Here is a 132089-nt window from a genome sequence, read left to right as displayed (position 1 = left end):
ATGGCCATTAACAATTCCATTACTGCTGATATATGCTGGGGTATTTTACTGTCTGGGAAAGCGAAGCACCCAGGGCACATCCACACAAATACAGAGTGTTCAAAGTTCATGCAGACAACACCAGAGATCAGAATTGAACCCAGATCACTGAACTGAGCCCAGCTCTGAGACTACAGCACTACTGTGTTGTCCCCTGCAGGTTGGACAGTGAAGTCATTTGCCTCAGAGATTAGCAATTCATTGCTGAGTGTTTAATCAGGAGGAGCAGGTTGAGCTGCAGTAGTCAATGAGGTAGTTTTAATCTTCTTTGCTTTTCCTTTCCCACGTGGAAACCATAGAAAGGATGCAGAGGAGAGTTACAAAGGTGTTACCTGGCTTATGAGAATAAGTTGAGTGAACTCGGCCTTTTCTCCTTGGAGCAACGGAGGATGAGAGGTGACCTGATAGAGGTGTACAGGATGATGAGAGGCATTGATCATGTGGATAGTCAGAGACCTTTTCCCAGGGCTGAAATGGCTAACAAAAGAGAACACAGTCTTAACGTGCTTGGAAGTAGGTACAGAGGAGATGTCAGGGGTAAGTTTTTTTTACGCAGAGAGTGATGAGTGCGTGGAATGGGCTACTGGCGACGGTGGTGGAGGCAGATACGATAGGGTCTTTTAAGAGACTCCGGGATAGATACATGGAGCTTAGAAAAATTGAGGGCTATGGGTAACCCTAGGTAATTTCTAAGGTAAGGACATGCTTAGCACAGCTTTGTGGGATGAAGGGCCTGTATTGTGCTGTAGGTTTTCTATGTTTCTTTGTGAGTTCAACAATCCTCTGGGGTTCAGAAGAATGTGGGGCCATTTCATTGAAACAGGAATTCTTATGGAGATTGACAGGGTGGATGCTGAATCACTATTTCCCTTGGCTGGAAACCTAGAGTTAGGAGTGAGGACAAGATCTTTGCTATTAGATTTGAGGCTTGTAGAAAATTCTTTCTCTACACGTGGAACTTAGGAATTCTCTACAATGCACTCTTCAAGTATATTCAAGACTAGATGTTAACACACTGAAGAAATCCAGGGATATGGAGATGGGCCAGGCCATGATGTGGATGTAGACTTTCAAGCCTGGTTTATTGAGTACTGAGGTAGGCTCTAGAGGAGTGGATAACCCCACTGCTCCTCCTCTTCAAAGTCATTGTTGGTCCGTACGTAAACTCTGCTCACTTGACTTAGTTCCATGTATGTTGAATATTCTTTGCTTATAAAAAAATAATTGAGGTCAGCCTTGAAAACCCCAATTTATAGAGTCATAGAAAAGTACAACACAGACTTTTGGCCTATCTAGTTTGTTGCAAAACGTTTAGTCTGCCTACTCCCATTGGGACCATAGCCTTTCATACCCCTACCATCCATGTTCCTATCCAAACTTCTCTTAAATGTTTAAATTGAGCTTGCATGCACCACTCGTACTCATTCCACACTCTCACAACCCTCTTGAGTGAAGAAGTTTCCCCCATGTTCCCCTTAAACTTTTCACCTTTCACCCTTAACCCCTGGCCTTGAGCTGTAGTCCAACCCAACTTAAGTGGTAAAAAACCTGCTTGCAGTTACCCTATCTATACCCCTCATAATTTTGTATACCTGATGCACCATCAATAACTCACACTGAGACGTAAGGCGAGATATCGGCTTTTATTGACTGGAAGAAGGAACCAGGAGTGAGTGTCCATCATACTATGACCTGGAGACTGAGGCCGAGCGTCAGGCCTCAGATCGCCTTTATACAGGGGCCTGTGGGAGGAGCCACAGGAGCAGTCAGCAGGGGGCGTGTCCAGACAGGCACATAGTTCACCAAAATACCTCTATCAAATCTCCCCTCAGTCTTCTACATTCCAAGGAATCCTAATCTATTCAATCTTTATAACTCAGGTCCTCTAGACTCAGCAACAGCTTTGTACGCTTTCTCTGTACGCTTTTCAATCTTATTTACATCTTTCCTGTAGGTATGTGATGTGGCTTGCTTTTCAGGACCAAATGGAATTCCTGTCATTTGCTGCACTTAATAGTGGAAACAATTAGCCAGATTTCACTTCTAATAAACCAGAACCCTAGTTCATGTCTCCTTATTCTTCATTTCCCAGACAAAGGAAGTGGACTCTCCCTAACAAATTCTATCAGCATTGAGAATAATTGAGAACTTCTCAATTATTTCACTTCTCAACACCCTGCATTCAAGGGATATAAGTCAGTTGAAACAACCTTTCTTCAAAACTTAACCCTCTAAATTATTCTGGTGTCTTGCATCATACCATCTCCAGAAATCCTTTATGAGGTGTTGTGCACAAAACAGAATATTGTTCTCCAGATGAGATCAGAATAAGTCTCCATTCAATGTCTGTTTGAACAGTAATTGGAACAAAAATATAGACAGTCATCTGTTTCCTTGTGCTGAAAAATACACTCACTCTTGTGTTGCATGAGTCAAGCTAAAGAGGTCAATACATGTCTTTGCCAGAAGAGGGTAGTCACTACTCAGGCTTTGCTAATGTGTAATGGAAACAAAAGACTGCAGATGCTTCATTCTGCAGGAAACAAAGCACTGGAGGAACTGAACAGGTCAGGCAGCACCTACGGAGGAAAATGGTGACTGTCCATTTCCCTCGACAGATGCTGCCTGAGCCTCTGAGTTCCTCCATCGCTTTTCAAGTGTGAATATTTGCGTGTGTGTGTGTCTGTTCTTGAGGTCCATATTGAGGTCACAATTGTGTGGTTGTTGACATGAGTGGCTGATACACACTGTTGTCCTGTACTGAGGGCCCCCTTCCCTTTTTGTTCTACTCAGTAAAACTCATTGATCCCGTTAGTAACAATTAACTGCAAATTCCCAAAATCAGCAGAAGCAGTATTTCAGATAATCGAAAGTGGAAAATTTTGTGGTTAAATCAGAAACTTTTGCTGACATTAAAATACTTCAATAATTGTGAAATTTGATTTGACATTATTTAAATTGTTTCAGTTTTAATAATATTGGAAGATTCATAAATCTGTCAACATGTTTTACTTTTTGAGAATAATAAAATGTTTCTTCTTTCCCAAATATGTGTTTTATTATTTTGCAGGAAGAAATCTCTTAGAGCATAAGAGATAAGAGAGCAAACTCATAACCCATTGAGTTTGCTCCACCATTTGATCATGACTGATTCATTTCCCTCTCACCCCATTCTCCTGTCTTCTCCCCATAACTTTTCACATCCTGACTAATCAAGAACTTATCAACCTATGACTTAAATAAACCCAAAGCCCTTGCCTGTACAATTGCCTCTGGCAACGAGTTCCACATATTCATCACCCTCACGCTATAGAAATTCATCTTCATCTCTGTTCTAAATGGATGTCCCTCTACTCTGAGGCTGTGCCTTCTGGTCCTACACGCCCCCACCATAAGAAACATCTCTCCACATTTCTTTTTAGGCCTTCCAACATCTGATAGGTTTCAGTGAGAACCCCCCTCAATTCCAGTGAGTAAGGGCCACGGCTATCAATTACAACTCATACGATAAGCCTTTCATTCCTGGAGTCATTCTTGTCAATCACACCTTAACTCTCACCAATGTCAGCATGTCCTTTCTTAAATAAGGGGGCTAAAACTGCTCATAATACTCAAAGTGAGGCCTCACCAATGCCTTATAAAGCCTCAGCATTACATCCTTGTTTTTATATTCCAGTTCTCTCGAACAGATGCTAACATTGCATTTGCCTTCCTCACAGCTGACTCAACCTACAAATTAAACTTTAAGGAATCCTGCATGAGGACTCCCTAGTCTCTTTGCACCTTGAAATTTTGAATTTCACCCCATTTGGAAAATAGTCTATGCTTTTCCTTCTACCAAAGTGCATGACCATACACTTCCCGACACTGTACTGCATCTGCCACTTCTTTGCCCATTCTCCTAATCCGTTAAAGTCCTTCTGCAACCTTGCTGCTTCCTCAACACTACCGGTCTGCCTTTGTATCGCCCGCAAGCTTGGCCACAAAGTCATCCAAAACACTTAACATACAACAGAAAAAGAAACCAACACTGACCCCTTAGAACACCACTAATCATCGGCCGCCAACCAGAACGGTCTCCCTTTATTCCCACTCTTTGCCTCCTGCCAATCAGCCAATGCTCTATCTCTGTTATTATCTTTCCTGCAAAACCATAGGCTCTTAAGCATGTTAGTCAACCTCATGTGGCACTTGGTCAAAGGCCTTCTGAAAATCCAAGTACACAAAATGTACCCATTCTCCTTTGTCTATCCTGTTTGTTATTTTTTCAAACAACTCCAACAGATTTGTCAGGCAAAATTTTCCCTTAAGGAAAGCATATTGATTGTGGCCTATTTTATTCTGTGCCTCCAAGTACCTTGAAGCCAGATATAACCATATATAACCATATAACAATCACAGCACGGAAACAGGCCATCTTGGCCCTCCTAGTCCGTGCTGAACCCTTAATCTCACCTAGTCCCACCTACCCGCACTCAGCCCATAACCCTCCACTCCTTTCCTGTCCATATACCTATCCAATTTTACCTTAAATGACACAACTGAACTGGCCTCTACTACTTCTACAGGAAGCTCATTCCACACAGCTATCACTCTTTGAGTAAAGAAATACCCCCTTGTGATTCCCTTAAACTTCTGCCCCCTAACTCTCAAATCATGTCCTCTAGTTTGAATCTCCCCTACTCTCAATGGAAACAGCCTGTTCACGTCAACTCTATCTATTCCTCTCAAAATTTTAAATACCTTGATCAAATCCCCCCTCAACCTTCTACGCTCCAATGAATAGAGACCTAACTTGTTCAACCTTTCTCTGTAACTTAATTGCTGAAACCCAGGTAACATCCTAGTAAATCGTCTCTGCACTCTCTCTAATTTATTGATATCTTTCCTATAATTCGGTGACCAGAACTGCACACAATATTCCAAATTTGGCCTTACCAATGCCTTGTACAACTTTAGCATTACATCCCAACTTCTGTACTCAATGCTTTGATTTATAAAGGCCAGCGTTCCAAAAGCCCTCTTCACCACCCTATCTACATGAGACTCCACTTTCAGGGAACTATGCACAATTATTCCTAGATCTCTCTGTTCCTCTGCATTCCTCAATGCCCTACCATTTACTCTGTATGTTCTATTTGGATTATTCCTGCCAAAATGTAGAACCTCACACTTCTCAGCATTAAACTCCATCTGCCAACGTTCAGCCCATTCTTCTAACCAGCATAAATCTCCCTGCAAGCTTTGAAAATCCACCTCATTATCCACAACACCTCCTACCTTAGTATCATCGGCATACTTACTAATCCAATTTACCACCCCATCATCCAGATCATTTATGTATATTACAAACAACATTGGGCCCAAAACAGATCCCTGAGGCACCCCGCTAGTCACTGGCCTCCATCCCGATAAACAATTATCCACCACTACTCTCTGGCATCTCCCATCTAGCCACTGTTGAATCCATTTTATTACTCCAGCATTAATACCTAACGACTGAACCTTCTTAACTAACCCTCCATATGGAACTTTGTCAAAGGCTTTGCTGAAGTCCATATAGACTACATCCACTGCCTTACCCTCATCAACATTCCTCGTAACTTCTTCAAAAAATTCAATAAGGTTTGTCAAACATGACCTTCCACGCACAAATCCATGCTGGCTACTTCTAATCAGATCCCGTCTATCCAGATAATTATAAATACTATCTCTAAGAATACTTTCCATTAATTTACCCACCACTGATGTCAAACTGACAGGTCTATAATTGCTAGGCTTCCTTCTAGAACCCTTTTTAAACAATGGAACCACATGAGCAATACGCCAATCCTCCGGCACAATCCCCGTTTCTAATGACATATTAAAGATCTCCGTCAGAGCTCCTGCTATTTCTACACAAACTTCCCTCAAGGTCCTGGGGAATATCCTGTCAGGACCCGGAGATTTATCCACTTTTAAATTTCTTAAAAGCACCAGTACCTCCACCTCTTTAATTGTCATAGGTTCCATAACTTCCTTACTTGTTTCCCACACCTTAGACAATTCAATATCCTTCTCCTTAGTGAATACCGAAGAGAAGAAATCATTCAAAATCTCTCCCATCTCCTTCGGTTCCACACATAGCTGACCACTCTGATTCTCTAAGGGGCCAATTTTATCCCTCACTATCCTCTTGCTTTTAATATAACTGTAGAAACCTTTCGGATTTACTTTCACCTTATTTGCCAAACCAACCTCGTATCTTCTTTTAGCTTTTCTAATCTCTTTCTTAAGATTCCTTTTACATTCTTTATATTCCTCGAGCAATTCCTTTACTCCATGCTGCCTATATCTATTGTAGACATCCCTCTTTTTCTGAACCAAATTTCTAATATCCCTTGAAAACCATGGTGCTCTCAAACCTTTAACCTTTCCTTTCACCCTAACAGGAACATAAAGATTCTGTACCCTCATAATTTCACCCTTAAATGACCTCCATTTCTCTATTACATCCTTCCCATAAAACAACTTGACCCAATCCACTCTCGCTAAATCCCTTCGCATCCCCTCAAAGTTAGCCTTTCTCCAATCAAAAATCTCAACTCTAGGTCCAGTCCTGTCCTTCTCCATAATTATATTGAAGCTAATGCTATTGTGATCACTGGACCCGAAGTGCTCCCCAACACATACATCTGTCAGCTGACCTATCGCATTCCCTAACAGGAGATCCAACACTGCCCCATCTCTAGTTGGTACTTCTATGTATTGTTGCAAAAAACTATCCTGCACACATTTCACAAACTCTAAACCATCCAGCCCTTTTACAGAATGAGCTTCCCAGTCTAGATCTCTAACAATTGGCTCCAACATCTTCCCAACTACTGAAGTCAGGCTATCTGGCCTATAATTTCCTTTCCTGAAGAGTGGAGTGACATTTCCAATTTCCAGTCTCTTCCAGAACCATGCCAGAATTTAGTAATTATTGAAAGATCAGCAGTAATGCTTCCACAATCTATTCAGCTACCTCCTTCAGAAGCCTGGGGTGTAGTGCATCTGGCCCAGGTGACTTATCTGCCTTCAAATCTTAATGTTTCCCAAGCACCTTCTTAGTTATAGAGAATACACTGATGTCTGCCCCGACACTCTTGAACTTCCGGCTTATTGCTAATGTCCTTCACAGTGATGATTGATCCACAGTTGCAGCATCCTGCCTTTAGAATAATTCTTTGCAATGTACTGTATCTATCCTGCACCTTCTGAATTGTTCCCAGAAACTCCAGCCATTGCTGTTTTGCTGTCATCTCTGCTAGTGTCCCCTTCCAATCAACTTTGGCTAGCTCTGCTTTCTTGCCTCTATAATTCCTTTTACTCCACTGGAATACCGAAACATCTGTCTTTAGCTTCTCCTTCTCAAATTATGATCACTGTCTCCTAAGGGTTCCTTTACTTTAACCTCCCTAATCAAATCTGGTTCATTACACAACCACACAGTGATGTATAGCTGATCCCCTAGCGGACTCAACCACAAGCTGCTGTAAAAAGCCATCTTGCAGGCATTCTACAAATTCTCTCTCTTGGGATCCAGCAAAAACATAATTTTCCCAATCTACTTGCATATTGAAATCCCTCATGTCTATTGTAACATTGTCCTGACATGCCTTTTCTATTTCCCATTGTAATTTGTAGCCCGCATCCTGGCTACTGTTCAGAGGCCTGTATATAACTTCCATCAGGGTGTCTTTACACTTGCAATTTCTTAACTCCACTTAAAGGATTCTACATCTTCTGATCCTATGTCATCTCTTTCTAAGAATTTGATTTTACTTTTTTTTACCAACAGGGTGTTTTTTACCAACACCTCCTCTATCCACCTGCCTGTCCTTTCAATCAAATGTGTATCTTTAGATGTTAAGCTCCTAACTATGATCTTTCAACTATGACTCAGTGATGCCCACATGTCATACCTGTCGATCACTTACTGCGTGAGAAAATCGTCTATCTTACTCCAGATACTGCGTGCATTCAAATATAACACCTCCAGTCCTGTATCTGTGGACCCTTTTTGATTTTGTCCCCTTTTACAATGCAGCTCATCCCACTGACTGCAACCTTGCCTAATCACCTGCCTGTCAGTCTCACTACACACTGTGCCTACTTGCAAACCAACAGCCCCATCTTTAGCCCTATCACTCCAGTTCCCTTCCTCCTGCCAAATTAGTTTAAACCCTCCCCAACAGCTCTAGTAAACCTGCCTGCTTGACTCATGTTTAGTGCAAAGAATACTCCGAATAGGCTAAATAATCTATTGTCCTTATGTATTATAGTGGTAGTTAGTGTTTGTGGTAGGAATGTTGGAGTGGTTACAGGGCGATATCAACTAGAGACACTGCCTTTAGATAACATTCATCCACGCAGAAGTGATTATTTCATTCAGCGTACTTGGCAAGGGCTTTTTTTTCCATCTGCAAAATAAAAATAACTTGTATCATTTATTGTCTGTTCTTCTGTTCATCCCATTACTTTTCAGAGAGATTACAGAAATGTTTTGAGCGGCTGATAATGGCACATATCAAAACTCCATTGCTGCCAAATTGGATGCTCACCAATAGAACTGCAGTACAGCAGATGCCATAGCACCTAGCATGTACCTAGGCCCTGACACACCTAGAAAACAAGGACACATATGTCAGAATGTAGTTTTCTGGATTTTGATTCAGCATTCAACATTGTCCCACAGGCCTTGGTGAGGAAACTCCTACTCTGTCTGGGTGTTGCACTTCCTGATGAACAGACCTCAGTTAGTCAGGATGCACAACTGTTCCTCCCACCCCATCGGCTTTGACACCAGTGCCCCCCCCCCCAGGGATATATGTGAGCCCATTACTGTGCGCTCTGCTCACACATGACTGCATGGCCAAACAGCCGAGAAATCACATGGTCCAGTTCGCCAATGACACGAAGGTGAGGCTCATCAACAACAATGAGAGGGCCTAGAGGGCCTGAAAGAGCTCCAGGCAAATAACATCTTCCTTAATGCATCAAAACAAAGGAGATGGTTGTTGACTTCAGAAGAAATCACACCCTTTACATTGGCAGTACAGCAGTGTAAACTGCAAGCAGTTTCAAACCCCTAGGACTATATATCATACACAACCTCTCATGGTTGCACAACACATCCATCACAGTCGAGAAAGCTCACCAATGCCCCTTCTTTCTGAGGAGACTGAAGAGAGCTGGACTTTGCACATGTTGTTCTACAGATGCACAGTAGAGAGAATCCTGACAGGTGGAAGTGGACTGGAAGTCCCTACAACAGGTAATCAAAACTGCCTAGCACATTGCCAGCACCATCCAATCCATCATCAAGGACTTGTAAAGAGAAAGGTGCTGGAAAAGGGCCAGTAACATCATGAAGGATACCTTGCATCCTACTTGTGGACCGTTTGCCCCACTCCCATCACGGAGGAGGCTAAATAACATCCACCAGATACATAAACAGTTACTTCCTCCAAGCAGTAAGACTGATCAATGCCTCTAACTCCACCATTACTTTATTATCAGTCACCTTGTGTACAGCCTAGCTTCACTCTATAGACATACAATCAATCTATGCATATAAGCTATCTTTTGTATTCATATTTATTGTGTTCTTTATCTTTAGTGTGTTTTTGTGTAGCATCAGATCTGGAGTGACAATCATTTTGTTCTCCTTCATACCTGTGTACAGGAAGTGACATTAAACAATCTTGAATCATGATTCTAGGAGTTTTGGAAAGGGTACAGAGGTGCTGCCTGTGTTATAGGGTATGAGCTACAAAGAGATGTTGGAGAAACTTGGTTTGTTGTCTCTGGAGGCTGAGGGGATTCCTGATAGAAGTTTATAAAATTATGAGAAACTTATGTAGAGTATAATCTGTTTCCCAGGGTAGAAATATAAATGTGCACTGAATGTGAGAGGGGCAAGTTCAAGGGAAATGTACAGGGTAGGTTTTTTTTAAACACAGAGAGTAGTAGGTGCTTGGGACAGGCTCCCAGGGATAGTGGAGCAAACAGCAACAATAGAAGCAAATAAGAGGATGTTGGATCCATATTCTCGTCGTTACGGTAAAGCTGAAACTTGGCTGAGAAGTCACAGGGACTTCTGAAACAATTGTCTGGCATTACTCAACACATCAAGAGCAGGAAATGGATGGAGAGAGAAATTATAGACTCTGACATCTGCCACAATGTAGACCAAGCCCTGGAACTTCAATTTCCATCACGTTACAGAGGTATTGCCAATGACAGTGAACTGCTTGTGAAGGAATGTAGTGGAACAAGGTCAGTAAGCATCTAAATTCTTTTGCAGTATTTTTAGGTGATCAGGTTTCGTCATCATTCCATCATTAGACAATTCAAAGCCCAAGTAATTGCAATGCTCACACAGATCTCTATTTACTCATTGTAACTCAGTACATCATCATTAAATCCCCACACCCTTCATTGCCTCAGGGAACCCATCTCTGAGTACTCACTTGCTCCGCATACTACAATACATATACTGATTGCATATCTCTGGACTGCTACCTCACAACTTCTTTCCTCCATCAGCAATCGTTGCCCGAACCCTGGGGTTCCTTCTCTAAATTATTCCCCAATGATTACTCCCCTTTTACTTGTCCTAAAGTTCTGATTACTGGCGCCACCCTCGGTCTCAAAAGCACCTGATAGTATTGTTACCTGGGGATTCTGATTGAATGCAGATTATTAACTTCTGACCACATTTTAATTGCAATTGAGAACTGGATGAACATTCGTCATCTTGCCTGTTTCCGCCGTGTTCTCAATTTCACATGATCTACAATACCTCTGAATTTTCCGGTAGAAAAGCCCGCCCTTGTGAGCATTTTCTAATTAAATCAATTGGACTTAAGCCACTTGTCCCTTATGTTCAACCCCTCCTCACACTTTGCATTTTTGCTCACTTAATGCCTGATCTAGTTTCAGTGGGACCCTGTGAGAAACTTTACATTATAATATCTAATGATTAGCTGTATTTGTCACATGAATATCAAAACATACAATGAATTGCGTCATGTGAGTAAAGGACCAACACGGTTCTGAATATGTGCTAGGGTGCAAGCGTCACCATGCTACCAGCACCAATATAGTATGAGCATAACCTAATAACCTTACTAATGTATATGTCTTTGGAATGTTGGAGGAAACCCATGTAGTCATGAAGAGAACATATAAACTCTGGCAGGGATTGAACCCCAGTTGCTGGCACTGTAAAGCACTGTGTTAGTTGATATGCTACTGCAGTGCCCTCCTGCAGTAGCTCTGTCCGGAGTTTCCTGTTATGTCTTATCTTTCCTCCATCTTGAGGCCTGAAATGTTGAAGGCTTCTCGTTGAATACTGCCGCGGAATCATTTACTTCCACTTGAGAGGGACCTTCCACAAATACCACACACTGAAGTTGCCTTTTTCCCTCAGTGCATCATTGGGACGGTCCTGGATTCTGTTCTCGTGCTAATGGAACAACATACTCTCACTAACTGAAGCAATATCTAGATGGATATGTTGACATATGTGTTATGTACCCCGTAACTGGGTGTCAGACCAGCAGAGAAAGAAGAATCCATTGGAGTCTGGTGGTACCAAAAACCAAAAATTTTTATTAGTAAACTACACAATACAGTATCAAAAATGCAAATATACATATAAAACAAGTTAGCAATAATAAAACTAAAAGTGTAGGGACAATAATAAGCAATAATAAACAAGCTCTATTGATGTCTAGGGGTAAATGAATTGTCAGAGAAAAGTATAAAGTTCAGTTCATACGTGCTGAGGTAGTTATGGTTGTTGTGTTGTAATCGTTGGAGAGAGAGAGAGAGAGAGAGAGTGAGCAAGATGTAACAGCTGCAGCAGGCAAACCTTCTATTGCTTTCTTTTTCCGTCATATCGTTGTGGTCATTCAGTTATGACCCATCTGTTCTTCAGCTAGACCGTTCTTCTGTGGTGGAATCATCACTCTGGCAGGAGTGGACACACACACAAGTCCCCACCCTCAAACTGTGAGCTTTATTGACCAATCTCCTGATGCGGTCTCCGAAACCCCACCTTTCTGTGGGTTCACAACACTCAGTTGGTGTCCACTGGTGTGTCTGAAGGGTGTCTCTCCAGACCTGTCTTTTATCCCTACTAACGCGGTCTCAGCTATCCATCAACACTGAATGACTGTGTCCATCAAATCAGGCCACTCCTGCTGTCTCCTGAGGAATGTTAACAAGCAAAGTAAAGTCCTTGTAGTGAAGGGTAAATAATCCAGCAAGAGTCAAAGTACAATAAATCAATGGTCTCTCTCTCCCTCTTATCTGCAGCAGATATTGGCGTCATCTCTCTCTCTCTCAGTAGCAGCATAGAAACAGCAATAGTTCATAGTTAGCGGGGGGGGGGGAATGATTAACTCTGCACCCCATTTCCATCAGGTCTGTCCATCACTCATAACACCCCCATCCTTCTGGGAATTTTCACCAGGGTGAAAATGAACTAATAAAGCACATTACAGAATTACAAAGTTTAACAAAATACAGTAGTGGTCTTAACTACAAGAATAATACAGATACACTTTCAAATTAACATCTGGATAAACAATCAGCAATTACATTATCACTCCCCTTTACATACTGTATTTTAATATTGAATTCCTGTAACAACAGACTCCAACTTAATAACCTACTATTTTTATTTTTCATGTTAGCCAAGAATACCAATGGGTTGTGTTCTTAGATTAGGTATATATTTCAAAGTGTGAACCAATACATGTGTGGTTATACTGCGGTACATTACAGAAGTTTGTGCAAATACTAACCTCTATGTTACTTTCAAACTTAACATTCAATCTTCCATGATGATTTTTTAAATTATTCACATGCTTTGTTAAAAAAACATCAAATTCCTGTAAAACCAGATCCTGTTATTCAAAGTGGCATTTGGTCAACCCTTGCCTCTCTTCCACTTAACTCTCACGTGGTTAGCCGGCTCACCAGCTTGGAATAGGCCTTCACAGACTCCTTTCACACGTGCTATCTTATCATCAATGTTTTCCAAACTAAGCCCATTTGCTGAACTTCCACACCGCTCATTCATTTTAAGCAAGTCATTAATTTCATCTTCAGGATGTTTAATTCTATTAGTTTCCAGTTTAACACCTGCAGGTGATCGATCCCTCTTGATCAAAACAACACTTCAAGTTCTGCCTCTCCAAATCACATCCTTGAACAACATCACCAAGTTGTTTATCCTTAAATTCCAAAACAAACTGTAATTGATTCGCAGGCACCTTGTTAACAAGCCATTGTTCCTTCAGCATGGTTACTACTTCTAAAACCAATCCAGACTTTAAATTTTTTTATTCAAAAGTCTAGTAACATTTTTCCCCTCAATATCTTTAATAATATCCATCTCACCAGCTTTCATCTCCTCATTAACTTTTAACACGTGACTGAGAATTCTCACTTTCTATCAGTGCCAAGGTTAACCCTTTCTCCACTGAACCAAGTCTATCTGACCCAAAAGAACTGCATTCCTTTTCAACTAAATCAGATACCTCAAACTTTTTCTAAGCTTCAACACTAGGTTCAGTATCCTGTGACTCCATATCCTTCACATCCTGAACACAAGCAAACGGGACATCTGCCTCTCCTAGGCTTTCAACACCAGTCCCCTTTTCAAATTCTAAGTTCCCCGATCCTCCCAGTTACTCTCTGGGCAACTCCCATCTGGAGTAATCTCAACCTTGTGGGTTAAAACAACCTTGTCTGCTAACCCAGCAGACCCCCTCAAGGTAGCGGCATCCTTTTCATTTAGGACTGCCCTTATATCATCGGGAACACACTTAAATTCCTCAACTGAAAACAGCTCTGTCAAACCAGACAGATCATCTGTGTCCAACCCTGGACCTTCTAACTGCCTTATCTGTTTTTCATCTTTAATCTGTGCCTCCATAACCTCCTTCCTCACTCCAAAATGTCCACTTAGGGGTATCTTATGGGTCAGGTTCAAAATTTCGTTCCTTGACAACACTAAATCTGCTTTGTCTCCCTTACTTTCCTTAGCTCCACTATCCTTTTTCTTCTCATCCGGTCACCCCTTTTTATACAAGGTCGGCAAAAATGTCTCCGCTAAATCAATACTGGACTCATTTAAACTGGTTCCTGTCTCAGCCGCCTTTCTAGACATGCTGCGAGTTATTGCACATGCGAGATAAATCTTGGAATCTATGGGCGGGTCTTCAGCACTTACAGGCTTACTTGTTAATTTCACTGCTGAATACACATCCCCAGTGTCCCTCCAGATCCGCACTGGAACTGGGAATTCTCCTTCCTTCACAGACACCATTCCTTCCAAGATAAACTTCTCATGCCCCTCTTGGGCTCTGCCTAACTTTGCCTTCCTCATCGATCTGTTGACCGGCTCAATGCAATCAGTCGGGACTGCTGTTTTCCCTTTTCCTGTCTTCTTCTTCGGAGCAAAACACTTAGATGTTGTGTGGCCATCTTTCCCACAATTATAACACGTAAAGTTAGGAACCTTCCTGCCAGCCTGATTTTCCTCCTCCTTACCTTTTCCACTAGCTGCCAGCTTATTCTCTGCCGTAGCCAGTGGGCTTTCTCTGCTGTCCCTACTGCCTCTTTGATAGCTCTTATTTGAGGAAAACTTTGTCTTGTGGGTTAAGGGATACTCGTCTGCTAACTTGGCAGTTGCAGACAGAGTCTCTGTCTCCTTCTTGTCCAAGTACGTCTTCATATCTTCAGGGATACAACCTTTGAACTGCTCCATCAGTATTAACTGTAACTGTTTATCATAATCTCCAACGGCCACTTTTGAGGTGCACCAATGCTCACAATATATTTGCATCTCACGGGCAAACTCAAAATACGTGTGGTTCCACGGCTTTCTCAAGTTCCGGAACTTTTGCCGGTTTGGCTCTGGCACCAACTTGTAACTCCTCAGTACAGCCCTTTTTACTTCCTCATAATCCTTAGACTCATCCACAGACAATGCCGAATACGCTTGTGAGCCTTCCCCCTAAGTACGCTCTGTAACAGAACAGCCCATTTCCCCTTAGGCCAGTTCTGGTTCACAGCCACTTTCTCAAAATGGAGGAAGTACTTACTGACATCCATCTCCTTGAATGGAGGTACCAACTTAATCTCCTGACCAATCTTGAACCCCTCATTTGGGTTTCTTCCCTGCGATGCCTTTAACCTCTCTATTTCCAGCACAAACTGCCTCTATTCCTGTATCTTCTCGGCTTCTAGCTCCTTTATCTGGAGCTCATGCTCCCTTTTCTCCTTCTCTGCAGCCAACATTAATCTTACTATCTGTAACTGAACCTCACCCGTGGCTGGTTTCCTCTCAGTGAACAGGTCCAATACATCCGACGTGAACACACCCACAGATACATAATACTCTATTACACTCTGTATTTCCAACTTTCTCATCATTGATTTCACCGCCGAGAGATTCAATCGTCTCGCAACGCTCACCAATTCCGCCTTCCTGGCATCCTCTAATGCCCCCAAAGTCGGGTCTTTTAAAAATTTGTCTATTTCCATCTCTGCTGGTTTCCCATCTAGTTATTCACACAACCAGATCAGATAAGGGACTTCTATCCCAATTCACTGGCCCCCCAATTTGGTAATCAAATCCTGGATGAGCCCCCAATTTGTTACGTACCCCATAACTGGGTGTCAGACCAGCAGAGAATGAAGAATCCATTGGAGTCTGGTGGTACCAAAAACCAAAAATTTTTATTAGTAAACTACACAATACAGTATCAAAAATGCAAATATACATATAAAACAAGTTAGCAATAATAAACTTAAAAGTGTAGGAACAATAATAAGCAATAATAAACAAGCTCTATCGATGTCTAGGGGTAAATGAATTGTCAGAGAAAAGTATAAAGTTCAGTTCATGCATGCTGAGGTAGTTGTGGTTGTTGTGTTGTAATCATTGGAGAGAGAGAGAGAGAGAGCGAGCGAGATGTAACAGCTGCAGCAGGCAAACCTTCTATTGCTTTCTTTTTCCGTCATATCATTGTGGTCATTCAGTTATGACCCATCTGTTCTTCAGCTAGACCGTTCTTCTATGGTGGAATCATCACTCTGGCAGGAGTGGACACACACACAAGTCCCCACCCTCACACTGTGAGCTTTATTGACCGATCTCCTGATGCGGTCTCCGAAACCCCACCTTTCTGTGGATTCACAACACTCGGTTGGTGTCCACTGGTGTGTCTGAAGGGTGTCTCTCCAGACCTGTCTTTTATCCCTACTAACGCGGTCTCAGCTTTCCTTCAACTCTGAATGACTGTGTCCATCAAATCAGGCCACTCCTGCTGTCTCCTGAGGAATGTTAACAAGCAAAGTAAAGTCCTTGTAGTGAAGGGTAAATAATCCAGGAAGTGTCAAGATACAATAAATCAATGGTCTCTCTCTCCCTCTTATTGGCAGCAGATTTTCTTGCCTGGGCGTCATCTCTCTCTCTCAGTAGCAGCATAGAAACAGCAATAGTTCATAGTTCTCGGGGTGGGGGGGGGGGGGGAAATGATTAACTCTGCACCCCATCTTCCAACAGGTCTGTCCATCACTCATAACAGTATATTTGCAATTTTAAGTTAGAGATCCACAGCAACGCAACAAAAATGGACATTTTTATTCCGTGGATTCTCTTAAAGCTTTCAGCCAATAAGTCAACAAGGTTGATGCTCACTTTAAGTCAATCTTCCTTTAAATTGTCTCCTTCAAAATGATCTGATCAAATGTCCTCTGGTGGGAGTTTAACAGAAGGAAGGACCTTCCAGCAATCGCAGCTCTTTGGGCTTTAATTTCTCGAAAGCATCAAATAGTCAAAACCAGACAGAGCAGGATTTTGTCTCACAAGGACGGGGTAGAGGTTGGTACTGTCGTGCACAGATGCATCTATCACAAGGAGGACACTTCAGCAATTATATCTATAAAACTCTGACTGTGTACAAGCATTAAATGCCCTTTGGGAATAGCCCTTACTGTGCCAATGTTATTCAAAGATGCCAAAGAATTTACAACACTTCCAATCTCAACCTATTATGACAAGAATTTGAATCAAATAGAAGAAAAACAACCGTTCGATTGAACTGTAAGTATGATTGGATAGTTGTAGGAAATAGAAGCTGGAGGGATCCAAGAAATGTACATAACCCACCATCCCGGCAAATTGCAAGTGCTGACAGCTGAGATTGCAATAGTTGAACTGTTAAATTAATCAGCTACAGATTGGTACCAATCTCAGTTGAATTTAGATCTTGGTTAGATTCTAGCTGGAATTGGTTAATTAGTGCAGATTCAAAACATGTGGGACTACAGACTTTGCAGTACCACAAAATACCAGACCAGACAGTATCAACCCATTTTTTTTTATCAGCACTAGATATAAACCTTGGAATTAACCACCTGATAGCAATTTGCAGTGTCCTCATTAGAAAGTCTGCATTGCTTTACAAAATTGGCTCACAATGGAAATCAATGGCTAATGAATGGTGTCTTTACATGCGAAATTGAACAAATATTAGTTTTTTAGCAAGAATTAAAAGACTGGCAGTGTGCCCTATGTAGGTTACAGACTGTTTACATTCATACATCGTCACAGCTTATGTAATTTATTATGTTTCTAAAGGCTGGGATTGAATATTACATTCCACTAATAGTTTCTGAGAAACGTGTTGGTGACAAAAATTGATGTCAGCTGATAAGAAAGCTTAAATTAAGCTGTCAGCTTTTCTCATGAGAAACACGTTGTAGTCTAATTAGAAGCAAAATAAACAACCTTTCTCCATTAGAAAGCTGGATGTCCCTGTGGCCACCTATTTTAATTCAGCTTCCCATTCTACTATGGCTTCCTTATCTGTCATGTTGAGACCACACTTAGGTTGGAGGAACAACACCTTATATATTCCATTTGGGTAGTCTCCAAGCTAATGGCATGAACATCAATTTCTCAAACTTCCAGTAATAACCCCCTCCCCTTCACCATTTCCCATCTCCTTTTTCCTCTCTCACCTTATCTCTTTGCCTGCCAATCGCCTCCCTCTGGTGCAACTCCCCCCTTTTCTTTCTTCTGTTGCCTTCTGTCCTATCAGACTCCCCTTTCTCTAGCCCTGTATCTCTTTCACCAATCAACTTCCAAGCTCTTTACTTCACCCCTTCCCCTTTAGGTTTCATCCATCACCCTCTCTCCCCTCCCCCCACCTTTCAAATCAACTCCTCAGCTTTTTTTCTTCATTCCTGCTGAAGGGTTTTGGCTTGAAACGTCAACAATACTCTTTTCCATAGATGCAGCCTGGCCTGCTGAGTTCTTCCAGCATTTTGCATGGATTCCCAGCATCTTCAGATTTTCTCTTGTTTGTGATTGAATATTTCTCCATTAACTATGTTTCTTCCTCAAAAAACTCCACTTCCATGGATTCAGTTCTGGTTGCCTCGTTATGGGAAGCTTTAGAGGAGAGTTACCTGGATTTGAGATCATGACATATGAAGATCGATTGAGCAAGCTAGGGGTTTTTTCTTTGGAGCAAAGAAGAATGAGTGATGGCTTAATAGAAGTGTACAAGATGACATGAGGCATAGATCGAGTGGATACCAGAGACTTTTTCCAGGACAGAGATGGCTAATACAAGGGTACATAATTTTAAGGTGATTGGAAAAAAAGTATAGGAAGGGATGTCAGAAGTAAGTTATTTACACAAAGGCAACACGAGTGAATCTGCAGATGCTGGAAATAAATAAAAACACAAAATGCTGGCAGAACTCAGCAGGCCAGACAGCATCTATGGGAGGAGGTAGTGACAACGTTTCGGGCCGAAACCCTTCATCAGGAGTGAAGTAACATGGGATGGTCAGGGGGGAATAAGAAGTGGGGGGAGGGATGAAGTAGAGAGCTGGGAAGTGATAGGCTGAAGGGAGATGGGCTAGGGGGAAGGTGGAGAATTATGGGAAATAAGAGAGAAAGAAAGGTAGGGCTGGGGGGGAGATTATAGTGAGGGGGGGAAAAAGAGAGAGAAAGAGAACCAGACTAAAATTATATATAGGGATGGGGTAAGGGGGGCAGGGGTATCAACGGAGGTCTGTGAGTTGAATGCTCATGCCGGCAGGTAGGAGGCTACCTAGGTGGGAGATAAGGTATTGCTCCATCAACCTGCGTGTGGCCTCATCTTGACGGTAGAGGAGTCCATGGACAGACATGTCAGAGTGGGAGTGGTCTGTGGAATTGAAGTGTGTGGCCACAGGGATTTACTCAAAGGGTGGTGGGTGAGTGGAACACCGAGGGGTGGTGGTAGAGGTAGGTACATTAACGACATTTAAGAAACTCTTCTATGGGTACATGGGTGATAGAAAAATTGAGGATTATGTCTTAGGAAAGGGTTAGATTGTACTTAGTTGTTTAGAAGGTCAGCACAACATCATGAGCTGAAGGAACCATACTGTAATATGTTCCTTTTCCATCTCTCTTGAAGGAGCTGACTTTCAGTGTGTAAAGTTTTGAAGTTACAAGTTCCTTTGTTGACCAGTGGGAATCTGAGTAGCACTATTCATTTACAGCTGAAACAATGTGTATGTTCTTTACTGGTAGCACAGCCAATTTTTGAGGGAAAAAAAACAACCTTTTGGAAAGATAAAGGATCAGCAATTTTAGACTGAAATGTGGAGAGACTTTTTCACTCAGGGAATTGGATTGTCAACTCTGGAGACTGTTGTGGCTCAGTCATTGACGACATTCAAAATGGAGAGTGAGAGATTTCTGGATGTTAGAAGATTCAAATGATATGCAGACAGGGCAGTTGCTGAGGTAGATGATCAGCATAAATTTGTTCTCCCATTCTTCCATGGCTCACTGTCTTCTCCTATCAGATTCCTTGTTCATCCTTTTACCTCTTCCACTTATCACCTCCCAACTTCTTACTTCATTCCCTTGACCCCACCCACCTACCTTTCCCCTCATTTGGTTTCACCTATCATCTAACAGCTTGTACTCCTTCCCTCCCTCCCACACCCTTTCTTATTCTGACCTCTTGTACTTCCTTTCCATTCCTGAGGAAGGGTCTTGTTCCAAGAGGCCCTCTGTTTATTCCTCTCAATTGATGCTGCCTGACCTGCTGAGTTCCTCCAACATTTTGTGTGTGTTACTCAAAATTTTCTTGGTGCTACTCCTGTTGACTCTTGCATTATTTCTTATGTTAGTTGCTGCATCTAGTTACTTATTGTTAGTAATGGATGGTTAAACAGATTGTTGGTTAAGCTCAGAGTAGACATTCATCCATAGTGTTATCCTAAGGTTTAATAGGTCTTACAGTTCTTTGATGCTCTATTTTTAGTCCTTTGTAAGCTCCCAAATTGATGAGTCAGAGGCAAACCTTACCCTGGGTAAATTAGCCTACACCTTGTCATGGAAACTTGGCTCCACTGCATATTTCCCAATTTCTTGTTTACTTTCTCAAACTTAGGCATTGTCTCAGTGGTTTCAAAGATCAGCATATATGACTATCTTTTATAGAGCATGCATGTGAGCTTTTTTATAGATAGTGCAAGGTGGAGACTGTCTGAAATGGAGAGTGTAAACATATTCTTCAATTATAGACATTGGAAATAATAATACATTACACAGCCTTGCAGACAGTGTAGATCCAAATGTAAATTCTTTTCATACTAATATCAATTTGTGTTGTAGGTAACATTCTATTACAGAAAGTATGATTGTCTCCACATACAGTGTATGTCACTATAAATCTATTACAGACATACATTAGAAATAATTCATGCTTTTGTTTTTATAATGAAATGAATTTCTTTAGCAATAAATAATATTTTATTTAATAAACAAATATAGCAGCATCCAGGCACTGGAGAAACTGTTGAGTGTCTCTACCCTCATTATATTATGTACATAACAGATAAATTAAATGAAAAATGCCAATGCTGGAAATAAAAGCTTAAGAAATACAGAATAATTTTGTTACATCTGTATAAATGAGTACATATTGAAGATTCCTTTCCTGTGTATACTTGTTCTGATAAAACTTTACAATCAATATTGTTTCTCTTTACAGATGGTGATGAAACTGTGCCCAATACCAGCTATTCACATTTTACTACATATTATCAATGGCATAACTCTTAAAAACCTTTAATAATCACCAACTAGGACAATACCAAGCACCACCTCAGATTCAAACAAGCTGGTTGATAGTTTAGAAGATCCAGTGTAAATTGTATTAAGTCAAGTATTTTATTTTCTATTGTTCTCTTTATTTGACAATGGATTTTTTTAGTCTTTTTAATCACTTCCGTAGCTCATGACTACAGAAAACACTGCAAAGCTGGTGTCTCCTTTAAGCCAAAATTTCTTATACATACAGTAAATGTTCAGCTTTTTTTAAAAAACAAAATTCCCCTTTTTATTTTAACAGTAACAGATAGTCCATGCACCCAGCTTCATTTTGTTTTATTTGATCAATAATCTCTGATAAGAAATTACATATTCCAAGGGACTAATTCCATGGTGTAAATAACCTCCTGAATAACTATCGGCTAATGCCCAGAAATTTGGTTTGGAAGTAAGCAAAAATTGACTTTAGCTGGAGTATAAATCAATTTCCAGGTGAAATTCTGATTGATGCACAATTGTTTTGGGCACTTCTGGTCGGGAATTAAGAGATGCTTGAAATATTCTGCTGAAAAGTAATTTATTCAAAACATCAGCCCTATTTCCCCCTACAGGTATGTTCATGACTATTTTCAACATTCAGCTTTTTAAATTTCATGTTACTAGCATTGGCGTTTATTTTGCTTTTCATTAATAACTGGTCAGTATCAATGTCTGTGTAGTCAAATTTTCTTTTGAGTCAAAAGTGCATTACAACTTCTGCACTCACCGTTTATAGCCCATCAACCCAATTTGACCTCCCACAACTGGAAAAAGACAACACACAAAAATTGCTGGAAGTACATGCAGATCAGGCAGCAATCATGTTGAATTTTTTCTTCTTCGGGATTAGAAAGGAAGGGGAAAGATGCCAGAATAAAAAAAAACTGTTCAGGGGGCAGGAAAGGAGGATAGCTGGAGGGTGATAGGTGAACCCATGTGTGTGTGAAAGGTAAAGGGCTGGAGAGGAAGGAATCTGATAGGGGGGGAGAGTGGACCATAGGAAGAAAGGAAGAAGAGGAAAGGTGATAGGCAGGTGAGAAGAGACAGGTCTCGATGGGTCTCACTAATGTAGAGAAGGCTGCATTGGAAGCACCAGACACAATAGACAGGTGAATAGACAAATTTGCAGGTGAAGTGTTGACTCACCTAGAAAGACTGTTTGGGGCCCTGAAAAGAGGTGAGGGAGGTAATGAATGGGCAGGTGTTGCACTTTAGACACTTGAAGGGTTAAATGCTGGGAGGGTGATTAGTGAGGAGGATGAATGGACATGGGAATCACAAAGAGAGTGATCCCTCTGGAAAGAGGAAAGTGGGGGGAGATAAAGATGTGTTTGGTGGTAGGATCCCTTTGGAAGTTGCAGAGAAGGATGTGCTGGATGCCGAGGTGGCATACAAGTACATGAGGAATTCCATCACTGTTGAGGCAGTGGGAAGACAGGGTGAGCGTGGATGTCGAGCAAATGAAGGAGATACAGGCGAAGGCGTAGGAAAGGAAACCCTGTTCTTTGAAGAAGGCCAGCTTCTCTGATGTCCTGGAAAGGAAAGCATCATTCTGGGAACAGGTGCAGCAGAGGCAAAAGAACTTAGTAAAAGGGAAAAGCATTTTTACAGAAGACAGAGGGGGAAGAAATATGGTCAAGATAGCCGTGGGAATTGGTAGGTTTATCAAAGCTGTCGACAGTTTGTCTCCAGAGATGGTGGTGGAGGGGAACTGGTTGGTTCTTTTATTGAGAGAGAAAATGAATGTCAGAAGACAACCATAGAAAATAATGAAGCACAACCTACCAAAACCATCACTGAGATAGAGATTAAATAGATTCCACTGTGATATTGTACACAGCATCTGCCAGCTTATTTTGCAATGCTCAAGATATTAACAAATCACTACTGTCTGCTCCATTGGTGATTACCTTAAGCGGCCCACCATAGTCCGCCGCAGTGCCTAACTCACAGATCACTCCACACAGTAGCAAGGGGCCACACACGGCACATCATTTCATCAGAGCAGATCCTTGCATGGGGGATGGAGTGTGTTGAGGATCACTGCAAGTCTCCTTCCCATGTCCTCCCTCACTTGCTTTAAAGCTGCTGTTGGGAGAGGGTTCCATAAAATCTGATGAGCCTCTCTAGAGATCACTACGGAAGTTTACAGATGTCCGTGACACTCGCATTGGGAAGTTTGCAGCTCAAGACTCCTTTCATCTTTGGAGGCAAGGTACAAAAGCACATTTCCAAAACTCTCTTCATACAATTTAACAAAGTATTAAGGATGGGAATTAAAGTGGCACCAACATTGCATGTAACAATGTTTTAACGCACCAAAAGTTGATGAAATCTAATACTTGGGTACAAATGTCTCAAGGGAAAACAGACATCTGAGGCAGTTTTCACCTCTTAAACAACGAAAGGAAGCCTTTTCCTTCCGGAATCTGACTCCTGGTCCTTCGGAGAAAGAAAGAATGATGTTTAGAATCAGAGCTCTCGCAGGGGTTTTCGGCAGAACCAGGCCAGGTTTGTTCAGCTTGCTGCTGGCTTCTCAGTTGTTGGTTTATTATAAACTGCATGTCATCCTGCAGAATAATAGCACAAATAACAATATTGTCAGTCCGGTGACCTGACCAAATATCCACGTGTCTATAAGGCTTTTGAATTCATCTGCCATTAATCCATTCAGCTATCTGTCCAACCATCAACTCACCAGCCACAGGATATTATGCTGAAATGGAAATAAATGACCCTTTAGTACTTTCTAAACTACTGGTGGGTAGAATATCTCTCATTCACACATATTAAAGCATGCGATTTAATTAATTCCCTGATGCTTGTGGGCCTTGCTACATTTAAAATTTGTTGTTGTGTGCCCCTACGAACAAACTGTAGTGCTGTAGTTATATTGTAGTTTCAGTCATCCAGGTTTGAACCTGATGTTCAGTGCTGTTTACATGGGTCTGTACTTTCTCTCTGTAACTCTGTGTTTCCTCTGAGTGTGCTGGATTCCTCACGTCTCGACAATGTGCTAGTTTTCAACTTAGCTGGTTACTTGTACAGATGGTTGGAAGAAGAACCGAGGGGGGCGGATGTTAATGAGAAAATAGGGGAGTGGAATGGACAGGAATACTCTGAGAGTTGGCTTAGACACACAGGCATGGCATCCTTCCATGTCATAGTGCAATATGAGAATTTACACTTTAGATGTGCAGAATCAGCTGAAATGCATTCAAGCATTCAGGACCATAAAAGATGCCATATACATAAATGTAACTGTGTTTTAGTCCAGTCCACTCCCTCAGATATCAGTCTATGTCTACACTCTCTATATATTAAACATTTGTCTACAACAGCATTCCACTCTGTCTATTTCGATCTAGATTTACCATTGCTGAATCTCCTTAGACCTGCTCACAATTACAGTCCAAGTGAAGTCCTTTTCTCCCATAAATAATGTACTGAAGTTAGCCTTTCCCTTGTAATCTTGGTTGATTTCCCCCATCAATAGCTTACATTCCCATTAGTGATCTTCCCGTTCTCAACTCCTAATTCATCATGGGCACATCAATACCTGCAGTCTATAGTGTCTACATGAGGAGCTGCATCAAGAAGGCAACATCTCCTCACTAACTTCTTAACTACATTCTACAGAGGCGTGGTTGAGAGTGTGCTGACCTTTTGCATCACAACCTGGTACTCCAGCTGCAGTGCTGCCGACAAAAAAGCCTTGCAGAGGGTGGTTAGGGGAGCAGAGGTGGTTATTGGGGTCTCCCTACGTTCTGTCCAAGACCTCTTTCAGAGTCGATGCCTCCAGAAGACACGGTACATCACTAAGGACCCCTCACACCCTCTCCATGAACTGTTTGTTCTTCTGCCATCAGGTAAACGTTACAGGAGCATCAAAACTAAAACCACAAGGCTACTAAACAGCTTCCTTCCACAGGCAGTCAGACTGCTAAATAGCTGCTCTACCCGACACTGCTTTGGACATTTTTAACTTGCACTGGACACTTATAACTTGTTTTTAACTGACATGTGGCTGCTGTGTTTTACTATTTATTGTTATGTTATTTAGTGTTGCATTTGTTATGTTATGATTACACTGCTTCTGGGAAACGCTGTCTCATTCTGCCCTGCAGAGCTGATGTACGGTTAGAATGACAATAAAGTTTTTGAATCTTGAATCTTTGAATCTATCACCAAAGACCCATACCATCCAGGCTATGCCATCTTTTCACAAAGGTACATAGGCCTAAGATCCTACACCATCAAGAATATCTACTTGTCTTCAACCTGTAATATCTACTTGTTCCTGAGCCAACCTGTACAACAGTAATCAACTCCTCAGTATAACAACACTGTGACCACTTAGAACTCTTTGCACTATAATGAAATCTGTTTCTATGTTCTAATTGTATACTTCTATTGGAAACCACAATTTTTAAGATAATACTTTTTATAAGATTCATACTTTTAAGAAAATTCACTGGCAACTAAAGTAAGTTTATCATCTTTCTCATTTTTCATTGGCTAATTATCAGCATATTGACCATGTGATGTAATTGGTTTAATTATGTAGCCTATTAATCAATTTATCTCTATCTATCTAAGGAATTTTCTTTATCTTGTGTTAGATTTTTCAGAAGAGCCATCTTTATTCCTTTGTCTTACACCCCTTAGCATTAACACCCTTTTAGCATCTTCTCTCAGCTCTTTGTTTAGTTTGCTTAGTATTTTATGTTTGTTTCAACTCTTAAAATAAACTGAAATTTTGGAATTAAGACTGCACGCCATTCTTGACTCCTGGAAGAATCTCAAGGATCAGAAATTAAACAGAGGTCCAACTATTTCTTGTAAATTTTTTTGTATAATTTATGTTTAGTTTGTTTTACTTGTGAACATTGTGCATCTGATGCGATGTGCCTGTGATGCTGTCGCAGGTCAGCTTTTCATTGCACCTGTGTGTACCTGTACTGTACAATATACTCATCTTCAAACTTCTTTCAATATACTCATGTACAATATACTCATCTTCAAACTTCTTTCTATAACTTAATGCAGTGAAAAGAAGTCTCATGAACATCTTAATCCAATTAAAGTAGCCTCACTTCGTTATCAAAAAAACATTTCAGAGCTTGTTTATACAAGTGACTCTCCACACGTTAGATATATTAGTGTGTTAATGCAGATGCACTGAATAAATGGACATGGAAATTATAAGGCACTGGAAGAAACAGCTCCCTTGGGCCAACAGAGTAAATTGAATTTTTTTTCTGTCAGACATCCAGTTTGTTCACTTCCCATAATATTTCTGATTTTTCATTAGTGCATTCCTTTTTATCCCCCCAAGAAATTTCCTTTTAAAATAATTTTCCCTTACTGTCCCTGATGTTGATGAGCAGATGGTCCAGTTGCTGCACAGATTGAAAGGGTGCTGAAGGAGGTGCCTGGCATGCTCGAGTCAAGACCCTGAGTCAGGAAGTAATGCTGTAGCTTTATATAAGGGTGCCTCTGGAGTATTGCATTCGATTCCAGTTGTTCCAATACAGGGAACACGTGGGGGCTTTGGACAGGGCACTTAAGAGTTTTGCCAGGATGCTGCCTGGTTTAGAGGGCATATGCGACAAAGAGTGAGTAGGCAAACTGGATTATTTTCTCTGGGGCAGCGGAGATCTGATAAAAGTTTATAAAATTATGCAGGCATAGAAACGGTAAACGGCAGTACCTTTTGCCTGTGGTCAAAATGTCTAACACTAGAGCGTGTACACTTACGGGGAGAGGGGATAAGTTCAAAGGAGATGTGAGGGGCAATCACACCTCCTGATAAAGGGTGCTGCTTGACCTGCCGAGTTCTAGCACTTTGTGCATGTTGTTGTGAGGGGAAAATGTATCTTTACACAGAGAGGGGTGGGTGAAGGGAATGCACTGCCAGGAATGGTGGTAGAGGCAAACATGATACTGTAGAGGCAATTAAGAGGCTCTTCGATAGGCACATGAATGTGCAGATAATGGGGCATAAATTCATTGGATAGGCAGAAGGGATTTGTTTAGGAGTTTAAATAGTTGATTAAGCATCTCTACCTTACTTAACTCAGCACACCAGCACCAAAGGGCCTATTCTTGTGCTTTACTGTTCTACGTTCCATTAGCTCTTTTGTCAATAGTTTGTGGTAGAAAACTACTTGTCTTAAACTAAGTTTTATAATTTTTACAATTAACTCTGAAGCGATACCTTCCTATTGCCTTATTAGTTAGTGAAAACATACATCACAATATTTCATGATTCTGAAGACTGTAATTACATAAGTCATCCTTTGCAATGGCTTTGAACATACCTGCCAAGCTTCTAACTCCTGTGACAGATTTACTTTCTGCTGAATAGTGTCCAGAAGCTGGGAGTTCAACAACTTCATGTCCCTTTGGCACTTGGCCAGCTCCACTTCCACAGCGTTCTTCCTGGAAAAAATAACCCATTGTTACTATACCTGAGGGGAATAGTTACAGAAGCATTTGCTGTTCATCCTAGTGTTCAGCTAAACAAACCATCCTTCCTTTAGCCTCACACAAAGGAGCTGGTGCCACATCCAATCCTATTGGTCATCTAAAGGGGGCAGGGAGGTAAATGACATGAAATTATAGACCAGTTAGCCTGACTTCCGTGGTTGGGTAAAGGCCAAAGTCCATTATTAAGCATGAATGTTCTGGCCTGTGGAGGTGCAGTTTGTTTCGTATGCATTCTATTTGTATGATCATCACTTCCGGTAAGTAAGCTGTGTTTTTATATCATTTCCTGTGTGGATTAATTTGGATTTTGGTTTGAAGCGCACAATGGAAAGATGTCCATCTCCATCCACTCTTTATTTGCCCTTGAAACAGCAATATCTGTGAATCTTAAGTTTTGTTAATACAGTGGTTTCCGGTCAATTGGGACAAATTAGGACCAGCACATTTTGACCCAATCAAGTAGTTGCCCCAATTACCCAAAGTTTCATGGAAATAGTTAAAAAGGAATAGAAAATACAAACTACAATTTAACTGAGTAACAGATGTGTATTTAAATGAAATACAGAATTAATCAGAATACTATCAAGACTACTACAGTGCTATAAAACTGTATTAGTTTCTAAATGTTATTGATGGAGGAATTCATTTAACATACACCGATGTGTTCTTATAATTGTCTATAAATTAACAAAATCAGTGCAGATAGTGGACTGCCTTCAAGCAGTGCTTTGGATGATTGCATCCTCCAAATCTTTTTTAAATTGTGGCTTTCAAGATGATTGTCAATACCTTCAAATTCCACATGGTCCCTAACTTTATGAAGTACTGAAATCCTTTCATTTTCACTTCCAGCTGTTTCGGGCATCTCCAAGTCTGAATGCTTGAAACTACAGTGACCAAAACAGTTCTGAATTGTCTTACTGTATATGGCTTGCCAAATATCAGTGACAAAAGTCACTGCTTTTTGAACACAAACACACAATGGTGCTATTTAGAAACAACTCAATCTAAGCATGTGTAGTGTCTAACAGCCACACAAAATGCATGTGACTGACTAGTTAGAAAATGTTCGGTGACAAACTCTGGTCTCAACTAAGTGATATACTATCCCAAATAAACTAAGGGAATCCCACCTATTGTCTTGATTTGTTTTTGTTCTTTAAGAGTTGTCCCAAATAGCCAATGATTAATTGATGTCTCAATTAACCCGAATCCACTGTATTGGTAAACATTCAGTATTTTGAAGGAGGTATTATATTTATTTATTTCTTGTTATTAAGATATTGTTATGCCATGGGTTTACTGATGTTTACACTGCGTGGTTATGTAGTGTTGCATGTGTGTAATATCTTGCTTAACACTGATTGCAAGAATAATCACTGTATTTATATATTCAGATGCATAACAATTCTGTATTGAATTTATTACATATGTTGCTTAACATTCTGCAGTTCCACAAGTCAGATCTTGTTAAAATCCCTGAAGGAAGCTTTTGTCTCGGCTGATTTTTGGGAAGGTGTTTAACTCCTGCAAAGCTTTTTATATATGCACTGCAAGGGCAGGAGAATAAGGTTTCAGTGTACTTGGATGTACTTGATAAAATAGGTCAAAGTCAGGATGGTTTCTTCAAGGGAAAATCTTGACTTACAAATCTATTAGAATTCTTTGAAGAAATAACAGGCAGTATAGATAAAAGAGAGATAAAGGATGTTGTTTCGCTGGAATTTCAGAAGGCCTTTGACAAGGTACCACGCATGAGGCTACTAAACAAGAGCCCATGATACTACAGGAAAGAAAATTGGTTGACTGGTAGGAGGCAAAGAGTGGGAATAAAGGGGGGCTTTTCTGGTCAGCTGCTGTTCTGCAGCGTTCTGTGCTGGGAACGCTTTTTTTCACGTTTTATGTCAATAATTTGGATGATGGAATTGATGGCTTTGTAGCCAAGTTAGCAGATGATACAAAGAAAGGTGGAGGTGAGAAAGCAGGGAGTCCACAGAAGGACTTAGACCGATTCAAAGCATGGACAAATAAGCGGCAGATGGAATACAGTGTAGGGAAGTCTAAGGTCATGCACTTAGTTAGAAGGAATAAAGGCATAGACTACCTTCAGAAATCAGCAAAGTCAGAAATCAGAACTGCAAAGGGGCTTCTGGGTCTTCATGCAGGATTCCCTAAAGGTTAATTTGTGGTTTGAGTTGATGGTAAGCAAAGGAAATTCAATGTCCACATTCATTTTGAGAGGACTAAAATATAAAAGTAAGGATGTAATGCTGAGTCTTAATAAAGCACTTGTCACTCTGCTCTTATTGCGAGAAGTTGTGGTCCCCTTGTATAAGGAAGGAAGTGCTGTCATTGGAGAGGGTACAGAGGAGGTTCACAATCTTGGGAACGAAAGGGTTAATGTATTAGTAGTAGTTGATGACTCTGAGCCCATACTCTCTGGAGTTTTGAAGAATGGAGAAGGGGTGGTGGTTGAATCTGATTGAAACCTATTGAATATTGAAAGGCCTCGATAGGGTGGACATGGAGAGCATGTTTCCTATAGCAGGTGAGTTTAGGACCAGATGAGACAGCCTCAGAATACAAGGATGTCCCTTTAGAACAGAAGAGAGGAGGAATTTCTTTAGTCAGAGGGTGGTGAATCTGTGGAATTCTTTGTCACAGACGGCTGTGGAGGCCAAGTCATTGAATATTGTGTATATTTAAAGTGGGAGTTGATAGAGTTTTGAATAGTAGTGACATCAAAGCTTATGGGGAGAAAGCAGGAGAATGGGATTAAGGATAATAAATCAGCCATGCTAGAATGGCAGAGTAGACTTGATGGGCCAAGTGGTCTAATTATGCTCCTATGTCTTAGGCCTTATGGTCTTAATTGGCAAAAAACTTAAAATCAGCACTGTGGCATATCTAAAGCAAAGTAACAGATATTCCCAAGGTTGACATTGTGTCAGCAGAATGCTGCAGCTCCAGCAACTAGGGTTTAATCCTATACTCCGGGGCTTTCTGAATGGAGTTCATCCATTCTCCCTGTGACTAAACAGGCTTTCCCCTGTTGCTCTAGTTTCTTCCCACATCTCAATATTAACATACAATGATAAATTGCCCCTAATGCCTGGGAAGGTGGGAGAATTTGGAGTGGCTGATGGGAATGTGAGGAGTATGAAAACATGGCTTAGTGTAAAAGAATGGTTGGTGGTCAATGCAAACTTGGTGACGAAGATCCTGTTTCCGTGGAAAAGCAAGCAATCCGCTGGAGGAACTTAGCAGGTTGAGGATCATCAGTGGGAGGACAGGAATTGCTGATGCTTTAAGCTGAAACCCTGCATCAGAATTTGGGTCCTGATGCAGGGTTTTGACGAAATGTCAACAGTTCCTTTCCTCACACAGCTGTGGCTCGATCCACTGAGTTCCTCAAGCAAATCTATTGCTCCAGATCCCAGCATCCACCATCTCATATCCCCAGGCTGTTCACTCAAGGTCTCACTCTATGGCTCTTATGGTTGTGTTGCAAAAACTGAGCCGAGGTTCTTCAACAGCCGCTAACTTCAGGTAAATTAAAGTTAGCACTTTAAAGTAATGATGTTGCTTAACTGGGAGCTGAGATGACTAGGTTTACATTTTGGTGAGGGGCAGATGGGAATGATTGATTTAGGATGGCAACAGCAGTTATAAATGTGCAGTGTGGATGGTGTGAGCTGAAGGGAGCCATGTTCACAGGTAACAAAATATGGATGAGAGTTTTGGCTGCAGGAACTGAGGTGGGGTGGAGTCCCGCAGCGTGAGGGGGATTGAATTCAATAGTCTTAATTATGAAAGATGTGTGGGATCAGATACCAGAAACTATAATGTGCATTTCTGCTGCATCAAGACATAGGAAGCATGTAACAACTAGAAGCAGATTAGAAAAGGTTAGTGAAACACGATATGCTCTGACACTCACTTTGCAATCGCGGTATCCCGTTCGCGAATGGCCTGCTGGAGAGGTTGATGATCTGACGAGTTCTCTAGGCTGCACCTCAGGCTGTCATTTTCCTTCCTGAGCTTCATCAGATCAGTGCTTTGCAATTGCACCTAAAAATCCAATCATACCATCATGCTATGTGAAAAAAATAACACGAACATTTCATGTGTCTAAAACTGCCGTACCCAATCCATTGAGAGCATTTCACTTGGACTGTGCTCTGTCCCAGAAACACCCTGCAACCCCAGTAAATGCTTTTGAACAGAAACTGAGACTTCAATAACTTTTTAAATGATCCTCTCTGGAGATTATTTCAGAAAAGGACCTTTTTTCATCATTCGAGATTGATTGGGTGTTCACTGCAAATGACGTTGCTCTCTGCCACTCAAACAGAGGTCTGCTCTGCTGGCAACTGAAAACACAAACCACACCCGGGCAGTTATAGGTTTTGCCACACCCGATAATAATCTCAAACATGCTATTGTTCTGTCTGTGAGTGAAACACTAAATCACAGGATCTCAAGATGATTACAGCAAGGAAGGAAATCGTTCAGCCTCTTGAGTCTGTACTGAGGCTGTCTAAGAACAAACCTGCCAGATCCACTCCACTGATGGCTCACCTTACCCCTGCAAATTATTTCCATCTCCAGCTCCCGTCTGAACTCTAAAATTGAACCTGCCTCCACCACGTCTGCAATAGTCTGCAGACTCTTAACCACACAGTGACAGAAAAATAAACATATCCTTGTGCCACTTTTGGCTCTTTCCACAATCATCTACATTTTCCATCCTCTAGTCTTTGATTCTTCCGGCAATGGGAACTGTTTCTCTTTGTCTAATCTGCTGATCTCAAACATGCCATTGTTCCATTAAAGGGTGAAACACCAAAGTCACAGGAATTCAGGGTGATAAGAGCATGGAAAGAAACCATTCATGGTTAACCTGCTCTTCCAAGGTAAACAACTCTATATTCTTCAATCTATTCTCATAACGAGCCCCGCATGGAATCATTTTGATAAAACTCTGCAAACCCGTCGCATCTCTCTTATAATATGTAAAAGACAAATGTGTTTTACAAAGACTCATCATGACTTCGTTGTTCTTTGCCCTTACTTATAAAGCCTACCTACTTAATTATCTTCTCACCTTAACCCGTTATGTTCCATGATTTATGGACACCTACCCACAGATCTCCTGGTATCTGTACTCCTTTTAGAGCTCATTCCCATTCTATTCCCATTTTTCATTGTTTTGATCACCCAGTAATGTTCAACAGAAACATTACGCAGATCATCATGACCTAGATAATCCCTCTAGGATTGCACTACCCAACTTCACCCTCCCTGATTTACATTTACATATAAATTCCAATGTCCTGTCAATCTGAACCGAGCACACAGATGTGCTCTGCGGGACTCTGGTTGGGTGGCCAGGGTCTGTGCTTTATAGCTCACAGCTTGGTGTGTTTGAGAAGCAAATCCTCCCTAGTAGTGTAGATTCTAACTTTCTGGCTAACTAGCATGTAAGAATAGAAACATTGGCTGATCCACTGCTCAGTACGAGAGGACATGGCTTTAAGGTAAGGGGAGGGAAGGTCAAGGGGGATATTAGAGGAAGGTTTTTACTCAGAGAGTGGTTGGTGCGTGGAATGCACTGCCTGATGAGTCAGTGGTGGAGGCAGATACACTAGTGAAGTTTAAGAGACTACCAGACAGGTATATGGAGGAATTTAAGGTTGGGGGTTATATGGGAAGCAGGGTTTGAGGGTCAGCACAACATTGTGGGCTGAAGGGCCTGTAATGTGCTGTACTATTCTAGGTTCTACATTTTATCTACCTTCTCCATTGCCCAAAAATGATCTCAATGTCCAAGCACCTTCATACAGCTGCTTCATGCATCCATCAGGCCATGTGGAAACTAGCCTGTGGACCACGTCATTTTCTGCACAGTATTACCTGTTTCTGAAGCTCCTCGATCATCTGCTGCTTTTCTTTGCTCAATGCTTTCTCCTGCTGGAATTGTTGCTGTTGCCATTTCAGCTTCTCCTCCAATCCTTTTGGATCATCTTCTAGGTGAACCTTGGGAAAATGTTAGAAAATGGTTAACCAATTCCCAGGAAGAGCACTTATCCAACAGCAGGCAGACAAATGTAGCATGGTAGTCATTGTACAAGTGCCATTAAAATTCCTTATGCATTTCATAGTGTGGGGTGGGGTTAGTGGGGAAAAGCTCCCACTATCTATTAAATGTCCCCAACATCATGCATCTCCAATTGCCTCTGACAACCAACTCCAGCTCCTGGCCTTCATGTGTGACTTGGAGAAGCAAAATTCTGATCTCAAACTCTGATGCCTTGCAGCTATACCCACTCCTGGGAAGGGCTTTGGGAGTAAACACAGAGAAAAATCCAGAGCTCGAATCCCTAAGGCAGTCCTTCATTGAACTCAATGCTAGCTGGCAACTCCTATGACACCATTGGTGCCGAACAGTATCGGCCCCTGCCGTTCCTTTGGATTCATCAGCTGCATGGAGAGGGGGAGCCTGCAGCAAGGGCAATGGCTTGCTCTCCATATTGTGCTGCCCTGGTTTACGTATTGAATATAGCCAGCTAGGGTGCAACATCCATAGTTGACCTCAACCAACAGAGGCCTATAAATGAGTCATGACATTAACTTTACTCAGCTGGGCTAGAGGAATTGAACTATGTAATCCAACAAGGTAATGTGCCTTTATAGCTGTTGTCTCATTGGTCAATGTTGTTGTTATGCAGTTGCTTCACCATGTCCTCTGTGGCTCCCAGCCCTGCATCACAAAGTCCTTATTGGCAGCAGGTTAACTTTAATGTTATTTTTATATCAAAGTGCTGCCAATGATCTGAACTCACACCTTTGGACCATTATTACAGGCCGGCGATAGGTGTGTTTGTACTCTGCATTTTTAAAACCTGCTGACTCAAATCCTTTGTTTTAGTTGTCCCAGTTAATTCACGACACCAAACAAAGCGGTCATTGAGGACTAGATAGAATAACATTCGCAACAGGTTTAGTTGATATCCTGGAAGAGCTTCTTGGGACAAGCTGAAGAGACTTGGGCTCTGTTAGTACTTCATTCAGAAACATATGCAATGTAACTGTGTTGGGGAGGGGGAAGGTTACACAGCGGCTCATCTGTGCAAACCTTATTGGGGCCTGCATTCATTCTGCTCAAATGTCAAGGAAAACAACAGTTTGCTCTTTATCACTGACAGGTATGAGCTGAAACCTCATTCTCTTTGTGGACAGAACTGGATTCATCAAATAGTCTAGAGGGACATGATTGGAGCTGTCACCATGAAATGGACCAGCTTACCCTGCAGAACAACTGTCAGACATGGGGAAAGGGACCTTTGGTGGGAAGTTCTCACTGCAGCCATCCAGTATCTGGCCATGCATGGAGATTAAGTGGAATTAAAGCTTTCACCTCTCAATAATATACTTCAAGACCCAATAACTGAAAAAAAAATAATGTAATGGAGAGATTTTTCTGAGTTTCATCTCCAAGTAAGATGACTGCTGAATTAGTGCTCTGGCTTATGAGTCTATCCCCACTGGGACACGGATTGGAATAGTTCAAATTCCTTTCCAGCTGACAAACAGAGAAGGTTTTAATTCTTTAGTCAGGTTGGATTCCCTGCACCTCACTCAATGTGACCCTTAACTACTGGTCAATTCCAGCTGCAGTGAAATCAACCGATTGATAGGTATAAAAATGTCCTTACCGGTACAGCTGAGCCATGCACCAGATTGTATACTAAGTCTTTCAGGTGCAAGAGGGCTGCCTGGAGACTGGGTGTCTGAGATCCAGTCAGACTATCAGAGCGGTCTGTGCCCATCAAGGTCAGTAACTCCTGATGCAGCTCCTCAATTTCAGTCTTTATCTGGATTGAGGCAAAGAAAAGCACAGCTGATTAAGAAAGTAACGAGTTCAGCAATTCCCTGCATATCAGCTCTCCTGCAAAGTTTAGGGCAGTATAATCTGTTAGCGTGTAAGTGTCCAGTGAGCATCCGTACCTGATCTTTCTCAGTCTCCCAGGCCTCAGACTCCAGGCTCTGCTCAATTTCCGAAAGCAGGGATGTATTACAGCTCGTGGATTCCTGCATTGTCTGCTGCTCGCTCAGCTCCTGCATTCGGCTCTTCAGCTGTCGGTTCAGTGCTTGCACCTCCTTGTAATCCTCCTGTGATATGGTTAGCTATCAATGGCAGGCAAAGAAAACATATCAGCAATATTCAGAGAGAGGTCATCTCCTCAGCAATGATTATTTACTATTGGTACAACCACACAAGTGGGACCACCTGGCCTACGATAACACTTTCTCCCCACAAACTTTTCTACGACAGTGTTCCCATCCAATCTCCTGCCAAAGCCACTGTGTATCACAGAGGCCCTCCTCTGAAAAGTGCCTGAATTCAGTGGCCAGTCCTGATGTTCAAAGCCAGCAAGGGTCAGCTATTCTGTCGCAGGCAACGTTACACGAGAGTCAAAACTTTCCTTTATCAATGCTCACATGCCAGCAGGATTTACTGAATCACTCTGGGAGTGCTGTTCTTCCTTTTAGTTCCTGAGAAGCTCAGAAAAACTGCAGTAAACACAAAGGAGTGGGAAATACTGTCGAATGTTTGAACCGGGGACTGAGTAGATACCGACTTGGAACTTGATTGGCCACAAATGTCTGATCATGGCATCTCCTAAAATTGAGATCCCTGGACATATTCTCAGAATCCCCAAAGGAAACAAAGCAATTCACTGACTGTTGCGGCACGAGATCTGCACTGAGGTAATTCAACCACGATGTTTGTCCCTGTTACATGTCTAGTCATTAACTAGAGCTTTATTCGGCTTGTTTTGATTGGGCTAATCAACACACACACAGTATTACTGGCTACCATAGAAGGAAAACTGAAGCCAGCGAGGATCACAAAGCTGAATAAATATGAACTGCGCAGCCACACAGCAGGTAACCATCCACATGCTGAGTACATAGCAGGTGAGAAGTCTCTTGTCCTCACATGTGGGTTATATATGTTCTTGCTCACAGAAGTACAATGAAGAGCTGCCTAGAAAGTGAATGAAGGCTCTCAGCATGGCAGCTATCCCAACCGTGGAAACTTCTGAAAGTCCCGTTTCCTCTCCAGAGAATCAGTTGGCTGACACTAATCAACAACACCAGTGTGAGTGTGTGTATGCATGTCTGCATGCGTTTGAACGTAGATGTGTGCATGCATAGTTATTTTATACCCATTGTGTATTTTTTTTCTGACAGCAGGGGAAAGGTCATTCAGCCCATCAAATCTATGCTGACCCTTGGAGCACTCCAGTCATTTACATCCCCTATTTACTTTCCTGTGATCTAGTTTCTCATCCACATCTATTGTCACCCCCTGATACTCGCAACAGCCACCTACACTGGGGGTTACCTATCAGCTGATCTACGAACCAGCAGATCTCTGGATGAGGGAGGAGAGAACTGTGTACTCACATGGAGAAGACTGAAGCTCTAAACAAGCAGCTAAGGTTGAATTGAAACACTAGAAAGTCTGCAGATGCTGGAAATCAAGCAGCACACACAAAATATTAAAGGAACTCAGCCGGCCAGGCAGCACCTATGCAAAGGAGTGAACGGTCAACATCAAACTGAGGCCCTTCATCAGGACCGGAAAAGATGCTGAGAAGTCGGAATAAAGGTAGGGGGAGGAGAGGAAGATGTGCAGGGTGGTAGTTGATAGGTGAAATCAGGAGGGGGGCATGGGGAAGGGGGTAAAGAGCTGGGAAGTTGATTGGTGAAAGAGATAAAGGGCTGGAGAAGGGGGAATCTGACAGAAAAGGATAGAAGACCATGGGAGAAAGGGAAGGGGGAGGAGCACCAGAAGGAGGTGATGGGCAGGTAAGGAAATAAGGCGAGAGAGGGAAATGGGAATGGGGAATGGTGAAGGAGAGTGGGGGGCAATTACTGGAAGTTCAACAAATCGATGTTCAAAATTGATCTCCGTCGCTGGAGCAGTGAAACAGCTGCATAACCTTCTGTGTGCTGTCTATGTCAATGTCGGCATGTTCAGATGCAAGTGTGGCCCTGTACAAGCTGTGGTTTTGCTTGCCTCTTCATGAGAGGTTGGTGCTTTCTATTGTAGGCAGAAGATTAGGTGTACAGTACAAATAGCTACAATGTACCTTAATTTGTTCACAAAAAAGCTATTACACTGTCAATACATCATGTAATTTCTTAAAATATATTCTAAATCTGTACTGTCTGTCCATTAATAGCAGTTTGGCATTTCAATTTTACAGAACAAAGCAAGAGTGATGGCACAGACGTTAAACGATGGAACAATCACCTAAACAGTCTTTCCAAGTGAAGCCGCACTTCACCAAAGCACTTACACTTCAGTGTTCTCTACTTTGGAAACAGCAAATATACTTTGCAAAATATGTGGGTTCTTACCTCAGGATTGACCTTGACCTCCCCCTGCCCCTTGCTCATGCTGGCCTGCCTGTCTGTGTACTTTTGCACTGTTATGAGTAGGCCCAACACACACTTGATGAATAGTATCTTCTGTTAGGGCACTTATTATCTCACAGACTCGAAACTGAACTCTAACTTTGGGTAAATTGCTCTTTGTCTCTGTTTCTATCCACTATGATTTTGGCACAGTCTTTCTTTCTTCATTGGGGCAGCCAACAGCAAAGCTGACCTAGAGCCTTGCTGTAGCAAAACATAACAGCCAAAAAAGCATAACCTGTAACTATGACACTCGCCCATCGGAGATCTACTGGATCTACCCACCTCTTCCCCACATTCTCTGCAAAAGAAAACTAAATGTTTTTTCCCCCTCTCAGTCCCAGTTCTGATGAACGGTTTCATACCTGATAGGTTAATTCTGTTTCTCTGCCTGTGACTTGCTAAGTATTCCCAAAATTTTGTTTATATTGCCAACGTCTGAAATTTCAGATTCTCATTTGTTATTTTCTCTGATCTAAGGAATGATTTTATGATTGTCTTATTGTTCTGTTCACTGCCTCCTGTTAAGCTTCAGTTTCGAGTCCGGCAGTCCATCCTACAGATCGTACCTGCGATGCCCACTCCTGGTTCTTCTGCTGCAGCTGTAAGCATTGTTCTTGTATTGAGTCGTGGCTGCTCTTCAGTGACAGGTTTTCCTTTTCCATTGCAACCATCCGCTGCTCCAGGTTATGTTTTTGTTCTGACAACAGGGTGATCTGTCAAGAAGCAATGAAAACCTTCATGATCACTCCATTAAAACCTTTGCAAGAATAGGTTTTAATTAATCCAGAGAAGGCCAACATCTTCATAGCAACATTGTAAATACACAGTATTTTTTAAATTTTATATGATCTGTATCATTAGGAAATGCTGGAGCACTTCTGAAAAGATGCCAGTAAAAATGCTGTCAAAGGAATTGTTAACTGCTGGATCAACATATTGAAAGTACTGGAGGAACTCAGCAGGTCAGGCAGCATCTATGGAGGAGAATAATCCATCACAGTTTCAGGCCAAGACCCTTCATCAGGACTGGAAAGGAAGGGTTAGAAACCAGAATAAGATGGTGGGGGTGGGGAAGGAGTACAAGATGGCAGGTAATGGGTGAGACCAGGCAAGGGGGAAGGTGGGTGGGGGAGGGGAAAACTACCATAAGGTGGAGAAATCAACTTACTACTTCTTCAGTTCCCCACTCTTACCTCTTCTCCTCACCTAGCTATCACCTCTCCCTGGTGTCCCTTCTCCTAACCCTTCACCAATGGTCCACTCTCCTCTCCTATCAGGTTCTTTCTTCTCCAGTCCTTTATCTTTTCCAAGTACGACCTCTGAGATTCTTACTTCATCCTCCCCCCCCCCCCCCCCACCCCACTTGACTTTCTAGCTTGTCTTCCTCCTTATTCTATCATCTTCCCACTTTCTTTCCTCTCCTGATGAGGGGACCTTGGCCCAAAATGTTGAATGTTTATTCATTTCCATAGATGCTATCTGACCTGCTGAGTACCCCCCAGCATTTTGGGTGTGATACTCCTGTGTTTATATTAACCGCTGGGACTGATCTGACCTTAGGTGGCTATCACTTGCTCATCTCCATGTTCATCCAAGACTCCTATGTTCCAAACAGATCACATACCACAGGCTACACATTGAGGGATCATTTTTCAGATAGGGCAGTCGGGACTTACAAGACAACCAGGCTCAGTCTCACACATCAGGTCCTTAAACAGTTTACATGTCATGGTCTATCAGACAATTTCAGAGGCTCACCAGATTAGCTGGCAGCAGGAGTAGGGTACCAGAGTGAAACCAGCTTACTGTAAAATACATCATAGGTTTTACTTCCCTTTTCTAACTCAGAGCATAATTGTAGCTCTTCTATTCAGTTAAGGGTATTTAAAATTACTGAAGAGTGGATAAAGCTGGATTCCTATTCAGTAGACGCACCGAACTCACAGGACTATTTCAAACTCTGTAATTAGTCAGATGTTCAAACTTTTAAAAAAAATATTGAGGTACAAGTGTTGCCAATAATCACCAGCTTTCTGTTTCTGCAAAAGCACACTTCAGCAGAAAACAGATTTCTCTGTGCCACGAAACATACAGGGGCCTTTAAAACATTGACAATCACAATTTGAATCACACTGTCACAATGTTTCTGAATAACTATTAGAAAATTGGTTCCTTAAACAACTCATAAATGATACAATTCAAAATTATTATTGTTTTCAAATTCCTTTGTGGGATACTTTGTAATCTGAGCTTGTCCTATACTGATCTGTGCAACTTCAGTTTTCCTCACCCTACCCTCAACCCCAGCATGTGTGCCTTACTAAAAAGTTTGGTTACCGTTACTGCCAAGCTTACATAATAAAGATCGTTTTTTTTTGGGGGGGGGAAGGGGTGAAGAACGAGAAGCGATAGCCTCTCTCTCCGTTTGTTGATGATACTGCCTTTGTGAGATGACACAGAGAGAAATCAGAAAGAGGCAAATACCTATTAATGTCTATTGGCCACATACAGCTGGTAAATGGTTAACAAAATAATCCCCAAATGTCTATTGTTCATTTCCAATCTCTAGTGTTATAGCTCCCATTAGTGTGCACAACTAATATGTCAAAAACACAGTGGCTCTCTTAATTAACTGACTGGCATACTTTTAGCTTCAAAATAAAATACAAAATACTGGAAATTGTTCCCTGTAAAAATGACCTCCATTTCTCTCCCATCCTGAACTGCTGAATATTTCTGAGATATTTCAGGTACCTGTATTGGTTTGTTATTGGAGATCAATACACTTCCTGTAGCAGGAAATAGCACCTGGGTGTACTTTTGCATTTGTATTATCGGTCAGATCTACTACAGGTCACCCTGCCCACCTGATCCAGACAGTTGAGACCCAGGTGAACATGGGAAAGTATTTGTTCCATCATCACACAAGCTCCAGCAAACATTCCTCTCCATCAGAGATGAGGGAAATATAAAGACCAGCCAGGTTGGTGATGGTAGTATTTCTGTTATCTATTCCTTGTCAGACCCAGCTCACTTCTTTCTGAATGTGTGCCTGTTTACCTTGGTTTGAAACTGTAATGGCGGATCAGTCTGGTACATCTCCTCCTCGAATGAGCAATTGGATAGGACAGTTTGTTGAAATTGAGTGATGATGGAACAAATTCGCTCCTGTATTCACTCAGTGCAGGCTTGTCTCTCTGTTGGTATTTGGTGCTTCAGCTACAGAGACCCAAACACTCAGCAGTGACCTCAGGCTTCTGACCATAGAAACATACATTCAGTGGCCCTTCATTAGGTACCGCCTGTGTCAAATAAAGTGGCCACTGAGTGTATGTTCATGGTCTTCTGCTGCCATAGCCCATCCACTTCATGGTTCAACATATTCTGCATTCAGAGACGCTCTTCTGCATACCACCATTGTAACATGTGGTTATTTGAATTACTGTCACCTTCCTGTCAGCTTGAACCAATCTGGCTATTTTCCTCTGACCGCTCTCATTAACAAAGCATTTTTGCCCACAGAACCAAACTGCCACTCACTGGATGTGTGTGTGCGCGTGTGTGTTTTGTCATGCTATTCTCTGTAAACTCTAGAGACTGCTGTGCATAAAAATTGCGGGAAATCAGCAATTTCTGAGATACTCAAAACTACCCCATCTGGCATCAACAACTACTCCACAATCAAAGTCACTTAGATCACTGTTGTTCCTCATTCTGATGTTTGATTTGAACAACAACTGAACCTCTTGACCATGTCTGCATGCTTTTATGCATTGAATTGGTGCCACATGATTGGCTGATTAGCTATTTGCATTAGAAAGGTGTACAGGTGTATCTAATAAAGTAGCTTCTAGTTTAAGTACATTGCCAGCTTTAAATATTATTGCCAATAACTTTTCTGATGAGATATTTGCTAAACTAAATCAATACTCAATAGAAATGCTCAGGTCTGATCTCTCAAGATGAGGCCTTGCATCTCCAGATCATTAAATCAACACATGGGTGGGACCAAAAAATGAGTCACAGGCTAGACAATCTACTGTCTTTTCTAAATCACGTCTCTGAAAACGCAGTCACATCATTTTGAGAGCCACCTCAATCCTCAGGCTCCATGTTTCAGCTCCACCCTGTGTACTCACCTCAGCCTGGAGACTCTGAGCCCTTGTCGCATTGTCATTCAACAGAAGTTTCTTTCCCATAAACATGCCTCGCAGTGCTTGGATCTCCTGGGCAAGGGTCTGCTCCACTTTGGTCGCCTGGTGAAAAGAGGTACTTTATTTACTGAGGAGCACACCATTCTCCAAAGGAACATGCACATGCAAAGCTACTATACCATGGTTTAAATAACACATGAATGGACATTTTAAAAACTGTAGATCTGGGAATCCAAAATAAAAGCAAAAAATGCTGTAAAAACTTCAAAAGGAAATTTTATTAACAAAGTACATATATGTCATCATATACAACACTGAGATTCATTTTCTTGTGGGCATACTCAACAAATCTATAGAATAGTAATTATAACAGGATTAATGAAAGACTGCCCAACTAGGGCTTTCATCCAGAGTACAGAAGACAACAAACTATGCAATTGCAAATATAAATAAATAGTAATAAATAATGAGAACATGAGATGAAGAGTCCTTGAAAGTGAGTTCATTGGTTATGGGAATGATGGGCAAGTGAAGTTGAGAGAAGCTATCCCTTTTAGTTTAGGAGCCTGATGGTTGAGGGGTAGTAACTATTCTTGAACCTGGTAGTGTGAGTCCTGAGGCTCTTGTACCTTTTACCTGATGGCAGCAATGAGAAGAGAGCATGACCTGGTGGTGGGGATCCCAGATGATGGAGCATGGGTCATGGGTCAAGGTCTATGAAGAGTGAAACAGTTAATGTTTCTGGTCAATGTCCCTTCATCAGAAGTGAGAAGAGGAGAAACGAAGTTAGAAGGCAGGGTAGGAATCGACAGGTCAAATGGAATATCTCTCATTGGATGACACCAGGGCTGCCATGGGGATGTTGTAAATGAGGTAATCTGATTGAAGGGTTAGTGGAGGCAGTTTGAGAGGGAGAATAGGGGATTTTGTTTGTAACAAGCTATCAAACAAGAATATGAATTCTAAAATATAAATGCTGTTTATCCATGGGCATTAGCTCCTAATGTATTCCCACAATGGAGTAAATTCTCTGTCCGTTATGTGTCAAGTCAAATTTTCCGCAGAAGCTTTAAATAAATTTTAAAATCTATTAAAGACGCTAGATTGTGCTGGATGCGGCCTGCAGCCCAGTGTTGCTGCCCTCTGTTCCCAGACAGCTGCTCAGAGCTGGTTGTTGAGGGCTGACCTTGTTGGCTATCTGTACCCTCTCATGGGGCATCATTGCTGAATGTCCACCGTGCTGTGGGTGGCTCACTACCTCTGCAATGCCTTTGACAGAGGCAAGATGGACTGATTTCTCATCTGTTAATAGGTCTTGAAAGTTTCTGTCCTTGTGCCATTTATTGGGTACGATACTTGAAGTTCCGGCTGGTGGCATAGTGGCATCAGCACTGGACTCCGGGGAGAGAGGTCCCAAATTCGAATCTGGTTGGGTTGAGTGTCGAGCTAGCAACTCGACCTCGTAAAAAAAAAACCTGGAGAGGGATGGGCTCCGCCAGGTTTCAGATGCCCAAGACATGCCGTACGATGAGCAATCACCAAAAACATTGGTGCAAAAAGCTTGTCGTGACAGCGGCCCGACGACTCCACCAGGAGTTAAGGGTGCACACACACACGCATGCACGCACGCACGCATGCACGCACACACACATACTTGAAGTAAATGATTGAAAAAGATTTTTAAAAATTTAACACTTTGTTAATCTGAGGCATAACACTTAGAAGTAAATAAAAAGATTACAGTGAAACAAAATAATTAGTAACCATACACCTCTCCTCCCCTTCTCCCCCCCCCCCCCCCACAATCCCAAACCCCCAGCTTCGCTTCATAATTCACAGGTCTAGAATCTCCACTGAGAATACGAGGTCATGTGGGTTGTGACCTGGTTTAAATTTGGACTGTTATACTGGAGAATCATATCAAGAGTGGCTTCTGCATCCATACACTAGAGCTGGTACGTGGTGGTACATTTGCTGCTTGTTAAGCCTGGGTCATTTCACTAGATGAAAGCCAGTGGCTCAGTTCCACAGTAAGATTCACCCTAGCAGATTAGAGATCAGATTTGCATTTTATAGCCAGTGTGCAAAGGAATTCCCTTATGTCGTAAAGCCACCTGTTCAGAAGTTGCTACAGCGCACAATGTTTGCATACAAAGTGATCAGTTGCCATGTGAATGCTTTTCTCAGTACATTCTGTGCTGATTCAATCACTCCCAATCCTATTTTCTGATGTTATCTCAGCATGTGACATTGACGCAAAAATACGGCCCAGCTTTATTCACCCTTTGGGCTATTACATCCGTTTGACAACTCACCACAGATATTGTTATCTCCTTATAAGTATTTTCAACAGTAAACAACAATAGCAAGTGTTACTAGCTTTCTATTAATTCAAAACATTGTGATCAGCAGGACAACACGTCCTTTATTTGCTAGAGTTGTGTTGGAGGTGCTCATGAAAAGCATTGTAAGTGATTCAGGAAGGAAGGAAGGACAAACCAGTGTGTTTTATAAATATGAACATTATCTACTGGAGAGCTGGAGAGGGAGTATTTAGGGCTGGAAATTTAAAGCCTGCTATTTCAATACAAAAATAGGAATAACGGGGTAGGCCAATTGTTTCTGCCTGCTCCTGTCCTACTGAACTTGTATCCTCACTTCTCAATTCCATTCTATGCCTCTTGGTTCAGTCCCTTCCCACCCACCTACATCCACTACACTTCTCATGCCCTCGATGTCCTCAGTAACCTTCAATTCCCTGGTCCTGACCGCCTCATCTTCACCATGGATGTTCAGTCCCTATACACTTCTACTCCCTATCGGGAAGGCCTCAAAGCTCTGCGTCTTACTTGACAGAAGAACCAACCGGTCTTCCTCCACCACCACCCTTTTCCATCTTGCAGAACTGAATCTCGCCATGGCCAGCCGTTCCTTCAGCTTCTCACTTTCTCCAAACTCAAGGGGTAGCCATGGGCACTAGCATGAGTCCCAGCTAGGTCTGCCTCTTTGTCAGCAATGTAGAATAGTCTATGTTCAAAGCCTTCCCCGGTCATACTCTCCAACTATTTCTCCGCTATATTAATGACTGCATTGGTGCTGTTTCATGCACCCATGCTGAGCTCATCAATTTTAATCAACTTTGCCTCTGACTTCCACTCTGCCCTTAAATTCACTAGGTCCATCTCTGACACCTCCCTCCCCTTTCTCATTCTCTCCGTCTAAATCTCTGGAGCCAAACTATCAACCGACATCTTTTATAAACCTACTGATTATCCCGACGATACCACTTCCCACCCTATCGCCAATAAAAATGTCATTCCCTGTTCTCAGTTTCTTTGCCTCTGCCAAATCTACTCACAGGACACAGCTGTCCTGACACACTCCTTCTTTAAAGGTGGAGTTCCCCTCTCTCCACCATTGATGCTGCCCTCACCTGCATCTCCTCCATTTCCCACACATCCATGCTCACCCCACCATAATAGCCCCTCTTGTCCTTACCCACTACCCCATCTGCCTCCGTAACCAGTGCATTATCCTCCACAACTTTCACCAGCTCCAAAGGGATCCTACCACTAAGCACAGCTTTACCACCCTTACTCCACAATTCCCTTGTTCCCTCGTCCCTCCCCACTAATCTCCCTCCCAGCACTTATCCCCACGAGGGGCCAAAGTGCTACGCCTGCCCATTCACCTCCTCACTCACCTCCATCCAGAGCCCCAAACAGTCCCTGCAGGTGAGGCGACCCTTCACACTTGCGATTCTACTGGGGTTGTCCATTGAGTCTGGATTCCTGATGCAGCCTCCTCTACATTGGTGATATCCACTGTAAACCGGGGGACTGCTTCACTGAGTACCTCTGCACCATCCATCACAAGCGGGGCTTCCTCGTAGCTAAACATTTTAATTCCCATTCCCATGCCGATGTGTCAGTCGGTGGCATCCTCTTGTGCCACCATGAGGGTGGAGGGGCAACCCCTTTTATTCCGTCTGGGTACCCTCTAAATGATGGCATGAATATCGATTTCACCTTCCGGTGAACAAATCCCCCTCCCCCCTTCCTCTATTCCCCACTCTGACCTTTCACTTTTCCCTCACTAGCATATTACTTCCTCCTGGGTCCCCTCCTCCTTCCATTTCTCCTATTGTCCACTCTTCTCCTATCAGATTCTTTGTTCTCCAGCCCTCGACCTTTCCCACCACCTGGATTCACCCATCACCTACCAGCGAGCCTCCTTCTCCTCCCCACCCCCCACCTTTTTACTCTGGCATTATCTCCTTTCCTTCTCAGTCCTGAAGGGCCTCTGTCCAAAACATCAACCGTTTACTCTTTTCCATCAACGCTGCATAACTTGCTCAGTTCCTCCAGTGTTTTGCTTTCTAGCACCTGCAAAGCTTCCTCATATTTAGGAATAACTTCAATTACATCTGAGCATTGAAAGACTGCCAGGACTTAACCCATGTCTGTACCATCCGGAACCCAAACGTTTCCAGAAGTCTCAGCACAGTCACAATAGCAACCCCAGCGTCTTGCCCAGTATCCCCACAGCATAAACACGACATGGAGTAAACCTGTATAATGTTCTTCACCTTCAGAAGCAGATTAAACAGTATAAATTTGTTTTCTTTCAAGGTTACAATGGAACGTCTTTTCACAACACCAGGAACGGATCATCCTGAACCGGTTCTTTTGCATTGTTTGTTCCTCAGGCAGATGACCTGAAAATGATATTCTCTGCTACCCTGTTGTGTAAGGTTCCCCTATCCCACGACTTTTCTGTCATAGGGGCAAAGCAGAGCACGTCTACAAATACAGCCTATATTCCCATGCAGCAAATCCAAGGCTTATGCCTCTACACTACAGCCCTAAGGTGTCTGCCCTGTGTTTTAATTGTGCTTTGACTCTACACCAGAAATCCACGTACCTCGGTGCCCATGCCACATATTTTTAGCTATATTTTCTTGTAGTGAACTTTTTGCCTCACACTTTTACTGTGAATTGAACGCTTTGTGATTACAGTGTCAACAAAACTATATAAGCAATAGGACCAGGAGTGGGCCATTTTGAAACTGCTCTGCCATTCATAGAGTCGCAGAGTTGTACAGCACAGAAAAAGGTCCTTCAGCCAACCAGCTCTAAGATAAAAACACAAAATGCTGGCAGAACTCAGCAGGCCAGACAGCATCTATGGGAGGAGGTAGTGACGATGTTTCAGGCTGAAACCCTTCATCAGGAGACTTCACCTCCCCTGATGAAGGGTTTTGGCTTAAAACGTCGTCACTACCTCCTCCCATAGATGCTGTCTGGCCTGCTGAGTTCTGCCAGCATTTTGTGTTTTTATTTATTTCCAGCATCTGCAGATTCACTCATGTCAGCTCTAAGATGACCTTTTTACTCATTTACACTAATCCCATTTGCTCACATTAGGCCTGATTCCTTCCATAACTGGCTAAATGTCTCTTAAATGTAGTGATTGTATCTGAATTCACAATCTCTTGTAGCAGCAAATTCCAGGTTACAACCACACTCTGAAAATTCTTTCTCCCAAAAACTCCTTAAAAAAATTCTTTCTTCACGCCTTAAACCTCTCTTTTTTAAAAAAAAATACCTCTATGATGGGAAAAAGATTCTGAAAATCTATCCTTAATAAACATGAGAAAATCTGGAAATCCAAGCAACACACTCAAGATGCTGGAGGATCTCAGCAGGTCAGGCAGCATCTATGGAAATGAATAAACAGTAAATGTTTTGGGCTGAGAACCTTCTTTAAGGACTCACAACATAATTTTATTTACCTCTGTCAGATCATACCACAGTTTCCTTTGTTCCTGAGAAAACAAATGCAGTCTTCCAGTCTCTCTCCATAACTAGAGTCCTCCAATCCAGGCAACATTTTGGAGAACCTCTGCACCCTCTCACATGCAACGACAGCCACTCATTAAGATCATGGTTGATCTTTTACCTCAGTGCCCTTTTTAAGCATTTTCCCTTATTTTTGATATTATCAATTTCTGTTCAGAATGCAATTGAGACTCCACATCCCTCTAGAGAAGAGAATTCTAAAGATTCACTACATCTGAGTGAATAAATCTTTCCTCATCTCAGTCCCAAATGGCCTAACTTTTATTCTGATATTCTGACCTCTGGTAAGCATCTTCCTTGCATCCAACTTGTAAGGTTTCAATAAGTTTCAATAGTACATTTAATGTCAGAGAAATGTTTACAACATACACCCTGGATTCTGTAAGTTTCAATGACATCGCTCCTTGTTCTGAATTTTACAAAGTGTCTGTTTAACGTCTCTTGTTGCAGCAAATCAATTCGGGAACATTCTCTGCATCCACTCTATGCGAGTGCATTCTTTCTAAGGTAAGGAGAACAAAACTATTCAAATTACTCCAGGTGTGATCTCACAAAAGAACCTTCATAATTATAGCAGGACATCTTTATTCCTGTCCGTAAATCCTCTTGCTATGAAAGCCAACAGAACATTTGCCTTCCTAATTATTGATTGCAGTTGTAGTTTCCCTTTCAGTGATGTGTACAAGTGCACCCAGGTCCCTTTGAACATCAGCACCACCTGATATCTCACCATATAAAAAAAATATTCAGCTTCTCTGTTTCGTTGCACAAAAGTAGAAATATGATATTTGGTTGCCGCACTCAAATCGTCGTAATGCACCTCGCTCCCCCCCACCCCAGGACACACCCTGCCATCCTGAGACAGAACTGGGTATTGGACAGGAATCTCAGTCCAGGTCAACATATCACCCTCAGCTCCACGTGCTCTAACTTTGTTGACCAATCTCATCTCCGTATTGATCGATTTTCCTTTTCTATCCTATAAGTCACATTCTCAAAGAACTCCAACAGATAAAGCTTGACTTCCCTTTCAGAACCATATATTGAGCTGCCCAACCTGATTACTCTTTCCAGGATAATCTGTTAATAAACCTTTTGTTATAGTATTTTCTCAACTATTTATGTTTATCTAACAGGTCGATGTTGCTTATTTTCCCTTTCCTTTCTTTCTTAAATACTGGGATCACATTCATTACCCTCCTGTCATAGGCCACACTGTAGCTAGATGTAATATCAGATTCAGTTTATTGTTATTTAGAAACCACAAATGTAATGCAGTTTTAAAAAATGAGACAGCGTTCCTCCAGAATGAAATCACAAAAACGCATGACAAAACAGACTACACCAGAAAATCCACATAACGTTTGGCAATCCCCAATCCAGAGTTCAGAGAGGCTGCTGCGTATTAATACGCGTTCCCTGGAAAGGAATCCCACCAAATACACAAGATCAAAAACTAAAGCTACAAGACCTGCACAAAACCACATAGTTACAACAGTGCAAACAATAGCATAATTGATAAAAACAAACCATGGACACAGTAAAAATAGTCCAAAGATGTTAAAAGACTATAAGTTCGAAAGAAAATATGTAATATGTAACATGTAATTGTGTCATGGTTCTACACAGACTAGTACCCCAACTACAAAAATATAAAATTGCTATTCTGTATCAGAGAAGCTGTTTTCTGTTGTCTAACCTGTGCGTTCTGCACAGGAGATAACAAGTACCCATTTCTTTTACACAAAACAATTCTGTTCTGTGTAACTCTATCCATTGAGACTGACAAAATCCTTTGACTTTAATAACTACTTTTGACACTCATTTGATGCAATGTTAGGGAGAGAACATTAATGCCGAATCCTTCAGGAATACACAGAGTTTATCCAAATGTGTCATATTGGCTCAGTTAGTAAAATTCTTAACCAAGTAAGATATCCCAGACTAGAATCCTGCCGTGTTGGATATGAAGTATTTTGCTCAATACTTTAAGGCAATATCACATCAATCTGGGTATGTGCCAAAATATTCCAGACCACTGAAGATACCCAAGTACTTGGAAGTTTCCAGACAATATTTGGGAAACATTGTCAATAATAAATTTGTATTTCTTATTCTGGGCCACTAATGGATGTACTTAACTCCCTAACAGAAACTGATAGTGGTAAATGATGTATACTTCGAAGTATTCCTTGCAAAATGTACTAAGACATACTATCAGTATGCCTTACTTCCAAAAGGGTTTTGTGTATGCAAAATGAAATTGGTAGATTTACTGAAATATGATTCAAACTCACTGAAGAAAAACACAAAGAAACTCAGTGAATGAAGAGAATTAGGTCTAGACTTTTATTAAATGTGATACTCAGGAAGCATCAACAGCACTGATGCCTGTCGACTGGACGAGACAGAATACCAATGCCTGATTCAACTATTTTTACCCGAAGCAATCATCTGTGAAAGCTTTGTAACCTCAGAGTTGATTCTCAGAAATACAAAGCACTGGGGAGCGGCTTGACGATGCTGCGTTTGTTCAGTCAATGTAATTAACAGAGCCTGGCACTGCTCTCGGTCTTGCTGTTACACTCTCCTCTATCACATGAGGCTCTGCAACATGAGAATGACTCACTCATGTACCCATTTCTGAGGTTAACATGTGAGAAGTGGAACACCAACACACATACGGAGGGACAGAGAGGTACACAAATATGTAACGGAAAATGGATCAGTCACAGAGAGACCCACTTTAGAGCTTCTGCAAGGTTTTCTCCAAAACAGGGTGAATAATTAACCACAAATAACATGCTCTTTCCTTTTTATAAGTGGAATTCAAGCTGTACTTCTCAGTCCGTCTGAAGTTAACTTGTTCCTCTCAATGCTTACACAAGGCTTCCCACCTCATTTCCATGTGTGGAAACTAGTAATCATAGCTCAGGAACAGTGGTTCTCGAGCTTTGTTATATCTTCTGTAGAACAATAGACAATAGACAGTAGGTGCGGGAGTAGGCCATTCGGCCCTTCTAGCCAGCACCACCATTCACTGTGATCATGGCTGATCATACACAATCAGTACCCTGTTCCTGCCCTCTCCCCATATCCCTTGACCCCGCTATCTATAAGAGCTCTAACTCTCTCTTGAATGCATCCAGAAACTTGGCCTCCACTGCCTTCTGGGGCAGAGCATTCCACATATCCACCACTCTCTGGGTGAAAAAGTTTTTCCGCATCTCTGTTCTAAATGGCCTTATTCTTAAACTGTGGCCTCTAGTTCTGGACTCACCCATCAGCGGGAACATGCTTCCTGCCTCCAGTGTGTCCAATCCCTTAATAATCTTACATGTTTCAATCAGATCCCCTCTCATCCTTCTAAATTCCAGTGTATACAAGCCCAGTCGCTCCAATCTTTCAACATATGACAGTCCCGCCATTCTGGGAATTAACCTTGTGAACCTATGCTGCACTCCCTCAATAGCAAGAAAGTCCTTCTTCAAATTTGGAGACCAAAACTGCACACAATAGTCCAGGTGGGGTCTCACCAGGGCCCTGTACAGTTGCAGAAGGACCTCTTTACTCCTATACTCATTTCCTCTTGTTATAAAAGCCAGCGTGCCATTAGATTTCTTCACTGCCTGCTGTACCCGAATGCTTGCTTTCATTGACTGATGTACAAGAACACCTAGATCTTGCTGTACTTCCCCTTTTCCTAACTTGATTCCATTTAGACAGTAATCTGCCTTCCAGTTCTTGCCACCAAAGTGAATAACCTCACATTTATCCACATTAAACTGCATCTGCCATACATTTGCCCACTCACCCAACCTGTCCAAGTCACCCTGCATTCTCATAACATCCTCCTGAAATTTCACATTGCCATCCAGCTTTGTGTCATCAGCAAATTTGCTAATGTTAAAGCAAGCACATCCATTGCTTAGAAAGGCTAGTTCTGTTATAGGAGTCAAACTGGAAACACTGGAGACTGTGGTAGAACAAAGGACCCTTCGGAAAATCCTGGCAATGCTGGACAATGTTTCTCACCCTCTGCATGCCATCTTGGCTGAACAGAGGAGCACTTTTAGTAACAGACTAAGACAACTACGTTGCTCCAAAGAGTGGTATAGGAGGTCATTCTTACCCTCGGCCATTAGGCTCTATAACCTATAGTCAGGGAAGTGATGACCCCCTCCTGTTAGACTGTTTGAGATAACTTATTTTTTATTCTTTCTTACTTCTCTGTATATATATTTGTATATCAGTGCACCTGTAATGCTACTGTGACACTGTAATTTCCTTTGGGATCAATAAAATATCTATCTAAAGTCAAAGGTCAAGATATACACAATAGAAAAAAGTAATTCTGGACAACCTTAACAATTGTGCTTTCCCTTTAAGAGAGTCCACCTCAGTTAACATCAAGTTAAGTACACATTGTGCAGTACTGGTATAACAGTAGAAAGTACTAAATAGAGCAAGGGAGCTTTAAGAAAAACACACAATGTGGTATGGCAATAAATCATCCTCTGTGTACAACACGTACAGCAGGTTACACAAAGCACAGGATACAATGTACAAAGAAAGGCATATGCTAGGATTAGTAAAGCAGGACACCATGCACTCAGTCTGAAGCTAAAAAGGAGTACTGGACATACTGGCATAGCCTAATACTTATCAGGCACATCATGTACTGGACACAGCACAGAAGGCATTACACCCACTGGTCCCAGTGAAGCACACACTTGGTAGAGGACATGTAAAACACGTACTGGGTACAGCAAATGCTTGCTACAACACAGCAAAGGGCAGTTTATCAAGGGAGTACACATGCAGTTTCTAAATATAGCAGTATCACTTGAGAACTAGATTGTACAGAGTGGAAATGCAGCCCAACTCAACACGACCCATCTGATACCAGAGTTAGACTAACCAATAGGAAGGAGCAAGCCCAAAGATCCCTGATTATATGCTTTCAGCTAATGCTGATTTCCATGGGTATTTAACTTTTATTTTTGATTATTCCATTATTAATTTTTGAATGTTTGTCAAAGTTAACCTGCATTATTTTTTTGGTCATACTAAAAATCCAAGAATTTCCCCAATTCCAGATTCTTAAACACAGTTTACCTGATGAGCAAATGATTGTAAAAGCCACTGATTTTTTTAAAGAAACTATACCATATTGAGTTTGACATTTCCTGGGGTCCCAGCTCCGCATGTTTAGTTTTGTTCAATTAAACCCATTTAAGTTTCAATGTGTTATAATAAAATCATGAGTACTAGTTTGACTTGGCACCAATAAAATGGCACGGACTATGGTCTCCTTGTGGTCCACCATCTGCTGTGCACAGGAAGTATACTCAGAGCAATAGTGCAAGAAATGAATAAGTTACCAGAGATCTGACATCATGTGAATGTTAAATTATTAAAAGGAATCAGAAGCTCTGTTGGTATAGAGTATTCAACTCCCATTAGAAAATACTTCCACAATTATGACACTACATGATGAGAGACTCTTGTTTAGATCTTCCTAGCCTACATCAAACTTTGTTCTAGTCAAATGCTTGAGTTCTTATGCTTTGATTCATTTAACTATTAGTGACTTTTGCTGTTGCCCTTGCTAGTTGTTCAAATTTTACCAAAAGCAGAATCAACCAGTGAAGGTTAAATTCAGTCAAAATTTTAAAAGTATTGGGACAAGCTAAAGGAAATACTTACATGATGAAAATGGTGGGGCCCTGGGATGTGTAGTAGAACAAAGAAGGCTGGGAAGACAGATAGATCATTTCTTCTAAGTGACAATATATGTAGATAGGGTCATAAAGAGAGCTTTCAGCATGTTGGCCTTTATAAGTCAAGTACAGAAGTTTTTTTTTAATTTGCTTATGACGTTAGTTAAGCCAAATTTGAAGTACTGTGTAGAGTTCTGGTCACCTAACTACAGGAAACATATCAATGAGCTTGAAAGAGTATGGAGAAAATTTACAAAGATGTGGCCAGGACTTGAAGACCTGAGTTATAGGGAAAGGTTAAATACGCAGGACTTTATTCACTGGAGCGCAGGAGAATGAGGGGAGATCTCTTAGCGGCACACAAAATTATGAGGGGTTTAGACTAGGCTGGGTGACACTAAAGATACAGGTCATAGGTTTAGGGTGAAAGATGAAATATCTACAGGGAATCTAAAGGGAAATATCTCTACTCAGAGATACAAGTGTGGAATGAGCTACCAGTGGAAGTGGTTAAATTGTAACACGTAAGAGAAGTTTGGATAAATAATTGTATTAGAGAAGTATGAAGGCCTATTGGCTGGATGCAGATAGATGGGACTAAGCAGCAGACCAGGTCAGCATGCACTAGATAGGCTGAAGGGCCTGGTTCTGTGCTCTAGCACTCTATGACTCCTTGGATATTTTACTTCAACATTTCTTTGGTGGTTCCCCTGGAGAAATGTTTAGTTTAAGTAAAATATTTCAGTGCGAAGCAGCTAATGGGAAAATGAAGCAGTCTGCTGCCATCGTGGTTTCACGAGGGGGTTTCTTGTCTCTTCAGCTCAGGAGACTTCCTGAACACATTAAAAAGCGAGCAATAACCCCACCTTGTCTATTTATAAATTGCACAGTAGAAAGAACAAGTCAGGTTGTTGCCTCCAGGAAGTTTACATTACAACAGTGGGTGGGGGAAGGCAACCTTTGCAGATTTATATAGTATGACGTTTGAAGAATTATCAAGACTAAAAAGGATTTGTGACGTTATCAAAGACCTTTCCTAGTTAACAATATGTTATAAAACCTACAAACAGTGATCTTTATATCTATAAAAGAAACGAGTGGAATCACAACAAATTGTCGTGAGAGACTAGTTGGCCAGTCAGAGCTGCCAGGATGATGTCAGCATGAAAGCAAAATTATTCACTTCAAAGTGTCCATTCCCTAATGGGAGTTAATGATTGAATCGCTACTGGAATGTACTTAATTAAAGCTCATTTTTTACGTTCCTGTTATTGCAGCATGCATGATTTCACCCATTTGAACTGTTAAGGACCAAGCTGAACATTAAAGAAACAGAAACTATGTACTCTTTTCTAAATGTGCAATCTACAAGTTAAGGCCTTTCACTTGTTAGTTAACCTCCTGTCTGCCCGCAGAATGTTCTGAAACCAATACAGAATAATTAAGCACAGTGTTTCTTCAAAACAAAACCACCACCTGGGGAGGCTAATTGGAAATGAATGATGATAAAGACAATGAAAAAGATTTTTTTTCCATCTTGCATATACAACATTCCGTACAAGTGGGAAGGGTTGAATTGAAGGGGTGTAGGCTGCTCTAATGGGCAACAGAAAATAAACAGCATCAGCCTAAAAGATGGCTGTTAATAAATATCCAACTGTGGCAATACACTGCAGTTGGATTAGCAGAAGGATCAGAGGACAGCAGGTGTTTACATAATCAGAAGGCAAAACACTGCAGATGCTGAAAATCTGAAATTAGAACCAGAAAATGCTGTTAATTCCTAACAGGGCAGATAGCATCTACAGAGAGAAACAAAGTTAATGTCTCAGGTAATAAATTTTCCACAGAACTATTGTCATTCCAGAAGTGTTGCTTGACTTGCCAAATACTTGCAGCATTTTATTAAGTCGTCATTAATGAAATACATATACCTTTGTGCATTGTGCTCTGTTAAAGAAAACATTTGTGACAAGAAGTGCACTCCAAGGAGCTGCTTTTAAAGAGAAAATTAAGAATGTAGAAATAGCACTGGAAACACCAATGTCCTCGAACAGAAGAGCCTACAAAAAGAAGTAGATACAGCCCAGTCCATCACAGGTAAAGCCCTCCGCATGGAGTGGGGTCACAGGAAAGCAGCATCCATTAAGGACCCCCTATCATCCAGGCCATGCTCTCTTCTTGCTGCTGCCATCAGGAAGAAAGTACAAGAGCCTTAGGACCCACACCACCAGGTTCAGGAACAGTTATTACCCTACAGTCAATGGGCTCTTGAACTAGAGGAGGTAACTTCACTCACCGTATCGCTGAACTGTTCACACAACCCATGGACTCACTTTCAAAGACTCTTTATCTCATGTTCTTGTATTTACTGTGAATACCCACAAGAAAATTAATCCCAGGGTTGTATATGGTGTCATATATGTACCTGGATAATAACTGAACTTTGGACATAATCGACAGAAGAAGGAAGTAAGTGATTGATCTTTTGATCCTACTGCACTGTTCAATAAAATCATGCCTGGCACTGTATTCCCTAGTCCCATTTCTACTGGATTGGCACATTGTTTGCTTCCTTTACAGCATCTACTGACCTCAGTCCTGAACATATTCAATGACTGACTGTCCTCCAGAGACAGATTATTCTGGAGATCTACAATCCTGAGCAAAGTCATCATCCTGAACAGACATTTCTGGTTCTAGACTCTCCTTTCAACACAGCATCTAGTATCCATCCTGTCAATTCCCATCAATAGAGGCTTATTTATTTACTTAGAAATACAGCATGGTAACAAGCCCTTCTGGTCATTGAGCCTGGATTGCACAATTAAACCCATTTGAGCAATTCACCTACCAATCCGTGCATCTTTGTGATACAGGAAAGAAAGGAAATCTGTGTGGATCTTGTGGAGAATGTACAAACTCCTTATAGATACTGGGGTTTAAAAGATGTGCTCCAGGATAACAGAGACCTGAGGATAGGATCTCTACTTCACCCACACTAAAAACCATAGTATTTGGTTTAACTCGGAACTGGGGAAGACTGGCAATGATCTAGCAAATTCCTTTTCATGAATTCAACCCTGTGGTTGATAGCATTAGGTTAGTCTATGCTGCAGAAGTTAATTAAGAGAAATGTGGTTAATTCATCCAGGCCTTACTTCTCTCAGTTGCTCCATGAGTTTCTGGTTTTGTTCACTTAGATCACATTCCATATCTACTTTGACCTTCTCCACCTCACGCAAGTATTGTTGCTGTTTCTGGAGCTCCAGCTGCAGCCTTTGTACATCTCCTTCCAGCTCTGCCACTCGAGCCTCCCACTCAATCTCCCTCATTTCATACTTCAGGCGTGAGGTATATTTCTCCTGTTCAAGCTCCTAAAGAAAAGGCAGTCAGAAGAGGTTCAGACAAGTTATATTACATCACTGTGAACACAGTTGGTGCCCATATCATATCTGACCGACTCCTGGAAAATACTTCCACTGGAAGAGGCCATGAGCAAATCATAACACCAATTATTGATTACAAAGTAATTATGACCAAGGTCTACAATTTAGCTCATTATATTCCATTCATTCAGGAAGGCTACATCATTCTCCCATATCAGCAAGGGTCATTCCTCCACTTCACTTTGATGTCCATTAGAGACCTTAAATACTCCTTCTGTGAAAAAACTCCTGTTATCATGCTTTAAGGTATAATTTGCAAATTTGACTCTTTGCCACACTCATTTTGATTCTGGATTTATGTTTTGCTTTGCCTTAAGTAGTTTTCAGTAAGTCCATCTCTGCCACATGAGACAAAACTTGGTTAAACAAGATAACTATGTTTTGTCTCATTTGCAGATCTTTACCATTAGGGATCAGAGTTGAGTCTCTGCTGCTCACGGCCTCCAGTGCCTGAACATCTAATTTACTTCATGATGAACCATAAACACAATTCTCAGCTCAACTTCCTTAAATTTAACTCACAATACAAATTTTTCATATGTGAAACTGCATTTAATGTTCCTTTACATTTGCTCAAGCAGAAAGATACTTTAGCTATGATTAGTGGAATTATACACCAAACTCCAGCTAAGAACTAATGAAACTTCTTTGGCGCTATTGTTTACATAATTCAAAATTTTCATAGATGCTTACATTCAATAAATACAACATTGTTTGCGTTGGTATTAATTCAATTTCTCTTCAGTTATTTGGAGTAAATGTGTGTTTAATGAGAGGGGAAAATCAGGAGCGTCAGTGAATTAAGTACTATGCTTGCACCATGCAAGCATGGTGTTACTTTCATGTTACTTAAACTAATCAGCTACTTTCTTAGCAGCTGTCTGCTTCGTGCTCTATCATTAGTCTCTAGTGGTTTTTGAAACAAGATGAAAAATAAAAGCAATCTAACATACAAAGATGTACAGTGCCTTGAAAAAATAAATGAGTATTACAACCAGTGATTTTCATCTAATTAACTGAATTTTTATTTGTGAATCACATGCTTCTTTTTTTTCCACAGCAGAGCCCAAAAAACAGCGAAACTTGTAAAACAGGAAAAACTAAAAATTCAAAAACTGAAACGTCAGCACTTCAAAAGTATTCATCCCCCTTTGCTCAATACTTAGTTGAACCACCTCTTGCAGCTACTACAGCCAGTTAGTAATTTTGGGTAAGTGCCTATTAGCTTTTCACAATGTGATGGAGTAAGATTTGCTCCTTCTCCTTGTAAAATTGCTCAAGCTATGCCAGGTTCGTTGAGGAGCAGTGGTGTACAGCAACCTTGAGGTCTTACCAGGGACGGCTGATCAGGTTTAGTTCAGGACCCTGAATGGGTCAATTGAGGACATCAATTTTCATTGATGGTTTGTCTGGTAGCTTTATTTGGGTTATTGTCATGCTGAACGATTAACTGCATCCCCTGTTTTCTGGCAGAGAATAGCAGGTTTTTATCTAGGATTTCTCTGTATTTAGCAGCATTCATCTTCCCATCAATCCTGACCAGATTTCCAGTTCCTGCTGCTGAAAAGCATCCCAGTAGCATGATGCTACCCCACCATAATTTACAGTAGGGATAGTGTTACCTGGCTGAAGAGCAATATTAAATTTACACCACATGTACAACTTAGTGTTGAGGCCAACTGTTCAACTTCAGTCTCATTCAATCATAAGGCCTTCTTCCACATCTTTAAAGCATCTTCTAAGTGACACTTTGCAATGTCTTCATGGGCAAGAATATGCTTTTTATTTAAACCAGTGGTTACAACTTGCCGCTCTTCCATAAATACACTTTCTGTGCAAGGCCTTAGAGGTTGTGGTGCCAAGTACTTCATCTTCAATTGCAGTCATTGACCTCTGCAGCTCACTTAGAGTGACTGTTGGCATTACAGTAGCCTCTCTTACAAGTGCCATTCTTTTCCAGTGATTAGGTTTAGAGGGGCAGCCTGACCAAAGCAGTGTGGCTGTGGTTTCATAATGTTTCCACCTTTTCATGATGAACTGCTCTGAGATCCAAGATATGTTCAGTGCCTTAGAGATGAACTTGTACACTTCCCCACATTTGTGCTTCTCTATTACCATTTCCCTGACATATATATATATATATTTGAAATCTATGTTAATATAATTGTGAAATAACCAATCATTAATTATATGCTAATGAATATAATCCATAAATTGTCTAAATAATAAACATACCACAACCTTTGAAACATTTTAGCGTTAACGTATTTACATTGTCAATGTTTTCAAGTTACAACACTGTTATAAGTTGTAACAATAAACACAGAATGGAAGTCAATAGCTCACTGCTAATAAACTTTTGGCCTGTTGAACTGCAACTCCATCTTTGCCTTTCAGTTATTTTGACTGCCTGGCATTGTTTACTTGTGGTGTGAGTTGTGCTTTGTATTTGTTTGATCTGTATATTGCAAAAAAAAAAAGGCATTTAAAGTTTCCTGCTTACAGCAATGGTTGGTCCATGCAACTGTAAAAAAAAATAGCGGGAACATTTCAAGAAATTCCTCTGATCTATTTGATAGTTTTATTCTTTAACATCTCAGACCTAGTACACATCTCTTCCACCACAATGTCTGAATAAAGAGATGTTTTCTGTTTCACATCAAGGATTTTCTTATATTCAAAAGATATTAAATTATTTCAAATAAAATTAAATGCTACTCATACACATTTCCTCTCTCAAATTCCTATACACAGAATATGTATATACTATATGTAAGGTATATACTTGCTCAATAGTTCATATTCCACTCAACTCTAACATCCAGCTTTTTCTTTTCTAACCTGATACATTTCCATATATTCTTGTCAACATCCTGCTCTTATTTCTTCCAAGTCCCAATACGCTTACTTACATGTCTTCATTCTTCCCTACAACTTGTGGCACAATTTTTTTTGGCTAGGAGGTCAAGGTCACATTGACCTTGCAATTCTTTCCTTTTATATTATAAGATTTCCAGCCAAGTTTTTTTTAAAATTTTAACTCATTTTCTAATTGGTTCTTTCCAAAGTTGGTAACTGTTTCATGGACTTCAGCATTTTGCTGGATTTTTCATTAAAAAAAGGGTTAAAAATAAACCCAATAAAGCACTGGTGTAAGTTTTATCAACACACCAACAGTTCAAAGGACAGGACTCTGTTTAATGAATTATTGTTTCAAACTTTAGTGGACATAGATCATAAATCTATTTAAATTGTGTCTGAAATGAAATTCCAAGAGAATAAATTGACTTACTATCTGTCCTTAAATTGGTAGCACTCCGGTCTTTGGCTCAGAAGGTTGTGGATTTATTTCACTCCAGAACCCTAGTGTAAAAACTCTAGATTAACCCATCAGATATAGCAATAAATGATGGTTTTTCCCAGATCTTAAACTACTTCCTTGCTCTTTGGGAAGTATTACTAAAAATAAAATCCAAGGCACTTCCATGAAGAATGGGGGATTTATTTTCCTGGTGCTCCAGCCAATACTTCACGTTTACAACAGATGACAATATGATGATCATGTTTCCATTTGTATGACCTTGCTGGGGACACACTGACTGCTTCCTAGTTACAACATCCGTTCCATGTGGAGTGTAAAATTTTCTTCTTTGTATGCAAGCCTTCCCCCCCCCCCATTAAACTAAAGACTCCATGAAATTAAAAGTTCATTTTCCTACTCCATGGGGTTAGATGACAGAACATTTTGCATTGTTTCTCCATTCATGCTACATAGATTAGACAGGTTGTCAGGAGCTGAATCAAATCCTCTCACTGTACAATAGTCACAAGCTGACATTCTCATTAGGAACTGTAGGAGAACCATAAGAGCATAAGGGGAGATTTGTACAAAATTATGAGGGGTACAGATAGGGTATATGCAAGCAGGCTTTTTCCCACTGAAGCTGGGTGAGAAAAGAACTAGAGGTCTTGGATTAAGGGTGAAAGGTGAAACGTTTAAGGGGACTTTCTTCACTTAGAGGGTGATGAGAGTGTGGAATGAGCTACCAGAAAAAGTGGTGGATGTGGGTTTGATTTGAACATTTAAGAGAAATTTGGATAGGTACATGGATGGGAGTGGTATGGGAAGCTGTGTTCCAGGACTAGTTCAATAGGACTAGGCAGAAAAACAGTTCAGCATGGACTAGATGGGCCAAAGGGCCCGTTTCAGTGCTGTCACATTCTATATTCTAACCACCAAATGGGCACCTATCCAGATCAAATTTGATTAACTCTTATCTGATCAGTCAAAGGTATGTGGACTCAGCATCTGCAACGAGTATTTAGTGGTTTAAGGAACACTCCATCATGGGGTCAACGTTACCCATTAGGTCTAATCATGCACCTTTAAAGTTACACCACCAATTCCTTTATCAATAAGTATATTCCATTGGTCCATGTCGCAACGAGTCCAAACAATGAACCTGTCCCAAGCCTCCTCCCGGGATCGGTCAATCAGCAAATCTCCGGGATGGAGTCGCTGAAGTATTAATCATCAAGGTTTGGAAGAGATTGAATCGCATAGGTTATGGTCATAAACACGAGAAAGTCTGCAGACGCTGGAAATCCAAAGTGACACACACAAAATGCTGGAGGAACTCAGTAAGTCAGGCAGCATCTGTGGAAATGAATAAACGGTCGACGCTTCGGGCCGAGACCCTTCCTCCGGACCTCCAGTTCTAGTCTCAATCAGATATGTGAGGCGTCTGTGGGTAACCTGACCGCAGGGTCGCTCTTGGGGATTGGCGGGACTAACGTGAGATATCACATAAACTCTGATGCGTGTTCGATACTAAAGACTAGCGATTTTTCAAAAAAAAAACCTTTTGAAGTTAGGCTCAATGATATCTAAAATAAGTTCACACGCAAACGCGTGGCCACTCACCTCTAGTTTCTGGCTGTATTCTTCCTCTAACCTGTCGTTTTCCCTCTTCAGATCCTGGAGTTCAGCGAGCAGAGTCTTTCCCAGCTCAGCAGCCACTTGAGCATCTTTCTCTCTCTCCCCGAGGAGGGAGAGCAGGTCGGCGGGGTCCACGAGATCGGAAACTTCCTTTACACGGTCGCGGGCAAATGGGAAGAGATCCTCCTCCAAAGGCGATTTCATCTCCAGAGCCCCCGAAAGCGGTCACGGGTTCCGAGTCCTGGAAAGTGGATCCAGCCAAATGTTAGTGTGAAGTTTGCAGTGAGACGGGAGCTGTTGGCCCGGTCTGTCCCAGTTCTGGGATGTGCTGGGCTTTGATTTTACTTTAATATACAGCTTAACGCCGATGGAAATGAGCGTCACTGGAGCAGCGTCCTTCCCCAGAGGAGACAGATGGTGGTATGAGAGAGGGAGGGGAAAGGAAAGATAAGATCAGGGCTGGAGATATATTCGATGTTCAGACTCCGCACCTTTCAATGGGAGTTCCGCGTTCCTCACTGAGAGGCTGATCGCTTCGGGACTCGGAAACACACAGAAGGCGCTCGGCACCTGCAAGGACGCACGGTTCCGATGAAACTGACGCCCAGAGAGCGTCCGAGATGAAGTGACGGAGTCCCAGAGCTGCGAATTAGTGGCACCCCGCCTTCAATTAGTCGTCAAATCTCCGCACAGCGTGAAAGCGACTGGGGCAGTTCAAAGCCCAAGCCTGTCTGGTCGCTCTGCCCGGTCCGAAATACTCTTGACCGAGTGTTAGATATTAATGTTAATTGCTTAGTTTGTCAACACTTTTGTTCTTTGGACATTGAACCAAGAATATAGGTTGTTGTTATTGTCTCTTGACATCTGTACACTTAAGTTTGTTGAAAGCTCTGCTACTCCCAACACATCCCAGAACAATATACAAACCCTATCCACGGTGCGACGCACAGAAAATGCTCGAGGAACTTAGCAAGTCGGGCAGCATCTATGGAAGAAAATAGACAGTCAACATTTCAGACCCACAGCCCTGAAGGTCCACTGTTTATTTCCCTTCATAGCTGCAGTCTGACTTGCTGAGTTCCTTTAACATTTTGCGGGTGTTGTCAAGATCTCTAGCATTTGCGGAATTCTGCAGCATTTCTTTGCCCCGCATGAGTTCTACATCTCCCTCATATTACAAACCAATTCCAACCATTGTCCTAGAGTCACACAGCACAGAAATAGGCCCTTCGGCCCAGCTACCCTAGCCCTTGTGTTGCCCAAGGAGCTAGTCCCATTGCCTGTGGTTGGTCCATAGCCCTCTAAGTCTCTCCTCTATACGCTTATCTAAATGGCTTTAAAATGCTGCCAGTGACACTGCATTAACCACTATTTCTGGTGGCTCATCACAAATGCATAACACTCTTGGCATGAAGTTGTCCCTGATATCCCTTGTAAAATCTCTTGCCTCTGATCTTAAACTTACGCCCTCTCATTTTTATACCACCCTCACTGTGAAAAAGACTATGTGCTTTTACTAATGATTTACCTATATACCCCTATCAGGTCATCCCTCAATCTCCTACATTCTAGGGAATAAAGTCCCAATCTTTGCAGCCTTTTCTCAATACTCAGGCCCCCAAGACCAGGAAAATTCCTGATAAATCTTTTCTACACTCTTTTTAGATTAATAACCAATGTCTTCTTGCTGCACCGTAACTTTCCAACTCCTAAACTGAATGCCCTGACTGATACAGGCTTGGTCGCCAAATGTCTTCTTTATCACTCTATCTAATTATGACACTGCATTCAGTGAACTATACGGCAGTACTCCCATATCTTACTGTTCTATTACCCACCTCAAGGCCCTGCCATTCACTGTACAGGTCCTATTCTAGTTTGATCTCCCAAAACGCAGTACCTCACAATTATTTGGATTGAAAACCATTTTTTCAATCCTTTGCCCACATACCTGCAACATAGTTCATAAGACATAGGAGCAGAATTAGGTTGTTCAGCCCATCGAGTCTGCTCCACCATTTGATCATAACTGATTTAATATCCCTCTCAACCATATTCTCCTGCCTTCTCTCCATAATCTTTGCTGTCCTTATTAATCAAGAACCAATCAAGTTCTGATTTATACGCAAAGACCTGGTCTTCACAGCTATGGCAATGTATTTCACAGATTCACCTCTCTCAGGCTAAATAACTTCCTCCTCAACTCTGTTCTAAATGGACATCCTTATATTCTGAGGCTGTGTCCTCTCGTCCTGGACACTCCCTCTATTGGAAACATCTTCCCCACATCCAGTCTAGGTCTTTCAATATTCCATTGGTTTCAATGAGATCATCCCTGCACCCCCACCCCCGCACAGTTTTTCTAAACTCCAATGAGTAGAGGCCCAGAGCCATCAAACTCTTCTCATATGTTAACCCCTCAATCCCCAGGATAATTCTTGTGAGCCTTCTCTGGACCATCATTAAAGCCAGCACATCCTTTCTTCGACAAGGGGCCTAAAACTGCTCACAATATTCCAACTGCAGTCTGACCAGTTTCTTATATAGCTGCAGCATCACATCCTTACTTTTATATTCTACAGTCCTCTCAAAATGAATGCTAATATTGCATTTAACTTCCTTGCTAACAACCCAACCTGCAAGTTAACCTTTAGGGAACCTTGCATGAAGATTCCCAAGTCCTTTTGCACCTCCGTTTCTGAATTTACTCCCCATTTAGAAAACAGTCCACATCTTTATTCCTTCTACCAAAGTGCATGATCATACACTTACCTACACTGTATTCCATCTCCCACTTCTTTACCATTTTTCAAATCTGACCAAGGCCTTCTGCAGACTCCCAGCTTCCTCAACACTATCTGCCCCTCCACCTATCTTTGGATCATCTGTAAACTTGGCCACAATGCCATCAATTCTGTAATCTAGATCATTGACATATAACATGTAAAGAAGTAGTCCCAATGCTGACCCCTGCAGAACACCACCAGTCACTGGCAGCCAAGCAGAAAAGGCCCCCTTTATTTCCACTCGTTGCCTTCTGCCAGTCAGCCAATTTTTTTATCATGCTAGTATCTTTTCTGCAATACCTCAGTCTCTTGTTTTGTGGCTTCATGTGTGGTACTTTGTCAACAGCCTTTGAAAATCCAAGTAAACAACATCCACTGACCCTCCATTGTTTATCCTGCCTATCGTTTCCTCAAAGAATTCCAAAAGATTTGTCGTGCAAGTTTTCCCCTTAAGGAAACCATGCTGATTTCAGCCTATTTTATCATGTACCCCCAAATAAGCTGAAAACTTGTTCTTAATAATGGACTCTAACATCTTACCAATCACTCAAGGCAGATCAACTGCCCTATGATTTCCTGCCTTTAGCCCACCTACACATCAATTACTTTCACAGCGTTGATATTTTCCCTGGCTGGATGTAGTCACAGTCTCAAAATAAGGGGACGGGCACTCAATACAGGGATAAGAAATATCCTCAGGTACGAGGCAGTGATTATTACAAATTCTCTCCACAGAAAGCTTGGTCACTTAGTTTATTTAAGATAGAGTTTGGTAGATTTTTACATATTAAGAAAATCCAGGGATATGGGTTTACTGCAGGGAAGTTTCACCAAAGAGTTGGCCTTGACTTTACTGAACAGCAGCTTGGGCATGAGTCAAAAAGCATGGTACGAAGCCCTTGGCCCATGCCAACCAAGATGCCCATCTAAGTTAGTCCCATGTACTTGAGTTTAGCTCATATCTTTTTTATCTATGTAGCCATGCAGGTGGCTCTTAATATTATAACTTTTACTTGCTTCAACCAATTCCTCTGGCAGTTTGTTCCACATACGTACCACCTTCCAAGTGAAAAAGATGCCTCTCAAGTACCTTTGAAAGTTTCCTCACTCACCTTTAATCCCTCCCCTCTAGACCTGGGTTCTCTTCCCTGAGAATACAGCTGAGTGTATTCACTCTACTGTGCCTCTCCTGATTTTACTTACCTCTGTAAGCTCACCTCCCCCACCCCCACCCAGTCTCCTGAATTTCAACAAAAGAAGTCCTCACCCACCAACCTATCCCTATAACTTAAACCCTTGGGTTCTGGCAACATTCCTGTAAATCTTCTTTGCACTCTTTCCCAGCTTGAGGCCTAATGCTCTATTCTTCTATTGCTTATGTTCCTTTGAGGTGGGAATATCTGAGGAATTATTGAAGGCTAATTTGAACTTTCACTGTTGTAATCTGGTTTCTTTGTTGTACTTGTTCATTTGAAAAAACATCCTTTGTTTCTGACTCGTTGATGCTAATTAAAACTATAACTTGGTCATATAGAGTTCTATCATGTCATATCAGACTATTAAAATTAGAATATAATCTTTTCCAGTTTCCTGTAGCTCTCTCTAAGGTTAACCAACTCATCAAGAGTCAAATTGGCCAGTGAGTAAAATAGAACTGTTGTTCTGATATATCTTTAGTTTTAACTTTACAGGTTAAAGTTGTTCAAAATTTTTGAGGAGGAATCGACCTAATTTAAATAAATTCTGTCAGTGTACACTCAGGAAACACAATCATAAAGTATGGAGAACAACATCCCTGCCTATATTTGGGATCTCAGCCAGCAGATTCACACATGGTGCAAGCCAAATCCCACGTGGACAAGTAGCTATGAGTCAAGCTAAAGGTATACACAATGCTGTGACTCATTCACGGAAGAATGGATAATATTCTATAGTTTCAATAGTCATTAAAAACAGGAGCAGGGCTCTTGGCTAACAACTACACATCAATAATACTTTTGGCCAAACATCTTGGAAGGCAAAAAAAAATATGATCATTAAGATATCTCTAAGAGAAGTGGAGATGAAGACTAAATGGGATTTTGGAACTCGTATACTGGAAACTGCTTGCATCTTGCCATCTCAACTTCTCTGAGGCCTCCGTCGCTCAGAGTTGACGATGGATATTGTGTCCTAGCTGTCTAGATATGCAAGGCTGGGCAGTTCAAAATGGAGAGCAAGCTGTTGCCCATGTAGCAACCTCCCCCTCTCCACACAACTGATAAACACAAAAGGATTACCAGAGACCAATACAGTTTGGTACCAGCTTTATCACAGGAATTGCCAATCTACATTGAACTCAATGTAGCACTGCCTTAGGGACCCCAGCTCCAGATTTTTCCCTTGGGGTTTACTCCTGAAGCCCTCCTCATGAGTGGTATACCCACAAGATACTGGAGGTTTGAGATCAAAGTTTTCCTTCTCAATGAGCATGGCTGACGAGCCCAATCTGCCCGAAGCAACTGGTTTTAAGGCACCAGTAACCTGCCTTTGCCCCTTCTCCCGTCTGTAGAAATGGTTCCACCAGGCTTAGGTGCTAAGCCATATGTGAAGGCCAGGAGCTGGACTTGGTTGTCAGAGGTTACTTGAGGTGTACACCACTGGGAGCATTCAATTGGGAGCTTGTCCTCATTACCATCTCTGGCTATAACAAACTTAAGAAACCATTCAATAGGTAGTAGGAGCTTATCCCCATTGCCACCTCTGCTATAACAACCTTAAGGAACCATCTCAACTTAAGTTACTTATATTACAGTATTTTAAATGAATACATACTGTATTTAACAAAAAGATTTGTTACACAATTCTACCTTGTGAAGAAGCTATGCAATTTCCTATAAAGGTGCGTGGCTTTCTAGATGCATGCCTGCTGTCATTTGTGTTTTGTGAATGAATAGGTATGTGCCCTGGACAGCACAACTATTGCACATTATTCTCTGGTGCTGCCACATTAATCTAAGCACTTAAAGTAACTGCAGTTATTTACTCATCTCTGCCATCAACTTTTTGTGGAACTGTGCTTTTTACTCTTGTTACATCAAAGAAGATTAGGATGCTAATATTCTTTCATATGAGATATTCATAAAGTATGGGTAGCACCAGTAATGATTTAAAAATCATAATAGCACTATCTAACCTGGTCCCAACATATCGGTGCAGCTACAAAGGCGGCAAGACAGCGGCTATATTTCATTAAGAGTTTGAGGAGATTTAGTTTGACACCTAAAACACTCAAAAACATCTACAGGTGTATTGTGGAGAGCATTCTGACTGGCTACTTCACAGGAGTGAAAGAGGCTACAGAAAGTTACAAAATCAGTCAGCTCCACCATGGGTACTACATAATATCCAAGACACCTTCAAGGAGCAGTGCCTCAGAAAGACAGTGTCCATTATCAAGGACCCCACCATCCAGGGCATGCCCTCTTCTCATTATTACCACCGGGAAGGAGGTACAGAAGCCTGAAGGCACACTGTTTACTGTGATTCAGGAACAGCTTCTTCCCCTCTGCCATCTGATTCCTAAATGAACATTGATCCCATGAACACTACCTCACCTTTCTTTTATTATTTCTGTCTTGCACTACTATTTTTAATTTAACTATTTACTATACGTATACACTGAATATACTTAATGTAATTCAATCATTTTTCTATATTTATCATTGTTCTGCTGCCACTAGGTAAATAGCGAACTTCATGACACGTGCCAGTGACGTTAACCTGCTTGTGATTTTGGAAATGAATGAATGATTGAGTTGCAGGGTGAAGCAAATACTTATTTGATCAGAAGTAATCATTAATTGAAGAACTATTGTGTTACTTGGTGTTTACTACATACCACCAAATGACAGGAAGGAGATAATTAATCTTTATTAAGAAGTAACATAGGATCAGAAGATGTAGAATTCTTAACCAGAGTTAAGAAATGGAATAGGTAAAAAGCTACTGATGAAAGTTAAATGCAGAATAACAAATTGTAGCTAGGTTATTGGGGATAGAAAAGGCCTGCAAAAAGACAATGTTATAGTAGTTGAGGGACTTTAATATGCAGATAGACTGGGAAAATCAGGTTAGCACAGGATCCCAAGAGAAGAAATTTGTAGGATGCCTACAAGATGTTTGCTTTTAAAGCAGCTTATGGTTGAGCCCACTAGAGAAAAGACAACTTTAGATCTGGTGTTGTGTAATGAACAAGATTTGTTTAGGGAGCTAAAAGAACCCTTAGGAGGCAGTGATCATGTATGATAGAATTCACCCTGCAGTTTGACAGGGAAAAGCTAAAATCAGATGTATTGATATTACAGTTGAGTAAAAGGTAGCAACAGAGACATTTGAGAGAAGCTGGCCAAAGTTGATTGGAAGGGGACACCAGCAGAGATGATAGTAGACTAGGAGTTTCTGGGAGTAATTTGGAAGAGTCATTTCATCCAAAAGAAGCAGCATTCTAAAGGAAGGGTAGCCAACTGTGACTGATAAGGGAGGTCAAAGAAAACAAATGCAAAAGAGAAGGCAATCAATATGCAGAAACTAGTGGGAAGCTAAAGGATTAGGAAACATATAAAAACCAACAGAAGGCAATTTTTTTAAAAAAAAGGAGAGAAAAGAGAAAAAATATAGCCAATAATATAAAAGAGATACCAAAAGTGTTTTGAGATATATAAAGAGTAAAAGAAATACAAGAGTGGTGATAAATGAACCTGAAGTAGTAATAATGGAGACAAACAAACGGCAGACCAACTGAATAAGCATTTTGCATCAGTCTTCACTGTTGCAAACACTGGCAACATGTCAGAAACTTGAGAATGTCATGGGAACGAAGTGGGTGCAGTCACTATTACTAAGGAGAAGGTGCTGAAAGGTCTTAGAGTGAACAAATCACCAGGACCTGATGGACTACATTACAGAGTTCTGAAAAAAGTAGCTGAAGAGATCATGGCAACATTAGTAGTCATCTTTCCAGAATTACTAGAATCAGGAATGTTTCCAGACAACTGGAAAATCACAAACGTCACTCCACCATTTAAGAAGGGAGGGAAGTAAAAGACAGAAAATTATAGGCCTATTAGCCCGACTTCAGTGGTTGATAAGATTTTAGAGTCCATTATTAAGGATGAGATTTCAGGTACTTGGAGGCACACAATAAAATAAGCTGAAGTCATCATGGTTTCCTTAAGGGAAAATCTTGATTGACAAACCTGTTGGGTTTGTTTTAAGGAAGTAATAAGCAGGATAGACAAAGGAAAATCAATGTTTACTTGGATTTTCAGAGATTCTTTAATAAGGTGCTCTACATGAGACTGCTAAACAGGGTAGAATGCATACTCTTACAGGAAAGGGAATAATGGCCTGGATTATGAAATTGATGGCTTTGTGGCCAAGTCTGTGGATGATACAAAGGCAGCTATTGTTAAGGAAGCAGGTGGATGACTGGCAATTAAGTTGAAGATAGAATACAGTATAGGGAAGAGTTTGGTAGAAGAAATAAAAGTGTAGATTATTTTCGAAATGGGGAAAGAATCCAGCAATGGGAGGTACAAAGGGGCTAGTGGTCCTACTGCAGGATTCTCAGAAGATAAACTGATGTAGCAGACTTGGCGGACCAAATGGCATAATGAAACAGATGTTAATGAAATTACAGAAAAATGAAAGGACTGTTGATCCCTGGCATAGAGGCCACAATTATTCTAAATTAGACCAGTGCAGGAAACTAAATGAATGCTGTAGTTGCAGGAACTAATGGCTGATACTCAAAGGCAAGTAACTCACCTGATTTAGTAAAGCCTTTTTACCACAAGCAAGGTGCACGTGTAGTACATCATTGCATGAATGCAATCCCAGCCACATAGCAGCAATCCAAGGTGGGAAGTCTGGTTTGCCTTTACTGGTCCATTAGCTCCACTTAAGTAGCAATTTGCACATTGCCAACACACAATGAAGTAACTTGCCAGAGTTTCCTTGAAACTACCTCCCAAGCATTGAGCATCTGTTCCTTAGAAAGACAAGGGCAACAGCTGCAGAGGAACACCACCACGCTCAAGCTCCCCTCTAACTCTCATACAGTTGAGTTTTGGAAATGTACCACTATTTCTTCATGGTTGCTGTGTCTAAATATTGAAAACCCTTGCCTAATGTCTTTGTGGGATTCAAGAAAGAAGTTGAAAGTTCAAAGTAAATTTTATTATCAAAGTACATATATATCACCACATACAACCCAGATTCATTTTCTGGTGAGGATACGCAACAAATATATAGAACAGTAGCTATAACAGAATCAATGAAGGAGTACCCAACTAGGGCTTTCAACCAGGGTGCAGAAGACAAACTGTGTAAATGCAAAAAGAAGAAACAATAATATAAATCATAAGCAATACATATTGAGAACATGAGATAAGGAGTCCTTGAAAGTGAGTCCACTGGTTGTGGGAACATTTCAAAGGGGCATTTGAAGTTGAGTGAAGTTATCCCCTTTGGTTCAAGATTCTGATGGTTGAGGGGTAATAACTGTTCCAAAACTTGATGATGTGAGTCCTGAGGCTCTTGCACCTTCTTCCTGATGACAGCCGTGAGAAGAGAGCATTTCCTAGGTGGTGGGGATCCCTGATAATGATGCTGCTTTCCTGCGACAGTTTTTCATGTAAACATGCTCAATGGAATGAACCTTATCAACTACTTTTTGTTAGATTTTTCATTCAAGGGCATTGGTATTTCCATTCCAGGCTGTGATACAGCCAGTCAATATACTCCCCACTACACAGTTATAGAAGTTGGTCAAAGTTTTAGAAGTCATGCCGAATTTCCACAAACACCTAAGGAAATGGAGACCTGCCATGCTTCCTTAGTAATTGCACTTACATGCTGGGCCCAGAACAGGTCCTCTGAAATAATAACACCTAGGAATTTAAAGCTGATAACCCTCTCCATCTGTGATCCTCCAATGAGGACTGGCTCATGGACCTCTTGTTCTCTTCTCCTGAGATCTATAATCAGTTCCTTGGTCTCAATGACATTGAGAGAGAGGTCGTTGTTGTGGCACCACTCAGCCAGATTTTCAATCTCCTTCCTATATGCTGATTCATCACATTTGATTCAGCCTATGACAGTTGTGTCATCAGCTAACTTGGATATGGCATTGGAGCTGTGCTTAGCCACACAGTCATAAGAGTGAAGCAAGCAGAGCAATGATCTAAGCACACAACATTGTGGCGCAACTGTGCTGATGGAGAATGTGGAAGGAGATGTTGTTACTCATCTGAACTGACTGGCGTTTACAAGTGAGGAAATCCAGGATCCAATTGCACAAGGAGGTATTGAGGCCAAGGTCTTGGAGCTTATTGATTAGTTTTGAGAGGGTAATGGTATTGCATGCTGAGCTGTAGTCGATGAAGAACATCCTGATATATGCATTTTGCTGTCCAAATGTTCCAGGGTTGAGTGAAGAGCCAAGGAGATGGCATCTGCTGTGGACCCACCGCTCTGGTAGCAAATTGGAGCAGGACTAAGTTGCTTCTCAGGATAAGTTCCATCACCATTGTCAGTCAGGAGGAGATGTTATTTCCCATCTGCACTGACTGTGGTCTCCTGATGATTGTGAAAGGCGTCGGTGTAGGTTGTTTCTTGTAGGCTAATCATGGCACTCAATACATCGAGTGCATGCTTAACTTCTGCCTTCGATGGCACGTAAACTGAAGACTCGGCCAGCTACATAATGGGCACAACCCCCACTCTGCCCCCCACCCACACACACCCCATAAAGAACATCTTCAAGAGGCTCTTCCCTGTCATCAGATTTCTGAACTGTGCATGTTATTCTTTTTCGGCACTATTTACTTATTTTGTAACTTATAGTAATTTTATGTCCTTGCATTCTATTGCTTCCCCAAAACAGCAAGTTTCACGTCATGCAAGACAGTGATAATAAACATGATTCAGAATAACAATGTTTTATACTATTCCATCTATCTCCTTTATCATTAGCGTGTAAGGAACCTTTAACCATGCAAGGAAATATTACATTTTATTTGCTCCTCCAGGTCATTAATGTAATACTAAATAATTGAGCGTTAAGAACTGAGATACTCCACTAATTAAACACCTCCAATCGGAAAGAGGCCAGTTTATTCTAATTCAACGTTTTCAACGTGACGACTTGCTCTTTACCCTTGCTAACACACTTCCTCCAGTGCTCTGGGCTCTCAATTTATGTATCAGCCTCTAATGTAGCATCTTATCAAATGCCTTTTGGAAACTTAAAAACACTACATCAACAGGTTCCTCTATTAACTCTCAGCGGTTCTACTCAAAGAATGAGCAAATTTGTCAGACATAATTTATCTTTTATAAAACATTGTTCGATTACCATAGATGCTAAACTAATTGGCCGACTGCTCCCTGTTGTCCTCTCTTTTTGAACATGGGAGCCACGCTGCCTACTTTCCAGTCTTCTAAAACCCTCCTAAAATTTAGTGAGCTCTAATAAAATGTTCAGCCAATGAGTCCTCTCCCTCTGCAACCAATTCGTTTCAAACCCTTGTGTTCAGCCCTTGGCGTCCTGATGATTTGTCTGCTTGTAGCTTTGTGATTAGTCTTAAAACAGGACATTGGGCACATCAAGGCCATGCCAACTCTTGGCACAGCAAATCCTATTTGTTTGTTGCAAACTTTCCATATAAATATACTTTATTGAGCCTCACACATGCCCTCCAACTCTGATTGTTTTTGGCAATAATTTACACTAGGGGATGATTTACAGTAGCCAATTAACTCAACAGCATACCACTGGAAAAAGGGGGTAATGAAAGCATCTGAAAAAAAACCCATGTGGTCACAGAAAAGAAGAAACACTGAACAGACAGCGCCTGAGGTTACAAACCAGGTCTGACTCTGACGGAACAGCAGTAAAAGCTTCCACACTCTGCCACTAATCACGTATGAACATCAGGCTACTGAGGGTAGCAGATGATGGTGTACAGCAGACCACAACTTATCCCCTAGCTTGTGTACCAGTTTCAGACCAAATTGGTTCTGTGCTGGAGGTGAATTTGTCAATCCACAAATCAAACCAGTTGTCTCTCATTTTGTTGCATGTGTCAAGGCTGCCCCCTTCTGGTTAAAATTTAAAATGTAGAGTATATGAAATTTATTTTTGATATCTTGTACTAATTTAGTGCAAGTGTCTCTGAATCAGATGACAGACCTACAACTTGTCTTACATACAAATTCCCATAATATTATTAAATTCAAAAGTCCAATGTATGTACAGACATTCATCCCTATGGATAGCAGAACGAGTTTCCTCCCTCTGTCCACTTTTAGTAATTATTCTTTCTTATGCCATTTATTACAACACTATGGTGAGAGGTATAGATACTATTGAATGAGTTTTATGTATTTTCTGACTCGTGGACAAAATCGACTTAAGGAATCGGTGATAACAGAACCCATTTGTTACTCAGTGACAGCAAGCAGAGTGAAGTGTGGGGAAATTGAAATAGTCATTCTTTAAAGGGCCTTGGTTCATTATTAACTATGGAGACAACACACACAAAATGCTGGTGGAACACAGCAGGCCAGGCAGCATCTATAGGGAGAAGCGCTCCCGACGTTTCGGGCCGAGACCCTTTGTCAGGACTATGGAGGGTATTTTTGTTTTTCAAAGAAACGTTCATTTTGGATTATCCATAAGACTGTTATTACTTGCCTTCCAACTTCTATAAATCCCTTTAATTTTCATTATCAGAACCAAATTACACAGGACAGCTTCATTTCTTTGTATTAACCTTAACAGTCATTCAAAATCTCTGCTGAAATACATTACAATGAACATTAGTGGCTAGAAAGTAGACTGTGCTTGCTTTTGTGTTAAAACATTGTTGGGTTCAGTTGTTCTCTGATCTTGGAAATTTACTGGCAAATGTTTCATCACTATACGAGGAGATATCGATGCACTTGTTTCCAAGTTCTTGGCCTTTATATACAGATCAATCAGCCAATTGATTGTCATTATGGAAACTCAATTGTGATGCAGGGAGGATCCATAATGATATCCAATCAGCTGATGATATGTATGTAAAGGCCAAACATTCAGAGAACACCCCACAATTAACAACGCACTGATGATGTCTTGAAATGTTTGCAAGTAAATTGCCTAGATCAGAGAACAACACAACTATTAATCACCTGAGCTAAGCACTTTCCAAATGATTTAAAACATTGAATATAATTCTGCTGGCAATATAGTCCCCCACAAAGAGAAAACTTAGAATTGGACAAAGCAAACATAAAACAATTTTAGCCTGACTTCCACCCCAAATGGTGTTGAACCATGATCTGCAGTCTGCAAGGTGTGCAGTATCATTATAAAACAGCTGCCAATAGTTTGCTATGCGGTAAGTTAGGAAAAATTGTCAGCCCACACTCTGCTCTATGCATATTTTACCCATGTGATGATCATGGAGTCAAACGTAACATCTTCCCTCATATAGTCAACAAAATGTATTTAAAGCTTGATAGCACATTGCACATCTTGGAATGTGAATGTTTGCAGTCAGCATTAGAGCTATCTAGTGAAGTAACTGGAGAAAAGCATAAATATATCATAAAGGTGCTCTTGATTCTCTTGAAACTGTTTCATGGAAGTTGATACATGGAGTATCAGCTCCAATTTATGTGATTGTGGGATGAAATTTGCAATGAATGATGACAGACACCAAGAAAGCTTCAGCCATACGCAACACAACACAGATTGGGGCTGGAAGTGCCTATGACAATTCCACTATCTGTACCATGTTCATTCAGAAATAAATACAAACATGGCCTGGTTCAAGTAAAATTAATGTTCAATTGCAAAGTGCAGACAAGAAAAAAAAGACAGCTCAATATCATCTAATTTCTAACTTGAGATGATTACTGGACAGATATTCACTAGAATTAACTGCTATACTCACATGTAGTGAATTAAACGTTGGCAAAAAGATGTCAAGCAGAAGTTAACTATTTTATCATCCAGTCCAAGATGTATGCTTCTGCCCAAGTACTTCTGGCTGGAAACATAAGGTGTAGCCATGTTAGTCTAACCACGGAATTACCTGCTGATTTTCTATCTTGGCATATCCAGAAAATAGGGATATTTCGGCACATTATCAGAGTACAACTCTAGGAAGGGGGTCATAAATCTGGAAAGTGCGCAGAAAACATTCACAATGTCGCTGCCAGGACTGGAATGCTTGGCTTAGAAGGAGGGGGCCTGATAAACTGGGACTATTTTCCCTAAAGCATAGGAGACTGAGGCATTACTTTATAAAGGTATATAAAATCATGAGGGCTTTAGACAAGGTGAATTGTCAGTCTTTTTCCCAGTGTCTGACACTAGAGAGTACAAACTTAAGATGAGAGGGGAAAGATTTAAAAGATTGAAGCACAACTTTTCCTACAAAGAATATATGGAATCAGTTGTCAGGTGGGTTTAATTACATTTAAAATGACATTTAGACAGGTATATGGATCAGAAAATCTTAAGAGGGATAGGGAGAAATGCAGACAAGTCGGCTAGTTGAACTTGACAACTTGATTGCCATGAACAAGGCCTGTTAGCACACTCTATGACCTTGTGCTGTCCAACAAGAACCATTGCCTTTAGGAAAATAGAGACGAGACCGAAGAGAATAGGATTTCAAACCATTAATTACAATGCAGGCTTCAAAACATTGCTGAAAACCTGGGCCTCTGTACCTCTCTTGACTTCCTCATCTGGAGTCCACAGAGTCAATGCAGATGAGAAATAACATCTCCTCACTGACAATCAACACCAGTCCACTTCAAGGATGCATGCTTAGCTCACTGCTCTGCTCTCTCTATAGCTATGACTGTGGCTAGGCAAAGATCAAATGCCCTCTATAAATTTGCCAGTACCAAGTTTTGTTGGCAGAATTTCAGATAGTGAGGAGGCATACAGGAGTGATATAGATCAGCTGGTTGAGTTGTGTCACAAAAACAACCTTGCACTCAATGTCAATAAGACCAAGGAATTGCTTGCAAACTTCAAGAAGGGGGAAGTCTGTGGAATACACACCAGTCCTTATTGGGGGGTGGAGTGGGGTGTGATCAGCAGTGGAATGGGGGAGAGTTTCAAGTTCTTGGGTGTCAACATCTCTGAAGATGTATCATAGGCCCAACACATTGATGCAACTACACAGAAATCATGACAGCAGCTATATTTCATTAGGAGTTTGAGGAGATTTGGTATGTCACAAAAGACACTAGCAAAATTTCTACAGATGTTGGGTGGAGAGCATTCCAATTGGTTGCATCACTATCGGGTATGGAGGGGCCACTGCACAGGATCACAAAAAAAAGGCTGCAGAGGATAGCAAAATCAGCAACCTCCCCAGCATCAAGGATATCTTCAAAATGCAATGCCTCAAAAAGGACCTCATTAAGGACCTCCATCAACCTGGATGCTCACTCTTCTTATTGCTGCCAGAGGGGTGGCACAGGACCCCGAAGACACACACTTAACATATTAGGACAGCTTCTTCCCCTTTCCATCAGATTTCTGAATGGACCATGAACACTACCTCACTATTATTGTTCTCTTTTTGCACTACATATTTAATCATAAATATATTTCTTATTGTAATTCATATTTTATGCAGTGTTCTGTACTGCTGCTGCAAAACCAATTTCACAACAATAATCATTGATATTAAAACTAATTCTGATGAGGATATGTAAACTTCCCAAAGCTTTATCAGTGCATGGACCATCATAGCTGACACATCCTTGCTCATCCTGTGCGACAGCCTGCACCTCTCCTGGAATTCAGTGCAGTGCTAGATTTTAATGATCCAGTCTTTCCCTTACATCTGTGAGCACTCAGTAAGTTATGTTTCTCAAAACAAGTCACTTTGGCAAACAAGATCTCTTGAACACTGGACTACCAAGCAAATGGCCCAGCATGAACAGCATTCAAAACACTGTGGGGGAGGACCGGCCCTTTGTATTGCCTCTAGTTTTAGGGTCAGTGAAGTGAGAAGCCCTCGTGATTACATCACCCTCAGGTTGCTGATGTTGCCTCATCATATCACAAATGGCTGCCGCAGTGCAGTTTGCATCGGGCCATCTGCTCTACACATATATTACGTTAATTTAGCAGCCTTGCTCAGGGCTTCTGAATCCCCAACCATTCTCCAGCTTTGTATTCACGAAAATGCCTGCAATGAGCTTCTAGTGATTAATGGACAAGAACAATAAACAGCTCAATGAAATGTTCTTAACCCAATTTCATTGCCAGTTTTGTCATTTTTTAAAACTTAAGTCTTTTTATTGACCAAATAATCAACTCACTCTAAGCCAATGAACCATCCACAAGCTGTAGTAAAACCTCACATTACCTATTGTAACTAAATCTTTTCAATAGCATCATACCTGTTGAATACTCACAGGTCTGTACTCTTTCCTAAACTCTGCCCGTGACCCAATTCTGTTAATATCCCCATTACTTGCCAATTTACCTCCACGTCTTTTGGCCCTCACAGTAAGACAGCAAATATCAAAGTAATGAAATTTTATGAGAGAAAATCACAAAAGCAGCAAGGTAATGTTAAAATTGGTGGGGCTTGGGTTAAAGCATAGTGCTGGATTCCTTAGGGCTGCCAACAATTGTTGCAAGCACTCCTGTTGGTTAATTGTGTGGCATTAACAAATGTTAATTAATGGGGACCCCTGCAATTATCATTCTCTGATTATTCTAAAGCTTCAGGAGCTGATGTATAAAGAGAATCAGCAGGTATCCTTGTTGTCATTGCCCTCCTCACACTTAATTTCTTTCTTGACATCCAGTCTCCAACATTATCTTTATGTATTCCTTTACAATTAACTGGTGTCATTTTTACTCCTTTGATTTCTACAACTTCACCACCTTATCCTTGACCACTCATTCCTAATCAATCCCTCTATTTCCATCCCAAGACCTTCTCTGTTTGTTCCTCATCCACAGCTCCACCTTCCATTTCATCCTTGCCATGCTAGTTTAAACTGATGCTGGCACATCTTTCCAGCCTTGCTAGCCCGAATACACAACCCTGTCAAACCACGCAGCAGTAATCACCGATACTTTCACAGCCAGTTCTTTTATCTAGACTATTTAACATCACCTCCTACCTCCACCACTCCCATCTAATCTCCCTTTCTTTAGAGTCACTGCCCTACAAACCAACAGCACACTTGCTATTCCATTTCCCTTTATAAAATTCTCTCCAGATTGGTTACATTCAACTCAACTTCAGCTCCTCTGCCTTCCCTCAGTGTATTCACACCTTTCCACTCTCCTAAATTTATTTCTGCCCTCTGCACTGTCACCATCTCAGTTCATCACAACTTCCACTTTCCTGTATTCATTTGCTGACCTCCATCACCCAGATCTGCACAATCACTAGATTCCCCATAGCCATTTCACCATCTCTCCTCCTGATCCCTAAAAATCACCATTCCTATAGTCTTCATCTGTGACTCAAAACCTCCAACTGATTCCAGCAATCCCCAGTCTTTCTATGAAAACCTTTGTCCCACTTTTCAATGCCTCAACTCCCTGTTATGTATCCCTTTCCAGAGTCGAACCTTCAGAATTTGCAGTATATTTCCCTTGATCTCACACAGGAGTTCCCAACCTGGGGTCTACAGACATTTTGCTTAATGGTATTAGTCCATGGCATTAAAAAAAAAAGTTGGGAAGCCCTGAATCCAAGACATATCTGAACATGGATACTCTAATCTTGCTACTCTTTTATTGGCATTCCACTTTACCTGCAGCCACAGCCTCCTTTCCCCTAATTTGTTCAGCTTTCCAATCTTTACCATTGGGCCCTTTCTCACCTTCAATACCTTCAAGTCCCCCTTACACTTTTTCTCTGACCATGCCCAAGACCCACTTTTCACTTTCCACGCTTCCTTTCTGATCATCCCCAGGCATGCCTCTCTCTAACCACTCATATCCTTCATCAATGCCTCATTCAATCATGGCTTCCCTAATGTCTCCACACAAGATTTAATTGGGAGCTTGCTGTGTGAAAACTGACTGTTCTTTCCGATAATAATCACTGCAGTTCACAAACAAGATTTCCAGTACGCAGTATCTCATGTTTATGATTTGCACTCCATAGTTTACAAGTCTTATAATGTATTAAGAATCCTAAAAGTTACAAAAGGCATTTCACAAGTGTGTGGCTTTCTTGCTCTTTTCCCTGAAACTCCAGGCTCCAGTCATCCACAAGATCACCATTCCCAATCTCAAAAATAACATCAGCCCATTCTTCAAATCAGAAAGGTGAGGCCAAACCTGTGTCAACTCACTGGGCAGGTTTCTCCAAGATTTAGTGATGAGTACTGCTCCTTCAATACTCATCAGAAGACTTGGCTTAAGGCCCAGATTTTCCCGAATGCCTTTGTAATTAATACTTAAGAATTTTTGAATCTTTATTAACATTTGTAAATGACACATTGAGATAGTTCACAGTCTGGGGCAATGGCTTCACCAAAATCAGGACTGTAGAGAGCTTGTTCAGGTCTTTCTGCTGGATGTTACTTACAAGTGGAAGAACTTGCATTGTGTGTTACCTGGCTAAGCACAATCGAGCTAGAATCTTTCACTCCAGACAAGTGTACACTGAGTGGTGGGGAAGCAGCAATTTCATTGCCAGGAAATTCCAATCTGATATGTTTAAAGTACCATGGCCACTCAATGATCTTTATGCCAAGAACCACTTCTTCAAAGGTTTTTGTGTTTAAACCTTTTAAAAAATATATACACATACTCCTTCATGTTTAAACATATAACTTATAATTACATTCACACTATGGTCATGGAGTGATCATTCTGTTCCAAGTTAACTTATAACCAGCTTTATAGCCCACAAAACAGACTTGACAAACATTGTCTAGCAGCACAGAAAGAAGTCGATCTGGTGAAGGTCTCCATAGGGAGTTTTCCTTTCGTCCATTATTGTTTGCTAGCTGGTCCCCAGAAATGCACAGATGGCATTTATAAAATCATATGGTTTTTCAGAATGAACCCAATGGCCAGCTTCAGGAACATGTTGGATAATAGAATTAGGAAACAGTCGCTTGATCTCAGGATACTCCTTGGAGCTTTGAAGAGAATATAAAGACATAATTAGTAATTAATATAGAAGCCAAAGATAGCAATGACAATGTACTTGCTGTGTTTTATTCAAAGTCCACCATTAACATTCTCCAAGGTACAAGAAATGCTGATTTAATATTAGCAATTTGATTCTTATTTTGTGCTGATTCAGTATACCAACTTTTGTTCAACTGTGTTTAATACTACAGGAAATAGAAACCCAAGCAGGCCAGTGACCCCACGAGCCAGCTCTGCCATTCAATCAGATATTGGATCCAAATTTATCAAGTAAACTTCAAGGTGGGAAAGTAGTGACTTCCTCACTAATTAAAAACCTCTTAGATTTTAATACCTACAAGTATTAAGCATTCAGATTTCTGGGTAAATAATTCCAAACACCCACTCCTTTGAATGAAAAAATTCCTCCCCAATCTTAAATGCATGTGCTCTTGTTCTGAGACTATATTCACTGACTCTAGTTTTTCTCTCACGAAGGCAAATATCCTTCCATTAAGCTGTCAAAACCCTCTAAGATCTATACATTTCAGTAAGATCGCCTTTTATTTTTCAAAATTCCTATGAATACAGACCAACTTGCTCAATCTCCCTCAAAAGGACTTCTCTACTCTCAGGATTATCCTTCTGAACCTTTCCGAATTTCCTCCAATGGCTAAGTGTTTTTCATTAAATAAGTGACCAACTAAACAGTACTTCAGATGTAGTCCCAATAGCACCATGCATATTTGTACAAGACTCTCCTAGTTTTACATTCCAATTGCCTGAAGATACAAGTCAGCATTTCAAGTTACCTAATTAACTCCTCCAAGCATGCCAGCAACCAGTATTTTGTGAAATTTTCCAAAACAACTCATTGGGCTGTAGCTTACTGCGACGCTGCTCCTTTTAAATGAGACTGCTTTGCAATCATCTCTCCAAAGAGAAACGCTTCATATTTTCCCAAAAGGTTCGCTATTTTTCAACTTTTTAAACCCATTCATTCACTCAATCTATCAATCTCTCTTTAAGAGTTTGTATCATCCTTTCAGCTTGCTTCACAGCATATCTGATTCCTTTATCTAAAGCAGTGGCCCCCAACCACTGGGCCGCTGACTCATATCGCTTCATACCGCCAAATCATATTGTTTCCTCGCGGCCCAGTAGCACATGCTTTCCAGTAGTTGGGGACCACTGAACTAAAGTATTAACATGTACTGTGAACAATGACACTCAACACCAATGCCCTGGATATCCCATTACAGGCTGCCAACCTAGAAACAGCCCCCTAACCCTACTCACTGCAAATCAGCCATCTTTTAGCCATACTAATATATTATCTCCAACACCACGAGTTCTTATAAACAAAACGCTGCAACTTCTCTGAATGACTGGACAATTCAATAGCTCAATCTTTACTAGTATGTGCCGGCTGGTGATAAATCAAAACGTAGGTCATTGTTTAAAAGTCAAATTTTCATGATGTGAGAACATTAGAAATAAATTAGGTTCCCTGTTTATTCACATTTCATTTTACCAGTTTGTACTTTTACAACTGGCCTCACCTCACTAAACACTGAACAGTCTCAACTTCCTAAGAATCCAGGAGAGAGATGCACTCAGAGGCCACAGGACTGGAACCCATTGTGATCTTCTGCTGCTGTAGCCCATCCACTTCAAGGTTCAGAGATGCTCTTCTGCACACCGGTGTTGTAATGCGTGGTTATTTGAGTTACAGTAGCCTTCCTGTCAGTGAAACAGTCTGGCCATTCTCCTATGACCGCTCTCATTAACAAGGCATTCTTGCCCACAGAAGTGCCACTCACTGGACACTTCTTAATTTTTCACACTGTTCTCTGTAAATCTAGATACTGTTGTGTGTGAAAATGCCAGGAGATACTCAAACCTCCCCTTCTGACACCAACAATCATGGCATGGTCAAAGTCACTTGGATTACATTTCTTCCCCATTCTGATGTTTGGTTTAAACAACAAATTGACCTCTTGATCATGACAGCATGCTTTTATGTATTGAGCTGCTGCCAATGATTGGCTAATTGGATTAATGAGCATGTCTACAGGTATACCTAATAAAGTGGCCACTGAGTATCCGTGCAAACAACATGCGCATCTCCCTGGGATTCATGGAAGACTTCTCAGCACAGTGCAGCGAGAACAATTATACCATCACATTATATCAAGCAATAAAGTGTACTCCTTGCAAAGACATTGGGGAGGTAGTAAATGTAAATGGAAAGAACTCATCTGACAGAACAAAACCTCAAATTCGGAGATTATAGTACTCTCTCATGCTTCTACATGAGGAAAGATAAGAGTGTCTTGCTGTTCTTGTTTCAATTAACTGGATGGCAAATTTTAAAAAAACTTAATGAGTGCTTCCTTCCTTCATTGTGAAGTGCCTTAAGTGGTCTCACACATTAAGACCACACAAAGCTTATTACTTTAACAGGCTTTATAATCCTATCTATAAAATTAGCACAGAATACACCAGCAAGGCACTCACATAATGAAATTAACTGAGTCATTTATAAATTGTTAGGCAATTAAGATTCTTACCTAATATAGGAAGAGTTATCCCCTCCCAAAAAGATGGTAGGGGCAGTAAAAGGAATGTTGAAATCTGGGAAGCCCAGGAGGTAATCCAAACTGTTGGCTATAGCTTCCAGATTAACCCTCCAAATGTATTGACCATTGCGTTCCACCAGATTAGTCAAGATAAACTGCCGGGTACGGGCATCCTATCAATGAAAGAATAAAGTTGACAAACGTGACTGCCACTGTCATAGCCCTGACTACACTGAAGGACTCCAGAGCAAGTAAGGTCATAAATAAAAAACCGGTAAAGACACCACCCAAAGTTTAATTTGTAACAGTTCATAGCTTGTCTGGGATAAAAAATGGTACCAGCCACCAATATGAAGCATCTTTTCCTCCACCCATTCACATCAGAATATGATTTCTATTCTGACATGTACAACATCCCAACCATTCAGGCATTCTTTATACACAAACAGCAACTACTAACGAGCCATGCAAATGATCCAAAGTAAAGCCTGACTCAGTGTTAACACTAGATTTGTTAATTTTTAAATGATATATCAACTGTTACCTAGCAGGAACAAGATCAAGTCAATGCCAGTGGAATTAAAGACAATCGGCTTGTATCAATGAAGAAGATGTAGAAAAGAAAAGCAACGCCACAGGCACAAAGGCTACTGTGGTGGAAGAATGACCAGCACTGATTCAGGAAAACATAGCTGGCCAAGAAGAAACAGCCACAGAATGTCTTAATCAGTTAAAATAGCATAATAGGTCAGTACAGTGATACATCCAGTATAGAGATGGTGTCTCACATAGCTCCAACAACCCAGGTTCAAACCTGACCTTCAGCACTGCCTAGGTGAAATTTCCATGTTCTCCTATGACCATGCGAGTTTCTCCCAAAGCCCAGGCTGACAGATTAAATTGACCACTGTAAATTGCTCCTAGTGCATAGGTAGGTGATTGGGGGTGGGGGAATTGATGGGAATGGGGAGAATAAAATAGGATGAGGATTACTGCAGATGACTGCTTAATTGGCTGTTACAGAACCTGTGAACCGAAGGGCCTGTTTCTGAGCTATCTAATTCTATGGCTAATCAATCTCGGGCACTGGAATAACACAATTGGTTAGTGCAAAAATTATCCAGGTCAAGGAGATACAAGAGGGTGAGAATACAGAGCACAGTGACTGCATTGCTATGCTTTGAAGTATTTTCAATTCTTCTACTCTGTTTTATTGGTTCTCACTTAAATGTTATTTTTAATAAGTAAATGCTGGGAGGAAAGTTTTACCTCAATGCAAAGTTGCAGCTGTTTGTCAGCTTCGGTGCGTGCAGAGGATCTTGACAAAGTCTCATCCACAGTTACAGCCTTCATAGCAGCAATATAATCCGGAAAAGGTGTTTGCGAGATGGTTCGAACCGGACTGATGTCCACAACAACAAGCTTTCTCACCAGCCCCGGCTGTGCAAAGATAATAAAATATTGTTACCATCTGTGGTTTGTACCATAAAGATGAGCCACCTCTCCAATGTGTTAGTGGACTGGGGTGGTGTCACACTGAACTATACGCTACAAAATAAATTCTAAGTTTTTGTTCCAGTTTAAGAACCTCAGTAGCAAAAGTGTCCTCGTGCTGATGTTACTCAGTCCTGATAGTTTTGCGGTATCTGCCATGGATGTGTGCAGATATCAGGCATCATCATAAACGAGGAAGTCTGCAGATGCTGAAAATCCAAAGAGAGAGAGAGAGAGAGACACACACACACACACACAATGCTGGAGGAACTCTGCAGGTCAGGCAGCAACTGTGGAAATGAATAGACAGTCTGACGTTTCAGGCCGAGAGCCTTCTTCAGGAGGCTAGCTGGGTGATAGGTGAAGCTAGATTGGTGGGAAACGTAAAGGAGGAATCTGATAGGAGAGAGGGAGGACCATAGCAGAAAGGGAAGGAGGGGACCCAGAGGAAGTACTAAGCAAGTGAGAAGAGGCAAAAGGTGAGAGTGGGGAATTGGGGGGGGGGGGGGGGGGGTTTAAATTTGTTTACCAGAAGGATAAATCAATGTCTTCTGGTTGGAGGCTATCCAGAATACAAGGTGTTGCTCCTCCACCCTGAGGGTGGCCTCTTCTTGGCACAAGAGGTGGCCATGGACCAACATGTCAGAACTGGGAAGTCCTGCTTGTGGTGGATGGTGCAGAGGTGCTTGATGCAGTGCTCCTCCAATTTACGATGGGTACTTTATCCCTATTAAGGCAGCAGGAAGATGAGGTGAGTGCGGATGTATAGGAAACGAAGGAGATGCAGGTGAGGGCATCATCAAAAGTGAAGAGAGGAAAATCCACTCTTTAAAGGAGGAGGATGTGGCAGAGGTGAAGAAACTGAGAAAAGGGAATAGCAATTTTACAGGAGATAGGGTAGGAAGAGGTAACTGTGGGAATTAGTAGGTTTATAAAAGACATCGATCAAGAAAGGCAAGGTATGTGTCAGAAATTGACCAAGTGAATTTACGGCCCAAGTAGAAATTAGAGGCAATGTTGATAAAATTGACAAGCTCAGCATGGGTGCACAGCAGCACCTATGTAGTGAAGGACGAGTTGTGGAGAATAACTGGCTTCGAACATAGACTGCTCTACATAACCAAAGAAGAGGAAGGCACAGCTGGGGCCCATGGCTACTCCTCGAGTTGGAAGAAAGTGAGAGGAACTAAATGAAAACTTGTTCAGTGCGAGGACCAGTTCTGCCAGACAGAGGAGGGGGATGGTGGTGGTGGAGGAAGACTGGTTGGTTCTTTTGTCAAGAAAGAAGCAGAGAGTTTTGAGGTTTTCCTGATGAGGGATGGAAATGTATAGGGACTGAACATCCATGGTGAAGATGGAGCGGTCAGGACTAGGGAATTGAAAGTTACTAAGGAGAGGTGGTGTGGCGTGTTGTCAAGTGGTTAAGGCGTTGGACTAGTGATCTGAAGGTCGTGAGTTCGAGCCCCAGCCGAGACAGCATGTTGTGTCCTTGAGCAAGGCACTTAACCACACTTTGCTCCAGTCCACCCAGCTGAAAATGGGTACCGGCAAAATGCTGGGGGTTAACCTGACGATAGACTGGCGTCCTATCCTGGGGGGAGAGGGGGGGGGGTGTAGAAAGAGTCTCGTACTCTCAGTTGTTTCTTCACGCCACAGAAACTGGCATAAGCACCAGCCCGATGTGCCTATAAGGCTCGGGACAGACTAACTTTAACTAAGGAGATTGAGGGCATGAGAAGTGTTGCGGATGTAGGTGGGAAGGAACTGAACCAAGCAGGATAGAATGTAATCAAGATACGAGGACACAAATTCAGTGAGGCAGCAGCAAGCAGGAGCGATAGACCTACCTGGACAGTCCAGTTAGTGGGTCTTGGGTAGAAGCGAGCAGTATGGGTTAAAAGAACTATGAATTTGGTGGCAATGAATGGGAGTTCTCCAGAGTGGATGAGGTCAGTGGTGGCGTCAGAGACGGTTTTCTGATGGTCTGGAATGGTGTCCTCTTTGAGTGGTAGGTATGAGGAAATTGTCTGAGAGTTGCACAGTGCACCACACTACAGCACTCCCATCGTCTGCGAGTTTAATGGTCAGGTTGGGATCAGTGCAGAGACTGGAGGGCAATGTGTACAGAACGAGTAAGGCTCAAGGTGGAGAGAGGAGTGCTGAGATCATCCAAGTTGATGTCTCATTTAATTAGAGGTGAAAAGATCCAGAGCAGTTAGAGAACCAGAGCAGGGTGTCCAAGAGGAGGAGAAGACAGGAGAAGAGGCCATCAGCACAGTGTGTGGAATCCTTGTCAAAGAAGTGGGCTCGGAGAGGGAGGCGATGGAAGAAGAACTCAAACTAGTGACAGGTGCAGAATTCAGTGATACCATCAACATCTTTCTTGATAATAAAAGTGGGCTGATTTTTCTTGTTGAAAAAAAATTTAAAAAAATCGGCATGTACATGCCTACGCACATTCACACATATGTACATTCATACGTACACACAGACGCATACACACGTACACGCATGTGCACACAACTGCCCGCACAAGGCTTCACGGTCAGGTAATCTTTCTCGGGGTAAATACACATATAAAGCAGGTGTCTTTTTTTCCATAAAAGTGAAAATCCTCTTTGGTTAGCGAAAACAGGTATTAATGTAGGTCTTTCGTAACAGTGAGCTGTCGTAAAGCAAATATTTGAAAAACGGGAGCCACCTGTACTAACCAAGCTCAGATCAGCTAACTCAGTAGAGATCCTTACAACGCAATGTTGCATTGATCAGTCAGCAGACAATAAACCACTGGAACAACTTGAACTCTCACCATCAAAACTAAAGATTAACAGCTCATTAATCACATTCTCTACTGATAATTAAACTTACGTTCTGCAGTGCTGTTGTCATTGCAATCTTGCCACCCATGCTGTGTCCTATCAGGATACACTCAGGTAGCTCCAACTTGTTCAGCATGTTTTGAAGGTCAAGGCTCATTGCTTCATAGGTCATCACCGGACTGTGTCCACTATCACCATGGTTACGGCTATCCACCGTCACCACCTGCTTGGATAACAGAAAATGGTCAGAGTTTGACCGGATGGAATGATCCTGTTCTACAACTTTAATAGCAAACCAAAAATAAAAATCACCCAGACTACTACAAGGTCTCCATGAAGGACTGAACTATACGAGTTAACTACAGTGGAAAAATAAACATCATGTACGAGATTCAATACTTTTGGACCACTCACCGTCCGGCCTGTTCGCTGAAATAATGCTTTAGAAATTGAATGAAAGTTTGATTTACTGCCCAAGAGTCCATGGAGAAAGACGAGGGGAGTTTCTGAGTTTCTGCCATCTATTAGGCTATAGGCGAGGTCCACAGGTCTATGAACAAGGTCAGAAGAAATAATTATACAGATAACTTGCAAGAAAATGGCTCTCAACATCAATTAATTGAGAGGACCTACAGAATGAAACAGTAATACTGCAGAAAATAGAATTCTGGTGTTAGAAAACTTCAGAAGCAAAAGAAAAAACACATTCTGCAAAAACACACCTTCAAACCCACATCAACGCCCAAGACCCTGTAACTCAACCGTCCCAACATCTTTTCAACTTAACACCACTCTCCAAATCTATCATAAACATCCCATTCAAATAGATTCTCCAAAGTTATCCTGCTAGTCAATGCAAGAACTTACGTGACAAAAACAAGGTAATTCAGGTCAACAAGCCTATGCCTGCTACCAGAAGTTATGTTTTCCCTTATTTTCCTGTATTTTCTTCCATGTGCCCTCCAACTCTTTTGCTACTTCCACAGATCAAAACTAACCAGCGTATGTCCATGAAGCAGGAGTGAATCACGCTCCAGGGAAATTTCATCTGCTTATGTACAAACGGTACCATGGAGCCTGCACCTAAGGTCAGGGACTGTAGGCAGGTGACTCTTAACCTCCTGCGGACCAAATCCACCCCAAAAACAAATCCCAATAAATCAAACACGAGGAAGTCTGCAGATGCTGGAAATTCAAACAACACACACAAAATGCTGGTGGAACACAGCAGGCCAGGCAGCATCTATAGGGAGAAGCACTATAGAACGAAGGGCCTCGGCCCGAAACGTGGACAGTGCTTCTCCCGAAAGATGCTGCCTGGCCTACTGTGTTCCAGCAGCATTTTGTGTGTGTTGTCCCAATAAATCAAACCAGTACACCCACCCTCTGAATCCCAATGTATGTTTGTGAGGTGTGGGTGGTGGGTAAGAGGGTTCAGGGCAGCCCCACACCTCCATTACAGGGCCCGTTCTCGGTGCCGTGACCCACCTGCCCATCGACACTCAATCCTCATGGAGATCGGCCGGACAAGAGCGCAGCACATCAAATGGGAAGTCTACTGTAAAAAGAAACCTCGCCCGCCGCACTGACCGCTCTCAATGACTTCAATCACCCTGCACCGGGCACCTCACTCAGGCGGCCCCACTGACCACCCTCGGCCACGGTCACCCCACTCACCTAGCTGCGGCCGCCCTACTGACCGCCCTCGGCCACGGTCACCCCACTCACCTAGCTGCGGCCCCACTGACCACCCTCGGCCACGGTCACCCCACTCACCTAGCTGCGGCCGCCCTACTGACCGCCTTGGGCCACGGTCACCCCACTCACCTAGCTGCGGCCGCCCTACTGACCGCCCTCGGCCACGGTCACCCCACTCACCTAGCTGCGGCCCCACTGACCACCCTCGGCCACGGTCACCCCACTCACCTAGCTGCGGCCGCCCTACTGACCGCCTTGGGCCACGGTCACCCCACTCACCTAGCTGCGGCCGCCCTACTGACCGCCCTCGGCCACGGTCACCCCACTCACCTAGCTGCGGCCGCCCTACTGACCGCCCTCGGCCACGGTCACCCCACTCACCTAGCTGCGGCCGCCCTACTGACCGCCCTCGGCCACGGTCACCCCACTCACCTAGCTGCGGCCCCACTGACCACCCTCGGCCACGGTCACCCCACTCACCTAGCTGCGGCCGCCCTACTGACCGCCTTGGGCCACAGCTCCCCAGCCCAGCGGCAGCACCTCAACACCGGCCGGCGCATTACCCCGCTCTCCCGGCGACGTCTGATGTCGTCACGGGCCGGCTACCCAGTAGGAATGTTCTCCCGCTTCCGGAATCCGCCCCTTAGAGGTGACCCGAGACTCGAGTACAGGTTACCCTCAGGGCTGCTCAATTCGTTCGAACGCGTTTGTACGCTTTTACTTCTAAACACTGGCAAAGGCAGGATGTTTGCCAAAAAGTAATTGGAGCTTGTTGACTTTTAGACGGTTCAGGTCAATCTGTGGAAATGTCAAGTGACCAAAGGTGGGTGGATGAAACAAGTGACAACTTGTCCAAATTCCCAACTGAACGATGTTCAACCCCTCCCTTACCTTTTCATTCTAATTTAGTGCAAAGAGGATACAGCATGGAAACAGGTCCTTAAGGTTCACTAATCAGTATAATTAACAGAAACGGTATATTTATCATTTGTCAATACCAGTTTTATTCTCCTCACTTTTCTATCAACTCGTCTAGATTCTGTAACTTGAACAATTTACCTATCAACCTGCATGTCTTTGGGATGTGGAGAAAACCAGAGCTACTGGAGGAAACCCACACAATCAAAAAGAGAGCATTTAAACTGCACACAGACGGCACCCAAGGTTAGGACTGAACCCAAGTCTCTGGTACTGTAAGGTGATGGTCTTATTAACTGTTAAATCTGTTTCATGATTCCCCTCTCCTCTTTAGACTAGTCATCTCCACTCTCAGCCCTGGTGCAAGGTTTCAGCCTGAAATGTAGGCAGTTTCCTTCCCCACACAGCTGCTGCTTATTTACACACATTTACTGTACTATTTTGCATAAGATGATGAGAGACATTGATTGTGTGGATAGTCAGAGGCTTTTTCCAGGGCTGAAATGGCTAGCACAAGAGGGCACAGTTTTAAGGCGCTGGGGAGTAGGTACAGAGGAGATGTCAGGGGTAACTTTTTTACGCAGAATGGTGAGTGTGTGGAATGGGCTGCTGGTAACGGTGGTCGAGGTAGATACGATAGGGTCTTTTAAGAGACTCTTGGATAGGTACATGGAGCTTAGAAAATCAGAGGGCTATGGGTAACCCTAGGTAATTTCTAAAGCAAGCACAATTTCGGTACAGCATTGTGGGCCAAACAGCCTGTACTGTGTTGTAAATTTTCTGTGTTAACCCACTGAATTCCACAAGCAAACTGCCTGTGGCTCCAGATGCCAGCATTTGCAGTCGCTTAACCGTTGCTCTAAAAACTGTGGCACTCTGATGTCCTTGTGTTTTCTTCAGGAAAGCTATGGCATATAAAGGGCAAAGCATGCCTCTGTTTGCTTGAATTGAAAACAGCAAATGTTGGGAATAGTTGGTCAGGCAGCACCTGTGAAGTGTAAATGCCGTTAATGTTTGAGGTGCATGGCTTTTCATCAGAGCTCACCACCATTGGAACATATTCTGTTAGCACAACATGCTCAATCTGCCCCCCTCACCACCATCTCAGAATCAGAATCAGGTTCATTATCACCAGCATGTGACGTGAAATTTGTTAACTTAGCTGCAGCAGTTCAATGCAATACATAATCTAGCAGAGAGAGAAAAAAAAACATAATAATAAATAAACATGTAAATCAATTACATATATGAACAGATTATTAAAAAATGTGCAAAAACAGAAATACTGTATATTAAAATAAGTGAGGTAGTGTCTAAAGCTTCAAAGTCCATTTAGGAATTGGATGGCAGAGGGGAAGAAGCTGTTCCTGAATGTGTGCCTTCGGACATCTCCTACCTGATGGTAACGGTGAGAAAAGGGTATGCCCTGGGTGCTGGAGGTCTTTAATAATGGATGCTGCCTTTCTGAGACATCGCTCCTTGAAGATGTCCTGAGTACCCTGAAAGAAGTGCCGATTGTCATAAAGAGATTGCTGTATATGGTTAAGGATAAATGGAGAATGGTGGTCTGTGAACTGCAAGAAAGGCATAACTGTAAAACTAGTTTCGCTAACATAGTTGATTTTATTGAAAGGTAAGCAAAGATTGATACAGACCTGGTGTTTGGGAATATACAGGATGCTACATCATCTGCCATAAGCAAAGTTATGAACAAAACTAAGTCACAATTTCATCCTAAGGCTAAGGAAAACAGCCTTGCCACTACTGTGGCCATGGTGAGAAGTAAAGCTAAATCTGACCCTGGAACTAATGGAAGGGAAATGGTTTTGTCAGCCAGAAGGGTTTGTCTTTTCTGTGAGAGTGAACACACAATGGATTCTTGCCCTCAGCTGGAGAAAAGGCTCATCATGAGAAGATTGCGTTCCTAATGGAAAATGTTGTCTACTTTGGCTGTCTGAGTACAGGACACATCAGCAAAGATTGCAGGAAGCATCTTTCATGCAAGTTATGTGGCGGCAGGCATCCCAGCATGCTTCGTGTTCACACTAACGAAACAGGAGCAGAATCAAAACGAACCGTGAAAGAATGAGACCAGCATTGAGTAGTGCCCTGGCCTCCAATGGCCTTACAGGAGATGGCGATCATGATTGTAAACTTCCCATAATTCCAGCACAAGTGAAGTCTAAGAAGCGTAACAAGACTCGCGTTTTCCTAGACCAAGGAAGTATACCAGTGTTATGCGCAGTAGACCTCATGAACATTCCCAACCTCGCAGGAAAAAGGACATGCATTCTCTTATGCACCATGGATCAAGAGAAGGTTATGAGTAGCTACATTGATTCAGGATTGGAAGTGGCTGGCTTAGGTGGTAAAAACTATTGTGAACTACCCAATATCTATACACAGGAAAGTATGCCTGCCTACCGAGAGAACATTCCACATTAGAGGGATCTCCAGGGATGGTCTCAACTGAGACATCTATTTGCCAAAGAAAGATTTGGAATTTGAGTTGCTGATACAGATGAATGGGCCTAAAACATTGGAGCCATTGCAAGTGATTTAAAATGACAGTAATGGACCTTATGTAATTAGAATAGTGTTGGGTTGAACTGTGAATGGACTACTCAAAGGAGACAATGGTGATGGGAGAGACTTTGCACAGCCTGGGTTGACAGATACCAGGATCTCAGTTTTGAACTTGGATGAACTTTGGCAGTGGCAGTTCAAGGCAGATTTCCCTGAATGCAGTCAAGGTGAACAACCTTGTCAAGAGAAGACCACAATTTCAAGGAGCTTGTTACAAATTCTGCTAAGTTGGTGGATGGCCACTACTAGATTAGTTTACGTTTGAGAAAGAAGGACGTAAATGTGCCAAATAACAGGAAAATTGCAAAACAGCATGCTCTAGATCAGTGGTCCCCAACCGCCGGGTTGCGCACTGGTACCAGGCCGCAAAGCATGTGCTACCAGGTGTGAGGAAACGATATGAGTCAGCTGCAGTAAGACTGACTCATATCGTTTCATACTGCCAAATCATATCTCTTAATCGCGGCCTGGTAGCACATGCTTTGTGGCCCAGTACTGGTCAGCGGCCCGGTGGTTGACTAGATCAATGGAAGGGGTTTAAGAGGGATTTGTCATTTCATGCTGACTACACAGCTTTCATGAAGAAAGTTATCTCCAAAGGTTATGCCAAAAGAGTGTCAGCAGAGGGTCTGGAATGCAGAGATGGGAAAGTCTGGTATATTCCACATCATGCTGTTTATCACCCCAGAAGAAAGAAAGTTCATGTTGTGTTTGACTGTGCAGGAATATCATTTAATGCTTAGCTTTTACAGGGACCAGATCTTACTGGCTCATTAGTTGGAAAGATGCAGATTCAGTGAAGAACCAGCGGTAATCATGGCAAGTACTGAAGAAGATTGGCAAATATTGGAGAAGAGGGATGCTTATGTGAGAATGCTGTTCTTGGGCTATAGTTCAGCATTGAACACCATAATTCCCTCCAGGCTTGACAAGAAGTTCAGAGACCTCGGCCTTCATCCTGCCTTGTGTAGCTGGATCCTGGACTTCCTGTCAGATCGCTGGCAAGAGTGGGCTCCCTCACCTCTGCTCCTCTGACCCTCAACACAGGAGCCACCCCAGGGTTGTGTCCTAAATCCCTTCTTTACTCACTGTACACCCATGACTTTGTTGCCTCTCACATCTCCAATCTGCTAATTAAAGTTGCTGATGACACTACATTGATTGGCCTTATCTGCAGAGAAGAAGTCATCACCCTGACCTCTCCCTCAACGTCGCAAAAGACAAAGAAACTGGTTGTGGACTACGGGAGGAATGGAGATAGGCTAACCCTTACTTACATCAATGGATCTGGGGTTGAGAGGGTGAACAGCTTTAAGTTCCTTGGTATACATATTACCAAGGACCTCACTTTGTGCATGACAGCGCCTCTTTCACCTTAGATTGTTGAAAAAGTTTGGCACGTGTCCCCAAATCCTAAAGACTTTCTACAGGGGCACAATTGAGAGCATTCTGACTGGCTGTATCACTGCCTGGTATGGGAACTGTATCTCCCTCAAACGCAGGACTCTGCAGAGAGTGGTGCAGACAGCCCAGCGGATCTGCGGATGTGAACTTCCCACTATTCGGGACATTTACAGCGACAGGTGTGTTTAAAGGGCCTGGTGGATCACTGGGGACCTGAGCCACCCCAACCACAACCTATTCCAGCTGATACCATCCGGGAAGTGGTACTGCAGCATAAAAGCCAGGACTAACAGGTTCTGGGACTACTTCTTCCACCAGGCCATCAGACTGATTACTTCAGACTGACACTATTGTATTTCTAAATTATATTGACTGTTCTGTGGTATATTTTACTGTACATACTATTGATTACAAATTACTATAATTTGCACATTGCACATTCAGATGAAGATGTAATGGAAAGATTTTTACTCTTCATTTATTTGAAGGATGTAAGAAATAAAGTCAATTCAATGGTTCATCAGGTTAAAGTATCAGAAGATGAAGATCTGCTGAGGTTTCTCTGCTGGCCTCATGGTGACCTCAGCCAAGATATGATGGACTGTAGAGTGATGGTACATCTCTTTGGAGTAACTTCTTCACCAAGCCGTTCGAAAATGCACAGAAGATAACAAAGATCAGTTCAACTGCAAGGCGGTGGATAATGTTTTGCATTTCTCTTTGTTGATGACCACCTTGTGTCAGTGTCCTCTGAGGAAGAAGTGGTATCTTGCTATCATACACTTGTGCTAAAGGTGACTTTCGACTCACAAAGTGGCGAAGCAACTGACACAGTGTGCTATCTGTGATACCAGAAGAAGAGGGAGCAATAGACATGAGGATCTGGGTTTAAATCAAGATGGAGAGAGCACCGAGTGTGGGATGGTGTATTTAGTCTGATACTTTAAGATCACGATCCAAGATAGACCACTCACCAGAAGGGGATTCCTTCCACAGTTAGTTCCATTTATGATACTTTAGAAATCCTGAGTCCAATGGTTCTATCTGCTAAGAAGATCCTACGAGATCTCTAAGAAAGAACTTGGCTGGGATGACACTATACTGAATTCAAGGCTGTTAAATGTTGAAACTCCTGGATTTTGGAGAAGTTACTGCTGCACAGTTACAACACTTTACAGATGCAAGTGAAAATGGCTATGGAGCAGCAACCTACCTCTTGTTGCACAACACACGTTCTCAAGTGTACAGTGCTTTTATCATGGGAAAATCAGGGTTAGCTCTGTTGAAGTCAGTTTCCTTCCCTTATTGCTGCTACGATAGGAAGCCGTATGGACACATTGTGGAAGAAGGAGTTGCACATGCAGTGCTTCTGTGCTGAAGTAGTTTAAGAAATTCTTAAGGTCTCACAGGCATCTCAATGGAGCTATGTCAACACTTCAAGCAACCCGATGGATGTTGCCTCCTTAGATTTGAAGGTGAAAACATTCCTGAAGAATGAAATATGGGTGTCAGGGCCTCATGATCTTCTTGAGCCTGAAAGGGAATGGCCTGTGAATCCTGATTGTTCTGGAGAACTCCTGCTAGATGATCCAGAAGTCAAGCTGTGTGTTACAATAAATGCCATGCAGATAGAAGAGAAGGTGGATGCAGCAATGCATATAATCCATCACTTCTCATCTTGGACCCATTTGAGGAAGACAGTGGCCTGGATTTTTAGATTTAAGAAACTGCTTTTGTTTCTTATTTGGGAGAGGAAGCAATTGAACATAGCTCTTGTTCATTTTGACTTGGATGAAGAACAACAAGGATCTTTGAAGAGAGAGATTGAGAAGGCCAAAGGTTGTCTCTCAGTGAAAGAGATCAGAAAGGCTGAAATGGAGATCATTGGGTCTTGCCAAAGAAATAGATTTTCAGATGAAGCTCTGTTTACATGTGTGAGAGTGGACTACTTTGGACCTTCTGAGGTGGAGTACTGTGAAGAGGTATGGGGTCATATTTACCTGTCCAGCTATACAAGCTGTTCACATTGAAGTGCTATTTTTTTGGACACAGATTCCTTTGTTAATGCACTTCTAACCTTTAGAGCAAGACGAAAGCAGTTTCATGAACTGTGCTCTGACAATGTGGCAAACCTTGTTGGAGCTGAGTGTGAGTGGAGAGGAGCCATTGAGAAGTGGAATCATTCACAGATCAGTGATGTCCTTCTTCAGAAAGAAATTAAGTGGATTTTAAACACACCCTCCCACTCCCTGCTGTTTCACATTATGGAGGAACATGGTCAGATCTGTGCAAAAGATTTCATCTTGTTGCCTGAATTGGGGGGCATGTGTTATGAGAAAAGGTTGAGTGAACTCGGCCTTTTCTCCTTGGAGTGAAGGAAGGTGAGAAGTGACCTGACAGAGGTGTATAAGATGATGAGAGGCATTGATTGTGTGGATAGTCAGAGGCTTTTTCTCAGGGCTGAAATGGTTGCCACAAGAGGACACAGGTTTAAGGTGCTGAGGAGTAGGTACAGAGGAGATGTCAGGGGTAAGTTTTTTCACTCAGAGAGTGGTGAATGCATAGAATGGGCTACCAGCAACGATGGTGGAAGTGGAAACGATAGGGTCTTTTAAGAGGCTTTTAGATAGGTACATGGAGCTTAGTAAAATAGAGGGCTATAGGTAAGTCTAGTAATTTCTGAGGTAGGGACATGTTCGGCACAACTTTGTGGGTCGAGGAGCCTGTATTGTGCTGTAGATTTTCCATGTGTCTATGTTTCTATGAAAGGTCCTTAGATGCACCATGAAGATACAGAATCTTGACAAAGAAGGTTTCCCTACAGTCCTTTGTGAAGTAGGGACTATTACCAATGGTCATCCAATTATCAAAGCATCTTCCAATCCCATTGATTTGGAAGTACTAACACCCAATCGTCTGTTGCTTCTGAAAACCTCACCATACTTACACCAGGAAAGTTTCAAAAGGAAGACATTTATGCTGTCGTAGATGGAAGCAGGTCCAATACACATCAAACTTGTTTTGGGAATGGTGAGTCAAAGAGTACATTCCAGAGCTGCAGGAAAGTCAGGCATAAAACTCAATTTCCTCCCAGGAGATGTTGTGCTTATAGATGACGACTCAGCGCTACGAAACTCATGGATCGTGGCAAGAGTCATTCAAGTCATTCCAGACAGAAGAGGATTTATGAGGCAGGTGCACACCAAAACCGAGACCAGTTGTCCAGATAGCCAAGATCTGTCTTCTTCAGGAGGCAGAGGTTTGAGGCGCTACAGCTCCTGAAGCTTCAAGCATTTTGCTGTCATGCTTCCTGCATTCCTTGAAATTAACTTGTTCCTCAATTTCTGTGCTCCCTTTAAACTCGCTGGGCCTCCGTTTCTAAGTCAAAGTCAAAATCAAGTTCAGTGCAATATGCATAAGTACAGGTTAATGGAAAACACACTTTCAGCAGCTTCACAGGCACATAACATTAGATACACAACATTCACAAGAGAAAAACATCAGTTAAGCATAATTATACACTATTTTTCCAACACCAAGAACACCATGAGAATAAAAAACAAAACTAAATCTATTGTAGTCTGAAGAGTTCTTAGTGTTTTCAGTCTCTCATTGCTACAGTTGGAAGTTCCCACCTGTTTCAAAAGGGCAACAATTATACCAATAGGCATTTGGTGTCTGTTAGTCTCGTGAGACCATGGGTTTGCGCCTTGGGAAGGTTTCCGGGGCGCAGGCAGGGTTGTATGGGAGACCGGCAGTTGGCCATGCTGCAAGCCTCCTCTCTCCACGCCACCGATGTTGTCCAAAGGAAGAGCACTAGGACACCAGTGTCGTCGCAGAGCAATGTGTGGTTAAGTGCCTTGCTCAAGGACACAATGCGCTGCCTCAGCTGAGGCTCGAACCAGTGACCTTCAGATCACTAGACCTGATGCCTTATCCACTAGGCCATGTGCCAACACAACAATTATACCAGCGCCCAAGAAAAGCAGTGTGAACTGTCTTAACAAGTATCGTACAGTAGCACTTACATCTGTGATGATGAAGTGCTTTGAGAGGTTGGTCATGGCTAGAATCAACACCTGTCCTATTCTGGCTGGCTGCCGGTTACCAGTGGAGTTCCACGGGGGTCGATGTTGGGACCACTGCTTTTTTATGATGGATGTCAATGACTTGGACTGTGGGATTAATTTTGGGACTATGGCTAAATTTGCCGATGATACAAAGGTAGGTGGAGAAGTGAGTAGTGTTGAGGAAACAGAGAGCCTGCAGAGAGACTTAGATAGTTTAGGGGAAATGGGTAAAGAAGTGGCAAAAGAAATACAATGTTGGAAAGTGTTTGGTCATGCACTTTGGTGGAAGAAATAAAGGGGCAGACTATTATTTAGATGAGGAGAGAATTCAAAATGCAGAGATGCAAAGGGACTTGGAAGTCCTTGTGCAGGATACCCAAAAGGTTAACCTCCAGGTTGAGTCTGTGGTGAAGAAGGTGAATGCAAAGGTGACATTCATTTCTCGAAGTATAGAATATAAGAGCAGATATGTGATGTTCAGGCTCTATAAGGCACTTGTGGGACCATACTCAGAGCACTGGGTGCACTTTTGGGCTCCTTATTTTAGAAAGGATATACTGACATTGGAGAGAGTTCAGAGAAGCTTCACAAGAATTATTCCTGCAATGAAAGGGTTACTGTATGAGGAACATCTGGCAGCTCTTGGGTTGTATTCCCTGGAGTTCAGGAGAAAGAGGGGGGATCTCATAGAAACATTCCAAATGTTAAAAGGCCTGAACAGATTAGGTATGGCAAAGTTATTTCCCATGGTAGGTGAGTCTAGGACAAGAGAGCATGAATTCAGGATTAAAGGACGTTCATTTAGAACAGAGATGCAGAGAAATTGTCAGAGGCTGGTAAATCTGTGGAATTTGTTGCCACAAGCAACTGTGGAGGCCAAGTCATTGGGTGTATTTAAGGCAGAGATAGATAGGTTCTTGATTAGCCAGGGCATCAAAAGGTATGGGGAGAAGGCAGGGGAGTGCGGATGACTGGAAGAATTGGATCTGCCCTGATTGAATGGTGGAGCAGACTCGATGGGCCGAATGGCTTACTTCTGCTCCTATATCTTATGGTCTCAGTAAGGGCCTGGATCCACTGCAATTTGCCTATCGCCATAATAGGTCTATGGCAAACGAGATCACAATGGTTCTCCATGCAGCCTTGGATCACCTGGGCAATACAGATACCAACATCAGGATGCTGTTTATTCACTATAGCTCAACGTTCAACACCGTCATTCCTACAGTCCTGATTGAAAAGCTACAGAACCTGGGCCTCTGTACCTCCCGCTGCAACTGGATTCTCGGCTTCCTAACTGGAAGTTCACAATCTGTACCGATTGGAAATAACATCTGCACCTTGCTGACAATCAACACTAGTGCTCTACAGGGAGGTGTGGGTTAGCCCACTGCTCTACTCTTGTTACACCCATGACCATGGCTAGGCATAGCTCAAATGCCTTCTATAAATTTGCCGATAATACAATCATTGCTGGCAGAATCTCAGATAGTGACAAGAGGGCATATAGGAGTGAGATATACCAGCTAGTTGAGTGGTGTCATAGCAACAACCTTGCAGTCAATGTTAGCAAGACCAAGAGATGATTGTGGGCTTCAGAAAGAGTAGGAAGAGGGAATACAAACCAATCCTCATTGAGGGATCAGAAGCGGAGAGAGTGATCAATTTCAAGTTCCTGGGTGTCAGTATCTCTGAGGAACTAGCCTGGTTGCAACATATTGATGCAGCTATAAAGAAGGCAAAACAACAACTATATTTCATTAGGAGTTTAAGGAGAGTTGGTTTATCACTTAAAACTCTCTAAAACTTTTACAGATGTACCGTGAAGAACATTCTGACTGGCTGCATCATTATCTGGTATGGGGGGGGGGGGGGGTGCGATGGTAAGATTGGAGTAAGCTGCAGAGAGTGGTAAAATTAGTCAGCTCCATCATGGGCAGTAGCCTCCATAGTCCCAAGACATTGTCAAGGAGCGGTGCCTCAGGAAGGCACCGTCCATCATTAAGGACCCCCAACCCACAGGACATGCACTCTTCTAATTGTTGCTATCAGATAGGAGGTACAGAAGCCTGAAGGCACACACTCAGCAACTCAGGAACAGCTTCTTCCCCTCTGCCATCCAAATTCTAAATGGACATTGAACCCAAATATCTCACTACTTTCTCAGTACTCAGTACTCATAACTTCTGCCTCTTCCAACGGGATCCCACTACCAAGCACATCTTTCCCTCCCCCCTTTCTGCTTTCCATAGGGATCGCTCCCTACGCGACTCCCTTGTCCACTTGTCCCCCCCCCCTTCCCTTCCCACTGATCTCCCTCCTGGCACTTATCCTTGTAAGCGGAACAAGTGCTACACCTGCCCTTATACTTCCTCCGTCACCACCATTCAGGGCCCAGATAGTCCTTCCAGGTGAGGCGACACTTCACCTGTGAGTCTGCTGGTGTGGTATACTGCGTCCGGTGCTCCCGGTGTGGCCTTTTATATATTGGTGAGACCCGACGCAGACTGGGAGACCGTTTCGCTGAACACCTATGCTCAGTCCACCAGAGAAAGAAGGATCTCCCAGTGGCCACATATTTTAATTCCACATCCCATTCCCATTCTGATATGTCTATCCATGGCCTCCTCTATTGTCAAAATGAATACAAACTCAGGTTGGAGGAACAACACCTTATATACCAGCTGGGTAGCCTCCAACCTGATGGCATGAACATTGACTTCTCTAACTTCCATTAATGCCCCTCCTCCCCTTCTTACCCCATCCCTGACATATTTAGTTGTTCGTTTTTTTTCTCTTTCTCTCTGCCTGTTCCCCATCTCCCTCTGGTGCTTCCCCCTCCCCCCTTTCTTTCTCCCGAGGCCTCCCATCCCATGATCCTTTCCCTTCTCCAGCTCTGTATCACTTTCGCCAATCACCTTTCCAGCTCTTAGCTTCATCCCACCCCATCCAGTCTTCTCCTATCATTTCGCATTTCCCCCTCCCCCAACTACTTTCGAATCTCTTACTATCTTTCCTTTCAGTTAGTTCTGATGAAGGGTCTCGGCCTGAAACGTCGACAGCGCTTCTCCCTATAGATGCTGCCTGGCCTGCTGTGTTCCACCAGCATTTTGTGTGTTGTTTTTATCTCACTACTTTTTCTTTATTTCCATTTTTCTGCTGCTTATTTTAACCCAACTATTTAATGTACATGTATATGTTTCCTTAATTCATTTTTTTCTGTATTTCATGTTTTGCATTGCACCACTGCTCCAAAGTTGACAAATTTCACAACATTTGCTGGTGACACTAAACCAAACCTGATTCTGATTCTGTTGTTATACCGAAGTACTGATTGGGATTGTGCAGGTTGCTTCCTTTGCATATTTGAAGGGAAGTACAGTCGACCCTCCTTATCCGTGGGGGTTTGGTTCAGGGACCCCCTACCAATACCAAAATTCATGGATGCTCAAGTCCCTTATTTAACCTGTCTCAGTGCAGAGGACTTTAGGACCCGGTGCAGCTCTGAACCCGCAGTGTTTCTGTTTGGGAAAATAATCACGATCATGATTGAAAATAAAGTGGAAACAGTAAAGCGATTGGAAAGAGGTGAAACACCATCGGTCAGTGGAAAAGCATTAGGCTACAGTCGGTCAATGATTGGAACAATTTTAATTGAGCAGGTGAAAAGCCCTGCCCCGATGAAAGCTACAATTATTACTAAGCAACACAGTGGTTTAATTATTGAAATACGTATGTTTCTTAAGTGTTTTATATGCATAGAAAGGTAAAATAGATTCTATGTACTAAGACAAACATTTGACTAATTGATGCTAAATAATACTGAATGAACCTGTTCCGACTAAAGACGGACTCAGGAACGGAACTCGTTTATAACCCGGGGACTGTCTGTACTTTTAAATCATCTCTAGATTACTTATAGTACCTAATACAATGTAAATGCTATGTAAATAGTTGTTCTACTGTATTGTTTAGGGAATAATGACAGGAAGAAATATTCTGTACATGCTAAACGATGAGTGCTGGAAAGAGAACTTCTGGGTTTTCCCAATCCATGGTTGGTTGAATCCGTGCATGCGGAACCCGCGGATAAGGAGGGCCGACTGTAGCTGTTATTGAACCTGTTCTCCCTTTAAACTCACTGTGATCTTAACTCCAGTGTTCTCTTGGAAGTCACTTTGTGTATTCCCTGTGCTTCCTTTAAGCTTATCAAGTGCCTGGAAAATCCATGATATTACTTGTTCAACTTCAAGTTATATTGTGATAAGCAAGCATACACATGATATGATTTGGTATGAAAATTAGCTTTTTGAAGCAGCAACACAGCAAATTGCAAGATGAAGGCAAACATAAATTAACACGAACATAAATTAACATTAATGATATTAGGTACAACTGTACACCTGCTTGTTAATGCAAACATCTAATCAGCCAAACACATGGCGGCAATTTGGTGCATAAAAGCATGCAGAATAATCAAGAGGTTCTGTTGTTGTTCAGACCAAACATCAGAATGGGAGAGAACTGTGATCTAGGTGACAATGTCAGTGGAATGATTGGTGGTGTCAGACAGGGTAGATTGAGTATCTCAGATACTGCTGATCTGGAATTCTCATGCTCATGGTTTCTATGTTTATAGAAAATGGTGCCAAAAAACAAACCCAAATAAAAAATCCAGTGAGCGGCAGTTCTGTTGGCAAAAAATACCTTGTTAATGAGAGAGGTCAGAGGAGAATGACAAGACTGGTTCAAGCTGACAGGAAGGCGACAGTAACTCAAATAATTACGTGTTACCTCAGTGGTGTGTAGAAGAGCACCTCAGAATGCGCAACACATCAAACCTGGAAGTGGATGGGCTGCAGCAGTGGAAGCCCGCCCTCAGTTCCACTCCTATATCTAAAAAAGCAGCCAAAGGGTGTCTGCTCATGGATTTCCCAATGGTTCATGAACAGTACCTCACTACTCTTGGCTTGTGCTATTTATTTACTTTTTTTAAATAACTTAATGATTTTTATGCATTTGTACTACACTGCTGCCGCCAAACAGCTAATTTCACTCCATATGTCAGTAATAATATACCTGATTCTGCATGTTCAACACAACACAGTTGCATAGTGACTTTCAGAACACTTTACAGCGGCAGCGATTGGGGCTCAATTCCCACCGCATTTGGTGAGGAATTTGTACATTCTCCCCACGGCAGTACGGGTTTCCTCCAGGTGCTCCAGTTTCCTTCCACACTCCAAAGATGTATGGGTTAGTAAAGCATGGCGATCCTTGAACCATGTTGGTCACTGACACAAAATGATGCATTTCACTGTATGTTTTGGGTGTGCATGTGACAAATAAAGCTAATCTTTATCTTTTACCATTGAACTCTGGATTAATGGTATCAACAGATATTGCCACTAGATGGCACTACCTTCAACAAAGTCATCGTGTCAGTGCTCAAGTGGCCTACAATCAACAGATGTGAAATGGGATCAAGTATTATATGTTTTCAGGCCAATGTTACCTATGTCTATTGATTTTCATTAATTTTTTTCAGGATGTATGTGTCAGTATTTCATCTTCATCTCGTATTGCTCATTGAGAATAAGGTGGTGAGTCGCCTTCTTGAAGTTCTCCAGTGAGGTTATTCCCACTATGCCCTCCACCTATTTTTGTCTCATCTGCAAACTTGGCCTCAAAGCCATCAATTCTGTCATGCAGATCATTAACATATAATATGAAAAGAAGCAGACCCAGGACTGAACCCTACGGAACACCATTAGTAACCAGCAGCCAACCAGAAAAGGCTCCCTTTATTCCCACTTCTTGATAGGTTATTCAGCCAATCTTATGTTCATGCTAGTATCTTTCCTGTGACACCATGGGCTCTTACCTTATTTACCAGCCTCACGTGTGGCACCTTGTCAGAGGCTTTCTGGAAAAACCAAGTAAACAATATCCACTGACTGTCCTTTGTCTATCCTGTCTGCTATTTCCTCAAAGAATTTCAACACATTTGTCAGGCAAGATTTCCCCTTAAGGAAACCATGCTGACTTTGGCCTATTTTAACATGTGTCTCCAAGTACCACCAAAACATTCTTCATAATGGACTCTTAATATCTTGCAACCCACAGAAGTCAGGCTAACTGGCTTAATATTTCCCATCTTTTGCCTCCTTCCCTTGGAGTGCCATTTACGATTTTCCAGTCTTCTGGAACCATTTCAGAATTTAATGATCCTTGAAAGATTGCTACTAATGCTTTCACAATCTCTTCAGCTACTTCTTTCAAAACCTTGGTGTGTTGTCCCTTTGGTCCGGGTGACTTATCCACCTTCAGATCTTTCAGCTTCCCAAGCACCTTCTCCTCAGTAAAACTGTGTGTGTTTTGAATATAATACCTTCAATCCTATATTTAGCATTCTTCTTTTCAATTTTGTCATCGATTTGCCTGGTGAAATTCTTATCCCTTTCTGAACTTTTTATCTTATTCTTTATTCTGCAGACTTCAGTAACACCTCCTGCACTCTCCCTCAATTTTCCTTTATCCATACTTTTCCAAGCTGTTGAACCTAACTGCTATTATTTAGTTTAAATCCTATCACAGCCCTGGTTATGCAATTCACCAGGCTGCTGGTCCCAGCATGGTTCATACTATGGACCCTGGGCTTTTGGAATAGCCCTTCCTTTCCCAATACTGGTGCTAATGTCCCACAAACTCAGACCCTCTTCTCCCACATCAAGCTCTGAGCTCCTTCATCATCAGATATCTGAACAATGAACCAACCCATGAACACTACCTCACTATTTTTACTCTCTTTTTGCGTACTTGTTTGTTTGTTATATATGTCTTATAGTTTTTTAATGTACTGCTGCCGAAAACAACATATTTCACAACATCAATTATATTAAACCTGATTCTGATTCATTCTCTGATCGTATGAACCCTGTGCTAATTTGCTCATGGGTCAGGTAACAATCTGGAGATCATTATCATTTTTTGGGTTTTATGATTTAATTTAATCTCTAGCTGTTCAAATTCCCTTGGCAGAATTTCTTTCCTTGTTCTTCTAATGCCATTGGTACCTATATGGATGACAACTGGATCATTCCTCTCCCACTCCAAATTCCTTTGCAGGACACACGAGATGTCCTGAACATCAGCACTACGTAGGAAACACAGTCTTGATCTTTACAACAGCTAATTGTCTCTATTCCCCTAACTGTACTATTTCCTATTACAACTACATTTCTCTCCACACACCCGCCCCCACCGCTGCTCTTGAATGGCTCCCTGAACTATAGTCTTATGATTCTGTTGCTCCTCCCTCCTGTAGGCTCCACCCATCCTTACAGGGAACACCAATCTCAGATCTATTGGGCAGGTTCAAGGGCTGAGGCTCTTCGATCACTACCTCTTGGATCCCTTTCGTCACTGATCACAGACCGAAATTGAAGTATTTAATCTAACGAGTGTGACTACTGCCTGAAACTGATGCATCTCAGTGTCTGAGGATCTGCTGGAAGCTCAGATTCCAGGTCATCAACTTTGAGCTCGAGTTCCTCGAGCAAATAACGCTTGCTGCAGAGGTGCTCACCAGAGACCACAATGGGCTCCACCAGCTTTCACATCATGCAACTACGACACATCATTTGCTTCTCTACCTTATGTAATTAGTTGTAATGTTGTATTTTTAGGTAACAACTATATTAAAAATATTTCAACTTTACCTGCTACTTTTCTGGGTCTCCTTGCCAAAGCCCCAGACCCCTCAGACTCCTACACTGGCCCACTCACTGGCTACTTCAAAAATGGCATCTGGGACCTCAGGTCCTCACTCTAACTCTGCCCCACTCACAGAATGGCCAATCCCACAACGCTCACTCTATTTATATCTAACTTTTTCTTTTGGCCCTTGCCAATTGCCCAGAAACCCAATTGAACTCATATTGACCAGAACGTCCTGGTAGGCCCTGCTCACTTATTTAAATCTGGTACTTTTCACCACAAGTAACAGCTCTTTCGATCTCAGCTGAGCTGAAAGTCTCAACAGGCCCTGCTTGCATTTTAAATCTAGCACTACTCACCCGCAATCTTACAACTGTTTGGTCCCTTGGTCCCCTGGAGGCAAGTGGTCCTGGGAAATTCTGTATATTCTATGAACACCCTTGCCATTCTGGAACAGCTTCTTCCCTTCCACCATCAGACATCTGAATAGACAATGAACTCATGAACTCTTCCTCAGTATTTTTTTCTTGTGTTCTTACATGAATTATTTAATTTATTTTTAATATATACTTTTTATAATTCATAGTTTTTGTTACTATGTATTGCAATGTTGTACAACAAATTTCATGACATATGCTGGCGATATTAAGCCTCATTCAGATTCTGGAAGATGTCCTTGAAATGAGGACAGGACTGTTTCTGTGAGGACTGCACAGAGGTCCTTTCTTTAAATATATGCATTTGCAAAAGGTTTATTGATTGTGTTGGTTTGCCCATGACCTGCTAGAGAGCCAGTCGAGCAGCTATGAGCTCTTACTATGGAAATAGTACTAGACCTGGGGCGTCTCCTGAATTATCCGGAATCCATGGTCATTTATGTAAATGACTAGGACACTATGATGTTGGAGGCAGTCTGGTCAGTAAGTCAAAAAGCCTTCTCCCATTCCCTCCCACCAACCCGGAGCTGGAGATATACACCCATTGAGGTGGCTGAATATACGTACCCATGGTTGCTGTTGCCACGTGCACGTGCACCTTGTCTGAGACTGGAAGGACCTACCTGAAGCATCGCAAGATCTGTGAAGCACTGAAGTTCCCAGGGCACCAAAAAGCAGAAACAATGACACTGATATTGCTCAGCACATCAAGCTGCATCTGTGGAGAGAATAAAGATTTGAATCAAATTTCCATCTACAGTACTCTGCATTTGATCTTTAATTTGAAGTTGTAAATACCATTTACCAGAGAATGAAGAATGAAGAACCAAAGAAGATTATAAAACTCCATCTAACAATGGGAGAGCTGGACTTCAAGACAAATTAAAACATCCCAACTCTTGTCAGCTTATTGGATTCTTCCTCTTCTGTTTGTGAAAAGCTCAATACATTTCTAACATGTGCACATTTAGAAACATGCTTGTTATGACTAAGATGACCTAACAAATTCTGTTATTTATGATACAGAATCACTTTGTAGCCAAGGCCATTAGAAATTCAGGGATGGGATCCATTTTGCTGGGTTGATCCATTCTAAGTAGAAAATACACTTAAAAAGTACTTTTGACTGCAAAGCAAAACCTGAGAGAACTTTAAGGTGTTTTATTAATACAACTCTTTTATTCATTCTCCTTGACATAGTCTATTCAGTAAAGGTACTTGTAACAATAACTCTGTTTCTCTCTCCACAGTCACTGTGTTTTTCCAAATGTCCTTGTTTATAATTTCAGATTTTGAACATCTACAGTATTTTTGTTGCTTTTGAATTAATCAAGACATCTTCTGATACAGATTTTGCTAGATAATTTAACTTTTTAATCCATTTTGCTAATCTGCCAAATGCTGGATATGCTAAGACTCCAACAGTTTTTTCTTAATTATTTCAATATTTTTTGTGGTGGGTGTGTATCACATTTTTATTGCAATTGCTATAATTTAGACATGCCTGCATTGAACATCGATATCATTATTTTGCCCACATATAAGGTATAATATGTTCAGATCGTCTGTAGTTTCTGAGCTGGCTGCTGTAGTCCTATTGCCCCTCCTAGTTTGGTGCCATTTCCAAATGTAATTACCTTGCCCTGAAAGAGAGAAATTCAATATGAAGTTACCAGCTTTCCAGTGCAATGTCTTGCAGGATCTCTTTATGATCTGCTGTGCTGGAACTATGTCAAATTATGCATGTTGACTTGGGAGAAAACTAATCAGCTAGAGAACTTACCAAAAACCTGCTCAGTAAGACCCCAATAAATACAGTATATGTGCCTCTATTAGGACCCTTCAACTAAATTGCACTTCTTGGAATACCCTGTTCACTCATTCTAAAAGCTGCCGACATTTGACTGTTTTTAATTGAACATCAGCCTAACTACAACTCTCTTCACTTATGGTTAAACAAGCACCATTGCAAATAATCAGGTTTTAAAAAAAACTTTACCAAGAGCTTTATATTTCAATTATGAATAAAAGAGATTGAATACTAATGGTCACAGTGGCGTATGATTAACAGAACCAAGGTAAGACCGGGGTTCAATCCCTGCCGCTGTCTGTAACGTGTTTGTACATTCTTCCTGTGATCCCATGGGTTTCCTCTGGGGGCTCCAGTTTCCTCCCATATTCCAAAGACGTATGATTAAGATTAGTGTGTTGTGTGCATGCTGTGTTGATTTTGAATGTGTGGTGACACTTGCTTGCCCATCACAACCCTTGCTGATTTGATTTGACAAGAATGATGTATTCCACTGTATATCTTGATGTAGATGTGACAAATAAAAAAAGCTAGTCTGATCTTTAATCTGGAAGCAAACCTTGGGGTTCCTGTCTTCACCCTAAGAGGTGAGTTGCAGGATGTTGATCATCTGCTGAAGGTCCTTAAGATATGGACAAACTTGAGTTCTCTCAATGGGCTGAGATGCAGATTGGAACTTGTTTTTGGAACGAGAGGTTGTGACATTGATAGTAAATTGTTATCTCCTGGTCAGGTACCATTTCCATTTGCTGCACATCAAAACCTGGACTCATAAGCACAAATAAAGGAAAAAACACTGGATATCTAACGCCCATTCTTTCCTCCATACTTAAGAACTAAAAGTGATCAAATCTAAGAACTCACTGTTGAGCTGGCAATGTAATCTCTGCAGATTGGATCCACTGCATTGTCCACAGAACTGACTGTATCTTCTCACTTCATTCTGACATTGTCCATTGCTTTTATGCCTTGACAATGGTCTGACAGAAGTTCCGGGGAGTCCTGCACTACAGATCCCATGAAGGGGGAGAAATTCACTGAGCATTGGTGGTACTTACCAGTTTGCACTCTCAGGACTGTACCTTGTGTAGCAGAATTTCTGGGATGCTTGCCCAGCTTTTGTGCTCATCGGTCCCTTGCATTGAGCTAAAACCTGTCTTGAAGGAAGGAAGAATATTCTTGTGTGAACCTGCCAGGAAGTTGCAAAGGTTTGTGTACAGGGATAGAAAAGTGTGATTGTGGAGGGAAAAGGGCGTGAACCAATGGGATTAACCAGTGGAAGACGTGCAGTTACAGTAGAGAAGACTCAGTGATTGGAGAAGGATGTTGGAAAGCAATGGAGATTGGAGTTGTGATGATCCAAAGACTTGGAAAGATTTGAGGTTAAGTCTTACTGATCAACTGTGATCGGGTCAATAAATTTATTATAGAATTGCAACTAGGTCTTGTATTCAATGGTCATCCTGTTCACCTGCTCTTTCAGCACTGACCTTTGCTACCTACAGTCTGGCCTGGTATTCTTGCCCTTCCCAGTAGTGGGAGAAGCTATCCCCTTCTTGTCACCTCCATGTAAGAGAACTTCCAGTGTGGTGTCTACAAACCTCGATGTATTTCTTGTATTTTTCTTCATACAGCAGGGTAATGCAATTAGTTCCACTCCCCAGCTCTATTCTCCAATTCTCGAAATTTTATTTCTAGTTTTGACTCCCCAGATCTTTATGGAAATGCAATTTCTCTGTTTCCAACACTTATTAATGATATCTAGATCTTGTCACTACCTGTTCAAAAATGTTTGTCCTCAACCCCTTGCCCCTCAACTCAACGTTTTAAAGCATAAAGATTAGTCTCATTTTTCACATGTATATTGAAGCATTCAGTGAAAAGCATCCTTTGTGTTAAAGGCCAACACAGCCCGAAGATGTGCTGGGGCCAGCCCACAGGTGTTGCCATGCCCGCAACTTATTAACCCCAACATCTTTGGAATGTGAGAGGTAACTGGGGTATCTGGAGGAAATCCACACAAGCTTCTTACAGACAGTGGTGAGAATTGAACCCTGATCACTGATTGCTCACACTGTAATACCATTATGCTAACTGCTACATTATTGTACCTCCCTCTGCCATCACTTTCACTCTGCATCTCCCTGATCATATATCTGTTAATGAGAAAGGTGCTTTCTATAAAATAAAACACATTTGATATAAATCGATCCCAGTTTTGCTCACATCTAACAAGGCTAGCTGATTTTGTTTATACTTGGCCAAAGCTCACCTTGCCTTCAGGAGGAGGGGTGTTATTAAAGAACATCATTTTTCCTTGATGTCTGTGAGATGCCATAAACTCATCTTGTGAGTCATTTTAGCATCAAGCCCATCAAAATCATGAATTTTGTGCCCTTCAGTCTCTCTAGAATTATACAACATGGAAACAGGTCCATAATGTCTGTACTGACCAAGGTCATCCCATTTGCCTTTTGTATGACCTATAACCTAAATCTTTCCTATCTATGCAACTGTCTAATTTTTTTTTAAGTTGTTATTGTACCTGCCTCAGCCTCTTCCATCTGTTAGCTCATTCCACATATGTACCACCCTCTGTGTTTTAAAAAAAGTTGCCCCTCAATTTCCTGGTAAATCTTTCCCTTGTGTCAGGGCGCTGGAGCAGGGGTCCGATCGCAGACCCAGTACTGTGCACACAGTGATATTAATCGAGTAACAAATCCCGAGGTGCAAACAAAGTCAGTGTCAAAGTTCAGGCAGAGATCAAAACATCCGGAGAAATCCAAAAATTAGAATTGGGAAACAGGCAGAGTCAATATTCAGATGGACAGAGTACAGATACAAATGCTGGAAAGGCTCAAGGGAAAACTGGCACAATCTAGCAACAAACAGGTGAAAATATAGGCCTGAAATACACTGAGCAATAAACAGAGAGGCAGATGATAGGTGGAGCACAATGAGACAGAAATGGCAGCAAAACCGGTAATAATGAGAAACAGGTGAGAGGCGGAGTACTCAGTAATACAGGGGTCGGAGTAGAGCAGGAGTGGGGACAGAAGCACATGGGGCAAGAAAACAAACAAGAGGACATGGCAATACAAGACCACAGACTTGACGGCTAGGAGGAAACGCACAAAAAGACAGAGTTCAACTGGAGGTACTGACACCTTCTCATCTTAACCCCATACCTTCGCGTTCTTGATTCCCCAAACCTGGAAAACAAAGTGTGCACTCCCCCTATCCATGCCTGCTATTGTTTTATGTATTCCTATAAGATAATCTCTCAGTGTCTTGCTCCAAGAAAAATAATCCTAACCTGTCCAACCTCTTCTTATAACTGGGTCCAGAGTTCTGGTAACATCCTTGCAAATATTTCTGCACTCTTTCCAGTTTGATAATGTATTTTCTGTAGCAGAGTGGCCAAAACTGAAGATAATATTCCAAGCTTTGCCATGGTCTAGTACAACCAGGCCATGACTTTCCAACTTTTATATTCAGTACCTGATTGATTATGATCAATTGATGCTTGTTTTCATTGCAAGTATTATGTTTCCCTAAACCAGCAGTTCCCAACCTTTTTTAAGTCATGGATCCCTACCATTAACCGAGGGGTCTGTGGACCCCAGGGTGGGACCTGCTGCATCTGGCTGTGTCCTTAAAGAAAAAGTCATGATCCCATTATTGATAACTGGGCCGTCGTGTTCACAATCCACCATTCCCCAACATAATCTTTAGCACAGTTTATTAGGGTTTGTCGTATTTCTCTTCCCATGCTGCCAAACACTTTGACGCCTATTTTACCTGAGATCCACATCTAAGGGGCTCCTGAGTCCAGAGGAGCAGTGATCTACAGCAGCATCCTTATACCTTCATTAGGTATGCCTGCAATTTGAGCTGGTCCTAAAGCTCAGATTACATCAGTCAAAACTGACGTCAGCAATAATATTAATATATATTTTTCATGAGGAATAGGAGACATTGGAGCTCTAACATGAATACCTTAAACCTCCTCTGTCCATCCTTCGGAGACTTTTTAACCTTCATCCACCCTTTCAAATATTTACTTGCGCCCTGTGCATGACTCACTTAAAGCTCCCTGTACACAAATGGCTTTTGCCTAATATACTGTATATGGGTCTGACATACTCAAGTTGACTTTGTGAGCTGGAGTTTCAAGGTATTTAAACAACACTCAAAGGATAAAATGCCCTGGATGTGAGGGCAGATTGTTCACTGCATCGTTTGAATACTCCCACAAGTTAAAATTCACAGCTATGTTTATTTTTGTGAATCTGCGGTTAATCATTACACCCAATTTCACAAGTTTTCAGTTCAGAACGTATCATTTAAATTTTTTTTCATTAAAATGTTTGATTTAACAGTCTGGGAGATGTTTGAACGATGCAATGAACTGGAGAAGCCTGATATAATGGAATACACAAATATCTTTATGAGTTTACCTGTGACAGTCATAATTTCAGAAATATAAACTCCAACGTGAGCTTTTAATCATCCTGTTCATGCATTGTTTCTCTTGCCTCAAGGCATCCCACAGAAATCCATCTAATTTGTGTTTTTTTTTGAAAAACCTGGCTGCCCTGCCCTTCGTCTCAAGGTTTGTTTTCCTTACAGGCTAAATTGCAGCACTGCGCCACGACCCTGCTTTCAACACCGTCCAATCAGAATCCTGGTTTATATTTGAAAGAGCCACAGGTGACATCGCAAGAGTGAAGCAATTGTCTCAGAATACGCAAGGGCATTCGCAGTGTCAGATGCCAAATTAGATTGGATCAGAAAGAATGGGGGAGCTGGAGTAAATTCAAGCTTCTACCATGAGAGGGCAATAAGGTCAAGTTCCAGCAATAGGTGTGCAGCAGACTGAGCAAGGCCTGGACCTGTTAGAGTGCCCCCAGGTTTAAAATAATGCAATGATAGCAGTCAGGTTTATAATCAAAAAGAGTAACACAGACTGGGAGCAGCTTTGAATTCGGTGCAGTAGGATTATATTTAAGTAAGCGTTGTACTAAGTGGTAGAATTGCACAGTAAGTAGAGCTGCTACTTCACAGATTTAGCAGCCTAGGTTCAATTCAAAATCCGAGCAGAAAGTGCGGGTCAGGCTGCTTCTGCGAAAAGAGAGAGAGTTAATGTTTCAGGTCCGAGACCCTTGGCCAGAACTGGGAAACAGAGAACACGTTTTCAGCAGCAGAGAGAATGGAGGAGTGATGGGTAGAGCAAAGGGAATATCCTTGAAAGGGAGCAGTCAGGCTCTCTGGAGTCTGTATGCTCCCCATATGAACTTTTCCCAAATAGTAAAGATGGTTGGTTGGTTAGTTAATTGACCATCGTAAATTGCTTCTGGCGTGTTGATGAAAAGTAGGGTGAACACACAGAGTCCTTTGCCCAGGCTATGGGACCTTAAAACTAGAGACACACACACAGTGTGCTGGAAGAACTTAGCAGGTCAGGCAGCATCTATGGAAAAGAATACAGTCAATGTTTTGGGCCGAAACAGCGACTCTTTTCCATAGATGCTGCCTGGCCTGCTAATGCCCTCCAGCATTCTGTGTATGTTGCTCGGATTTCCAGCATCTGGAGATTTTCCCTTGTTTGTGATTATAACTGCAGGGCATAAGTTTAAGGTGAGAGGTGAATGATTTATAAAGAACCAGAGGGGCAACTTCTTTGTGCAGAGGATGGTGTGTATAAGCAATGAGTAGCCAGAGAAAGTGGCTGAGGCAGGTAAAAATAACAATATTCAAAACACATTTGTATAAGTACATAGGAGAGGTTTAGAGTTATGAGTCAAATGTGAGCAAATAGGGCTAGCCTGTGGGCATAGTGGCTGGCATGGGCGAGTTGGGATGTACTGAGTTAGTGTGACTTGGTGTTTGATGGCTTGTGCACTCAGTAGGATGGATGGCCTATTTCTGTGCAGCATGACTTACTTACCAAATGGTTGTCGAATTAAGATGCTCACATCCTTGCAAATTGTCATTGTGATTTTGGAGCTAATGCTGTTGCACCTTGTGAATTGGTACAAATGCAAGATAATCTAGGAAAAAGGAAAGAGAACAAGCGATGAAGAATCTCCTATTTGACACACTCTGTGGCGGCTTTATGGATTTGTGCAAGGGACGAACAACTAAAGAAACTAGATACATATTACATATTATATTACCAAAAAGCAAGACAGATGCTTTTCTAATGCTGACTCTACTTTCCACCTGCATCATTAAAAGTACCATCTACAAGACACATTGGAGACAAACAATGACCCACAAGGGCAAGCAATAATGGAGGATTTTTAAACTATAGGAACCAGGAAGTTTGATTCATTGATTCTATTATCGCTACTATTCTATAGATTTATTGAGTATGCCCACAATAAAATGAATCTCAGGATTGTATATGGTGACATATATGTACCTTGATAATAAAATTTGCTTTGAACTTTGAAGTTAAATGGGCCGTGTAAGACCCTATCCATGTTGCCAGGTGAACTTCAAACTACTACAGCTGAGTTGCAAACGAGACAGTCAAAATTGTTGTAGAACAATACTGATGTTTTATTAATAGTAATTCATTTGTGTCAAGTTGGGAGCGGTGGGAGGAATCTGTCTATATATGTAAGTACATCTGCTCTGGCTCCTGTGGAGAGGCTGCAGCCTTAAGCTGTCGTACATCAGTGAGGACCAGGGAGTGAGCGGGGAGTCACTTGATCCTATTGATGTTGTGGTTGGGGGAGGTAGAGCATTTTGTTTCCACTCACATCTGGGCTGGAAAAGACCCTTCCCTTCACTCAACCCAATCCAGCCACAGCAGCTAGTCTAACCTGCCTACTATTGTTCCACCCCATGCCCTCACCCCAACTAGCTGACTCTTGACCTCACTGAAAGTAGCAATTATGGCCACCATTTTACCCTATCATTGGCTTCAGGCCCAGGCCTGTGATGTCAATTCATCGGTGTGACTCTGTCTTCATCTCTGCTGCTCTTCTCTCTCTCACTCTCTCTCTCTCTCCCTACTTTGGTACCAGTTTACACAGACTCAGGTTAAAAAGTAGGGGAGGGAGCACTCAGCACTGTTAGCCCAGACCAAAATTGTACTGGAAGCCTAGTATTACAGAATCCATGATGCCCACAATTTCACAATTCAAGCAGTGTATAAGCCCCTTGGTATTCACCACTTGAAAAGTGGTCTAGATCTCATAGTTTGTAGTTTTGATGGACACTTTGACAAGCAGTGGGCAGCATTCCAAAGCTGAAGGCCTAAATGGTGAGGCAAGGATTCCATTGTCAGATCGGGGATTTTCTACAACACAGCCCAGCCAAAGTAACACTCATCATTAGTTGACATTTTCTGAATAACTTCATTGAACAGGAGAGTATCTTTTCCTGTTTATTCAACTATTTCAAGGAGACTTTGACTGCTGTTCATTTTCAGCTTTTACCAATTCTTAATTCTGCTTACGTTTGACTTCTGTGAACAGGGTTGGTGAGTTTGTAATCACTCTGCCAAGTGAAATGCACAATTATACTTACATAACAGTACTAGTGGTAGCAAGTAGTGATAAGAAGGAACAAAATAAAATTTTATTTAGCTTTTTACTTCCCCCAACTCATTTCCACTGAAATCCTTCACCCCTCCCTGCCCCACACCCGGACTCAATAAGCCCAGTCAAGTGCTGAAAGAGAATAAACTCATGCAGATCTAGCCCTATGCATTCTCTTCCTCATGGATACAACTTATTCCCTGAATAGCCTATGGGATGCAATTTCTTAAACTTCACCCAGGACATGCCCTCTTCTCAATGCTACCATCAAGGAGAAGCTACAGGAGCCTGAAGACACACAGCCAATGTTTCAGGAACAGCTTCTTTCCCTCCGTGGCAACACGAGTGAATCTGCAAATGCTGGAAATAAATAAAAACACAAAATACTGGCAGAACTCAGCTGAGGTAGTGACGATGTTTCTTTCCCTCCATCATCAGATTTCTGAATGGACAATGATCCCATGAACACAACCTCAGTATCTATAAATTAATTATATATAAAGCTATTAATTGCAATAAGTATATTATTATTTTATGTATTGTCTTATTATTATATTCTAAAGTACTGCTGCCCAAAAACAACAAGTTTCATGACATTTGCCAGTGACATGAAACCTGATTCTGATTCAGGTCAAAGGATGCAAATAGTAGAAGGGTTCCCAAGAGCACATCCTCTTTCCTAAGACACCCAGATGCTGGAATCTGGAGCCACACACAAAGCACTGGAGGAACTCAGCAAGTCAGGCATCATCTAAGGAAGGAAATAGCCAGTCAACTTTTCGAGTTGAGACCCATCTGAACTCAAATCCAGATGAAGAGTCCTGATTTGATTTGTTGAGTGTTCATTTCCCTCCATAGATGCAGTCTCACCCCATTGATTTTCTTAGCACTTTCTCAGTATCTGAAGCGTCCTGGCGTATCCAGAAAAGAAAGATTGTATAACACACAAGATACTATCTTCATACACGAAAACAATTAAATTCAAACAAGAGAAAATCTGCAGATGCTGGAAATCCAAGCAACACACAAAATGCTGGAGGAACCCAGCAGGCCAGGCGGCATCTATGGAAAAGAGTACAGTTGACGTTTTGGTCTGAAGCCCTTCAGCAGGAATGGAGAACAAAAAGCTGAGGGGTAGATTTAAAAGGTGGGGGGAGGGGAGAAAGAAGCACAAGGTGCTGGGTGAAACCTGAAAGGGGAGGGATGAAGTAAAGAGCTGGGAAGTAAATTGGTGAGAGAGACAGAAGGCCATGCAAGAAAGAAAAAGGGGGAGGAGCACCAGAGGGAGACGGTGGATGGGCAAAGAGACAAAGCGAGAGAGGGAAAAGGGGGTGGCAAATGGTGAAGGAGAGGGGGTGTGTAGGGCATTACTGGAAGCTCGAGAAATCAATGTTCACGCCATCAGGTTGGAGGCTACCCAAATGGAGTATAAGGTGTTGCGCCTCCAGCCTAAATGTGGCCTCATCACGACAGTGGAAGAGGCCTTGGACAGACATAATGGAATGGGAAGTGGAATTAAAATGGGTGGCCACTGGGAGATCCCGCTTTTTCTGGCGGAATTAAACCCAGTCATATTGCAGTGTATCGGGGGGCTGGTAGTATAGAAAAATGTCAAATGTATTCAGATAAAAATCCGATGCAAGATTTTTAATGTGGAACATTCACTTTGTTTTTCCAAGATGTGGCCTGACCTGTTGAATATTTCCAGTATTTCATGTTTTTAGGCCAGAAAGTTTGCTTGAAAAGAGGTATTCTTGAAAGCATTTCAGGGAAAGCTGCTGTCACTGAGAGGGTATGGTTGCAAATGGTTACTGGAATTACTATGAAAGATCCCTGACCCTGACTGACCTGGTGAGGTAATTCAACTTCTTCCACTGTTGCATCATGGTGGGGGTGGGGGGGCTTGCATCCTCCACAACCATCTCGGCAAATACTTTGTCCCACTAATGTAACAGCAGGAAAATCACCTGCAGACCTGTTAGGATACAAGGAAGCCTCCGTGTATCTTTAACCACTCTGTGTTCTTTCAGCTACGTAAAACATTTGAGGGAAAATAAGATTGTAAAATGTCTTTCTTAAGCCTGAACTTTTATTTCTAGGAGGCTGTAGAGACTCATATCACAAAGTACATATATCACCTTCCTCTTTTTTTTTACATACTGATTTACTTTGAAATCGTTTGAAGATAACCAGCAAACTGCTGAAAGCCAAAGTGAATTATGCTCCTTGTTATCTGGTTTATGTTTCCATCCATCTCTTAGGAAATACATTTATATGGGATAGCTTTTGCAGTAATTCCATGGAAACACCACATGCGCTTTGGGTTTCTAGCAGCAGAACATGAAAAGCTGTGAAGAAATTCTCCACATATTTCACACTGACATATTCAAGTTCACTCACTCTATCTAGATAATATACTAATAAATTACTGGTGAAGTATCTGTTACATTAATACTATACCATGGAAAGTACAGGAAGTACTTGATGAGGTGAACAGATGGGGAACTTTTGCTGAGCTTCAGTGTTTCCACATGAAACAAGGATCTCAATGCCATTCTGTTTGCTTGTTCTCCATTGTGAGTGGTCAGGGGCTTGGGGATGTTGCATGTTCCCAAGGAGGCCTTGAGAAAAACCTTTTGTCCAACTAATAACCTTTAGTCACAATGGAGCTTGGAACCGAGTGTTGGGAGTCTGGTCTTGGGCATGTGAATGACACAGCTGTGCATCTGATTGCAATAAGGACTTCAATGCCAATGTCAAGGGTGCTGGAAAGGGCCCAGGATGGCACAGTAAGCAGATGGTACAGCTCCAGAGGGCAGGTTCAAACCTGATCTCTGGTGCCACCTGTGTGGAGTTTGCACATGTTCTCCAGCTTCTCCATTTCCATCCCCTATGTAGGTTGGTAGGTTAATTGGCCACTGTAAATCACCCCTTGTGCAGTCATTGTAGATGGTGGAATTGATGGGAATGTGGGGTGAATGGGCTATATGGAAAATTATCTAGGGAAGTGGATTGTCCTGAGAATTGCTGTGGTCTCAATGGACTAATAGACCTTTCTCTATACCATAACCAAATAAGAGAGCCATGACCATGCTTTGCTTATCTTGTCAATGGAATTGGAAGATTTTGTTGAGACAGTATTATAGATACTTTATCAGTGTCCGTTCCTACAACATATGGATTCACTCTTCATCTCTTGTTCTCCATATTTATTGCTTATTTATTTATTCTCCTTATTATGTTTTCTCTTTTGTATTTGTACAATTGTTCTCTTTTGCACAATGGTTTTTCATCCTGTTGGGTGCAGTCTTTTGTTGATTCTATTATGGTTCTTGTAATTACTGAGTCAAGAAGTTGAATCTCAGAGTTGTATATGGTGACATATGGGTACTTTGATAATAAATTTACTTTGAACTTTGCTCTAGTCAGTCAATAACTCAGAAACATACTGTCATGGTCTGATCCGTGAAATAGCATTCCAGTTCACGGTCCGGTCCATGGTTCCTTATTCCAGGTTTTCTGGTTTTCCCTTGTTCTATTGGGTACTCTAATTGAGGCACCTGATTCTCATTTTGGTCTGGCTACATAAATAGCTCCCCTTTCCCTTATCGCTGTCAAGTTCTACCGCTGGAGCAAGACCAGAGCCTTGCTGTGTCTAGATAAGGAACTGTCTGTCATTATTTGGAACTGTCTCTGTGTCTGCTCCTTCGCTAGGTAGGTCCGGCCATTTACCGCTACCTTGTGTTTGGAATCGTCTCTCTGTGTTCTGTATATGAGTCCCGGCCCTACATCCTGCTCCCTAGGAGGGGTCCTGACTCTGTGTTGCTGTTCTGCCAAGACCAAGTCAAGGCTTTGGGGTCTCATCCTGTCCTTGTGCCTCACCCAGCCCAAGAGTATCTCTTCCTGCTCAGGAAAGCCTCGGAGAATCCAAGCCTCATCCAGTCCAGTAACCACGTCATGTCTTCACCTAGTTCTGGAGTCGAAGCCCGAGTCAAGACCCAGGTTCTGGTCCTTGCCCAGTCTCTGGCTCGGAGCCCATACCCAAGCCTTGTTGCGTCCTCGCCTAGTTCCGGGGTCCAAGCCCGAGTCAAGATCCAGGTCCTGGGTCCTTGTTTAGTCTCTGGATCGGAGTCCAAGCCCAGGCTTCTAGTTCCATTTCCTTGTCCTGGTCCCACTTTCCTAGCCCAAGTCTGTGTTCCTGTCCTGGCTCCTAGTCTGCATCTAGTCATGTCCCTAGCTCTAGTCCAGACTGGTTCCTATTACTTCAGTGTCTGTGTCTTGCATTTGGGTCTGCTCCCAGCGCACCCGTTATGACACAGAAGAGCAGGGATCACCGTTTAACTGGTCTGAGGACTTGATCTTCTTTTCCTCAGATGTCCAAAGGTTCTGCTAACATGCTAAAGGCAGAGGCAAATTCTACCATCAATATCTCCCCTTATTGTGCTGGCTACCAAGACATGGTAGTTGCTCATTTTTCTCCAGGACCTTTATTGGCAGGGTGTAGGGAAATGATTTTGATCTGTATGAGCTTTTCACATTTGACAATAATAAACCAGTATGAGCCAATAATTCAAAATGAGATTGCCCTCTTCTCCCTGTGACAGGAGTTTGTAGATGATGTCTCATTTGACAAGAGCTCACCTTACAGCAAGCCCATAACAAAAGAGGGGTCAGGAAGGAGTCATATGGAGATACAGCATGGAAATCGGCCCCTCAGCCTAGCAAGTCTGTGCAGACTAACCATCACCTAGTTTTACACTGAAGTTCAAAGATCAAAGTAAGTTTCTTATCAAAGTACGTATATGTCACCTGTATGCACCCAATGTGCAAAAGAAGACAGATTGTGTAATAGACATAAGTAAGTAAATAATATCAAGAACATGAGTTGTAGATTCCTTGAAAGTAAGTCCATAAATTGTGGAATCAGTACAGTGTGGAGATAAGTGATGTTATCCACGCTGGTTCATGATCCTGGTAGTTAATGGGTGATAGCTGGTGGTTTGTGACCTAAGGCTTCTGTACTTCCTGTCCGATGGCAAAAAGAAGAGAGCATAGCCAGGTCTACAATAATGCAATAAACCTGCCCTCCTTTTACAATTCCTACCACAGAAAAATGAAGGTTACATTAAGCACTCCAAATATTGACTTGGGAAATAAAAACTGGGGATGTGCTGAAAGAGTTAAATGTTGTGTTTTTCAGTGCCTGGTATTTTGCAGCTGCTATAGGCCCTGGGAGTTGTGTGCCTGTAACAGTGCTGTGGGAGGGCTCTGAATACCAGTGGTATCAAGTTGCATCCCTCACACTTGTCTACCTGAGTTTCAGTCACGTGTCAAGCTGGTTTCAGGGTGGAGGTTTACAAAGAGCAGTTTTTATTGACAGAGATCCTTCACTGTGTGGGGGTAGCAGAGAGGAACCCGGGTCAATTCAGACGTAAAGCAAACAGGCAAGAATGCAAATTTACTTTTCTATGTGAGGGCACATTTCAGACAAGGATAAGTAGAGAGAGAGAGAGCAGATAATAATCTTTAATTGTGGCTGGGATGTCGAATTTTTGTCAAAAGCAATAGTTCAATGGAGTTGCATAAAACATCGCAAGAGGAATTGATATACAAATGTGGGAGAAAGGGGAAAAACAAGAGAAAATCTGCAGATGCTGGAAATCCAAGCAACGTACACAAAATTCTGGAGGAACTCAGCAGGCCAGGCGGCATCTATGGAAAAGAGTACAGTTGCCATTTTGGGCCAAGACCCTTCGGCAGGACTGGAGAAAAATTGCTGAGGAGTAGATTTAAAAGGTGGGAGGGGAGGGCAGAGAGAAACACCAGGCGATAGGTGAAACCTGAAGGGGGAGGGATGAAGTAAAGAGCTGGGAAGTTGGTGAAAGAGATACAGGGCTGGAGAAAGGGGAATCTGATAGAAGAGGATAGAAGGCCATGGAAAAAAGAAAAAGGGGAAGGAGTACCAAAGGGAGGTGATGGGCAGGTAAGGAGATAAGGGAAATGGGAATGGGGAATGGTGAAGGGGGGACAATTACCGGAGATTCGAGAAATTAATGTTCATGCCATCAGGTTGGAGTCTACCTATAAAACAGCATATACAGTGCTGCTCCTCCACTTGAGTGTGGCCACATTGCAGCAGTAGAGGAGGCCATGGATGAACATATTGAAATGGGAATGGGAAGTGGAATAAAAATGGGTAGCCACAAGGTCTCGGCCCAAAATGTCGACAGTGCTTCTCCCTATAGATGCTGCCTGGCCTGCTGTGTTGGCCACGAGGAAATCCTGCTTTTTCCGGCAGATGGAGCATAGGTGCTCAGCAAAGCAGTCTCCCAATCTACATTGGGTCTCACCGATATACAGAAGGCCACACCAGAAACACCAGACACAATATATGACCCCAGCAGACTCACAAATGAAGTGTCACCTCACATGGAAGGACTGTTTGGGGCCCCGAATGGTAGTGAGGGAGGAGGTGCAGGGGCAGGTGTAGCACTTGCTCCGCTTGCAAGGGTAAGTGCCAGGAGGGAGATCAGTGAGGAAGTTTGAATGGACAAGGGAATTGTGTAGGGAGCGATCCATGTGGAAAGCAGAAAGTGGGGTGAGGGAAAGATGTGCTTGGTGGTGGGATCCCAGCAGAGATGGCAGAAGGTGCCTAGAATTATGTGCTGGATGCGGAGGTTGGTGGGGTGGTTGATGAGGACAAGAGGAATTCTAATCCTGGTAGAGTAGCGGGAGGATGAGGTGAGAGCAGACATGCCTGAAATGGAAGAGATGTGGTTGAGGACAGCATGGATGGAGGAAGGGAAGCCCCCTTCTTTGAAGAAGGAAGACAGCTCCTTCGTTCTGGAATGAAAAGCTTCATCCTGAGAGCAAATGTGGCGGAGATAGAGGAATTGAGAGAAGTGGGCGGCGTTTTTACAAGCAACAGGGCAGGAGGAAGTATAGTTCAGGTAGCTGTGAGAGTCCGTGGGTTTGTAATAGACATCAGTAGATAAGCTGTTTCCAGAGACACAGACAGAGAGATCGAGAAAGGAGAGGGAGGTGTCAAAAATGGGCCAGGTAAATTTGAAGGCAGGTGGAAGTTGGAGGCAAACTGGATGAAGTTGACAAATTCAGCATGGGTGCAGAAATACAGTTGTTGATCTAGTATAGGAAAAGTGTGGGACAGTCACCAGTATAGGCTTGGAACATAGACTGTTCCATGTAGCCAATAAACAGGCAGGCATAGCTGGGACCCATACGAGTGCCCATAACTACACTTTTTGTTTGAAGCAAATGGGAGGAGTCAAAGGAGAAATCATTGAGAGGAGAGTGGTGGTGGAGGCGGGGAACTGGTTAGGTCTGGTGTCCAGAAAAAACATGGAGAGCTTTGAAGCCTACCTGGTGGGGGATGGAGGTGTAGAGGGTGTGGACATCTAAGGTAAAAATAAGATGAAGTGGGGGCCAGGGAACCTGAAAAGATCCAGACTGTGTGAAGTGTCATGGATGTAGTAAGGAAGGAACTGAACGAGGGGGGATAAAACAGAGTTGAGATATGCAGGTATGAGTTCAGTGGGACAGGAACAAGCTAAACAATGGGTCTACCTGGACAAGCAGGTTGCTGGCGGTGGATGGGAGATCCCCAGAGTCAGTAAGGTTAGTGATGGTGCGGGAGACAATGGCCTGGTGTTCCTTTGTGTGGTCCTGTTCAAGGGGTAAGTAAGAAGAGGTGTCTGAGAGTTGGCTCTGGGTCTCAGCAAGGCAGAGGTCAGTACGCCAGACTACTACAGCACCTCTCTTATCTGTGGGTTTAATGGTGAGGTTAGGATTAGTGTGGAGGGAGTGGAACGAGAGCATTCGGAAGGAGTGAGGTTGGAAATGTAGAGAGGAGTGTTGAAGTCTAGACGGTTGATGTCCCATTGGCAGTTGGCAATGAAAAGGTCCAGAGCAGGCAGTCCAGGAAGAGGAGGAGGGTTGGAGACAGGAGAAGGGGTCATCACTTACCTGGGTTGAATTCCATTTGCCACTTCTCAGCCTAGTTTTGCATCTTATCAATGTCCCGCTGTAACCTCTGACACTCCTCCACACTGTCCACAAAACGCCCAACTTTTGTGTCATCAGCAAATTTACTAACCCATCCCTCCACTTCCTCATTCAGGTCATTTATAAAATTAACAAAGAGCAGGGGTTTCAGTTCCTCATGCTACAGCATGCCTGAATGGCCATCTTGAGTGATGTAACTTCGGGTCCTTCTTCGTGAGATCCCACCTGGCATGTGACACTGTAAACCACAAGCTCCAGAAAATCTGCAGATGCTGGAAATCCAAAGCAACACACACAAAATGTTCCGAGAAACTCAGCAGGCCAGGCTGCCCTGATTAAGGGTCTCAGCCTGAAACATCGAATGTTTACTGTTTTCCATAGATGCTTCCTGGCCTGCTGAGTTCCTCCAGTATTTTCTGTGTGCTGCATGTAACAATGTAATGTACTTATTGGGTATGTGTCTTATGATGGGTGGTCTGCATAGACTTGATGGGCTGAAGGGCCTGTTCCATGCTGTATCTCTCTGTCACTCATTTTCTATTTTGCTGCAAAGTGAGAAAACATGTGAGGTCAGCTGCAAACCCTCCTGTTACAGGGAGAAGACAGCAATCTGATTATGAATTAATAGTTTGATGATCTTTCATTGAGCTTGTTGTAGTTTCTATTCTATAGATTTGGTGAGCATGCCCACAGGAAAATGAATCTCAGGGTTGTATATGGTGACATATATATATTTTGATAATAAACTTTCTTTGAACTTAAGTGCAGGGAGTTGAGTAGGGAAGTGGGGGCATGAGTAGGCTGAAAGGGGGCAGAAAGTGAAGGGAGGGAGCAGGGTAGAGTGAATGATAAAGGGTGTCACTTTTGCTACGCTATTGGGTAAAAAGATGAATGAAGGAAGAGGCTGTTGAAAGGGAGGTGTGCTGAGGAGATGAAAGTCAAACAGGAAGAATCAGTGGCTATGGTGAGTCATTTGGGGGATGCTAGGAAGAATGGATTAAGGAGAAGGGCCTGTAATGTGCTGCAGATGTCTATGTTCCATGTTCTATGTAAGAAGGGCAAAGTTAACAGACTGTGAGAGCAGGATGTGAAAGGAGCACTTTATCCTTTGGAGACTCAGGGATGATCTGGCAGAAGAGTATAAAATTATTAGAGGCATTAACAGGGTGAAAGCACACAGACTTTGTCTCAGGCAAAGTGAATCAAAACCAGAGGGCATAGGTTTAAGGTGGGAGAGGGATCTGAATGGAAACTTCTTCACGTTGAGAAAAATGCATTTAGGGAACAAGCTGCCGGAGGAAATGGCCCGGGCAGGTACAATAACATCATTTAAAATACTTTTGGACAGTTACATGGATAGGAAAGGTTTGGATGGGGAATAAATGCAGACAAATGGGCCTAGATGGCAAAGATGGAAACAAAACAGGTTGCGGATGTTAGTATTTGCAGCAACACTCAAAACACTGGAGGTTCTCAGCAGGTCAGGCAGCATCCATGGAGGGAAATGGACAATCGATATTTTGGGTTCAGACCATTCATCTGGACTGGTCTTTTAGTGCTTCAACGTGAAATGTCAGCTGTCTATTTCCCTTGATAGATGCTGCCTGACCCGCTAAGTTCCTTCAATGGTTTGCAGATCAGATGGGCATCATAGATGAGTCAGGCCAAAGGACCTATTCCCGTGCTGTATAACTTTGAGAGGATGTTGATGGAAAGGTGTGACTAAAGCGGGAGAGAACGGAGAGGGCAAGGATGCTGGAAAAAGATGTGAGTGAGACAGGGAGGGGCTGAGAGGGAAGGCAGGCTGAAGAAGAATTACACACAGGATATGAAAATCAATAAAATGAGGGAGTAGTGTTTGAAAAGGAGGGAGAGTGTGGGGAGGGAGAATTTTATGATGGACAGTGTTAGGGAGGCAGCTCAAAGAAGAGATCTGGACAAGAGCACTTGTATGCATTTGTATCCAATTGTGAGTGTATGCAAGCCAAATTCCTATAGCAAAGCCTGCTTTCCATGGACTCATATCTGTTGGACCAAGGTCTCATTTGTTCAAATCCAAGTCAAAGTCAAAAGTCTGTTACGAACCCCGTAACTGGGTCACTTACCAGCAAAGATGGAGACGTCCGTTGAAGTCTGATGATACTATTTTTAACAGTATTTATTAGTAAAAAATAACACAAAAATAATATCAATGCAAATATACAGATAATAGACATCGTCAATACTAAATCTAAAAGTGCGGGTATAATAATAATCAATAAGAAATAAGCTCTATCGTTGTCTAGGGGATAATGTATTGTCCGATGGAAATATAAAGTTCACTCAGTTCATGCAGGCTGCAGCCGTTGGGGACCGCTGTGTGGCAATGGTGAGAGAGAGAGAGAGAGAGAGAGAGAGAGAGAGAGAGAGAGAGAGAGAGATTTGGAGAAAAACTTGCCAGCTTTCCTTTTATGATTTCCATCCGTCGTTGTTGTGGCCATTCACTTGTGGCCTCTCCTTTAGCTAAACCGTTCTTTCGTGATGAGCCCGCCACCCTGGCAAGGGAGGACGCACACGAGCTCTCACCGGCTTTCGCTATAAAACGCTATCACGGGATTTCTAGCGTTTGTCCTGGTGCGTCTACAGGGGTTGTTCCCCAGACCCCTCTTTTATCCTTACTCACGGAGTCTCAGATGTCAATCAGGTTGGGATGATGCAATCCCTCAACCAGACCACTCTGGTTGTCCCCTGAGGGGTTTCAATGAATAGTACAGTACTCAATACACGATTCTGTCTCCAATGGCTGTTATCAGTGGCTCTGTTCCGCTGATGTCAGGACACATTCCAAACCTTGTGTATTCCGTGTGTCTCTCTCTCATTTCCTGGGTCCCAGACCCGAATTAATAGCGATCATGCGATTCTCAAAAAGGAGGGGGCGACTTTGTACCCTTCGGCCCCTCAGAGTTGCTTCACATTCATAACAAGTCAAACTAAATTTATTATCGAAATATGCACATGTCACCATACACTACTATCTTGGGATTCATTTCTTTGCAGACATTTAATGAAAAGATACAATAGAATTTATCACAACTATACATAAACAAAGACTGAGAAACAACCAATGTGCAAAAATAAATAAGGAAATGATAGAAAGGTAATACTGAGAACACAGGTTGTAGAGTTCGTGAAAATGAGTCTGTTGTGTGTGGAATCAGTTCAGAGTTGAGGTTAGTGAAGTTATTCATGTTGGCTTCAAACCCTGATGGTTGAATGGTAATAACTATTGCTGAACCTGGTGCTGTGGGACCTAAGGTTCCTATACCTCCTGCCCAATGATAGTAGTGCGAAGAAGCGTGAAAGGAGATGTAAGGTGGTGCAGGTGAACTACAGCAATATGTTACAGGCAGTTTACAAAACTTCTAAATACACTTCTTCTGAACTACTCTCACTGCAGTCTGTAACCTATAGTTTCCCATTAGGTAACATACTTTTGTACTGTCGATTCACGATTTGAATTGAATTGAATCATCTTTATTTCTTACATTCTTCACATACATAAGGAGTAAAAGTCTTTATGTCTCCATCTAAATGTGCAATTATAGTAATTTATAATAAATAGAGCAGTCAATGTAATGTAGAATACACTCAAATCAGTGTGAGTTCATTAGTCTGATGGCCTGGTGGAAGAAGCTGTCTCGGAGCCTGTTGGTCCTGACTTTTATGCTGCGGTACCGTTTCCCGAATGCTAGCAGCTGGAATAGATTGTGGTTAGGGTGACTCGGGTCCCCAGTGATCCTTCGAAGGGGCCCTTTTTACATACCTGACTTTGTAAATGTCCTAAATCATGGGAAGTTCACATCTACAGATGCACTGGGCTGTCCACACCACTCTCTGCAGAGTCCTGCGATTAAGGGAGGTACAGTTCCCATACCAGGCAGTGATACAATCAGTCAGGATGCTCTCAGTCGTGCACCTATAGAAAGTTCTTAGGATTTGGGACGCATACCAAACTTCCTCAACCATGTGAGGTGAAAGAGGCGTTGTTATGCCTTTTACACCACACAGCTGGTGTTCACGGATCATGTGAGGTCCTCGGTGTTGTGGATGCCGAGGAACTTGAAACTGTTCACCCTCTCAACCCTAGGTCCATTGATGTCAATAGGGGTTAGCCCGTCTCCATTCCTCCTGTAGTCTACAATCAGCTCCTTTGTTTTTGTGACATTGAGGGAGAGGTTGTTTTCTTCACACCACTGTCAGAGTGATGATTTCTTCCCTGTAGGCCACCTCGTTATTATTTGAGATAAGGCCAATCAATGTAGTGTCATTGGCAAATTTAATTAGCAGATTGGAGCTGTGGGTTACAATACAGTCATGGGTGTACAGGGAGTGAAGGAGGGGACTCAGTATGTAGCGCTGAGGGGCTCCTGTATTGAGAGTCAGAGGGTTGGAGGTGAGGATTTCCTGAAGGATTTGGCAGGCTTAACTCCCAAACATGCTAGTGTGGCACCTTTAAGCAACAGAAGATACATCGCCATGGCCAAATGAGAGGGATGAGGGGAGGGCCCCAAGCCAGGCTAAAATGCAGGGATATAAAATTTCCCTTAACCAGCATCATGTCCTGAAGATCAAGATTGAGGACCTAAGGGCAAGATCATTGTTTTGGAAAGAAATGAGGAATTAGTGCACTCTCCATTTCATGGAGACATGGCTCACTCCAGACATGTCGGATATGTTGCCAAGACCCGAGGGCTTCTTGGTACACAGGGTGGACTAGACTGCAGATTCAGAGAAGGCAAAAGGTGATTGTCTATGTTTCATGTTAAACTCTTTGTGCTGCTTGGATGCAGTGGTCTTGTTGCACTTTTGTTTGGAACATATAATTAACTGCCAAGCATTCTATTTACCAAGGGAGTTCTCCTTCATAATCCTGACTACAGCGACTTCAATCAGGCTTGCTTGAAGAAATCACTGTCCAGTTACAATCAACATATTGATAACCCCTTATCCAAAATGCTTGGGACTGGTAGTGTTTTGGATGTGGATATTTTTGGATTTTGAAATATATATTGAGACATCTTGGGATTACCATAATTTCTGACTCTGAATTTATGTGCTACCAGTAAGCAGTCTTTGTCTTAAACTTGTTTATCACACATACTTATTACTGAAATTAAAAATTATTACATACCACTAACATAACGAAAATATAACGTGAGCAGGGTAACAGAAGCAGCACAGCAGCATTGGGAGAATGCCTGAATCAGCTGGTGAATAACAACAAACAACAGCAGACTTTCAGCCTCCACCTACAATGCTGTATTTTGATTAAAAGATTATAGTACACTTTATGTATATTTTACTTTTTCTTTAGGTTTTCCATAAGGTATAAAAACAAACAGCATTGTAGACTTGTTCAAGTGTTAGATTTTCGTGATCAGCCGATGCTTTAAGAATTTAATGCCGTGTCTTTTCTTAAATTTCTGCAACCAGCCTGCTGAATATTCACAATTACCTTCTATTTATCGTGCATTGTGATAGATCTTCACTTGTTTCATTATCAGCATACAGTAAGTAGCACATGTTCTGTCTGATGCTGATAATACACGATTGAGATCTTCATTTTTCACTTTCTGCAGTGTTTTTTCTATTTTTTATTAACTTTTGTTCATTACATACAAGAGGTGACTGCTCAGAACTGTGTGTGGTGCACAGAGTTCTCAACATCACCTGCAACCTTCCCAGCGTCTTGTGGAATTTTCCATTTGTGACAGACATCTTGTCAGCGTTGAATTTTATTCTTCATCCACAATACACCGGATAAATCCATAACCGAAGCATTTTCTCTTCATTTTTGCCCTCCGTCCACACTAAATCAGCGTTTTCGACCCCCGAAACCGGAGCTTTTCAGAAACACTCTGCAGACTGTGTAATTTTGAAAACGCCGGATTGGCCGGAGCAGTGTGGACTGGGTAACCGGAGAAATCTGAAAACACTGTCATGACGCGCCGGAACAGATGGTGACGGCAGCGCGCCATTTCATTGTTTTCCTGAATGCAACCTAACAATTTCAGAACAGACAGCAATGAGACTGAAGCCAGAAGAGTTAGAAATGTACTCACCAAATACTTTGACCCATAACTTACTGAATAAATAAGTATACTCACTTTGCCCTGTTTTCTGTCCTTGCTCATATGAAGGTGGTTTACCTATTTATGCAAATACTTCTCTGACAATAGATGTGTAACAGCCTAATGTAACATTGTATGGAAATACAAGATAATACTGATGCAGACATGTTTTATACATTTAACAAGGGGCTTTATTAATTCAACAGAGTTCGTCAGTTTTTCAATGCTCGTGTCAGTCGGGTCATACTGTCTGTGAACTGCCTGTCGGTTGCCTCCATATGCTCCAATATTTGTTTTTTTTAGTTTTAAGTCCTCCTGCGTGAGAGCCAGCAGCTGTCCATCGTTTAAGTTTTTCTAGTCTGTAACTGAACAAATGCGCACCAAGTCTTTCACGGTGAGATTCAACACCAAACATGTCACTTGTTTTCGGCAGATGTGTCCTGCGCATGCACAGTAGGAGATTTGCCAAAATATCCGTTTTAATGTGGACAGAGATATTTTTTAAAATGCCTAGTGGACGCCTATAATTTTTACGTGAAACCAGAGTATTCAAACGCATTTCAGCGTGTTATTATTTAAGAAGAACTGTCCAGGGTCCAGCATGTAAGTATTATTATGAAGGAAGCTCAGCAGTGCCTCCACTTGCTTAGGAGTTTGCGAAGATTTGGCATGTCATCAAAAGCTTCGACAGATTTCTATAGATATGTGGTGCAGAGTATATGGAATGGTTGCATCACAGCGTGGTATGGAAACACCAAAGCCCTTGATTGCAAAATCCTACAGAGTCGTGAACATGACCCAGTCCATCATGGATAATGCCTTCCACACCACTGAACACATCTACATGGAGCGCTATTGCAGGAAAGCAACATCCATCATCAAGATCCTCCACCATTCCAGGCCATGCTCTTTTCTCGCTGCCACCATCAGGAAGAAGGTACAGGAGCCTCAGGACCCACACTAGGTTCAGGAACAGTTATTAACCCTCAACCATCAGGCTCTTGAACCAAAGGGGAACTTCACTCACCCCATCATTGAAAAGTTCCTACAACCCACGGACTCACTTTCAAGGACTCTTCATCTCATGTTCTCGATATTTATTGTTTATTTATTATTATTAGTTTTTTTTGTATTTGCACAGTCTGTTGTCTTTTGCACATTGGTCATTCATTCTGTTGGATGCCATCCTTCATTGATTCTACTCTTTTCTTGTACTTACTGTGAATGCTGATAAGAAAATGAACCTCAGGGTTGTATATGGTGACGTATATGTATTTTGATAATACATTTACTTTGGGCTTTGAACTTTTGATATTTGGCCTGTATTGTGGGTGTTCAAGATGATGAATGTTGTTTTCTTCCAGCAGTGCTTCTTGTAAATGAGATTGGTTTTGGGAAGGGCTTTGCCTGTGATGGACTGGGCTGTACCCATCACTATCTGTAGCTTGTTTGCAATGACTGCCACATGCTAAAGTTTATGCACGGGGATCGTTTGTTTCTCAGAGCTGAGGTGGAAACAGGTCATCCTTGCCCCCGAAG

The 132089-nt window shown here is 42.1% G+C and overlaps 2 protein-coding genes and 1 long non-coding RNA gene across 6 annotated transcripts; all 3 read right to left on the bottom strand.

The window, feature by feature from the left end:
- Positions 1-20887: 20887 nt before the first annotated feature.
- LOC132395932 (BICD family-like cargo adapter 1) lies at positions 20888-77614 on the bottom strand. Of its 3 annotated transcripts, none has more exons than XM_059973138.1 (11): positions 76140-77614; positions 62354-62609; positions 57142-57357; positions 42382-42498; positions 38809-38955; positions 35756-35935; positions 35464-35622; positions 33662-33784; positions 31686-31816; positions 27577-27697; positions 20888-23823 (listed from the first exon to the last, which is right to left on the bottom strand). In XM_059973138.1, the coding sequence occupies exons 2-11, from the start codon at positions 62570-62572 to the stop codon at positions 23641-23643; spliced, it is 1596 nt and encodes a 531-aa protein (XP_059829121.1). In that variant the 5' UTR covers positions 62573-62609; positions 76140-77614; the 3' UTR covers positions 20888-23640. The 3 variants fall into 3 exon arrangements, with proteins under 3 accessions (XP_059829121.1, XP_059829120.1, XP_059829122.1); XM_059973137.1 differs by lacking the exon at positions 76140-77614 and adding an exon at positions 62860-66708; XM_059973139.1 differs by lacking the exons at positions 57142-57357; positions 76140-77614 and having other exon boundaries at positions 62354-66709.
- A 3037-nt stretch (positions 77615-80651) lies between these two features.
- On the bottom strand, positions 80652-90636 carry abhd11 (abhydrolase domain containing 11). Of its 2 annotated transcripts, none has more exons than XM_059973128.1 (6): positions 90402-90636; positions 88638-88773; positions 88273-88446; positions 85180-85350; positions 83902-84083; positions 80652-81336 (listed from the first exon to the last, which is right to left on the bottom strand). In XM_059973128.1, exons 1-6 carry the CDS (start codon positions 90479-90481, stop codon positions 81198-81200), a joined length of 882 nt encoding a protein of 293 aa, XP_059829111.1. In that variant the 5' UTR covers positions 90482-90636; the 3' UTR covers positions 80652-81197. The 2 variants fall into 2 exon arrangements, with proteins under 2 accessions (XP_059829111.1, XP_059829112.1); XM_059973129.1 differs by lacking the exon at positions 90402-90636 and adding an exon at positions 89712-89873.
- Positions 90637-95559: 4923 nt separating this feature from the next.
- Positions 95560-113938, bottom strand: LOC132395931 (uncharacterized). Its single transcript, XR_009512790.1, has 4 exons — positions 113326-113938; positions 107679-107773; positions 106978-107100; positions 95560-98207 (listed from the first exon to the last, which is right to left on the bottom strand). It is a non-coding gene; the product is annotated as an uncharacterized LOC132395931 (long non-coding RNA).
- Between the last annotated feature and the right edge of the window lie 18151 nt (positions 113939-132089).

The sequence above is a fragment of the Hypanus sabinus genome, chromosome 6 (assembly GCF_030144855.1).
Source record: "Hypanus sabinus isolate sHypSab1 chromosome 6, sHypSab1.hap1, whole genome shotgun sequence".
Lineage (NCBI taxonomy): Eukaryota > Metazoa > Chordata > Chondrichthyes > Myliobatiformes > Dasyatidae > Hypanus > Hypanus sabinus.
The sequence above is the reverse complement of the archived record's forward strand: the minus strand, read 5'-3'. Positions and strand labels throughout refer to the sequence as shown.

What these genes read in the sequence shown, in the direction of transcription:
- LOC132395932 (XM_059973138.1), bottom strand. Translation starts at nt 62,572, where the DNA reads ATGAAATCGCCTTTGGAGGAGGATCTCTTCCCATTTGCCCGCGACCGT. An exon ending in AATACAGCCAGAAACTAGAG is followed by an intron (nt 57,358 to 62,353) that starts GTGAGTGGCCAC and finishes CCTTTTCTTTAG; the next exon opens with GAGCTTGAACAGGAGAAATA. An exon ending in AGGAGTTAGAAGCTTGGCAG is followed by an intron (nt 23,824 to 27,576) that starts GTATGTTCAAAG and finishes ATTATTCTGCAG; the next exon opens with GATGACATGCAGTTTATAAT.
- abhd11 (XM_059973128.1), bottom strand. Translation starts at nt 90,481, where the DNA reads ATGCGCCGGCCGGTGTTGAGGTGCTGCCGCTGGGCTGGGGAGCTGTGG. An exon ending in TTCAGCGAACAGGCCGGACG is followed by an intron (nt 88,447 to 88,637) that starts GTGAGTGGTCCA and finishes TTATCCAAGCAG; the next exon opens with GTGGTGACGGTGGATAGCCG. An exon ending in TGACAACAGCACTGCAGAAC is followed by an intron (nt 85,351 to 88,272) that starts GTAAGTTTAATT and finishes ATCTTTGCACAG; the next exon opens with CCGGGGCTGGTGAGAAAGCT.